Below are 122,960 nucleotides of genomic sequence, written 5' to 3'. Positions count from 1 at the left end.
CCCCCCCCCCCCTCCCCCGGATCAAGTATTGCAATCGCCCTTGCCTACATGTTTCAATGCAATTGACTTTCACAATGCTTAGTTTCAACTTGTTTTCAACTATTTTCTTTGCCCAAATTTTCTAAAACATTTTCTCTCAAAACACGGCTCGAGACTCGACTATACATCCGAATTGTCCTCGAATTACAGTTTTTACACAACTAACTTGTTTATTGGATAAGAATAAGTGTTGCACAATAGCTAACCCATTGTCGTGTGATACATAGCACACATATTTAGTGAGATTAGAACCATCGACCCAACAACACTCATTCCATGAAAGACTTCATTGTTGTTTTTTCCAACCATATACCCCAAATGAGAGTAATTGCATTCGGCCCTAAGACTTTTGCCTTTCCTCCAAAATTCTATATCCATCTACCTACTGATCCATATTGTTTCTTACCAACTTATCATAAATCCAAATGCAGCCCAATTCTAACAATAATGATGCCTTACATTTCCTGTTATGTGCACGATGGAAGAATAAACGAGCTTAGTCTTCTTTAGCCTCTTTAGAGAATTAATCCAATTTGGGTTTAAGGAAAATCTTGGGACATCTTGATTGAATCTTTGTTGACAATGTTAATCCTTTTGTGATATAGGGTCGAGGTCCAAGTAAAAACTTGTGTTTTCCTAATTCTTCCTTTTCCAAAATGATTTCGTAATGTCACCTTTCAAGGACTCTTATTCCCATCAGAATATTGAATAAAGATGTAACTGAAAACTTAAATGATGGATGTAGATTCCAAATTTGATCATATCTGTAGTTGTTTGATTCCTATTCTGTTGTTCATTTAATAATACTGTCAACTCTTAAATCAAACAATCTAATAGAGATTATAACTAACCCAAGTCAGGCCACCTTCCTGCAGCTTTCACATAAAAAGCCTCTCATCAGATTCAAGAGCCCTTTATCCAAAAAGGAAAAAAGAAACCTAAAAATGGACAAAGATTTGAGGTGGGTGTCAATCAATGCCGACTAGATAGGTCATAGCCTGGCTTCATTGCCTAAACATCATGTTGATGATAGCAATCGTTCACGATGTTCTCCTTCAGGACTGAAAAGAAAGTCTCTCAGTTTAGCTTCAGTGTCCTCCTTCAACCTAAAGTTCATCCCTCCCTTTTGAACAACTGATCTTCGTCCTAGGCTAGAAGGTTGGAATCCACCATGGTTTTAGTTTTCCCTTGAGAGATTTGGAAGGATAAGAAGATTTTTGGCATGCAAGATAAAAAGTGTAAAGTAGGGTTGGCTCTCATTTACGTGCCTAGTTGGATCCTCTTGGTAATTGTTTTTGCATCAACCCTTTCTTTTTTATTATATAGAGTAGTTTCATATTTTTTTTTTCTTTTTGGTCTTAGTACTTTCAGACTTTTACTCATTTCTATATTGTTGTTGTTGGATGATGAAAGTCCCACATTGGCTAATTTAGGGATTGATCATGGGTTTATAAGTAAAAGAATACATCTCCATTGGTATGAGACCTTTTAGGGAAGCCCAAAGCAAAGCCATGAGAGCTTATACTCAAAGTGGACAATATCATACCATTGTGGAGAGTCGTGTTTGTCTAACATGGTATCAGAGTCATGCCCTAAACTTAGTCGTACCAATAGATTGGTAAATCCTCAAATGTCGAACAAAGGACTCCAAAAGAAAAGGAGTCGAGCCTCGATTAAGGAGAGGCGTACTTTGTTCGAGGGGAGGTGTTGGATGATGAAAGCCCAAAGCAAAGCCATGAGAGCTTATGCTCAAAATGGACAATATCGTACCATTGTGGAGAGTCGTAGCAAAGCCATGAGAGCTTATGCTCAAAATGGACAATATCGTACCATTGTGGAGAGTCGTGTTTGTCTAACACTTGTTAGTCTAAATTATCTGGTGACTTTTCGTACATGTACCTTTTATAATACAAAAAGCTAATTAAATCTCGTGTAATAATACAGATAAAGTAGGAAGATCAACTAGTTCTTTAATGAGATTATGTAAATATCTCTTTAACAAAAGGCTATGATTTACACAAATATTTCTTAAATCAAGTTCATTCCTTCCTCAACAAGTAAAGTTTCTTAAAGTATATAGTTCTAAATAGTCGTTTTGAAAGTACAAAGGTTAAAACAAACAAAAGTTAAGAGTACAGAGACTAATAGTATTTTAATCTTCTTGTTATATTAAAAATAAACATTAACTTCGACCTGAAATACAAAAGAGAAAACTTTGTTCCTACTGATCAAGCAATGAATCAGCGAGGATTAGTGAAGAAAAAAAAAATCTCCCTAAAACAAATAAAATGACTAAGAAATATGGAACTACATCACCTAAAGTGGCCAATTTGATAAACATTTAGTTTTTAGCTTTTAAAATTAAATTCATAAATGTTCCATCCCCACCCATTAGTTTTTTATATTCTGTTATCTATTTCTAAAAATGGTTTCAAAATTCAAGCCAAGTTTTAAAATCTAAAAAAAGCTAGATTTTAAAAAATAAAGTTGACAAAATAAACAAATGTAGTAAAAATTATAGTAAATAAATTAAGAAGGAACAAGCCTAATTTTCAAAAACAATTAGAGTTTGCTATAAATAGAAGGGAACACTGTAGTAGTTTAGTTTAGTCTTGAGTGTTCATCATTCTCCTACCACCAGTTTGAGTTGGTAAACAGAATGGTGCTAAAATAAGAAATTCTTTAGACAACTATAAGCTATTTCCTTTTTTTTATGCACAAAAAATATCATAATGATCTAAGAAACATTCAAGATATGATTCTGAAAGCAAAAGAAAACACAAAATTTGATTAAAAGCAGCTTTAAGAAAAGGAGTGGGGAACATAATGTAAAAGGAAGAGGAAAAGGTGGTCTGAAATCTGCCCCACCCTAAAAGGAACCTTAAAACACGTGCAGATGGAATAAAATAAACCCACCTAAGAAGTTCCATCACTGCCGAATCAACCAAAAACGCTGAAATATAAAAGGTAACAAACAAACATAGAGAGACAATTGGAAAGAACGAGTAAGGACCTGTGTCGGGATTGTAGATGGAAATGAGGTTCTCACGGAACACCAGGTCAGACAAGAAGATCCGTACCCATACGCGGGTCTGTAAGCCGAAGAATTTCTTGTTCTTGGCGTGAATGATGGAGCCGCCAATGCCGGAGACGAGCAGAACCGGGTCGCGATCGGGTTCGGGTTCGGATTCGGGCATCCGAGATCCGAAACATGGAAGAAAGAATCCTCCTCCTCCTCCTCCTCCTCCTCCTCCAACCATGGGTGTTCCAGAAGTGAGGTGAGGTCTGAGATGGAGACGGGTGGAAGAAAGAGGTAGAAAATGGAAGAAGTCTAGAAGGAGGTCGCGGTGGTTTTTATTTTTCCTTCATTGGGAGATCGGATAAGATGGGGACTGGGGGTTGATTGGTAGGTACCACGTGTGTCACGTGAACTTTAATTTGTATTTTACCGCCAAATATACTTTTTAGCTCCATAAAATTTATTTATTTGTATTTATAATATTAAGATTATTTGAGCGATACTCAATCGTTAAGACATTGGCAATTACTTGCTAGCAATGGAGAGTGAAAGTAGTGTCAGGTTATTTTAGTCATTTTCACGTAACTTTAAAATTTGGAAATAGTTCCCAATTATTTTACTCAAAAACACAGTTTCATAAATCTTAAAATTTTGGAAACGTGCTATTAATTTAATCATTTTGATCTTTACGGTGTGTAAAATGATTTTGGAACACCCTTTAATTTAAAAGTGTTAAAAAAAAACTTCAGTATCTCAACTAGAATAAGAGTTATCTCAACTAGAATAAGAGTTGGATTAGGTTGGGAGGTTAGTTGAATTTTTGAAGAACTAAACGAGAGTCCTTATCTACTTTTTCTTATATGCATTCCCTCCTTCCAATAAATTAGTCTTTAACTATGTTTTCTTGATTGTAGTGATCAAATATGGACAAACAAGTTTAGTTATTGTTTGCACATGAAATTCTATTTTATGAATTGAAGTGTATCAAAGATGCATATTATGCGTACATCAATCATAAACCTAGTTATGTCGAGATTGAAAAAGCAACGAACATCAAAGAAAGATATCAAAAATTTGAATTGTTGTTTGAATTCGTGTATAAGGAGCACTTTGACGAATATCAATTTATCGATGATGTGTCTTAGATACCCTCTTTTAGTTGGTCTCCGTATGGTATACCCTTGTTTCGATTCTACAAAATTCAATTTTCATGTACCAGGGTAACCTACATAGGTCAATGATAGACTTAGTCTTGAACAAAAATAATTATTGTATATACTTATTAAGAAGGTTGGTTATGTAAATATTAATTAGATAAATAAATTGTAGTGTGTGAATAATGTATATATGTCATTGCTATACTCAATTATAAAGTAGATCAAATAAATGCACTTAATTCCACATAAACCAAATACATTTTGCTGTAAAACTAATACATGGTAGATCCTAAAACTCTCATTCTGCCTTCAATGCATTCACCATATACACAATATATATATATATATATGGTAGAAAATGTCAAAATTCAATCAAAGCTCCATAAAAAATAATAATAATAATAATCTCCATATATAATATTTTAAATAATTTCTCACAAGAACAAAAATGATGAATGTATGAACATTCAAAAACGGGCCTTGCGTTTACGAGCCGTGTATTTGGAATCGGGCGGCACAGCATTCCCTTTTCTTCTCATCTGTTCCTTCTTCTTCAGTACCCATTCTCTTCCTTTGCCTCTCTTTGTGATTTTCTGCCTTTTCCTCGGTGCTGCCATACGAACCTACCATCCCAAGAATGAATTTATAAGAACAAATGCCTTCAAAGATTTAACTATTATGGCAATAACCTAAGCAATGATTCAGTAAAGAAAGTGCAAATAGGCAGCATGAAAGCATACGGTTTGATTTTCTTCATCTTCGCCACTGCCATCATCGGAACAGCTCTCGTAATCTCCATCTTTTCCCTTCGGAACAGTCGAATTAATGGATGGCGGACCGCAAGTAAGCACCAGGTACTCTTTTCTACTCCTTGCACTGTGTATTGATATCATGCTTGAGAGTTAGCGATCCATCCAGACTCCCATAAGATTACTGATAAACTAACGAATATATATAGCAATATTCAACTCGATCAAGCAAATGCAACATCATCTGAGATTCCACTTTGTTTGATTTGCTTTTTGCTTCATTTATCAATGTTTTTGCTTTGAGAATAAAAATAGCATAAACAGCATTCATGCAATTTCATTATGGGTCATAAAATCAAAGGAAGAAAACTTGAGATCAGCAAAAGGAAATGTAGAAAAGATTTGAATGTTTATTTTTTTTTTTTAAATGTAGCATATACCTGTGTGGGTAATCAACGACTACACCACCAGCAAATCCTGAGCGCATAGCAAAACCTAGAATCAATTCACGTTGGTGCACGTTTTCAGGATAAACTTGCAACACTGCTCGTGCGCCCCTTGCTAAGCATTTGTATAGTGATTCAAAGAACGCCCTAGAATGATTTGAGCAGAAAGAAAAATAATTTAATAAGATAAGAAATATAAAGAAAGAACAAGATCAGTAAATGGGTGTTTCATTTGTGAATCAAATTCATCTGTCGATATTTCAAGCAGGCATGCATGTTATTCTTAAAAGACGGGGAGAAATTTGTAAGACGTACTTTAATCTTAGTCGCGGATTATGAGAGGACTTGTCAGCGTTGCATAACCACTGTAAAATTATAACAAATAAAATAAATAAATAAAAAGTAGAAGGTCAATTAGTAAGATAAATCAGGGAGAACCTCTGCAGAAGCCTTAAGACTGCTCGAGAAGCAATTCTTAGAAAAAAAACTTTTAACAGTATAACGAAGTGAGACATGCTCGTTAAATAATCAAATTACCTTAATAAATACCTAGTTAATAGTTTAAGAACTGCACTTAAAACTCCCAATGCTAATAAATTGGTCAAGCAAAAAATGAAAGTAAGAACCAGAAAGAGTGAGGCAAGATCTTGCTAACATTACAATTTAAAACATTTGGATAAAGCTTAAACTTAAACCCACAACAAATGTAGGATGAAAATGATCTCTCAATTCATCTCAATACCCACAAAACAAAAGCAAAGTAGTAAACCTGAACGGCAGAGATGCTAATAGCCCCATCAATAACTCCCGGACGTATTCCTAAGCCCTGCATCAGAACGAAAGAACATGTGATGCAGGAATCTTATTAAAATAAAATAAACCTTCGTCTCATATTGTAATGAGATTTTGAATGCCACTAGAGAAGAGCTATATTCTTTTAACTAAATTTGTCCACTAATAATAAACTAGGATGTCTTCTAAACAGAAAAAAGGAGAGCACATGAAAACTAGTTAGATTACATTCCCACAAATGAAGTACCTGACCCATGTCACCAAGTAAAAGGTCACCGTCAGTCTCCCGCTCCAATGCAACATCTGAATTATTTTAAAAAAGAGCATTCTTAAGAAGGCAAAAGAAGGAAGTTCCTAGAAGTAACCAATATATTTGTGACCGCATATTCAGATTAATGTCAATCATTCACGTACTAAGCATTGATTGAGAGATATCCAAACCAATCCATTGGTGTCCATGTTCAGTCAATGTTTCCCCACTAAGACCTGATCCACAGCCTGAAGTAATCGAAGAACATATGTGTTCAGAATAATCTTTTCAAAGGCATACAAGAACTCGAAACTATGAACAAATATGGAGGCATGAAATCTGAAAGCAAACTGAAAAGCATGGTATTTTCCAATTATCTTTAATCAAGCATGACAACACATTGTAGTCTATCGCCACATCAAGTTGACTTGAATGCATCATTCACATTGAATTCCATTAGACTAAAAAGATGTGTATAAACAAGGAAATAAAAATAGAAGATTTATGCTCAAATTCATCGTCTAGAACACATGAGAAAAACAAAATATTAATTATCCATTGCTTAAACAAATCAAAGTCATCCATCCTCTTTTAACTAAAGTTTCATACAGAAATACAAAAACAGCAAGAAAGTGAAATAGTTTGTCGCACTATTCATGCCCATCTCATTATCCATGATTTACTATTTCAGAAACCCATAAGAGATAGGCACTTGAAGCTTTCGATTTCAACTTTAGAAGACTAGTCGTATGCATGGAGAAAGACAATTACCAATATCAAGAAGCAACCTGGGCACTCCATCATCAGGCAAAGCAAGAAGCTCCAACGCTCTATCTGTGATTTTTGCCTTCATCATACACCAAAAAACAAATAAACAAACACATATAGCATGGAGAAAACACTCCTATTTTACTAGAAGACCCAGCACCCTACTTCTGAAAGTCAAAAACAAAGTCAGTAGTCTCAATTAAATTTACCAGTTACAAACACTTTTCAATATCTAGACTTTTCTTTTAGAGCTCGATACATGTTACCGCCAGTTCCTAAGATCAAAATTGAGACTAGAAAAGACATTATTTAAAGATCATTGGTAGGCCTACCTGAATTTCAATGATACGAGAGGATGAAGTATATTTCCGAGCCTCAGCATCGTTGTAGAATATTTCTGGAGGAGCTTGCAGTTCTGGTCTTGACGTCATATCCAAGCAGGGAAGAGAACCTACGCAATAGGGAACGAATTCCAAATCCTTACAAACCCTAAAATCTACACTAAAAACTAACTCCGTTTCATCTTCCCCTGGACAGACCAAGATATTTCAACAGAGAATCAAACATATACAGATGAGCTCAATTTACAAATGTATTCAATAAATCAAAGCTAGACGCACGCTGCAGTTCGAGAAGTCCCAATTTGCCGCAATCGTTGCTATTTTGCTAGTTATTAACAAAAAAAAATGTGTGTCGAAACAACTCTAACGATAGAATACCAGTACCAACGAAAAACAGTGCGAATGTGGGGAAGAGAAACAGCTGTGTATTACCGGTGGATGACGACGCCGCGCACGGAGGTATAATACAGTATCAACGAAAAACAGTGCGAATGTGAGAAGAAAAACTGGCTGTGCGGAGGGGTAAGAAGAAGATGAAAGGGTTTAGGGTTTCCAATTTATTGTATTTTCTCTCTAATTTGTATCTTTTAAATAAATCGAGTAAATTCATTCTCTTTAAAATTTTATTTTACAACTTCGATTGTTTATAACTTTACTAATTTTAACGGTTACAATCTTTTTAATTTTAATTTAGAAATTCAATTTTAAATACTCTGTTAATTAAATACTTTTTTATTGTAAAAAAAAAAAAAAAAAAAAAAAAAAAAAAAAAAAAAAAANAAAGTTTTTTTTTTAATTCTTTTTTTTTTTTCTTTCTTCTTCTTTCTTAAAATTGTAGTTTAAAAGAAGTTAGAAATATAATTGAAAGACATAAGAAATAAAATTACATAATTAATTTTTGGATAAACAAAAAAAAAAAATTAAAAATGAAAATTTTAAAGTGCGGGTAACTATGCAAAAATATCTATTCTCTCGATATCATTACAGGTCGACACAAAAGAAAATTAATAGGTCCTTTCTTTTAACAGTCATATGCATCGTCCATTTGATCGGGACTGTTATTAAGAAATAATATTAGTAGGATGGTTATGAATGTTCTTACCATAATTGTTACTGATTTAGGAGGTCAGTAAAGTATGTGAGAGTTGTGACTCATTTAGAAGGTTGGTGAAGTATGCGAGTGGTTGGAATAGCTCATATCAAATTTTAGTGCAAATATACTGTGTCGGGATAGATTCAGATCAGCTTCGAATCTATTTTCAACTTCACTCAACCTCTCACTTTATTCAATTATTAATTATGGAATTAAGAATGAAAATTAAAAAAAAAAAATCTAAATTTAACTCTCAAAAATATTTTTAAACTCTCCTCTTAATTTTATTTTTTTTTAATTCAAAAGTTATTACCATTGAAAAAAATAAAAGTTCAAATTTGTTATTTGTCAAAATCTCTGTATAATTTATATTTTTTAAAAAATCAATTTTGAAATTTATATTTTTATAAATTTTTTATATTTCTAATTAGAATAAACTCTTTTAGAAACAATAATCAAAATATTTATAAAATAATTAAATACAAAAAAAAAATATTAATTTAAAAATTTTAGGAATAAATTTTAAAAAATCATTTACATATTTATGAATAGAAGTATAAATATTTTCCACGGTAAGCAGTAGTATTCTACAAATATGTAGAATATTTAGATCTTTAGAAAAATACTTTAGATCAAAAGTTCAACATCAAGGATTAAACTAAAGCTAGGTTTAGAAGATCAAATTATCGTTCATAACTTAAAGATTTTGAAAACAAATTAAAGTTTCAATCAAGAACAGAATCGTATAGTCAAGAAGTATACGCTACTACACACAAAATCAATATAAATTTAAGTTTCGTTCCACAAAACATTCAACTAAGCAGATTGAATGAAGGGTGTAGACGAAATAAAATGCCTTGTCTCGTGAAAGTTGTTACTTTTTGTCTTACAAAATCTTTTATATCAAACTTTTGTAGCAACTACGTGTAGACGATATCTAAATGACTATGGAGACAATGTCTTAGCTTGAATGTCGTCTTTAGTAATTCAACGACGAACAGACTTGGAGCCCAAACAAATCCAAAGTAAGGAACCATGTCAATCCAAGATGCTCGGAGCTCAAAGACATGAGACATGGGATTCTTAAACATGCTTGAACGGGTGAGTAAGCATACATCTCATTTTCATGAACGAACAATGATCTTTAGCCTATTTGAATTCCGAACTGACTGGTTCTCATAAATCTATTGTTGGCTCTAGTCTTATGACTCACTATAGGACTCATTGAGGGGATTTCAAGGAATTGAAGGCTAGGAAAGCAAGATGGCTCGAGCCCTTCAAACATGTCTAAACATGTAAGTAATCGTTTGGATATTTCTTGAACAAATACTTGTAGGAATCAACTAGAACATCGACAAAATGATTGTGAGCATGTTATATGACCATTGTAAGTAACGAATGATTGACTTAAACTCAGTAAAAACGAAAAATTTGAACGGCTTAGCTTGTAAGCAAATGCACTAAGATGACTATGCATGATGATGCCCTGACGTATGATTGGGTTGATGTTATGTGACCTAGAATTTTATGTATCACTTGTTAATGAGACTTAACTTTCGTTTTATCTTTCTTTGGTCCTTGAACCACGAAAAGGATATTTTGTGATGCATTGGATTGACTAATGCAATGTAGGAACGGTTAGAGTGCAACCCTTAATTGTGAACTTACCTCGACTGGTAAGGCTCTACTTACTATATAGTAATGCGACAATCTACTTAGAAATCGCTGCACGATAGAAGGTACTACTGAGAGAGCTCTGGTTGTGCCTAATAGAGAATCTGCCTAGATTGACTTAAGAATAGGAGCTTGTTAAGTGTCATTAGGAGATCTTCGACTAGCGCTCAGTAGTAGACTTGTATGGAGTTATAGAGAGATTGAGAGGTTACCTATAAAGAGCGTTGACTTCTCCATGCCTGATAAATTCACCTAGAGCCTGAGAGAGATAAAGACACCTCGATTTATGCACAGGAGGCGTGATGACTAGATGACCATGAAGATAGAGAATGAAAAGCTAAATGCACCTATAGCAAAGAAATTTTGATGAGAGCCTACAAGTACGTTGCTTACAAAGTGTTTTTATACTCATTCTTATTATTTTTCATCTTTCAAATGGATAGTCGATGAATGGCCGATGGTGGGAGCGTGCAGGAGCCTTTGCCTACAAGGGGATGTTAAACCAAAGTCATCTTTGTTTTATATTTTTATGTTGTTTTTGAAATTTAATATTTTCTCTCGTTTAATTATTTTTAAATTACCTTTTTCACCCTAGAGTTTATATAATGCTTCGTGATTTGAAGCCTCAAAAAGCAAACGGTTACAACTTTTACACTATAAATGAGTATTTTCAACTTCGTACCTAAGAAGTTGGCATAAAATTCCATTTTTCTTTTCATTATCTTCTATTGATTCTTAAAAATAAAAGAAAATAAGAAGAAATAAAAGTTGACAAGAATATTCTCAAATAGACCATCAAACACCTAAAAACCGTCTACTTTACATTTGATTTTTATCCTCGAACAATGTCACACACACACACACACACACACACACATATATATATATATATATATATATATATATATATATATATATATATATATATATATAATGCGGCATTCACTTCTCAACAACAAGTGAGTTAAGCCTATTCGCTCTTGCATCGCCTACGGCCAAGCGACGTATGCTCGAGCCTCTGACCCTGGTTCAAAAGGAAAGTTCTAGAAAACGGGGGCAGAGAGATTTTGAAAGAAAGTTTTGAAAGCAAGATTTGAAAAATTGAAATTGATGTTACATGGAAATGTAAGCAAAAAGGTAACAACAACAACGACTTACTGCATATAACTATATCGGGTAGGGAGAAGTTGACAACTAGTCATATCCCCATATAGTATATTTTGAGTCATTTCATGGCAGACCCAAACATGATTTTTTCGAAACGTCATAGTTACTGGAAGTACAAAAGTAAAACAATACAATATCAAAAGACATAAAGGGTTTGGCTCGTCATGAGCATGCGTCCATGGATAACACGCCTTGAACGAGCATGATCGTGACATCCTCTCTCATCTAATTGAGTTTATTGCTAGACACGACGATTAAAAATGAAATGATGATATCGTTTAAAATATTATTAATATAAATTCATATCAATTTTCATTGGTAGAGCATAATTAATCATTTTATTTATACTAAAAAAACGCGCGAGAAAAAACTAAACCTAATTCCAGTTTAGGGCATTTTGATTTTGGCATATTTGATTGAAATTCGTTGCTATAAAGGGAGAGGCACTGAGACAGACATTAGGAATTCAAACTTTCTGGTGGAATTATGAAGATCGTACGCAAACAGCTTGATCAGAATGGGTCTGGTAGTGTCAAGGTATTGCCAAAACTTGTTAAACTCGATTAAAAATTCTATTATTTTTCCTACCCTTTGCGCGTTCGATCTTCTTGTTCTTGTTCTTTTCTGGAACCGAATTTCTTTGAATGAAAGTATGTATTACGCGGTGATTCTTCTCGTCGCAAGATTTTTATGTGGAACACAATTGATCGATATATATATCTGTGGCTGATTTCTGTTCTGGAGTCTTGTTGGGGCAGATGGTGCCACTTGATTCAGATGATCTATGGCATGCGTTCAATTTGATTGCTCCGGGAGACACTGTTATGGCTGTCACCGTTAGGTATCTCCTTCTGCCATGCTCAAGTTCTTATTTCTCATTTAATTTTTATTGTCTTAAGTATAATTTTATTTTGGGTTTATTTTTCTGATGCAAGTTTGGATAAGAAATATCAGTTTTAACACCAGCAGTTAGTTAAGTGGGTAAAACTCAGCCGTTGAACTTTGAATTTTATTAATTGAACCCTAAACTTGAATGAACGGTGAATTTGTACTTCCTCAAAACTACAAACTGAAAATTTCCCACCAATTAACTACTTTATTACGCAAATTTCAACAAACAAAATACTACGAAAGGTAAAAAGGCATTCCAACAATGCTATGAAATGCTCAAATCTAACATGACCAATGCTCAAATCTAACATGACCAGAAGAACTAATACTCGATTTTCTAAAAAATGAAAACTGGTTTGGCAACTAATTTTGAAGCTTATTCAAGCTTGGGATTTACTTTGATAAAGTCGAAGATTTAAGGTTAAAATTGGTGTATTGAGAGCTTAGTTAGAGTTCCCCTGAGTTCTTTGGCTTCTTATTTATATACTCGTTTGGCATGCATATGATTGATGACAGGAAAGTCATCAGAGAGATGGCTTCTGGAGGAAGAGATGCAGAACGAGTGAAACTCAAGCTAGAAATAAAAGTTGAGGAGGTATGAAATTCTAACAACTTATTGACATGGCAAAACAAATGTAAGAATTGGTGGTCCTGTGAGCACTGTTATAAATTTTCCATGAATTGGTAAAATAGTTCAAGTGCGTTATTCTCGTGTTCAAGGTACTAAGAATTGTTATAATTTAAATGGTAGTGCTTAGGCTAGTTCAGCACCGTCCAGGATATTTAGAGCTCTCACTACCCCTATTCTATAAATGTAGATTTTTCCAAAGAAGAAGATGAGAAATCCTCTTGGAAGAGACAAAGTTGAAGTAGCAACTCCCATTTGTTTTGAACTAAAACTTCTAATTAGAAGTAGGAAATTCACCCAAACTCTGGATACCAAGATACTAATGGATTTCTTAACCAACTAGGATCCTATTTAGCCACTCTGTCCTCATAAAACGACGATAAAACGTAAGATTATAGCCCCAGAAACCATTATTCAGAAATATGAAATAGTGTTAATAATTTCTAAACTTTTCATTATGCATTCCACATCCTTATTCTGCACTTATTTTGTGTACACTTTGAAGATGCATCCCATATAACTTTTGTTCACATGGAACATATTTTAGGTGGCAGATTATGACAAAGTTGGATCTGTTTTGCGGATACGTGGAAAAAATATTCTGGAAAATGAGCATGTGAAGGTAAGTACAGTGTTAATTATTTTGTTATTATTATTTTTAGAACAAAAAACAACTTCTCATTGATATAATGAAAAGGAATAAATGCTCAAGGGAGAACTTAGAGATAATTGCAATCAAATAGAGATTATTCCAGAGAATACTAATTTTTATTATTATTTTTAAAGAACCAAACTTTCATTAGAAAAAAATGAAAGACACAAGGACATTAAATATAACAATCCCATTAAAGAAGTCCTACTAAAGAAGGGGACTCCAGTCAAGAAAAATAAATCTTTTAAACAATAACATAGCCAAGTTTTGCTTTTATTAATTCTTGTGATTTTTTTTTTTCCTTTCTAAAAGAGTAGTCATATATTATCGTTTGGATATTTAAGGGATGATTTAGCTTATTAACTACTAATGCTTCATTTCAGATAGGGGCTTACCATACTTTAGAACTTGAGCTGCATCGGCCATTTGTTTTGAGAAAGGTAAAATTTTTCCTTGTGCTTTAAACATCGGGTGACATATAACTTCTCAATCTCTGTACATTTCCCAAAATGTTGTTTTTCTGCACCCAGCCCCTTCCAAAAAATTAAACCCTTCAACATATCGTTTGTTAATGTTTGGAAATTAGAGCTCCCACCCTGTTTTTGATAAGAAACTGATTCTTTCTCTTAGGTTTGATTTTCTTGGATTAGATCCATTTTGCGTATAGCTAGTTAGCGTTCTTTTGTTATGCTGGATTTTATTTCTCTCCCTGCACTCTTTTATTTGTTCTCCATGAAAGGTCATGTTTTCATAAAAAAACAAATACTGACGAGGAGAAATTCTTCCCCATTTTCTAGGATGTTTGGGACTCTTTTGCTCTAGATGTACTTCATCAAGCCTCTGGTATGTTTCTGGGTAAACTATTACTGCTTTTGTCATATTATAAATGAAAGGATGTTCAATTGGTTGCATTAAATATACTACTGTGCATTGATTTTCTTCACATAAGAGTATAATTACTTTTTAAAAAAATTATTTTTAAATTTTTTTTACAAGGAACAACTTCTTATTGATATAATGAGAAGGAATAAAAGTTCAAGGGATACAAACTATAAAAAGGAGTGGAAAAGAAAAAAGTACAAACAACAAATATAACCTTATAGATATTAACCAAGAAACTAAATAAATTTTTAAAGAACCAAGATTTTTTCTAATATCTTTGACTGGAAGAGTTGGAGAGCTTACAAAAGAATGATGAAACTATGAATAAGGCCTCCACCAAATGCTAAAAATTAATTGCTACTTCAAATATTCCAAAGAAAACCAAAAATTGATCACGAATAAACAAAAAAACCTTTTAAAAGCAATCACAAGGCATCCTGATGCAACAAAACCAGAAAGCTTCTCAATACCAAAAAGATTGATTCCATCAAATACTATACTAAAAGCCAAATCTGCATATGATCGCTCGATAGACTCTTTAGTGCATATGATCACCAATAAACAAAAAAACCTTTTAAAAGCAATCACAAGGCATCCTGATGCAACAAAACCAGAAAGCTTCTCAATACCAAAAAGATTGATTCCATCAAATTCTATACTAAAAGCCAAATCTGCATATGATCGCTCGATAGACTCTTTAGTGCATATGATCACCAATAAACAAAAAAACCTTTTAAAAGCAATCACAAGGCATCCTGATGCAACAAAACCAGAAAGCTTCTCAATACCAAAAAGATTGATTCCATCAAATTCTATACTTCAAGCCAAATCTGCATATGATCGCTCAATAAACTCTTTAGTTTTTCAAGAACAACCACCCCATAAAAAGAAACTTCGGAAGAACCACCAACAAAGTAGTAAACAAAGGAGTAAAAATTCTCTTCATGCAAAGTTAATCCAATTATCTTAGATAAGAAACAAAACTGTGCAAAGCTAAACCATGCCATTCTCAAGCCAAAAGAGAAATTTCACGAAACTCAAGACCACAAGCTTCTACAACAAAAAAAATTTGGCCAATAAAGATGAAGAAATAGGAGGAGTCTTCTTGTCACAATCTTGAAATAGTAAGTCAAAAGCTTCAAAAAAAAAAAAAAAAAAAAAAAAAAAAAAAAAAAAAAAAAAAAAAAAAAAAAAAANGTACATCAACCTCCATACACCATTCCACTGGCTGAATGACTGATTCCACACTACTCAAACTTACCTTTGAGTCAACCTCTGAGATGTGACCATGAGGTGTAGGGTACTTTGTCAAGTGAACAACTTCTCTTGTTAAACCATCTAGATCCAAAGGAGTAAAGACAAATGGTTGTTTTGGGGTAAGATAGGTGAAGGGGAGGGTGGAAAGGGGACATTCTGATCATAGGGTGTAACATCTTTGTACATATTTCTTCAAATAAATCTGAATTTCAAAAGTTCTCTTCTAAGTATGGATGACAGGAAGAAAGTGCCCTTTTTAACGAGAATAAAACAAATGATAGACTGGAATAAAACCATTTCCCCTTCTTAACACCTAGGGGCTTGGAAATCTTAAAATCCAAATGAGAGATTTCTAAAGGAGGCTTGGGAATATCCCAATATAGTGTGCAATTATAATTTTTGAGTTCAACATGTCTGGGTTGAAATTTGAACATTTGACATTTTAGTTGAGGATAGATTGCCTTAACTACTTGAGCTATTCTCATGGTGGCTAGTGCTAAATTACTAGTTATAAGAAACCAATATGGTTGATTTTATTGTTGAAAACATTTAATGAAGGTAAATTTGATTTTAGGTTTATTTTAAGGTCGATCTGGAAAGAAGCATCTACTGTTCTGTTTTTGAAATAGTTAGAGGTCGTGCATATCGAACTTCCAAATATTTTTTTTAGAATTATCTAGACAGTGATTAGCTAGCTATGGTAGGCGTTTCCTTTGTTAGAATTATAATTATTATCTATAGTAGTCTATAGCATATGTCAAGAAGGATGATGAATGGTTGTTGACTTCTATACACCTCAGATCCTGCTGCTAGTGCTGACTTGGCCGTGGTTTTAATGCAAGAAGGATTAGCACATGTTATTCTTGTCGGAAAAAGGTAACTTTATTGTTATTGGGATAACATTTAGGTTTTCCCATATAAATATATGTAAGCAGTCATTTTGACCTACGGATGGACATGGGTCTATTCTAAAATATTTATCCTCTGCATATCTGGAATTAGTTACATGAAGATATGCTTGGTCTTGTTAATTATTTTTAGGTGAAATTATTCCGTTGGTCCCTAAGTTGTATAGTGCCTATTTGGTTTATGATATTTCAATAGCAACACTTTGGCCCTTGAGGTTTGAAAAATTATTCTAAATAGTCCCAGGGTTAGTTGACTAAGCAGAAAAATGACCAGCAGTTACTGAGACCCCACTGCCTATCATTTTTAAATGAGTAAACCAAGAAATATTAATTTTATATTATTTATTTTTCTTATACAACCTTTTCTCTTTCGTCCGTCTTTCTCTCATCCCTACTCTTTTCTTCATTTTCCTCCTCCTTCAGCAGTTCTTGCCACCACCACGGTTGGCGTGATAGCGTCTTCGTTCCTACTCTCTCCCTTCTTTGTTTTCTTATGTGGATTTTTCGCTACTATTCTTCTTGTTACTGTTCAACCATCCCACTGTTCTTGTAGTTCTTCATATTTACAAAATTGTTACTTTTATAATTCTCAAATTTTGAGTGAATCCCTTTGTTAAACGCCCCACTAAAACCCTTTTGGGCTCTTCCAATCACAGGATCTACCCCATATTTCCAGATTTAACCTTTCACCCACCATTAAAGACATTACAATCAGACCCTTTGGCTTGAAGCTATTCCACCCATTATCAAACACATTAAGTGAATTAATTTCATATCTAGTTGAACTCAGATTGCTACTGCTGCTAGTGTTGCTCCAATTATTAAGATCATAACAAACACTCAGCTTTAAAACTATTCTATCCATCATCAAACCTATTAACATCAGAAATTCAGAATCAGACACTTCGGGCTTAAACTTTTTAGCGAGTTTACCTCTCCACCATTTCACACATCGAAATTCCTCCTCCTTGTGCCTTTTCGAGACTGAAAAAAATTGCTTTATATAGAATTGTTGCGCAAGAGGTTCTCCAGATTCCCTGTTTGCAGTGTTTGACATTGCACACGTTGATTGGCTTCCGTGGCCAACATCCTTATTTCATTATTTTGTCTCTTTAACTTGATAGTATTGCTCTTTTATATTGAACTTTAGTCCGAGGACTTGACTTTAGAACAAGGATAATAAAGGAAGACACGTGGGTTTTTTTTTTTTTTAGTTTGGTTGTGAGAGAGGGGAACTGGTTGGCAGAAAGAGGATAGAAGATGAAGACGCTTTAGTACGAGGACAATGATCATGGCAGTAGTGTGGCAGCAAGATCTGCTGAATGAGGATGAAAATGAAGAATAGAGGAGTAGGGACAAGAGGAAGGAAGGAGAAAAAGAGAAAAGGCCACATAAGAATATATATAATATGAAATTAATTTTTTCCCATTTAAAGATGACGCATAAGCAGTCTCATCACCAACTAATTGTCATGTCGTTTTCCCGTCAACTAACTCTAGGGATCATTTAGAACTATTTCCCGCACTTTAAGACTAAAGTGTTGTTTTTGAAACTTTAGCAGCTAAATAGACTCTGAGTATAAACCTCAGGGAAAAAAAAAAGTAATTTTCTATTATTTTTAATATGGAATCTTTGTTATCAGTGAGGATCCTGGTCTAATGTCTGTTATTCTTCTCTCCATAAAAATAACTGTTTTATCGACAGGAATGGAATATCTAAAGACTAGAAGGAGAGTAAATTAAATTGGAGACTATGAAGAAAAGGGGAATAATTACAGAACAATTACATGTTGGAGAAGTTGAAATTTGATACTCCACAATTTATTAGATTTCTTGCAATTCTTTCTACATCAATTGATTATCTTTCAAAATTCTAATTCAAATGTCCAAAAACATGTTTAACTAGTGTGAGGTATCTGAGTGTTCAGTATGTGTCAGACATGGACTCTTTAGCCACAATTAATGCCCTGGCTCAGTTTTCCATCCAATAAAAGAAAGCAATTTCTCTATTCAATGTTCACTTTCTGTCAGAATGTTATATAACTATTGCAGCGCTATGCAAGTGATTTTGGTTGTTTGTGTTTTAATGTTACGATGATTTTTATATTACAGTATGACAATTACTCGAGCTCGAATCGAAACTTCAATTCCTCGCAAGCATGGGTCAGCCATTGCTGGTTATGAGTCGGTATGATTCTGCTAGCCAGAGTCACTTTTCACTTCTCATTAGATCAGTGTAGCAGACAATAATGTTCTAGTCATTAGTAGGTTAGAAACTGAGTCTCCAATTTTTTTTTTTCTTCCACAGGCCTTGAATAAATTCTTCGAGAATGTTTTACAGGTATGTCTTATCAAAATTTTAATGTTTCGCAGGCCTTGAATAAGCATTGTAATGCCTTGAGTATGTTCTCACATTAGTGAACAAACTTAGGCGTGTCCTTTTTGGTTCTAACTGGTTTTTGTGCTTTATGTAGGCTTTCTTGAAGCATGTTGATTTTAAAGTGGTACGCTGTGCAGTGATAGCTAGTCCTGGATTTACCAAGGTCCGAAGTAAACCCAAAATACTCTCTCTAACATAATTAAAAATGGAACTTGAAAATATGCTTTTGGCAACGAATCTTGTTGGATGATGAAAAACTAATTATTATATATTTTTAAGTTCTGTTTGATAATGATTTCATTTTTTTTAGTTTTCTGTTTTTGAAATTTATGCTTGTTTCTTCCAATCTTTCATTTTATGGTTTTCATATTTCTAAAAGAAAAGTCAAACTTTTATCCAAATTCTAGAAACAAAAACAAGTTGTTAAACTACTTTTTTCTTAGTTTTCAAAACTTGGCATGGTTTTTGAAAATGTTGGTAAAAAAGTGGATAACAAAATAAAGGAACTTATAAGTGGAACTGTTGTTTATGAGCCCAACTTTCAAGAACCAAAATCCAAAAACAAAATGGTTATTGAACGAGCCCAGTAATTTGTGTTTTTTTTTTTTTTTTTTTTTTTTTTTTTTTTTTTTTTTTTTTTTTTTTTTTNTTTGCTATCCGTGCTTTAGGATCAGTTCCATCGGCACTTATTATTGGAAGCTGAAAGAAGACAGCTAAGACCTATTATCGAGAACAAATCCCGCATAATTCTAACACATACAACCTCAGGATACAAGTATGGTCTATATTTTTCTCTCTGAAGCTGAATTATTTAAAGAAAATTAAAAATCTCAAATAGTTAATCATATTCTTTTTCTTGATAGGCATAGTTTACGAGAGGTTTTGGATGCTTCAAATGTCATGAATATGATAAAAGACACTAAAGCAGCTCAAGAGGTTCTTTACGCTCTATGTTGCCAAACTTCACATGTACAACCGTGCACTAGTGTGCATTAATGTCCCCAAGTTAATCTCCTTTTTCCTTTTTGTCTCCTTTTCTTCTGTCTAGGTGCGAGCTCTAAAGGATTTCTTTACCATGCTCTCTAATGTGAGTTTCCAGTTCTAGGTTTTCTGCGTTGAAGTTATTTTCTTCTTATGTATTAACATATTGTGGTTGTCTGCATATTTATTACTTTAACAAAGACAATCTTATAGATTCTGTCTTGGTTTTGTTGAACTCATGTTGTGACTGTGCAGGAGCCAGACCGTGCTTGTTATGGACCAAAACACGTGGAGGTTGCCCATGAACGAATGGCTATTCAAACGCTTCTCATTACTGATGATCTCTTCAGGTGTCGTTTCCCGTAACCATTTTGTGACGAGTTTCTCTGTACTGTTGTGTCGATGTGCAATCATATTAAGTTTATAAAACGAATTTGCGGGCTCAATGTTATCTGAGCATTCATGAAATTCAACAAACATTTCGTGCAATCTTCTTTGCCTTTGGGGCTAGAAAGTTTGGCTTCATGAGCTTTCTTTCATCGTAGTAGTCAGCATAGCGCATTTGCATAGAATAAACATAGTTGTTTAATTTAACAACACAATTTTGTGCAGGAATAATGATATAACGGAGCGACAAAAATACGTCAATTTGGTCGATTCAGTTAAGGATTCAGGTGGCACCGTTCATATATTTTCATCCATGCACGTCTCTGGAGAGCGTAAGTATATGTTTTCGATCATTACTTTTAATGAAAAAAACGAGTGGTTGGTTCATCTATACCCTTGATGTTGGATGAAAACGAATTCTAATTGTTTTGGTACGAACAGAACTCGCTCAGATAACTGGAATTGCAGCAATCCTTCGATTTCCTCTGCCGGAACTCGAGGACATAGAGATGTAAATGCAATGAATAAAGGTTATTTAATTTAGGGCCATGGGGGCCTGCAAGTAATAAGACAAGACACTCATTATCTCTGTATTCTTCTGAACTTTAGATTGAATGAAGGGTGTGGTGTACCCCTAGATTATGTAAATCTTGTGTAACTTACAAGTGTGTATGTTATATTTTGCCACAACTTTTACACTTATATAGAACTAAATATAAGGATTAATGTAAATTAGAGAAAAACAGGAGAATTAATTAGATAATAGTGATTTTTTTTTGTTCTATATTCTTATATTCTCATCTCATTAAAAACCGACATTGACCTTAAGTTTATGATAAACATTGCTCCATCACTTTCGAATACAATAGACTTGTTTAACCAATTATTCTTAGTCTATATATATAACCTTGAAGGGTAATACTTGTCGCACAAGATATAGAAGATTTGAATTCGACAGGGTCAGGTTCATTAAGAATATTTGGGTCGTGAAGGGTAAGAAATACGCAGAAGACGATACTCGATGTCCGACTGTGCTTATTGACTTAAGTAACATGCAAGGATCAAGATTATTCAAAATGAGAATGTGAACTCTAATTTTAATTGCGTTATATATATATATATATAATATCAAATTCCTTTCCTTATTTTAAGAAACTTTATCATTATCTTTACAATCTAATTAGATATAAAAATAGATTAGAAAAACATGCACACATTCCAGAAAGAATCTGAATGAAACAGTAAAGAACATGAAATATATATAAAAAAACGCTGAAGAATCCGAGTAGGCCGGTGGCTGCCAATTGCCTACATTCTCTCCCTCTCATTCGGCCCCACACCTCATAGATTCCAGCAAAGCATCTACACCTTTCTTACTTTATTCCCTCCAATTATCTTTATCTCGATTACTGTTCATCGTAATACAATCAATCACTCTCTGAACTCTCAGAGATGGTATTATTGGCAAACCCCACGTCTTAATCGCAACCCCAGATCCCATTTCGGACACTTCCACCTTCCCCTAATCTCGCCTCTAGCGTTTGATTTCAGGGTCGTTGGAAATAGCAACCCCAGATCGCCAATGTCATGTCCAATCAACAGTTTCCGCTTCAATGCCTCCCTTTGCGCCTGCCCACCAGGCCATCTTCTTGATCGAACCACCAATACCTGTGTTCTCTTTAGCAGCTCTTCAGCCATCGTGATCGGCCAAGCTGAAAGCGATGCTGTTAGCTTCCCTGTTACCATTTTCTCATTTGATTCTCTTAGGATGTTCATGCAGTCTCAAGCTGTGTTTCTTCAGGCTACACTTGTAATGCTGGCTTCCTGGCTCTTCTTCTGCTTGTTTCTGAGATTCATGAAGCTTGGGGATGGCAGAAACATGTGGTTCAGGATGCGATGGTGGGTTAGCAGATTGGACCTCTGCTTTGCCACTACACATTGGCTGGTTAGCTGCCCTTTATTTGCTACTTAGTGGTTTGATCATGGTGGTTTTGTTCTGATTTCTTTATTTGCTCTGTTTTACTTTGGGTTTTGGGACATTCTTCAGCATCAATAATTTCAGATCTTAGAATAGAGATACGAAGATAATAGATTCAGGAACTAGTATTTGTCTCGGATATGAACTTTAAATCTCAGGGGTTAACTGATGTTGATATGAAGTTAATTATTATCACACACTAAAAGGCAATTTTCAGGATGGGAGATTTCAATCTTCATTGATAAAGTTCAATAACCTATGTCTGAAGAACTGAGCTGAAATGAGCTGAAATGAGCTGAAAGTTAATGTTTTATGTGTCAAGTTCTTTATTCATGTCAGAAGCTGAAATTATAGAACATGTCATCATGTTACTGCAATTATACTAGGCCTAGTGTTGGGAGGGAGAGTCCCTAATTTAGAGAATTATCATGGGTTTATAAGTAAGGAGTACATTTCCATTGGTACGAGGCCTTTTGGGGAAGCCCAAAGCAAAGTCACGAGAGCTTATGCTCAAAGTGAACAATGTCATACCATTGTGGAGAGTCGTGATTCCTAACATAGTATCAGAGTCATGCCCTTAAATTAGCCATATCAAATAGAATCCTCAAGTGTCGAACAAAGGGTGTACTTTGTTGGAGGGGAGGACTGTTGGGAGGGAATCCCACATTAGGTAATGTAAGGAATGTTCATGGGTTTATAAGTAAGGAATACATCTCCATTGGTATGAGGCCTTTTGGGGAAGCGTCAAAGCAAAGCCACGAGAGCTTATGCTCAAAGTGGACAATATCATACCATTGTGGAGAGTCGTGATTCCTAACCCTTCGTATATTTTGGTTGGTAGGGTATGAGTTAATTAGCTTGCCTTCTTTGTGTTTCAGGATGATCAAAAAGTAATCACAAAACGAAAAACCGAACTCGGTGGAACATTCTCAATAGCAAGTTGGATACTTTTCATTGGCTTGTTTGCTGCGTAAGTACCAAATTTCTCTATACTTTCATCTTTGCAAGAAGTTCTCTCATGTTGGTTTCGTATTGACTTGGCTTTGCAGTGTTTTCTCAGGTTGCTATACCAAACTATATCAAAGAGAAGCATTGAAGTGCATAATATCAAAGCAGCACATGCACCAGATATGGCTTCCTTTGTGAACGACATGGAATATAATATAACCACAGTCTCTACGATGAGTTGTGCAAATGTTCGTGATCTCGGTTCTATTGTGTTTGGAAATCCTGGTTTTCTGAAACAGAAAGTAATGCCTCTGTCAAACTTTGCAAACTACTCCTGTCATAACAACAGCGACGGGCCAACGATAAGTGTTCGATGTGGAAGATGTCGTTTCATTCAGGACAAGATTTATATCTCATGGCAGTTCGTCGATCTTCCAAGTAGTCCTGCCAGTGCTGTTGGATTTCAGTTTAACCTCTCAGCAAGGAATCATCCCAAAAAGGATCATGCAAGTTTCCTTAGTGGAATACTAAAAAACGTTACTAGTTTTGACGATACACCGGTTACGTTCAGAGGGAAGAACGCGAATATAGTGCAATTCAATCTATTTCCTAGAATATATGGTAACCAACAGGATTCCAAGCTCCTGCAGCCTTTATTTCATGAGTTTGTCCCTGGTTCGTTCTTTCAAAAGGCGAGCGATCTCCAAACGTCCCTTGAAAATTCCAATGATGGAGTACTAAATGTCACCTTGTTCATCAATCTTCTCTCTTCCTACGTTGTCGAGATCGAGAACCAAAACATTTTTGACCCTGGTGAATATAATCATATGAACATTATGCTATATACCTTTTTCTATTGAACTTATTGTGGAATGTCACTTGCATTATAATTGAACTTATGATTTCTTTGTTTGCAGTTAGCTTTCTCGCAGACCTCGGTGGCCTATATTGCATTAGTGTCGCCATTTTTCTCTACCTCGTCGTGCAGGTACGCCATTTTCGCAACGAAGACAGTGTTATACATAATATTATGTCAACTGTCAACTAGATTTTTCTCTAAATTGGTTTGGTTGGTAGTTTGAGTACAGAATTAAAAAGCTCCGCGACGAAGACAGTGTTATGCGTAATATTAGAAATCGAAAGATAGCACAAGATCATTGGAATAAGGTGTTTTTCTTCATCTTTTCCTCTCCTTACCTGACATTTTGGGAAGTTCATGAACCAAAACGAAATGATTTCACAAACTAACTCATTTTATTTTCTAGTTGAGGAAATATGTAATGTTTACATGGGGCTGCAGTACAATGGATGATTATTACAACGATCTATCTGCAACACCGAGTTGCGCCGATTGCATGGTTCAATCAAGTCTCGAGGGTGGATTGTTGCGCAAGCGAAAGGCAAAGAGTGGATATACTACTTTTAGATTTAACAGACAAGTAAATGTTGTGTTATTTTACAACTTCATGAGCTTATTTATTCTCTATTTTGCATTGATTAGACTTATGCTATGCAGACTGCTAAACAGGACACGAAATCGTTAAAGGCAACAGCTACCGACTCGGAAATGAAAACGATAATAACAAAACAAGAACGAGTGAGTTTCCCATTCGTTATCCATTGAGTTTGTTATGCCTATTAATTCATTCTATATTGCCATGTTCTTCAGCCTCTGATAAATGCTTGGTTCTGTCGACAAGGCAAGCAAAGCTCGACCCGTCCATGTGAGGGAGATTCCTCACAGCTTGGCGAACTGTTTCATTCTGAAGCTCTTATTCCTCTACCACCCACAATAGGTAACTGCCACAATGTTATTGGTCTATGACACGACGCGGTCATATATGTCGTAGAACATGTTTTTCACTGCAACACTTGATTCATGACAAGAGTGCATTTACTTAGCTTGTGGATATGTGACATAGTTTATGCTCTGATGATAAACCATGGTCAGTTATTTTCAATTTTTCTGATGCAGAGTTCAAGGATAGTTCTGATATCCACATGTTCGATGTCTTGGAGAAGATCAAAAGTTTATACGAGTATAACGTAATTCTTAGAGATAAGTTATTGGTTACCGAGTCTGAGATTCGGTCTTTGGCAATCAAATCTTCTTGAGAAACCAGGCACTAAATGAATCTGAGCAAACAGTTTACTTCTAATACTCGAAACCGCCATCAGGATGCTCTTGCGTTGAGGATATCGACGTGCGGGAAATTTTCTTTTGACGTCTCTCTTGTAGAACGCTGCTGTTGATTCTTCCAGTCGTGTTGCAAGGTTAGTCAAGGTCCCTTTGTGCCTTGGAATCTTTGTTTTCTTTGCTGATACTCAAATGGCAGAGGGACAGATCCTGGCAATGTACATAATGCTGTATGAACATTTGAGTATGCCATGTATGGAATGTGTAATGAGGGAAGAAATATATGTATATTTTTGTGTGGTTGTATGGTGTAATATTGTGTAGAACATCATATGTTTCATGAACAATTACTGATTGGAAGCATTCTCTTGTTGTGCCTTACGAATTCCTAAGCTATCTGTCGACTCAAATCGTGAGTATGACCCAATAACACAAAATGCAGAGGATGCGGCCAGATGGCATCACGGCCCAAACCCGCACGACCCACAACTTGCGACCCGAAGCCCGTGCCTCGACCTAAAACGTCACCCGAACATGCGTCTCCTTCTCCACAGTGACACATGTTGCGCATGTAGACACCGACTCCTTTAGTTCAGTCGACTCGACTCTGCTCGGTGCAGCTCAAAACTCGGTGATCTGGCTCGGGTTGATGCTTTTCGTATCGATCCCTGTTGTTTTGACCCTTTCGGAGTTGAATTTGACCTTCATTAAGGCAATTGAAGTTAGTATAGCGTCTTATTTCCAAGTTCAAGTTGATTTAGGCTAGAAATGTGAGTTATTAACGAAAATAAGTTGGACGTACGAATAGGAAACAACTTCTGACGATGCTTGGAGCAACTTCGAGAAAATAGAATTCCAACGTACTCGAGTTTAGGGAGAATGCCAGCTATGGCCAACCAAGTAAATGGTCTTACTATCGCTATGATTATAATTTGATGTTTTGTGTTGACACGTGCCTCATGGTTCTGCACGTGTGATATATTTAATATGTGTGAATTGTTTATGAAACGATATGATTATGATATGATATATATACATTATGATATGTGAATGGTAAGATAACTCGTATCATATGATGGTTTGATGATATGTTTGAGATAGGATACGAGAAGGATGCGATAAACGTAATGTAACGACATGACTAAGATATGTTCATGAGATGATATGGTCGAATTATGCATAGACAACGATATGATTATGATAGGTTGATGAACCAATATGGTTAGGTTAGATATAGAGAACAATATGATTACTATAGGTTGATAAAACGATATGGTTAGGATACATTCATGCAGCAATATAGTAGGATACGTTCATGAAACGATATGGGTAGGACACGTTCATGAAATGATAGAGCTAGGATATATTTGGCATACGATATGACTAAAATATGTTCATGAAACGATACGACTATGATATGTATAAGACTACGATATGTATAAGAACGATAAGACTATGACAAGTTTAAGAAACGATATGACTAGGATATGCATGATTATGAAGTGTTTACGAAATGATATGATTGAGATACAATACGTGAATGATTATAAGCTCTTATGTACGGTAGAATAAGGCACCAAATGGACTTAAAAATATGAAGTGTTCAAATTTTTCTTTCAACTAAATTTAACCTTTTAGTACTACTATGAACGAGCCAATTATAAGCTCCTATTATATAAAATTAATTAAGTAATTAGACTTTTTAATTAATCAATTTTAATTCATTAAGCATAGACCACTCCCCTGTAGACTTAGATTTTACTCTTATGTACAGTCGAATAAGTTATGTCCATTGATATAATCATTACAAGCAAGTCAATCATTCGTTCATAATTACAGCTGGACTAAAAGTTTATTTTATTCGTGTAATTACATAAAGTATTACTGATTCTCTAATGAACCATTTATTTATAATCCAATCATAAACTAAGTTCCCAAAATCATGAACAATTTATTTATAATCCAATCATAAACTAAGTTCCCAAAATCAGTACTTAAGAGAACAACTCATCTACTCCTCTTATGGGTAAATAAATGAATTTCATCTCATGACATTATATTCCCAACTCTCTATTTGATCTAAGTCCCCAAAATGGTACACATATTAAATCAGCTACCAGAGCTATTCTCACTCATGTAAATTAAAGGACAAGTCCTCACCAGCAACAGTTTATAACTCACTTAGGGTTAAGAGTTTATAACTCACTTAGGGTTAAGATCAAGTCGTATATGATCATCATGTATTAATCTTCTCAATTAATAGATTTATAAAGAAACATTAAATATTTCTTAGTCCAATCTTATACAAACTCATCGTTTAGGATATCCCACTCAGAGGGCTCCATATAAACCATTTGTAACCAACTATATAAGTATAAAAGTAGGTGGTATTAATAGTGTTACGGAGTTTTAGGACATAAATTTGAAAGGAATTGTAGGGTGAATTGTGTGTCTACTAAATAAGGAATGGTTGTAGAGGTTGTTGATAGATGTTATTTTTGGGAACGCCATGTTTTCCGTTGAAATCCTGGCATCATCAAACCTATAAATGTATGCTACTTCAACCTCAAACACATTATTTGAGCAATGAAAGGTCAATCCCTGGTGGTTCTATGTCTTTTAACCATTGCTTGCTTTGCAAGTAACTGGGTTGATGGATCATCATCATCATCCAGAATCAGATCCAGAATCAAATCCAGAATCAAATCCAGATCCAAATCCAAATCCACCGCCCAAACCAAAACCAAAGTGGGTTGCTATTTTGTACTTGGGGACTCCCAAGCTGACAATGGAAACAACAACGTCATGGAAATGGCTTATGGCAATGCCAAGGCTGATTACAAGCCTTATGGCTGTGACTTCAATAGAGAAGGAACGCCCACTGGACGCTTCACCAATGGTCGAAATACTCCTGATTTCATCGGTTTGTCTTCTCATTCCACTATGAAAGTTATATGCAGGAAGTCGTTTGTTGTTGTTGCCTTGTGCTTACATTCTCATGTAATACCAATTTCATTTTAAAACTCTTCGTTCCCGTTTTCTAAAACTTTGTTCTTGAACTGGGGCCAGAGGGCTCGAGCATACGTTGCTTTGCCGTAGGCAACCCAAGAACGAATAGGCTTAACTCACTTGCTGCTGAGAAGTAGTGAGTGTCGCACAATCGCAAGTCCGCTGCCATCAAAGTGTGATTGTGTCACAATCGTGCTTTCTAAGCAGCGGATTTGACAATTGTGCGGCACCCACTCTCATCAAAGTGCGAGTTACATTGCCTGCAGGGAACATGAATACAAACCTCGGTCCCGATCTGAAGAGAAGATTTTAGAAAGCAGGGAAGAGAGGTTTTGGAAAAAGAGTTGGAAATTGGTGTTATATGGGAATGTAAGCAAAAGGCAACAACAACGACTCAACTTTCTTTTTTTTTCAATGGAAATAGTTTTGATACCATTAACCCTAATGGTTTTTCAGCTACATATTTGGGTTTTCGCCGTTATATCTCGCCCTTTACGACTATAAAGGGTAGGGAAATTCTCGATGGTGTAAACTATGCATCGGGAGGTGCCGGGATTCTCCCAGAAACGGGAAGAACATTGGTAAGTGATTAGAGATAGATTATCAGTTTTTTAAGCATAAGCTCTTGTAGCTTTACTTCGGGCTCCTCCAAAAGAGCCGTGAGACTTACGATTGATGGTGTGTTGATGTTTGTAGGGGAAAGTGTTGAGCATTCATAAGCAATTGGAGAATCACAATATCACAATTTCACGAATCCGTGGCCTATTGGGAACCAGAAGTGCGACTTCAACCCATCTTAGTAGTTGCTTATATACCGTTCAAATTGGAAGCAATGATTACCTGAATAATTATTTTATGCCAAAATTCTACAAAACAAGTGCCCAATTTACTCCCCAACAGTTTGCCACTCTCCTAAACAACCAGCTTTACACCGACTTGAAGGTTTGTATTGTTGTTCAGTGATTTTCTATGGTTAGCAAGAGTTAATAATATGAATACATGGTAGGTTCTATATGAGCAAGGAGCAAGAAAGGTGGCAGTTTTTGGGGTGGGATCCATAGGGTGCACTCCATATGCAAGGGCCAACTTCGAGAACAAAGGAGGCGGATGTGTGGACAAAATCAACAACGCTATTCAACTCTTCAATGACGGCCTCAAGGCCCTTGTTCGTCAGCTCAACACCAAGATGGCTGGTGCTAAGTTCACGTACATTGATGTGTTCAAGATCTCCTCTACCAGCCCAACAACCTCAGGTAGCTTCTCTTACAACTTGTTGTGTTGTTGTGTTGTTGTGTTGTTGTGGCTCTTGTGTTGTTGTGTTGACAAGCTTGTGTGGCAGTTGCAGGTAGAATGGTCCTAAATGCTCCTTGCTGTGAAGTGGATGCAGGGCAAGTGCAGTGTACTCCTTTAGGAAGAATTTGTGCGAACAGGATGGAGTATATGTTCTGGGATGCAGTTCATCCAACAGAAGTGGGGATTAGTGCACTGGCAAGTAGAGCCTTTAAAGCCAAAGAAGCTGGTGATGCTTACCCTTATGATATCAACCAGCTTGTTCACCTCCCTAAGTAATGCCTGCTTCTCCTCTCCTCTCCTCATCTCTCCTTTTATATGTTCATCCACCTGTGTAATGCTTTAATTTGTTATTACCAAAGTATATGTTCATCATAATGAAATTGTTGACTAAGTGACAAAGCATATGAAATTGTTTTTTTTTTTTATAATGTTTTTCTTTCTTTCTTTCTAAGTATGTCTCATAATTTGGCTTCGATCACAGGGTCGTTGATGACTTGTCTTCGATTAGAATCATTTAGCTTGACTTTAACGATACTAATTACTACCTAGTCCACACCAAATTCTTCAACAAATCAACAAATTCTTCACCCAAATTCTTCACCCAACCTCCGAAATGCTTCTAATTTTAGAGGCTCTGTCAACAAATCAACAAGTTAATAATAAATTAACAATTTCTTCTTTTGTAAGATCTCTAAGAAAATGAAATCTTACTCTTATGTGTTTGGAACGTCCATGTAGAACTGGATTTTTGGATAGCTTAATAGTTGAAGTATTATCACACATTAGCTTTGTTCCTTCTATTTGAGAGTGACCAATCTCTATGAGTATCCTCCTCATCCAAACAACTTGACATGCACAGGCACTAGTAGCAATAAACTCAGCTTCTGTGGTTGATAAGGTGACTATATGCTACTTACGAGAAGAACAAGCTATTGCTGCTCCACTCATCATAAATAGCCTGAAGTAGTCTTGCTATCTTTCATGTCTCCAGCATAGTCACTATCAATATATCCAATTAAATCACTAACTCCTCCCTTTCTATAAAATACACCATAATCTATCGTACCTTTCAAGTACCTTAAAACCTTTTTAGTTGTTGCAAAATGTTGTTGTGTTGGACATGCCATAAAACGACTAATCAAACTTACAACAAACATGAGATCAGGATGAGTATCAGACTTCCTACTATTTGTTTATACAAAGTTACATTTACTTTTCTGTCCTGGAACAATGGATTACAAACAGAATTGTAATTCTATATGTCAAGTCGATTTAAAACTTTAGCAGTATACTTTCTTTGACATATAAAAATACTATCTAATCTTTGTTGGAGTTCTGACTTGGTCTCCAATGTTATAACTAATTAATAGGTAGTAGTTTTTCTATTTGTTTTCAAATAGCTAATTTGTAGGAGTTGATTTGTTTTTTGATTATGTTTGCTTGTTATTCTATTTTGTAAGACTGTTAATAAATTATAGTTTACCATATATATCATATTTTATATTTTATTAATATTTGCCTTTCTTACTAGAGCTATCTTTACCTCTATTGTTCTTTCCATTTATTACTATTTCCATATCCTTGTAGTTATTTAATTATAAATAGGGAACTTTCACACACCATTTAGATGTGGTGGATTAAGAAAACCTACTCATATCCTTGTAGTTATTTAATTATAAATAGGGAACTTTCACACACCATTTAGATGTGGTGGATTAAGAAAACCTACTCAAAGGCTTTATAAAAGCCATAGTTATCCTTCAATAAACAATCAATCAGTTTCCTTTATTTTGGTATCAGAGCGGACCTGAAGAAGAAATACACAAATTGAGTGTTTGAGAGGAAAAACTCTGAACAAATGGTGGCAAGTGATTCAGGAAGCTTTGCTATACCATGTGTTCCTAAATTCGATGAAGACTATGAGCATTGGAGTTTGGTCATGGAAAATCTTTTGCGTTCCAAGAAATATCGGAGTGCTATTCAATCTGGTTTCGAGGAACCAAAAGGAAACGAAGCACTAAGCGCAGCCCAGCAAAAGGAAATCGATGAAGCAAGTTCAAAGATCTCAAAGTAAAGAATTATCTCTTTCAATCCATTAATAAGAGTATTCTGAAAACTATAATTCAAAAGGATATTGCCAAGCAATTGTGGGATTCAATGAAACTCAAGTATCAAGGAATTGCTAGAGTGAAGCGAGCCCAACTACAACGACTTCGCAGAACATTCGAAACTTTAGAGATGGAAGTAGGAGAAGGTGTTTCTGAGTATTTTACAAGAGTTATGTCTATTGCTAATGACACGAGGAAATGCGGAGAAGATATGTCAGATGTCAAAATTGTTGAGAAAATACTTCGAAGTCTCACCGATAAATTCAACTTCGTAGTATGCTCAATTGAAGAATTCAAGGACATTGACCAATTAACAGTCGATGAATTACAGACATCTTTGCTTGTACATGAACAAAAGGTGATTGATAAGAGAAGTGAAGAGCGGGTTCTGCAAGTGGAGAATGTACCAAGGTATGGACAAGGAAGAGGCAGAGGGACATTTCAGAGAGGAAGAGGTTACTCTAGAGAACAGAAAAGAGGTAGGTCTTTTGTGAACCGGTTGGCCATCAACTGTTTTTGATGTGGAAAGCAAGAACATTACCAATTTGAATGTCTGGGCTTAGAAAAAGAAGCTGTCAATTATGTTGAATTTGATGAGGAGGAAGAACTGTTATTGATGGCGTACACAAAGAAAAGTAAAGTTGAAAGAGAAGACATTTGGTTTCTCAATTTCGGGTGCTCAAATCATATGATAGGAGACCATGGTTCGTTGAGCTTGACGAAAGTTTCAAACACACTGTTAGGTTGGGAAATAGCTTAAAATTGGCAGTTGAAGGAAGAGGCAGTGTCAGATTCGAAGTTGAAGGTATCACACAAACCATGACAAATGTCTACAATCTCCCAAATCTCACCAACAATTTCCTAAGCATAGGGCAGCTACAGGAGAAGCGCTTGGTGATCTGAATTAAAGAAGGAACCTGCAAAATCTATCATCACCAAAGGGGCCAGATAATGAACACACAAATGACGGCGAATCACATGTTTTTAGTTCATGCAAAGATGAAGCCATTGGTTGACAAATGTTTGAAAATAGAAGATGAAGACTTGAAGGCTCTGTGGCACAAGAGGAATGGGCATTTGAATAGTAAATCTATTCAAATCATGCCAAAAAACAAAGGGTGGAAAGATTATCCAAATTAAAGGAAGCTGTCAAGTTCGCACAGTTTACAATGTTGGAAAGCAACAACGGCAAAAATTTCCAAAGAAAAACAAATGGAGAGCATCAAACAAACTGGAATTGATTTATGGAGATCTTTGTGGACCCATCACTCTAACCTCTCACAGTGGTTTTAAGGTACTTACTGGTACTTGTAGATGATTTTTCTCACAAGACATGAATTTATTTTCTTGCAGATAAATCAGAAGCTTTTGAGACATTAAAAAACTTCTTGTTGAAAATGAAGCAAAAACAGCAATATGTGGACTCAGAACTGACCGGAGAGGAGAATTTATGTCAAATGAATTCAACAAGTTCTGCAAAGATAACGGGATCAAGCGACAACTAACAGCTGCTTACACTCCCCAGCAAAACGGAGTTGCAGAAAGAAGGAACTAGACCATCATGAACATGGTACGGTGTCTTTTATCTGAGAAAGAGATGCCGAAGAAGTTGTGGCCGGAAGGAGCTAGATGAATAGCTCATGTTCTGAATCACAGTTACACAAAAGCAATTGAGGACATGGTTCCTGAGGAGAAGTGGTCGGGCATAAAAGCAAATGTGGAATGCTTCAGAGTATTTGGTTCAATTGCACATGTCCATATTCCCGAACAGAAGAGAACCGAAATTGATGATCGAAGTCTCAAATGCGTCTTACTTGGAGTTAGTGGTGAATCTAAGGCCTATCGCCGGTATGATCCAACAACAAAGAAGATAATTGTGAGCAGGGATGTCATATTTAAAGAAGGTGTAAAATGGAACTGGAATTCAAGTACAAAAAATGCAAAGCTGGATGTGTTGGCTTGGGGAGATGATGATAATATTGCTGCAGAAGAATCGGAAGGAGGAGAGACTGATGGAGAAGGAGATTCAAATGAAGAAGCAAATGACAGGTTAGAAGAAATCCAAGAAATGGATGAATCTTCCCCAGAGTTGCCACAACAAAAAGACAAAGAAGAGAGCCAGTTGAGATGCGCAATTATGAAAGAGGTGAACACCTATTTGAAGAAGAAGAAATCGAGGAGGGGTTTGTTTTTCACACCTCCAATGATGATCCTGTGAACTTTGAAGAAGCAGTAAAGGAAAAGAAGTGGCAGGAGGCTATTAAGCTTGAAATTCAAGCTATTGAAAGAAATCAGACATGGAAGCTTGTGACATTGCCGCATTAAGCAAAGAAAATCGGTGTCAAGTGGGTCTTTAAGAAGAAATTGAATGAAGAAGGCAAAGTAGTCAAATGTAAAGCGAGACTCGTCACTAAGGGATACTCGCAGAAGGTTGGAGTAGATTACAATGAAGTTTGCACCAGTAGCTCGATGGGATACAATTAGAATTCTGGTGGCAGTAGTAGCTCAATGTGGATGGTGTATCAACTTGACGTCAAAATTGCTTTTCTACACGGTGAATTAAACGAGGAGGTATATGTTGAACAACCTGAAGGTTTTGTCAAAAAGGGAGAAGAGAACAAGGTTTATCGACTGAGGAAAGCTCTCCACGGCCTGAAACAAGCACCGAGGGCTTGGTTTAGCAAAATCAAGAGCTATTTCTCAAGGAAGGATTTGAGAAAAGTAATTATGATCACATCTTGTTCTTGAAGAGAATTGGAAGAAAATTGTTGTTTGCCTGTACGTTGATGATTTGATTTACACCGGAGATGATGAGAATATGTGCAAATGTATCAAGTTATCAATGCAACAGGAGTTTGAGATGACAGACTTACGGAAAATGAAGTTCTTCCTTGGAGTTGAAGTTTATCGAAACGAAGGAGGAATTCATTTGTGTCAAAAGAAGTAGGCTAAGGAAGTATTGGAAAGGTTCAATATGTCGAATTGTAATGCTGTAAAGAATCCGATAGTCCCTGGCACCTTCTCGTCAAAGTTAGGCAACAAAAGTGTCGATGCAACATTGTACAAATAACTAGTAGGATGCTTAATGTACCTTACAGTAACTCGTCCCAACTTAATGTTTGTGGTTTGCTTGATTTCTCATTATATGACTGACCCCAAATAAGAACATATGTTGATTGCTAAAAGGGTACTGAGATATTTAAAAGGCACATTAGATGTTGGAGTTTATTACAAATGGAGTAAGGATGTAAATCTTTTGGGATACGTAGACAGTGATTATGTGCGAGATATTGATGACAGGAAGAGCACTTCAGGCTATGTTTTCTTTCTAAATGAGCAGCAATATGTTGGAGTTCAAGGAAGCAAGCAATTGTCACACTATCATCTATGGAAGCTGAATATGTAGCTGCCACTGCAAGTGCATGTCATGGTGTTTGGCTTAAGAGAATTCTGAAGGAGCTAGGTGTTCTAAGTAGCGAGTGCATCGATATCATGTGTGACAGTAGTTCAGTAATCAAATTGTCTAAGAACCCAGTTATGCATCAAAGGACAAAACATATTGATGTCAGGTATCATTACTTGCGTAATTTGTCAATTAATGGGACGGTGAGGTTAGTGTTTTGCAGAACTGAAGATCAAGTGGTAGACATAATGACTAAACCAATTAAGTTAGATCAATTTGTGAAATTTAGAGGCATGCTTGGAGTTCGACAACTTAAGTAAACTGAGGTTGTTTAAGCATACTTTAGTTTATAGGGAGGAATTTGTTGGAGTTTCCGACTTGGTCTGCAATGTTATAGCTAATTTCGAATTTGTTGCAATGTTGGAATTAATAGGCGATAGTCTTCTGTTTTCAAATAGCTAATTTGTAGGAGTTAGATTTATTTTTTTGATTCTGTTTGTTTATTATTCTATTTTGTAAGGCTTTATAAAAGTCGTAGTTATCCTTTAATAAACAATCAATTAGTTCCCTCTAAATTTTACCTCCCTTCCTCCGGATAAAGTAAGATTCTATTGGACTAAACCAAGTTCTAGGTACTTGTTTTAATCCGTAAAGAGCCTTTTCGAGTTTGTACACCATCTCCTCACTTCTCTTTTTCTCATAGCCTTTGGCTGTTCCACAAAAATATCTTCTTTTATCTCGTCTTTTATCTCGTCGTATAACAAAGCTCATTTGACATCTAATTGATAGAGTTTCCAACTTTTTTGGGCGGCAAAAGCAATGATCATTCTCACAGTATCCATTCTGGCCACAGGTGTGTACATTTCAGTATAATCAATTCCATGCTTTTGTGTGTAGCCTTTTACCACCAATCTTGCTTTGTATTTATCAACTTCTACAGACTCATTTAGCTTGGTTTTATAAATTACTCCTATTTTCTTTGCTCCAGCGGATAGAACCACCAAATTCCATGTTTGATGTTTTTTTTGAATGGATTTGATTTCTTCCTCCATAGTCAATCTCCATTTTGGGCTTTTGACACCTTCCTCAAAATTCAAAGATTTGAAATCATCAAGAATGTCATATTTTCTTCATCCTCTTCAGATAAGCCTTCACCGAAATTATAATTTGCTAACCATATAGGTGGATATCGATTTCTCCTGGAAAATTGTTTTCAGTAACTAGTTCAATTGTTTCAGCAACAGGTTCAGTTGTTTCTTTCGTGATTTTCCTTTCTTCGTTTTCAGCATCTGGTTCAATTGTTTCAGCAACCGGTTCAGTCGTTTGATTTCTCCTTCTTTAGTTGTGTTCTTATCAATTTCAATATTTTCCCCAGTCTAATTTTTTAGTTGCTCTCCATTTACCCATTTTTGGAAATAGAGTCCGATGTTGCCTGCCTTTCATACATGCCTCACAGGTGGTGTTTGGAGCTGCAATTTGCGATAGGCCTTTCACCATGTTTTTGTGTTTCAAGGTGCACAAGCCTTTGTAGTCGAGATGACCATAACGATGGTGCCAAAGTGTTGACTGATCGTATTTGAAACTTTGAGGCATCTTTCTTCATTTGTTGTGGTGGATGGTTCAATACACAAAATAAACAGCCAATTTGCGCTCATACTTGACTATACTATTTTTTCTTTTTGTGGATAATAAATGCTACATACACCATCCTTAAACAACACTGCTATTCCGTCCAAAGCTCAAGCGATTATTTTTTAGTTCAGGTACCCAATACACATTACTAATAATGCAACGAACCCCATGTAAAGTTAATTTCACTGCACCCTTTCACATAACTTTCATACTTGTATTATTTCCAAGTTTGACAAGGTAGGAAAATGTCTTGTCTAAGCTTGAAAACATACCTTCACTTGCACACATGGTTTGAGCAACGAGAATCTAAGAGCCAAACATTGCTCCTTTTTGCTTCATGTCTTCCCATACGAGCCATTAACAACATTTCATCCTCTTATTTCAGCTCTGCATAATTCAATTCCTTATTCATCTTTGGACATTCATATTGAAAATTACCCAGGTCATGACACCTATAACGTTCAATAGTTGCTTTGCTGAAAGTTGATCTTCCTCTTCCGCGTTCTCTGCCCCTGTAAGTTCCTCTTCCTCTATTACTTATTTCCGTTCGTCTTTCGACTTTTAGAACTTGCTCCTGTCCATTAATGCGGGATCTTTGAAATTTTTGTTCATGCACCACTAATGAACTTTGTAATTCATTAATGGACATGTTATCAGTATCTTTGGATTCCTCAATAGATACTACAACATAAAGTAAATTTTTCTTTTTCAGTGACATGTTATCAGTATCTTTGGATTCCTCAGTAGATACTACAACATAAAGTAAATTTTTTTTTTTTTCAGTAGTGTACGCAAAATTTTTTCTACAATTTTCTTGTCTGGCATATCTTCTCCCTGGCTTCTTATCTTGTTAGAGATTATCATCACTCTCACAAAATAATATGTGATACTTTCATCCTTCTTATCTTTAGCATCTCAAATTCTCTCCTTAATGCATTAAGAAGAGATCTTCACTTTTTGGTTTCCACCAAATTTTCGCTTCATCGAGTCCCAAACAATCTTGGTTGTGCGACGATCCAAGATTTGTTTAAAGACAGTACGATCAATTTCCTGGAAGAGGTAATGCTTTACTTGGTGATCTTTGAGTCTAGCATCATAAAGGTGGCCCTTTTGTACCTCAGTCAATATTGTTCCTTCCTCTCGTTCTGAGAAACCAATCTACACCACACTCCATAGACCCTTTGGTTTGAGCAAATTTTCCATCAGCTCACTCCAATGATCATAGTGACCATCGAAGTGAGTGATCTTCGCTAAAGTTTTGTCTTCACTCATACTCTCAATTTGATCACTCAAAAATTGTGGCTCTGATACAAATTGTTATGTTTTGACATAACTATGCTTGAAACATAAAGAATTGAAGTCCAGTTATTTTGACCTAATCAAATTCTTCTAATAACCATAGGTAGAGGGAAATGACACTTCTAAATTTAAAGGTATTGGTCCTATTTTTGAGAGCACAATGTATGTATGTATGTATGTATGTATGTATGTATGTATGTATGTATGTATGTATGTATGTATGTATGTATGTATGTGTTTTTTTTTTTATTTTAAAATTTAATGGTATTGGTCCTATTTTTAAAAATTCGTATTTATATTCTAAAAATATTTTTTTGACTTAAAAGTTTTGAGTATAATTTTAAATTTTTTAAAAATATTAATGAAATTTTAAAAGTTTAATGATATTTTTATTTAACTAAATGTATTTTTGAAACTTTAGGGATTTTTATTAATTTAAAACATTTTTAATAATTCAGCACAAAACTATTTTGGAGTAGAATCCCTTTTCCTGGTTCCATGTCTTCTCCGCCCTCTAATGGCAACGTCCAAGCTCTGCACTAACCTTCGCCGTCTTCGTCCATCTCGTTTTTACTCCTGCGCTTCCCTTTCTTACCCTATCGCCTCTCGACTTCACCAAGCTCACACACTCCCAAGCTCTCATCATCACTCATTCACCAGGCCAACCCATCGCTTTGATCATCATATAAGCTCTATTGGTGCTCTCACCGCCTTCTCCTCTCGGTCCTTGTGGACTCGTTCAGACGATGATTCGGAGTTTCAACGAATTGACCTTTTTGCAAGCCGCGTCTCCGACGACGATACGGGCATCCAGTCAGGGATTCAAGACTTGGAACTTGGAGGAGTTGTTGAGGAAGTCATTAATGCGACTGCTGTGGAGGAGTCAATTTTACCGACTCAGCAATTGACTTCGATTCTGGATGGGTTTCATCAGTATACCGGACTGCCCTGGTGAGCATTTCAATGCTTCTTATATGGTTCCGGAGGAAAATTGAGAAAAATGTTCGGGCGGCGTATGGATTCTTATCTTTTCCATTTGGAATCTGAACATTTTGAATCGTGTTTTGTACATAGTAGTGGGAACTCACTCAATTTCAAAACTGTTTTTCTTTTATTTGATATTGGAATGTCATGGCCAAATTAACGGACCTGTCACTGTTTTTCTCGCCACAGTAGATAACGATCAAGCTGTCTTTGGTGTGGTGGAAGTTCATTATATTGTGTACTTAATTGTTGTTAGCGTTGTTATAATTTAGTTAGCTCGGTTAGTCTTTCGGTATCTGTTGTCGTAAACCATCTTTTGTTATGTAAGTTAGCGGCGTAGTTTTCTGTTGTCTTCCTCAAGTTCATCTATTCAAGAGAGCATCTATAGCCATGCATGATCATCAAGAATATCAATGTAATACTCCTCCCATTACATTGTTATACTCCGCGTGTAGGCTTGAGTTATATGCACGAAATTTTAATGTTCTCGTTGTTTAAAAGTTTGATCTTTTAGGGGTGAGGAAAGATTGTGTACGGTGTTTTGTATTAAGATTCAAGCTTCAATTTTGATGTCCTTGGAAATAATAAGTTTTTAATTTACTTCGCTGACGCTTTTAATTTCAGGTGGGCAGTTATTGCCTCGTCAACTTTAGCTCTCAGATTCACGTTGCTGCCCTTACTCATTGTTCAACTCAACAAGTTGAAAAGGATTGGAGAGTTGTTTCCTAAGTGTAAGTTTCCAAAATAACGAATGGATTTATTTCTCTTTGCTACCTGGCTGATTAAAGCTTTTGACTTGGGTTGTTGAACTCTCGAATGATATAATACCCTATAAACCTCAAGGATAAGTTTTGAAATACCCAAAAAAATCGATAAGTTTTGATTCAGCTTAAGAAAGGATTCCTCCTTACCAGGATAGAAAAAAATTATATTGTCCGGAAACTAGAGATGAGATAAGGAAACATTATCCTTCCCAACATTGAAAACCTCAAGGATGTTGCCCCACAATTAGTATATTAGAAAAAATCACAATAATTGCAATCCTTCTTACAATTTATTACTACGTTATTTATGCATCAATGTAATTCACTTGTTTAACACAATTAATTTATTTGGACTTCTATTTTGCGTTTCTCAAAGTGCCACCTCCACTGCCACCACCTCTATCGGGACGGAGTTACATCAACCAACTTTCTCTTTTCCGAAAGGAAAGAAAGGCAATTGGATGCCCATCATTTCTGTGGTTCGTTGCATACTTTTCCATTCAGGTGATCCTAATCTAATTAGATTCTATATTGTTTCTGGAAAAATGTTCTACTTTCATGCTCATCAAAGTTCTACTTTAAACTATTTTTTTTGTCTTTGTAAATGATAATCATTCAGTGTCCATTTTGTCTAGAAGTTAAAAAATGTTTGAAAACTTCATGTCCTTTCCTGATGAGAGTGAGAGAAGGTTAGAAAGGGGTAGTCCATCTTCATTTGAAATACTCAAGAAAGTACGCAAAAATATTTTTTTTCTGGATAAAGATTATTGACTTGTAAAATTTGCTCAAAATTAAAATTTTAAGGAAAAAATGGATAGTTAATATTTTTGGCTTCTTGGATAGCTTTTTTTGTAAGAGCTGGTAATGATGATCGCTATACTTCTTATTTTGCATGGTCTTGCCCCGTGCTTTCTCTTTATTTTGCTTTGCTTGGAAAGGAACAAATTCCTAAGGTCAGTTGTTTGCCTAGAAGGTCCTCCACAGAAATCATCTTTTGTTTCTAGGGCTGTGATGGTAACCTTTATAAGGTCTCAAATACTTTTGGTGTTCTGATCATAGCAGGTGTGCTGGGATATGAATTGATGGATGAGGTGGTATACCATCTTCCCATTTGAGATGGGAGGCAACTCTGGCATACTGCTTTCTTTTTTGTTCTTTGGAATATTTGGCTGGGGAAATTAGGAGGTCTTGAGGAGCTAAATGAGGGGAGAGGATGTCTTGGAATGAGGTTTGGGCTTGGCTAGGCCCAATCTACAATTTTTAAGATTATCCTTTATTTCCTTTTTTCGTAATTGGAGCTCTTGTTCCCTGTAATTGTGTTGTTTGATAGTTTTTGTTATTTGATCACTTGAATCCTTTTGTTCCGTTTTTTCTTTTTCATATTTCCCTTTCATGTTCTATTTTCTTCAATGAAAGCTGGCTTTCTAGGAGGGAAAAAAGAGTTGTCTCAAGCTCAATTTGGTTTGCTGTATAAACCCATCAGGAGCACAGCTTGTTCTTTAATTAGTTGACAATATTCTGAACCATAAATTATGGAACTATCAGAGTTCTAAATTTCACATTAGCTTTTGTTATTTTTACTTGTGTTTACTTAACCATTCCGTGCAAGCATATATATTATGAAGACTATTTTTCATGTTTTTCTATGTTTAGATTTTCTGATGAAAGTTTTTGTCTTTTTCTCTTTCTTTTTAAATGTTTGTGCAGGTCCCATGCTTTCTATTGTGGATGGTTACTATCCGGAAAATGTCACTTAATCATCATCCTGGATTTGACTGTGTAAGGCTGATATATTAAATACTTAAAAAAAAAAAAAAAAAAAAAAAAAAAAAAAAAAAAAAAAAAAAAAAAAAAAAAANTCATTAAACCACTTGAAAAGTGCAATCAAGGGCAAGGATGTGTTGGGCTTTGTAGTTTGATGGATTTAGCTGGTCATCCTACCATACTATATGCCTCCTGGAATTCCTTTCATTTCTGAGCTTTGATATGATCGACAAGCTGCCGTAGTTGCATTATTTTCATTTTTTTTAATATCTATGGATTTTATTTTTATTTTTACGTCTCTAAAGTTGGAATTAGTGAAGCGTTAAGTTTGTGGTGCATTATTTGCAGGGTGGTGCTTTATGGTTTCAAAATCTAACAGAGAATCCACATGGAGTTTTAGGCCCCATATTTCCACTTCTAGTTGCCAGCTTGCACTTCATTAATGTTCAGGTATTCCAATTTTTTCTTGTTTTCAAGCACAAACATGTACAACACATTTCTTTGAATAGGCTATTATGTTAGGTGCTTCTGATCTAGCTTGAGTGTTTATAAGGCATGCGAAGATTACCTGGTGCCATTGCTTAAGGGTTCAAGAGGCATTGAAACCTAAGATTTTTAGAATGGTTGCTGCATTGGCTATGTGGATGTTTGAAAAGGAAAAGTGGAAGGACATTGAAGAGAATATAGCAGAAACTTTCATAGAGTTTTGTAGCATTGTATGGTCTTACAAACATGCATGAACTTTCATTAGTTATCAGCAGTATGCAAAGAGAAAATTCTTGTTTTTCTTCGATCTTCACTTGCCTAGCACATTGTTGATTGTCATCATGAAAGCAACTATGTTGTTTTGACTTATTGTTTCTATATTGTACATTTTTCTGGGGCAATATAGATTTTCTGGTTTTTCAAATCTTGTCAAAGAATCATCCACATTTTCAATTTTCATTATTAACAGGTATGTTTTTGTGGCTAATTTCGTTTTTGCCTTTGCCCAGGTGTCTTTCAGAAAATCATCTTTGGAAAAAGCAACTGGTATATTTGGCATTTTAGCTAAAGTGAGTGTTTAAGAAGTTCTCAATATTGACAAAAATGTCCTCATTAAATCATGCTTATTTTTTTGTTCCATTGCTTTAGTATTTATTTCAAACTGATAAATATATTTTCTATGTCTCTGCAGTACTACAAACTCTACTTGAATCTACTAACTGTACCACTGTTTTTTATTGGTTACTGTATTCCTCAGGTAATTCTGTTCTTGATTATATTTTGGAGTGGTATTTTTTTAATTTTGTATGTGATTTCACCATTCTTGTAGTATTTACTGGAAGCATTTTGACTTCATAGATTTAACATGTTTTACTCATTTAAAATTTGTCTACCAGGACTTCTATATCTTTTTTAAGAAGCATTTAGTTGAGGCTTTCGTATTTTATCTGTGTACTTTGTTTCAACTCTTTTTTCTGAGCCGGAACACTGTTCAATTTTTAGTTGATACAATGGCGATTGTTTTATAATTTTTTTCTAAAAAATGGATGTTACATGTCTGAAGGGTTTTCTTTTTGGTGGGACAAAAATTAGAGAATATATTCACTAAAAAAATGGAGATGAGATATCCCTACTAGGTCAATGGGTCACAGAAAGGCTTTCTTTTCGACAAGAAATGAAATGCTCATCGTCGTAATAAAAAGGGTAAAAAAATTTACTACCCCCCCTCATATGTTGTTATCTTGCTTGATCACCTCTGTGCTCATGCAGGAGCAATTAGTATTTCTATTTTTCTTATTTTTTTTTGTTAAGAAACGAAGAATAATTGATTAAAGAGGGTCGGACTAAAGAATACTAAATTAGAATTTAGTGGGATTGACGTCCCTACAGAAAGGAAGAACTAGCCAACTGATCCTAACAGAATCTAAGTTAATCTCTCCACTTATTTTTTTTTTATTATTATTAATTCTTTTTTAATGATTGACCAATTTACCCTAATGGTATTACCTCACAACCCATATGAGCTGGCGTATCTATATAGATTTTCTTTGCTCAATTGTTACTCCTTTTTACCTTGTCTGACAGTTCTTATTACGATCATTCTGGTTGTTTCTCAATCTTTGTGCCAGTATACTGACATCTTGCCCCTGCCCATTTGGTCCAGAGTTTACTGAACTTTTTTCCCTCATTGTTTCTTTGGCAGGGTAGTCTAGTCTATTGGGTTACGAATAGTTCGTTCACTGCAATTCAGGTAAGGTCTTTGTTTAGTTTTTCATCGATTAAGAACCAAATTTTACCACTTTTGTTGAATGAATATTTTGATCGATTGCTGTTTGGACATACTTTCAGTTTTTGGAATATCTTTTGCAGTGATCTCTTGGTTATTTCTTGCGAGCAAATCTTTTCCCTTTATTTCTAATTCCTTTATGTTGTCTGTTGTTCTCTTTCCTGGCTAACAAAAAGAACCTTGATTAAAAGATCCACACTTTCATTTTAAAATTCTAAGTTTCAACCAGTTAGAGAATGGTTTTGGACTCAATTATTGATTGCCACTCTCTGATTGTCGTTTGGTTGCTTGACCAAATGAGAAGATCACACTATCCTTTCAAGATTGTCGGAAAACCTCATTGTTTGGTCCTATTAATAGCCAAATGACCAAACGCTTCATCACACAGGGGGAAGAAGTTCTTTTACCAATTTTTGAGTGATGAACTTGTGGGCAGCTCTATAACCCACCGTTACCACCTCTGACTTTCCTTGTATAATTTCTTTGAGCGTCATGGTACAAGCATATAAAATGGCAACAGCGAAGTTATAAAAAAAGTGACTCTTCAAAACTCTGACAGTAGCTTTGCGCAGATTAATTTTTGCCAAGCGATAGTACCCTTGGTTTAGCCCTTGTTTCAGTCTTCCACTAGCTGAGCCTGCCCATGTTTTACCCTCAATAATGATACTCAACCTATAAGAGTTGATTAGCTGTACTTCATGGTCTCCATTTGTAACAATGTAATTATAAAGCTACCATACAATCCAGCTAGTGGGTATTTGGGTACAGTGAAAGTGTAGCCATCTTCTTCCAATTTTATATTGAACAAGGATTGTTGTAAGTGGCTGGCGTGAGAGGTGCAAAAAGACACAAAGTCCTAAGATTATCATCTGGTGGGTGATTACAACCAATTTTTTTTCCCCTTGAGCTAATATCTAGGACAAACTCACTATATAATGGTGTACAAAAATTGGATGAGAAGGAAATTAATTTTGTCGCGGGTGATATGCTCACTTCATGTTCAACCATCTATGGCATTTATTTATGGCTCAAATGATTGTTGCCAAGCTTGTTTCCGAAGTGATCCGCTTGGATGGATTTCCGAAGTCCATCATTTCCAAATGCCCAACTACCAGGAATTTTGAAGGAATTGTACAAACGATGGAATTTTCAGTAATGAGCTTTTTCCTTCTCCTCTCTCTCTCTCAAAAAAAAAAAAAAAAAAAAAAAAAAAAAAAAANAGTTGTTTTTTTAGTACTCTTTGGTGGTTTGATTGCATATTTTGAGTAGCTTATTTTTATATCAATCTTGCAGCAATTAACCCTCCAACATCCTGCTGTACGCAGTAAATTGGGATTGCCTTTCAAGGATGCTCCTGTGGGCACTGCAACTCTCAGAGAAACCAATGATCCAGGCAAACTACCGTTGGAGACACCCACGAAGTGGAAAAAAATTTATGTAGAGAAGCTGTCTCCTAAGGAATTGCTTGCTGTAATTATGCTGAGCTCAGTTTTCTTTTTGTGTTGGTTCAAGTTAGTGTAATACAAACGTTTTCAGGTAGCTAATGATTAACCTTGACAGCTTTCCGTTCAACTCCTATCAAAAGGGCAAAAAGAAAGGGCTATTCCTTTACTGCGGTAAGCTTGTTAGTCTTCTTTCTTTAGATTTCACTATCATGTATATCTTCTATATGGGCCTCTCTGGTGGGTATTTTGGTCTAAATTGCAGTGGAAAAAAAGGCCACACATGACTCGTTTAATATTTTAGACAGGCACTTAACAAGGATCCTGAGTATGTTCGAGCTTTGATTGTCATGGGACAAACTCTGTTACAAAATGGGCAACCTGCAGAGGCTATTGCATTCTTAGAGCGTGCAATTTCCAAGGTCTGAGTTCAAGTGTTGAATTTCCTTTTTCCTATTAGTGTATAATTTTCTTGCTCGTGCATAACAATGGTATGATGTGTTGACAATTATTTGAGTTTCTGATAACAGTGCATGGTCATTTTCAGAATTGAGTGTCGCCCTTTTCATTAAATTGGTAAAGATTTAAAACCTAATTTAAGAAGAAAGCCGATGAACAAGACAGGAAAAACCCCGGTAGTAACCAGTTAGCAAGAAAAGAAAGGTAAGGGCATTTTGCACAAGGAATGGAAAACAAACGGGAGAAATTATGTGCATGAGGAAACTAATTAAAAAAACAAGAAAAAGGGATCTTGGTTAAAGTCATGGGCCAAGTGAGCTTTTCAGTAATCCCCCTCCAGATTGGCTTGATCATGTAATTCTTGAAATGTTTTTTTTAATACATCCTTGGTAATGAGATCTTCATTTTGTTTCTATCCTATTCATTCTCTTTGTTGATATCATGAGTAATTTAGTGACAACAAGAGTAGATAAGGGTTTAGTCGGGGATTCTAAGATAGGATCTGAGAGCACCTCATCTTTCATATCTTTAGTTTGTTGAACCATCTTTTTTTTTTCTTGGGGAGGAGAGTTCATATACTTATCTTGATAGTTCTTTTTCCCTTCTTTGAAACTATCTCTAGTCTTAAGATAAACGGAGGGAAAAGTCTCATCATTGTCTTAAAGTATGCTCACTCTAATTGGACTATTGGGTGACTTTGGTGGGTTGTGAAGATACCTAGCTACTCTTTTCATATCTGGGGCTTCACTTTGGTGGTAATTCGAGGAGTGTGTCTTTCTGCAACCCTAGAGCAAGTCCAAAGAATCCTCTTGTCTTGGAAAAAGGCTTTCTTTCTATAGGAAGGAGACTTACCTTGATTCAATATAGTAAATTGGTTCCCTATTTACTTTCTTTCCTCGTTTAGAATCAGTCTCTGTGTTAAGGAATCGAGGAGGGTGGTGGATCTTACTTGGTAAGGTGGGAGGAAATTTCAAAGCTGGTGGTGGCTGGAGATTTAGCCGTTAGTAACCTGAGATTACAGAACGAGGCTATATGAGAGAGAACTTATGGTCGCAGTCTTAGCAGTCCAAAAATGGAGACTTTACTTTCTGGGGCAAAAGCTTACAGTTTTATCTGATATAAGAGCTTCAAAATATTTGCTTGAGCAGCATGCAGTTCAACCTGAATACCAGCGTTGGTTGACCAAACTCCTTGGGTATGATTTTGAGATATTATATCAGCTTGGGTTACAAAATAGATTAGACGATGTGTTATCAAGAATGCATCAACTGATAGAGATAAAAGTATTGGCTGTCCCTTCCTTTATGGATGTTAAATTGATCCAGAAAGAGGTAAAAAATAATGACTTGCAGATACGGGAGAACTGTTTTGAAAAGGAATGAAATCAGATGTCAAGTCCATGTGAAGCAGTGCATTGTGTGACTGAGAAATAAGTCTGAAGCTCTATCTCTTGCCAGATTACTACAACCTCTTTCAACCCGGGCAGATTTTGGGAGGCCATCACTATGGATTTTGTCAGGGTTACTTAAATCCATGGGGAACGACACAATTTTGGTGGTGGTAGACTGACTGAATAAATATGGTCATGTCATCCCTGTCTGTCATCCTTTCTCTGCAAAATAGGTTGCTGATGTGTTCATTCAAGAGGTGGTGAGATTGCATGGTTTGCCTTGTTCTATTGTATCAGATTGTAACAAAATTTTCATGAGCCATTTTTTGTAATGAGTTGTTTGCCTTCCAAGGGACTCATCTCAAATGGAGCACAACTTTTCACCCTCAAACGGATGGCCGATCGGAGATAGTGAATACGTGTTCGTAGATAGCGAATAAGTGTTCGGAAATGTGCCTCAAGTGTTTTTGCATTGAGCAACCTGAGAAATGGGTATAGTTACCATGGGCTGAGTATTGGTACAGCACCACTTTTCATGTGTCAATCAACACAACTCCATTTCAGGTAGTTTATGCAAGACAACCACCACCACTAATTTCCTATGGGGATCGAAAGACTTCAAGCAACGCGTTGGAACAACAGTTGCTGGACCGGGATCTCACCCTTGTGGTGTTGAAAGAACAACTAGCTATGTTAAAAATCGGATGAAGAAATATGTAGATCGGAAAGGAGGAGAATTGAAGTTTTCTGTGGGAGATGATGTTTTCTTAAAGCTGTGATCGTATAGGCATCGTTCCATGGCTGAGAAAGGGTGTGCGAGAAGTTATCTCCTAAATTTCTTGGCCCTATAAGATTGTTGAAAGGGTTGGAACGGTCACATATAAGCTTGAATTACCACCTGAGGCTTCTATTTATAATGTTTTCAACATTTCTCAATTGAAGAAAGCTATTGGACTAGGGATCGTATGTCAACTTCACCCTCCTACTCTTGAAGACTTACAAGTGGACTGTGATGCCCAATGAAATCCTTGGTTGACGCTGGAATTATGACATCCTTGGTTGACTGTGATGCCTGATAGTGAATAACTGTTTGTAGATAGCGAGTACGTGTTTGGAAACGTGCCTCAAGTGTTTTTGCATTGCACATGTTTCAATCGACACAACTCTGTCCAGGTAGTTTATGGAAGACAACCACAACCATTAATTTCCTATGGGGATTGGAAGACTTCAAACAATTTGTTGGAACGACATTTACTAGACTGGGATCTCGCCTTCGTGGTGTTGAAAGAACATTTAGCTTTGGCAAAAATCAGATGAAGAAATATGCATATTTGAAATGAAGAGAATTAAAGTTTGCTGTGAGCAATGACGTTTTCTTGAAGCTGAGACCGTATAGGCAGCGTTCCATGGCTGAGAAATGGGGCATTTTTTGGCCCTATATGATTGTTGAAAGGGTTGGAACGGTGGCATATAAGCACGAATTACCACTTGAGGCTTTGATTCATAATGTATTCCACATTTCTCAGTTGAAAAAAGCTATTGGACCATGGAACATACTCCAACTTTACCCTCCCACACTCAGACTTACAAGTGGACTGTGATGTCTGATGAAATCCTTGGTTGACGCATTGAATTATGAAATAGAGCAGGAAGAATGGCTAGTGAAATGGGTTGACCAGCAGACCTGTGAGGTTACATGGGAATCAGTTGACTTTATGAAGACGCAATTCCCTACTTTTCACCTTGAGGACAAGGTGATTTTTCGAAACCAGGTGTATTGTGAGACCCCCAATTCAGCTTACTTACTCAAGAAGGGGTAAAAATGGGAGTGCACATGGGACCATTAGTTAGTGGAGCAGATGGTTGAGGGAGAGTACTGAGAGGGGTTTTTTGTCGCGTTTTGTTTTTGTTTTTTTGGAGTGAGACTGAGTGCTTTTGAAGGAGAGGATTCCAGCTCTCTCGAATTGCTGGATAAGTCGTGATCGTGTTCTTCATGCTCTTATTTTCGTTCTATTTTCTTGTAGTCACTTGGATTTCTGCTAAGACTTCCGTTATCCAATGTATAAATATCATATTAGGGTTCGTTTCCCCTGTGTTCGATTATTTGGTGTTTATCTGATTGCAGGTAATAGTCAGGATCCCAAACAGGTTCCTCTAATGTTATTCCTAGTTCAATTAGGATCTTGAAGTCATATACCTTTACATATTTGTACCTTGGTGGTCTTCAGCTTCTACATCATTTATGGGTACAACTAATTCACCATGTTACAAAGTTTTCCCAAACAAATGAACATCTAGTGGTTGACCAGATTTCCGAGCTTTCCCAATCAGCATCTAAGTAGATTTTGGCATTTATTTTTGTTGCTTTCTTGAGTACAAGCCTTTTAATGGAGCTATTTTTAGGTATCCCAAAATCCTGAAAACACTCGGTATATTCTCTTAGTGAGACTAGACTTGCATAATTGACTACAAAGTAGATATGAAATCTGTAGAACGATTGAGGCAAAAAAGTTTCCATTAAAAATATTTACTATTGCGTTTTATCAGTTGGTGCATTGTCTTTGCCCATATGTCCATCATATATGTTACTATTGTGTTGCATCATCTCTTAATCCGTAGACAAGAGGTTTTAAGCATAATTTACAATGTCTGATGCCCATTATTTGCTTATCTCTTATTTCGCTAAAACAATACTCATGTCTTATTCAGTTATTTCTTTCCGGTCATCCCACAGAAGTTGAGGGTGAAGATCTTCTAATTCTTGCATCCCAATGGGCAGGTGTTGCCAGTATAAGGCAGGTGAGAATTGTCCATGTTTTTTTTATTTCCCCTATGCCTATTAAGAAGGAGATCAAGATAGATTGAATCAAATCTGTTAATTAGGAACTTTATTCTGGACTCTTCAATTGCATGTTAGAGAAAATTTAAAGATGGCTAGGATGGACATCGTTACATATGTGGTCAAAATTGAAATATCTGTAGAGATAGTTATAAAACTGCCCCAAAAGCTGGACCTGTTAAACTGGTCTAATTTCCATTTTATTTCATTTTCAACTACCTGTGGCTGGGAAATTTCGTTATTCTTTGTATAATTTGATTGCACCCCAGATATTACCAGACATCCATGGTTTCTTTCAGTTGATCTGGAAAATAACTAGCTCAATGAAGTTGACACTGTTGTGTTAGCCCTAGCAATTTGCCGTTTTCTGGATTAATTTGGCATGATATTCATGCACATTGTGAGTATCAATTTACGTTCTATAACTAAATTTCTTGTCATTATTGGTGTGTCAGGGGAAAATGGTAGAAGGCATTGCTCACCTGGAAAGAATTGCAAATATGAAAGAGCCAGAAGAAGCAAAGAGCAAAGCCCATTATTATGATGGATTGGTTCTGCTAGCAAGGTCTCAACCATACCAGTGATTAGAAAAGATTTCACATTCCCTTCCATCAACAAGAAATTTACTAATATCTTATTTCTTGTCGTTTCAGTGCTCTTTACAATGAAGGTCGTAAAGCTGAAGCAACCAAATACTTACAGTCAGCTGCAGCTTATAATCCTGCCTACAAGGAATACTTGGATCAATGCGAGGACGACAATGATAAATTAGTGGGCGATCTTGTCAGCAGCCGGAGAGGAGATTATTGATTCACTTCCCCTTTCGAAACATGACTGACTTTTCTTTGATGTTATTTATGAATAATCCAACAGAGCAAATCCAGGAGTTTCTCAACAGAGGAAATGTGTTCAAAATTGGACAAACACTGAAGCTGATGGCAATGACATTAAATCTCCCACATTCAATTGGTTAGGTAACTTCCCTATAGTTCACTGTTGAGTTCAATATTGTTTGGATGAATTTAAAAGAAAAAAGAAATGCTCATTTGTTTTAATAATATATTCTTATTGAAGTTAGTTTTATACCCCAAAAAAGGTATATTCTTATTAAAGTCTTAGATGTGATGCAGATTACAGTTGTGAAATAAACTGAGATATGGTTTCAGTCTGAACTTTTGTGCTTCTTTATATGAAGTTTGACGGTCAGAAGGATGATGAGGGTGGATTGTGGTTTGTGAATGGTCTATATCCTTGAATTAGGTTTCTTAATTCAGTGTTTATCTATAATATTTGATCCATATTATATTTTGTTCCGAGGGTCGTCTGTATCTTTATTATTTACGGCACTAAAGCAGGATTTTTTTCTCTACATTTCATCTTGGGTGGTTGATACTCAAGCCAGCCACGTAAAGAAAAAGATAAAAGATGAAGAAGCCAAAAGAGAGAAATTTCATGTATTTTTAATTGAGGGGTAAAAATAGAATTAAAAAAAAAAAAAAAAAAAAAAAAAAAAAAAAAAGTCATTTATGTAAAAGTTTTTTTTATTATTGAGTTAATATGAGTAATTTTTGACGATTTTTATAGTTAATGGTTGACGTCAAGTTAAAAAGGGAAGAATTAAAAGTCTTAAAAAATTCGAAATTATGAATCTTCGACTATTACTTGTAAAACATCAAACTATGAACTATAAATCTAAGTACTCCATTGTTTTAAAAATGGTTGGTTTGGAAATATAAAGCAAAAAAAAGGAAGCTAATTTTACAAAAAGAAAGATGAAAAAGAGCAATTATTTGTGTTCAATTTGACCCAAAATGATGATTTGAATTGATGAAAAAAGAGTTTGATTTGGGTCCTTTGTTTGCAGTCTATCCATCTCCCTCTCTTCAGATTCAAATTTGATCTCAATTGCACCATCCGCCTCTTCCTCCCTTTCTTCCGTCTGGTAACATCCAACTTTTAATTTTCCATTTCATTCATTTATTTTCTGTTCTTCCTCCAAAGCATGAAATCATGTCATTTCTACATCTTTTCCCCTGTTTTTCTCTCAATACACACAATACCCCTTTTCATTTTCATTTTCATTTTCATGTACGATTCAGAAATTCAAAATGGTCGCTAAAAGATGCTTCTGATTTCGATGGTAAACCGGAGTAGTTCAATGAATCTACTCTTTTCTTTCTGCTCCACGAACTAGCGAGATTGAATCTGCTTTTCTCCTTTAGATTCTCCATATGGATCACGAGGCTGCACGAACGACTCGAATCTCAAAAAAGTATGATTGCCTTGAGATATTCGATCAACAAGATTATCCGAATCTTACTTTTCCTTGGAGTAATTCCTTATTATTTTAGGGTGCTTGTATATATTTAGATCTAAAGGTTTTATTATTCAATAAGGTTGCTAGATCAAATTTTCAAGGGTTACGACCATTCGTAATGAAATCAACTCGATTTGGAGGTTTTTTACAATCCAAAACGTTTACGAGAGTTCTTAAATTCAATTTTTTTTGAGTTCATAGATTTAGTTAGTTACAATTTCTGTACCACAGTTGAACACTTCAAAAAAAATTTCCTTTTCTTTCCCTCTTTGTTTCACTCTTAAAAATAGGTGGAAATGAATGATATGATTTTCTAAAACTCATATAAAATTCTTATCATTTAATTTCTAACTCAAAACTAACGAATTGCAACTAAATTAATGAAAATGTTTCTGCCTATATGAAAGAATTACTTCTATGTCTGAAAAGGGTTCAGTCGAGGTATATTAGAAAAGAAGTGCGAGAGGTTAGAAAAGGGTGTGAGGGTACTTTAGGTATTTTAGTTAACTTATATCGTTTTTTTTATTATTTTAATTCGATAATATATATATCGTAATTAATTGAGTTATATTCGAGCAACAATCTGACATTACAATAGCTTAAATTCTCTATTACATAGATGGAGACTTGTTTTGCCATACCACTGGATGCGTCTCTCTTTTGACAGATTTCATTCTATGAATGAAATCTGTTTTCTTAACTATAAAAAGACACACAAAACTCTAAAGCATATTAAAAATGGAAAGCAGCATGAAAAATGCGTTCACTCACCGACCACTTGGGACGACACAGAAACAGAATCCACAATGTTCCCTACAACCTCTTTGGACTCCTTCAGAACCTTGATGCTCTTCTTCAGCTTCTCCCTTTTTACAGACAGCGATGGCGACTCCTCCAACAGCCTCTCAATCCCTCCTCCGCCCGGCCTCATCAGCTCCCCAATTGTCTCCTTCTCAATCTCCTTGTTCACTAGATTCTGCATACTGTACTGCAAGTACAGCGCCGTGCTGTCCACCATTCTCCTCAAAACAATCTTCCAGTATGCCGTCATCCTCATCTTCAGATCGAAAGCCTGCTCAAGACAATCTGGATGCTGCCACAGGTTCCCCACTTCGACGTTTCCGAACCCGTTAAGGAGCACAGAAGCTGGATGTGAATCGCTTCTCAGCACCTGGTTCAAGAATGTCCCTTGATTGCCCATGAGCTTGTTCCATTCGGTTGTGTATTCAGCATCACATGTGTAGTCTGTGAGCTTCTCCATTTCTACAATCTCTGTTATCCAACTCACAGTTCGGTCTTTCATCGCCTCGACAACGTTTTTACCAGATCGTCTGATGGGCTGTTGGAGCTGTGGATAATGTTCAGAATGGCGCATCAACACAGCAAGAACAATGACCTGAATGTAATCCCAAGCTTTCATGACAAACTCAACTGGTAAATTTGATATTAAGTTCACTTTCCTTTGAAGGATCGAGAGAAAGGCTGTGCGGGGGAGGAAGTTTGGAAGTCCAATGCCTCTGGACTCCTCCAACACTTTGATCTCTTCCATTAGGAAGTTGGCTGTGTTGTCCGTTCCAATACACTTGTGAAGCTCGCCAGAGAATTGATTGATCATTTCGACCATTCTGGCTGTCGAATGCATCTTTGCGTCGTCGGGAAACTCATCATATTCTCCCCTGAGGAGAACTTTTCGGAGGGACTCTTTGGATTGTCCTATGATCTGCATGAACGTTGTCATTGCCTCAGCAACTGTTGATAGTTTCTTTGGCATCTTATTGAGCTCCGCAATATTTGTAGTTAACTTTTCGTTGATTTGCTTTACAACTTCTGGCATGCATCTTGCTATACTACCTGCTTGAATTTGCACCAACTTCTGAGCCAACACTGGAATGCCTACAACAGATTTGTCAATCTTGGAGAGAAGAGGATGAGTTGCAAACAGTTTAGCTTCTGCAACTCGAGCTTCCTCGTACGACTCATCACCTATTCGGTTCCTGACACAAACATAACCAAGCCCGATGTTGACATCGTCTGCAGTGACCTTCTCATGTAGGCCTTCTGGTGCCTTGTCCGACTTAGTCACGACTGCCAACGTTCTCATCCCGGTCTTGTCGACGCTCTGAGACATTCGTATCGATTCACAAGTTGGAAAATCAACGGTTGCAGACAAGACATTCAAGATGATGCTCTCTTCTGGCTGAATATGCTCCATGATTATATCTTTGATTTGGTCATAAATATCTTCAGGCTGATCTTTAACAGGCACCCTTGTAATTCCAGGGAGATCAACCATTGTAAGATCAGGAACACCATTTTTCTTCACAATCAAAGTCAGTGGCGTTTTTGATATCCCTTTGCCACTGCCAGCAATCTCCTCTGTGGCTGTACTGATGTCTTCAGCAATGAAGGATTCATCTGTGTGGACCGTTTTTCCGCTGTACTCCAAGAAGAGCTCAGGTTCCGGATTGGGGTGATTTTGGAGCCTCATTATTAGAGGGACCCTGGTGCAGATGCCCTGACCTCGAGGTAGGCTGATCCCGGCCAACGACTCAAGGACACTCGACTTCCCTGATGATTGATCACCAACAACAACTATGGTAGGCAGTTGGATGCCTTCTCTCATGATCATAAGATGACGAAGCTTATCCACGGCATCGAGGAGAGGACGAATGCGATCATTGTAGGATACAATCAGGGGCGGGACCGAAACCGAATGGCTGTGGCGGCTTGATTCTCCTTGATGAACCGATGAGCTATCGTTGCTGTATGGTGCCATTCTTAGTCTGCAGGCTCTGTGAGGGCAAGAAGACATAGTTAAAGACTTGGAAAAGAGAGAGATTACAAACAAGTATACACTTTCTTATAGGAAGTATATATATATATTATATATAGAATTGTATCACACAAGTCTATGAAATTGAAAAAGGGTCTAATAGATCTTTACATTTTAACTCTTAACTTGGTATTGACGAGTTATATATGTAATCATTCTTTAATTTATCTCTCGAAAACAAAAAATTCCAAAAATAATAAAAATAAAGGCATAGACAAAGGAGAAAAGAAAAGTTCTTATGCTTGCTAATTGTCTTCTCTGTCTCAAAATTCTCATAAATCTCATAAATCAAAAGCTTGGAGGCAACAAAAGTAACAATTTTGCCTAGATTGCAAGGGAGGACAAGAATCCTGTCACATACATTTATTTATTTTAATTTTTATGATTTTTCTTTTTAAATTGGAAAAATGAATATTAATTCTTTTTAATATTTAATAAAATGTAATATATGACTGAGATTTATTATTAAATATATTATTAAAACTATGTCGTAATCTATTTATTATTAAATAGATTATTAAAATTTTTTTTTTTAATTTTTTTTTTCTTGCTTGCTAGGTGGTAAGAAGGCATATAAATATATTTAATCTATATTATATTCTTTCACGACTAAATTAATAAAAATACTCTTAAACTTTATACTTATCTCAAAAATCTCAAAAATTCATTAATGGTTGGTTTGATTATAAACCATTAGTACTTTGTTTTTAAAAAATCCTCAAACTTTTAAAAGGTTTCAAAAACCACCCTAAATTTTTTAAAGGGTTTCAAAAGTAACCCTTTAACTTTAAAAGATATTTTTAAAAAATTTAAAACTTCAAAAAGACTTTCAAACCATTTTAAAAACTTCAAAAATAACTTTAAAACATTTTTTAAAAAATTCAACCATTAATATATGAACAAGAATGTTAGTACTATATTTCAAAATACCTATAAATTCAACCATTAATATATGAACAAGAATGTTAGTACTATATTTCAAAATACCTATAAATACTAAACCTAAAACTGATACCTTAAACTCTTAGAAAAAATATTAAAATTTTTGGAGATAGACCGTTTTCATTTATATATTGATCATAATAAATAATTTTTTTAACTTTTTTTTTCTTATAAGGTTAAGGGTTCTATGCTACTTGAAAAATTGAATGGATATTTTTTTAAACATAAAACATAATACTAACGGTAAGAATATGTTTGAACTTTTTAAAATACAAGGGCAAATTTTAAATAATATTGAAAGTTTAAGAGTATTTTTTAAATAAACTAGCCACACTTCCATCCAAATCACCATGGTGATGACATTTTTTAAATATTTTTTAAAAATTTAAAGATATTATTGAACCTTTTAAAAGCTTAAACAAAATATAAATTTTAGGGATATTCTTATTAATTTAGCATTTATTTTATTATAAGAAGAGAGTAGTATTTATTTTATTTATATTACATTTATTTTGGAGTGAATTTATTTCAAGTGGCAAAAAAATGTTTTTTAAACTAAGTTAGTAAATATATATTTTAATGTCATCTCATAATTTTGTTGATAAATTCTGTACTAAAAGTAAAAATTGAAAAGAAATAAAGGCGACAACCAAGAAAATATCCTGAATATTAAGGCTTAAACTATAACAAATAGTCTTGAATTATATCTACCAAATTTGCAGTTCTATGAAATGATAAAGCATTTAAAATCATGGCCAAAAAAGAAAAACTTGAGAGGAAAGAGAGAAGTATGCTGGCCAAGGTTGCCGATTTTAGAGGCGAAAATCTGCATATCATAGTTATTTTTAAGATCCAAGAAGCTGAGTTGAGCAAAATCAGCAGATAACAACCATACAATCAAATCAGTGGAAGCCTTGATTACAGCAAAAGTTGTTATCAGATCCACAAATTCAACAAACCCACCAATCATCATCCACTTCACATCCCTATATAAACACTACAGAAAGTGTAATCTAAACATCGCAAAACAAAGGGTCTTCTCCCTTTTAGTTCTGTTCTTCTATTTCATTTCTGTTTTTACTTTTTCTTTGAAAAAAACAAAAACAAATAACATCTTGGTTTAAGCATTCATTTAACATTTGAGAGAAGTGTCCAAGATGGCTGGAGGTGGATTTGTTTCTCAAGGCGGTAGTAAACAACATGCCGGAGAAGTCAATAATTTTGTTATTATCACTTGTTTGGTTGCCGCTATGGGCGGTCTCATCTTTGGATATGATCTCGGAATCTCAGGTCCGCAATTCTTCCTTCCTATGTGTTGTGTGTTCTCGTTTCCAATGAATTTATGTGTGTTTTCTTTGTTTATTTGTTTTCAGGTGGGGTGACTTCAATGGCACCTTTCCTCCAGAAGTTTTTCCCGGCGGTTTATGAACAAGAAGCCAAGGCGCAAGGAGGAAACCAATACTGCAAGTTTGACAGCCAGCTACTGACACTATTCACATCTTCATTATACTTGGCAGCATTAGTTGCTTCCTTCTTTGCTTCAATGATTACCAGAATGTTTGGAAGGAAAATGTCTATGCTCCTTGGTGGCTTAGTGTTCTTGTTGGGTTCAATCTTAAACGGGGCTGCTATGAACATTGCAATGCTAATCATCGGTCGACTGTTACTCGGTTTTGGTATTGGCTTTGCCAATCAGGTAAAGATTATCCTATAATCACACTGAGCTTGTAATATTCTATACTAATATCAGTATCCTGAAGTATATTTTTTTGGTTATGTAGTCTGTTCCAGTTTATCTATCGGAAATGGCACCAGCCAAGATTCGAGGAGCCCTGAACATTGGTTTCCAAATGGCCATTACCCTAGGCATTTTGGTTGCAAATCTTGTGAACTATGGAACAGCTCAAATTAAAAGTGGATGGGGATGGAGGCTTTCTTTAGCTCTTGCAGCTGTTCCTGCAATCATGATGACCGTTGGAGCATTCTTTCTACCCGACACTCCTAACTCAATCCTTGAGCGTGGCAACATGGAGAAGGCAAAGGCAATGTTGCAAAAGATTCGAGGTTTGGATAATGTGGATGAGGAATTTCAAGATCTTGTTGATGCATGTGAGGCTGCAAAGAAAGTGCAACACCCGTGGAAGAACATCTTACAACCAAGATATAGACCTCAACTTGTCATTTGCGTGGTCATCCCATTCTTCCAACAGCTCACAGGAATCAATGTGATCACATTTTACGCACCTGTTCTCTACAAAACTCTTGGTTTTGGTGACAGTGCTTCACTTATGTCCGCTGTTATATCTGGTGTCGTCAATGTCGTTGCAACAATCGTATCGATTGTAACAGTCGACAGGTTTGGTCGAAAGGCCTTGTTCCTCGAAGGAGGCATCCAGATGTTTGTGTCCCAGGTAATGAACTATATATTAAACTAACTCTAACCCAAGAGCTGATAGGCATAACAAACTATCTGAAAAGCTTAGATGGTAGCTTATATCATGCTCCTTTAAATCCTATCCATCTCTAACACCAACTTTGAATATTGCTAGCTTGCTGTGGGAGGCATGATATGGAAAAGCTTCGGAGTGAATGGTGAAGGATCAATGTCAGGAGGGATAGAAGCAGATATCCTACTGGCTCTAATCTGCGTATATGTGGCAGGATTTGCATGGTCTTGGGGTCCATTGGGATGGTTGGTACCTAGTGAAATCTGCCCACTCGAGATCCGATCAGCAGGACAGGCAATAAACGTGTCGGTTAACATGTTCTGGACGTTCGTGATTGGTCAACTGTTCCTCTCCATGCTTTGCCACTTGAAGTTTGGTCTATTCTTCTTCTTTGCAGGGTTTGTGGCTGTTATGACAGTTTTCATTTTCTGGTTCTTGCCTGAGACCAAGAACGTCCCAATTGAGGAAATGAACACAGTGTGGAAGGCACACTGGTTCTGGGGCAAGTTCATCCCGGATGATGCAGTGATTGGGCATCATGTAAGCATGGAGCCTTATGGCAAGGGTGTCTAAATTTCAAGCAACAACAACAACAGCTATGTGCTTTGTTCTGTGCTTGGAACAGAGATTTTTGTTAGTTAATTACATCGAGGAGAGGTGTTTTAATTTTGATTCCGAATCATGTACAATTTTGATGAGCTCATTCCAAGGTGCTCAAATTGATAGTGAGTGATTTGTTATAATGATCAGTTTAGTAAAAAATAAATAAATCATCGTTTTGATCACTTTCACTTGCTCAGCTTTCCTTCTTCCTAAATCTCATACGTAGTTCTATTAGAAACGCAAACAGACACGAACAGAGCCAACTAGCGATTCCGAGCATAAACAGAACATTATAAATGCCAAAGCATAAAAATCTCCTCCAAACAGAACATTCAAGGAAGATCAGAAACAGAAAAAGCAAAGCAAATGTAAATGCCAAAGCATAAAAGCAGAGAGAATATAGAAAGGACTTACAAATGCGAAGAGTGTGGGAGGTGAAGCGGAGATAGAAGTGAGGAGATCGGTGTGGTGGTGTTCTTATAGAGTAGGGGGAAGAGGAAAGGGTGGGGCGAAGGAAGAATAAGAGAGGACGTCATAGAAGTGAGGTGAGAGTGGGCCTTCAATGTCTCTGCTTTTCAATCCTTTCTTTGTCCGTACACACTTTATTATTACTTTTTTATTTATTTTTATTAATCCTTACAGGAGACGACGAGTCGGATTTGAAGCTGAAGTTTGAAGTTTATGTCGTCTCCTCTTCCCCACTTCAATTCTCTCTGGGAGTCCTCATTTCATGCTAATTTCCAATAATTATTTACTACATGCATACCACCCTCCTCCTACCACCAGTAAAACTGCGGTAGCCACCGATACGATTCTCAATTAAAGCACTCATTTCGCAACATCAATGCGTTTTCGCTTGCGTTCTAGATTAGTTGTGAAAAGTTGCTCTACTACGGATGCGGTTTTTTTGCATGCATGCAAAAAAAATATTTCTCGTGGGAAATGCCCTAATTTAATGGTTGGGAACCGAATTTGTGACACTGGCGGGTTTTCGCATGCGTTCTAGGCGGTTCCGAAATGCTACTATTCGTAAACGGTTTTTGAGTATGATTGGGTTAGATTGTAGACTCTCGAGTCACCAACCTAACTAACACAAAATTTCATATTGGTTTAATCAATAATTGTACGTAATTCAACTCCTTAACCTAAAGGATTTAAAATTAAAATACAACAAATTTAAAATTATTAAATAGGACAAATTTAAATTTAAAATTTACCCAACACTAATTTACTTCCCAACAAAACTTAAATGATGCAGTTTTAGTTTTCGTGTAGAAAAGGGTAAAATAAACACCGTTAATTTAATATAATAATAATAATAATAATAATAAAATTAGAAATAATAAAATATGATTTATGGATGGGAGGAAGATGCAAGGTTCCTTCTTATGGAGAGGAAATAATATTTTATTTTCTTTTGCCTTTTCCTTTTTCCTTTATTCTTAATTGGGTGGACTTCACTTTTTCAAAGTCATCAAAGACTACCCTTTTTAATTACCTTCCTTTGTTAAGGTCTCTCATTAGTATCTATTTAGATTCTAAAATTTTAAAATGATACGTAGTTCAATTATAGAAACTCTAAAATTAGACGTGTTTTGATTGGAGTAATTATATGATGGGCACTCCCTAGAATGCATGTGAGTGAGGACAAAACATACCGAAAGAACTCATCCGACCTAAACTTTCTAGAATGCATGGAGTAATTATATGTTGGGCATACAGGTATCGGACCTAAATTTTGAATACAGATCCAAATCCTAAACATCGGGCTTCACCTGAGACCTTAGTTTCTGAAATTTGAATAAATTCCAGCGACCCAACTACTACAACTTTTGAAAGAGTCGATAAAAATTTGTTCGATACTAAACACAAATTAAAAGGGTTATTGTAAATAACAAAAAGACAAACAAACTTTGAATCATTATAAATTATTTCTCATGTTTTTTAAGACCATCTCAATCAAATATTATATTAAAATAATTTTTATTCCTATAACAACGTTAATAAGTGTTTTTGTAAATACCATCTCTTATATTCCTCGTTTATTTCTAATTTATTAATCTTTAATTAAATATTAATTATTAAATTATGTTCTTTTATTAATTATTATATTAATGAACCTAATTTAAAACTAATTAAATTCTACCATTTCAAGACTTTAAAATTGAGATTAAAATTGTCCTAAATTCTTAATAATAATAAAATAAATTAGTTTCAAATTTTAAACCATGTAAAATAATAATAAAAAATATCCTTAATTAGAGATGTAACTCTAATATTATTGGTAAAGAAATCATTTTTTTCTATTTGAGAAAGTAAATATTCTACTCGGACTCACTAATTTTCTATAGCTCAAGTAATTTCCATGATTAGATATATGATCGGATATTCAAGGAGATTTCTAGACCTGTTTTATAATAGTGTTCATACCGATTATAGGAGGCTAATCAGAGACAAAGAGTATAACAAGAGGAGCCCTTAAGCCAACTTGATACTTCTATATAGTAAGTGTTATGCTAAACGAGTCTTGGTTGAACAAAAATATTCCCTTAAACATTGAATGTTATATAATGTGGTCTAGTGAATCATTTTAAACGAGGAACAAATTATAGTTGGTCTAGATTTGTTCGGAGATATAAAATTGTAAGTTTTGTAAGTTTCCTCGCTTTTAGATGTAGAAGGTTTGTTCAAATGTTTTGAGTTTCACTCATTCAATTCATGCGAGCATAACTCAAACATACAATGGGTAGGATAGACCCTTCGATAGGGTCTAATATTATAGATAAGATTAGATCGGTGGCATACAAATTAGTCCTACCACCGGATGAATCGACTCCATGTATCCATGTTTCACGAATACTTGGATGAATCGACTCACTTCGTAGATTACGAGTCCTTACAAATAGCTAAAGTTATGAGAAAAGATCAATAAGAATTTTAACTTGAAAAGTGACAGCCTTCTGTACTAGGAAAATGGTATTTACAAAACCATCAAGCACGAGAAACTATGTGAGAACAGAAGGAAGAGATGAGGAAAAAATACCCCGAGTAATTTCAAAATTAACACAGTTTTGAGGACAAAAGTTTCTTTTAGATGAAATTTATAAAGAAAAAAAAAATAAAGATAAGATAAGAAAATGAAAGTTGTCTCACTCTCACATAGCTTTAGTTGGGAAAGTGGGGAGTTGGACTCGGAGGTTCCTTGGTCTTCCTTTCATCTCACTTGAGCAGTTCAAAACAAGTCGGAGAATACATTTTCTAACGGCTCTAGGTCGGCATTTCGGCTAATTCGGCTTGGGTCTATTTCAATCGTTCAAAATTATTTTGTGCAAAATTAGGTAAGTCAATTTCTAATTTTAATTTATGATTATATGACTCATTAGATAGAATTAAATTTTAGAGAGTAACATTAAGCTAGCATCAAAGGGACGTAGTAGCTTCAACCAAGTAAATGGCTCTACTATAGGTTTGGTTGGAAGAGTTCTTTTATATAAGATGACACGTGTCTAGTAGCCTTGCATGTATCATTTGTGTGATATGGTTTGATATGTGATATTATGTTATGTGTCCGTATATGATATGTCTAATATTATGGTATAAATGAAACGTCATGTTATGATACGATAAGCTAGTTATGTTATGAGATACCGTGATGTACTATGATATAATATGTAAGGTCATGACATGCTATGATATGTTTTTAAAATATGGAAAATCTGCGATGCACAGCTTCTATGCCATGATTTGAAAGTTATGTTATGAATGAAATGATTTATGAGAGTTTATGTACGCATATGATCGAGTGTGATATGTGATGAAAGAATGAGAGTTGCCTTTCTTGATTTATTAAGCCACGATGAAAATATGGGGAACTCATGCATAATCGTATATTCATATGCATCGGGATATTTCTACTTTATGATGAGTACGAATGCGTACACTATGAGATGAAAATAACCATCATGTTTACCATAATGCTACAACGGTCGCTATTCCCTCTAGGTGTCCGACAACAGGTCAAAGAAACTAGCTTGACCAGTAGGCTCAAGAGGTGTGCGAGCTTGCTCGGTAGGCATATGCTCGCACATGTGGGTCGTGTGTGGAGAAGTACTATATATCCAATTTGTCAAGCCGCCTAAGAGAAGACGATTTTAAATGATAGGTTCTATCATTCTGTATGTGTTTGCATTTCCCGACCCTAATAGTGAGGTTGAGTATTTCTTAAAATACTCTATCCGACAAAGCATAGTATTGAAGACCATGAAACTTGTGTTAGATAGTTGCATTTTATTTATTTGGTAGCTTTTATAAATCATGACATTATTTTAATATTTTCTTTGCACATTAATTATTTTTGGGGTGTTGTTTTAAGGTTTTTAAGGCGATCATTTTATAAATTAGTTTAAATGAATATTTTCATATAAAACAATCACGTCATACACATGATAACGACTCTATTTCCCTAATAAATTAGTGTCGTTACAATAGGTATCGATATCTTGATATTAACATCCCATTCGCACCAGCACTAGAGCATATCCCCATTCTCTATTGTTCCCTAGTTTTCAATGTCGCTCCTTTCTCCATCGCTCCTCAGTTCTCGATGTCGACGGGCCAAGTGTACCTTAATCTTTTAGCTATGTAAAGATATTAAAGGTTTAATAAAAATGTTGCGAACATATATAAGTTTTACCTTCATATTCTATTAAAGTAACCATTATAATTATACAAAAACGCTATAAAAAATTCTAAATTTTTACTCATTCCAGCTGTTAAGAAAAAGTAATATTGTAAACGAGCATTGATATTTCACTTTTGTAAATCTAGCAATATTTTTTGCAACACCTGAGTAAATAAATGATACATGAATGAACCGAGATCATATTCGAATGAGAACGATTTTGAGGATAGGATGACTAAGAAAGGTTTAAAAGAATTGAAAGTCATTACTTATATCAGTAAGGTGCACCTTCCTTGAATTTTCATGGGATAGTATCTATATCAATAAGATGCATCTTCCATTTTGATGACTCAATCATAGGAATTCCATGGTTAAGCGTGCTTTACTTGGAGCAATTTTATGTCGTGTTCGTCTGTAGGGATAGTTTTCACTCTTAAGAAGCGAAGAGTAGATAATATGACTATGTTGTAGGAGATGTATGAGAATGCCAGGATCCTACACGTTGGGTCGTTACATTTTCAAGGTTGACTGATATATTACATTACATTGAACAATTAAAAGGGAAGATCATGGATGAGGTTTTTTTTGGGGAAACAAAAAGTCAAGCAATGAGCGCATATGTCCAAAGTAGATAGTATGATATCAATGTGGATGGTCGTTGTTCCTAATTTGGTATCAAAGTCATTCCCTTATCTTACCTTAGCGGGAGGATCTATGATATACCTTGTTTGAGGGCTACCCAATATTGATTAAAAGGTGCTCAAAGTGAACAAAATGTTATATATCAATATGGATGGTCGTGGTTCCTTACATACATAATTTTTCTCTCCAAAAATCTCCTCCAACTCTCCAAAATAGTATATAATCGAAATATTATTTTATTTTCCTCCCGAAAAAGAGGTAGCATTGAGACGCTACGACTAACACCTCAATATTCTACCCTAAACCGTATGAAAGAAATAAGAAAAATTGATGAAGTGTCAAGACTATCTATAACTTTCAACGCTACAAAGAGATTAGAAAGATGAGTGTGTTTAAGTAACAAGCTATCTTAGGACTTCTCAGCACCGTCCTCTCAATTTTTTGTACTTGTTTTCACTTTAATAGTTCTAAATATGAACACGACTCTCCACAATGGTATGATATTGTCGATTTTGAGCATAAGCTCTCATGCATTTGCTTTGGGTTTCCAAAAACGCCTCGTACCAATGAGATAGTATTCTTTGATTATAAATCCATGATCATTCCCTAAATTAGCCAACGTGGGACTTTCATCATCCAACACCTCCCTTAAAACAAAGTACGTCTCCCCTTAATCAAGGCTCGACTCCTTTTTTCTTTTGGAGTCTTAGTCATTTTTTTACTATCCCATCGAGGATGCTCGACTTCTTTTTCTTTTAGATAACTCTTAAAAATAATTTTTTTTATGCAAAGTTAGAATTGATTAAATCAAAATATTTAAAAGTTTGAAAAAAAAAAAAAAAAAAATGGTCAGCTGAGTAAGTGGGAGGCCAATGATGTGCGCAAAATGCTCTCATTTTGACAACCAAAACCCTTTATTTGGCCTTTTTCTTACCCTATAAATACCCTCTTTCTCATTTCCACTCCTCAATTAATTCTTCTTTCAAACTTCACAAAAATAATAAATAAATAAATATAAAAAAATGGGAAGCTCCACCCTCTTCAAGAGCCTACCAAAGTTTGGTCATTTTGGGGCACCAGCCATTGCAAGGAGATCACCCACTTCCAACACTTCCCTCCTTTTCGCTTCCAACCCCAAATCTATTCATGTAAGTACGTCCATATCGTGTTATGATTCCACCAAATTGGTTCGTTAAAAGGGTAAAAATTGAAGAAGTCAGATATTTGAATCTCATATTTCAGATGATGTTGTGATGTCGTCGATTGTGATATATTTTTGTGTGTTTTTGACAGACAAATCCACCACAAGATGGGTTAGAAGCCAAAGATGCCATAAAGCCAGAGGCGAATGAAGGAATGACGCCGGGTGAACATATGATGCAGGACAAGGCTTACTCTACTGCAGAACATGTAATCAAAACTCCCCACCTTTTATTTTATTTTATTTTTTAAATCAACTGAATCGAAGCTACGGATGAGAGCGATGTTGAAGATAGATAAGTGTGAATTTGAAAATGCAGGTGAGTGAGAAGACAAGGGATATGGCAGGGATGCTGAGTGCAAGAGCGCAAGAGGTATCAGCAAAGGCAAAGGAGGCAATGGAAGCAGCAAAGGACTCAGCCCATAGGGCAAAGGACACAGTGGTTGAGACTACCAAAGACTCCAAGCAATTTGTCAAAGCCAATGCAAAGACCGTTGAGAAGTGCATGAACACCAAGAACCGTTCTTAATTTCCCTTTTTTTTTTTTTTTTCCCTTCTAATAAACCCATATACACCTATATGCAAATTTTTTCAATCCAGAAAATTCTTTGGAGTGGCCCGGAAGATGTTGGGAAATCGTTTTCCGGCGAACTTGTATGAGACTAGATCATAGCATTTTTAATTTCTCCTTATAAATTTGAAATATCAATATCTCACATCATGATCATATGCTATTTGATCTTGCTCTTAAGTAAGTTATGAACTAATGAGCTTGTTCTTTGATTTAGACTAATTATTTATTATTTTAAGAACCCAAATATAAAGGTAAGAATACAATCTTGCAATTACAGGGTAAAAAGATTTTACCTGTAATTATGAACCACTCTTATATATATAAAGAGGATTGGAATTACGATTTCAAACATAAAGTTCTTGCTATTTTCTTTTAAAGTTCTTTCCTAAACAATGTTTTAAAAGACTATTGAGGCTTATGTCTCAAAGCCTGACTTAAACCGTTGACCTTCAAGCTTACACAAACTAATAAGAGTTAGGCCCTCTTATGGTGCTAATGTTATTCAGAGACATTTTAACCTAATTAGTTACGACATTCAAACTCAAATTTTTACAAACAATCAAACACGTTTTCTGAACGAATTATGACTCTCAACAATGGTATGATATTGTCTGGTCTCATACTAATGGATATGTATGATCATTCCTTAAATTAGCCAATGTGGGCCTCCCTCCCAACAATTCTCACCTAATGGGTTTTCCAGTCCTTAAATTAGCCAATGTGGGCCTCCCTCCCAACAATCCTCACATAATGGGTTTGCCAATTGCGTAATTTAACTATTGGAGGTACGTAGAATGCCTGAGTAAGACGCACTCGAAGCATATTATTTACCTTCATGATTCCTAATTTGTAACCATTTTTATACCTTTGAAGTCTACAAATCAAAGTTAGAATAGAGCTTTCTACTTCCTTCATTGATTAAGATATATATACTATATCATCGATCTCGTTGTCTTCTTTGCATCGACTTAGCTTCCAACTTAGGCTACTACTTGTTCTTTTGAATTTTGAGTGTCGATTTTTTGTGTTGTGACTCAAAACAAAGAGCCAAGTGTCAAAATTTTGAAGTTGCCCAAAAGATTGTTGCTTAGATTGACATCATGGGCACTTCTCGAATGGTGAGGTAAAGGTAAATGAAGATATATAAACTCAAACTGGTAAAGATAAATGAAGATATATAAACTTAAATCAAACTAACTCAAATGGGTAAAGATAAATGAAGATACATTACGTATCAGGATGAAGAATAAACGAAGATATATTAGCTCTTATAAATAATATACATATCTATATCCGAACAAGGATGATAAATTTAATAAAAAAAAAAAAAACTATTTAATTAGGCAAAAAATAACTTAGTATATTATTTTGCAACTATAGGTTACAAGAGAATTGATATTGCACATTACACTAATTCTATTGCATTTCTACTGGAAGATAATATATTCGACGATCTCCTTAATGTCCCATTGGCATTGTGCATTTCTTTTGAGAGTGTCCCAACAAATGGCAACGACCACACTGTACAACCCTCTTTGGGCGCTTCAAGTTTTCAACTCAGAACTTTCTTTTTCGGCCTTCCCGGTGGGCGACGAATTTTGGGAGGGCGTATTGTGATATCAACCTTCACACCTCCTTCTCCTTCGCCCGATTCCTTCCACAGGCTCTTGTCGAGGATCGGGTATATCATTTTAGAATACGTTTCACGGTAACTAGCGACGGTGAAACATGGCTCAGCAAATAGATGAGCATTCTGCCCACATGACATTAGAGCAGCTGCAGCATGAGCACAAGGCAGACCATACAATTGCCAACAACGACAGGAGCACACACGACTATGTATCTCCACGATATTTGTCCGCTCAGTTGAGACGATTTCAAATTCAACTTCATTTGCACGAAGTACTTGATAACAACGAGCATCTGCAATTGCTTCGGCGATCCGCTTCTCGGCAAAGGGTACGAGAATGGAGGTCCATCTCATTCCCATTTCACGCCGCTCGTTAAACCAAGATGCCATTTCGTTACGAATATGTTCCATCATCTGCACGATGGGGAGCTCGTGACACTCGAGTGCCCAATTATACAACAACTCTGTAACCCCTAATGTAAAATGGCCATACCGCACACCTTCAAAATATGCTACAGCCCACAGTTGGGGAGGGAAGTGTTCAAACCATGTTATTACTTCTTGTGAGATCTCCACCATCTCAGCAATTTTGCTGTCGAATTCAGCTGCAGTGAGAGCATAAACAGCATTCCAAAAAATATTGACCAACTTCGTGTTTTTAAACGTATCGCGAAAATTTTCGCTTACATAACGCAGACAGAATCCATGAAAGGCACTCGGAAAATGTGTTTCAACCGCCTCAACCATGCCTCTTTGTCTTTCAGATAGTATTGTCAATCTAGGCATACTATCAGTATTTACCCCAAGAAGCTTTCGCAATTCTGACATGAACCACATCCAATTTTCATCACTATCCACATCAACAACTGCAATAGCTAATGGGAACAATGAATCATCTGCATCAACAACCGCAGCACACAGTAAGGCTCCCAAGTATTTTCCTTTAAGATGTACTTTGTCAAGTTCAAGAAGCGGTCTACAGGCGTTTATAAACCCATATATCGAAGCGCGATATGAAACAAACAATCGCTGGAAGCAATTTTCTTGTCCAGTTGCAAAAACTGAAGCAAAACTTCCAGGGTTTGTTTTCCTTATTTGTTCACAATAAGCAGGAAGAAGACGATACCCATCTTCAAAAGTTCCATGAAGTGCAGCCATGCTACGTTCTTTCCCACGCCAAGCTTGCATGTAGGATACAGCAACTCCGTGCTGATCGCGGATATCCCGGAGAATTTCCTTGGGTTTATACTGTGGATTATCTCGTACTTGTGCTGCCACAGATCTGGCAACCCATCCCACAGAGGCTTGCTGATGATGAAGATTACGAACACCTTCACAAGTATGCTCGCCATGTAGGGTTCTAACTGTAAAAGTTGGCACTCCAGGGCATTTTGCTACATGCACGCGCCAAGGGCAACCTTCCTTGGAGCATTTGGCTATAAACCGACTACGATCAGATTTAACGATTCGAATATCAAAATGCATAGCTATAGCAATATCTTTCAACATTCTCCGGCATGTTTCAACATCAGGAAATTCTTGTCCAATAACCAGGGTGTGATCTACCAGACTAAGCTCAGCATCAGATACAATTAAAGAATGATCAGCCTCAGATACAATTAAAGAATGATCGGCCATTAATTCATCAGAGTAAGAAGGCACCAGCATCACACGATTCTGCAAATTTGCTTCATGTTGAGCTAAAGAACTAGTATTACACACTACTATACCACACTGCCACCAAAAAGAGGAAAGAAAGAAAGTCATGTTAGAAGGGAGTATACCCCACTATATACAACTGAGTTGCATTTTTTTAGGAAAAGAAAAAACTATAATTTTTTTTAAAAAATAAATAGGAAGTACTAAATAATACAACATTGCAATTTACAATCAATTACAGCATTCAATAGAAAACCAGGTTAGTTTTTAAAAGATAAATAAGATGAGCATTATCGTCAATCGTTGCGCCATCCACCATCATTTTGGGTTCTTAGACGTTTTTGGGATTTCTTTTCTCCTACCCGTTTACTCCATTCATCGCCAATCATTCTTCTTCGCCGTTCTTCTCCATCACCAAATTCTTTTTCTCCTTCAGTTTAGAGTGTTGGTTTGCTCCTTTGGTTGGGTTCTCCATACCTTTAAGAAAGTGTGGTTTGGTTTGGATTTGTGAGATTCTTTTCTTTCCTGGTTGTTTATCAAAGTCACTTTGTCAAGGAGCATAGTGGTTGTTGTATTGACAATAAGTATTTTTGTATTTGGTTTGGAGATGAGCGTTTCTTCGTTGAAGATTTGGATCTTAATATTATTTATTACATTTTCCTATCATTGGTTTGCCACAAAGTTGTTTCTTTCTCAAGGCTTTTCGATCAATGGTTTTGTGCCCGTTGAAGCGTTTTTTTGGTTGTCTTGCTGCTTCAGACTCTTTGTTTGCCTCCTGATTGTTTTCGATGTTAGTTTGCCTTCAGGATAATCTTGTCTTCGTTTCTTACTGCTACCTCGAAGATTGGTTGTTGTTGCCTTTTATTTTTTGTTCTCACACCGGTTTTGTTTGGTTGTTTCTCCTTACTTTTTGCAGCAAAGTTTCACAAATATATTTGAGGACGAATCCTCTTAAAGGAATGGAGAATGATATGAATAAAGACATCCTAATCATGCCATATGAATTTCAAAGAAGATGTAAAAAAATGTTGTTCAAATTAACACAAGATAAACTCAATTTGCAATTAATGCCACATTAAAGAAGAATCACACTTCATTTATGCAACAATAGATTCAAGCTACGTCAAGTGAGACTTCATTTATTCTTAAATGGTTACAAATTCTTGGGTAGATGATAATCTAGATTTAGAGTGTTTCATAATTATATTTTAAGTTTTAAGACTTTTTATTTACTTTTAGGCTATATTTATATAGGGGATAATTATAGTCATAAAGTATGAAGGTTACAACTCTTGAAATGTCTCATGGAAAGTCAAAGGTCTCGTTTTGAGGCTATATAAAACCATGTAAGTTGTCTTTGTAAAATAGACTCGAAAAATGTTGTAAAAAGTGTTTTTGTGCTTTCCTAGAGCCTAGTGCTAAGTTTCTATACAATTCTATGTAGAATTCTATATAGTTTAGGTCGCATCGATCTTGCTTGTGAAGTGATTCAAATCTCAAACAAATTTTCTTGCCATGATATAATTGACCAACGAGGTAATGTGAATCTTACTTTCCTTAGGGGTGATTCCTTAGTGTTTTGAGGTTTTTGGATATTTTAGATCTAAAGGTTCTACTCTCAATAAGGTAGTTAGATCGAATTTCCAAGAGTTATAATCATTTGGGATGAAATCATCTTAAGTTGGGGCTTTTAGCATTTGTGTTCTGTGGGTTTGTATATCCATGAGGGTTTTTAGATCCAATCGGCTAGAGTTTTCATATCATGTGTTTTGGGTGTTGTATTGAGAAGTCTGGGGTTCAGAAGTTTGCGTTTGGGGTGCAATGTTCTACACTCCAAGGTTGGACTGTTCATTCCCTTTTTTCTCTTATTTTGTGAATGGTAGAACCTCTTGTGTATGGGTCAATTTTTTGAGACTTGAATTAAATATTTAATTTATGTTATAGTCTAAGAATACAGAATTTGTTTCCAAAAATCAAAACATTGTTTACCATTAAGAAAAAGAAAACATAACATGGCAATGTTTACGATCATGAGTTCGAACATAAAGATATGAAGTTTAGAAGTAAGATACAAAAGTATGAACAAACATAAAGAAAGTTAACATAGTAATCAATGGCCACCTAAAGTTGTCATAAAAAAGGTTGAACATTCAGTGAAGCAATTCATAAATAGGAAGGTCAATCCTAATATAGACAAAATATTGAGTTGCTTATAATTGTTGATTCAAATATATAAATTCGAAAAAAATTAATTGTAATGAAAAACATTGTTATATTTTATGTTTTTCTTTCTTCTCCCATCCATGGCCACCACCACCATCATCCATCATCACCATGTTTTTTCTTTTTCCCTCTCTTTTCCTTTTCTTCTTCTTTCCTCTCCTTCCCTTCTTCTACTCCTTACAATCCACCTCCTTTCCATCCTTCTACCTCAAATTTTGAAATATATATATATATATATATCCAGTCGATTACCTAAAATCAAAGGTTAGGTTTAAGGGGGGCTTTCTTTTCTCATATCTCTCTCCCTTGAAGGTTAGGTTTACAAGGGGCTTTTGTTTCTCTTATCTTTCTCCCTTCCATTTCAAAAAACTTCATTTTTTATTTGAAAATTTGGAGAAGAAGGGGAGAAAGCCAGAGGAAGAATAAAGAAAGGAAAAAGAAAATTGTATTGGTGGTCGATGGCGAGTGACAATGGCAATGGTTGTTGCGGCAGCAGTTGCCATTGATAACCGGAGTTGTGTCTGTAACCTCATGGTTTTGCCACTGTTGTAACCCATGAGATTGTGTGTGCATATTGATTACATTGAGTCAAATTTGGTTTAGAGATCCAGGGGCCAAACAACCCGTAAAAGGAAAATAGTGCACAAGGTCTGAAGGACCTTATTTTGGAACATGTGCCTGTGTCTACCATTGATAGAACCCAAATGGTAGGCTTAGGTTAGCGCTTGGTTTGTATAACCCTAGTGTCTTTCTTCCAAACAATGGCTCAACGAGGTCACCAGACCTAGAGATCAAGCTGACAGACCAAGGAGCTCAAGGTGATGCAGTGGAAACTCAAAAAGGAATGGATCCCCCAGCTCCTCCTGCTCCTCCTGTAGAGCACTAAACAACACTCACACCAAAGGCCCTTCAAGTCCTTTTCAATAACATGACAAAAGAGGCAATAGGCAGCTTTGCAACCCCAACCAGATTCCTGCACTCCATGATGAAGCTGAAACTTCTCATCAGGCTTCAAAAAATACAGACCTCCCACTTTGACAGTCAACCAGAAGAGGCGACGGTGGAAAAATAGTGGATGTAGAGCTGGAAGCAATGTTCGATTACTTGAACTGTGAGGACTGGTTGATGTTTACAGGGCCAATGTTTATGCCCCAAGATGAAGCGCACATGAGTTCGAAATCTGCAAAGGCATCAGAAGTTCACGCCAAGGAACTCATTATGTGGACGAAATTCAAGGATTTACTGCAGAAGTACTATTTTTTAGAGACGGTGATAAATGACAGAGAGACCAAATTTCTGCATCTTAAGAAGCATTAACCTTTGCTCCAGCACTTAGGGGTCCTCTGATCATGGACAAGAATATTAGCAGAAAAGAGAAGCCCAGCTTTGAGGTTGGTTCCACGTATGGCATTATGAGGAGGTTCCTCCCATCATATACAACCTATCCCAGCAAGGTCCCTCAGCAGCAATTTTAGTGGAGGTTTCTACCCCCCATGCCCCTCAATCTTGGACAGGAAGGAAGGCCTGTTTTAGATGAGACAAAAAGTGCCACTTTGATAGGGAATGCTCCAACCTTGATTGGCTTGGCTTTGGCTGTCAACAGGCGGTGTTGGGAGGGGGCTTTAAGAGCCACTGAAGATGGTAAAGAAAGGCAGCACACAGCCCCTCAATATTTGTCTCAAGGAAGTGTTTAGGAGGGAATAATTAATATCCAAACCTGGCAACTGTCAGCAAGAGGTGGAGTGCTTGGTTCTGTTGGCAACTAAAGTTTGGACAGATATATTATATTGGAGTTAAAATAGCGGACTTCTTTTTCTTGCAGGGGAAAAACATACCTAAATGATGACAAAGAATATGGATGATTAGATAAGACTGGGTCAGTAGTACAGGAACAAGATCAGTAAGGGGGGCTGACATTAGCCATGCTTCAAGTTGAGAAGGATAGTGTGGTGGGTGTCGAAAAAGACAAAGGAAAAGCCCAGTTCAACAACTAGCATAGGGCTGGCCCAACTGTACAGGAAAAATGTGGCTTAACAAGATACATGGAAACAATCGTTGATAAGTCATCATCCAAAGGATAGATATCTGTGGTTGGTTAAAGGGATTGGATCAATTGGTAAAGACTATTGCACAAAAGCCTATACTTGCTTCCTCCTTTCCAGCTCAAAAGCCATGATTGCTATTGAGAAAAAGGCCCCATGAATACGATCTATTCTTCCCATGTAATAAGCCAAGTTGAAAAAATGGTTAAGTTGAACAGTGATTGGAAAAGAAGTTGAAAACATGAAGACAGAAGGTTATTTGCAAGGCTGAAGCAAAAGAAATTTACTTTAATTTTTATGCAAATTTTTATGAGGTCAAGCCCTCTACAAGATTATTTTAGCACATCAAAAGAAAACAACCAAAAACCTACAAAATGAAGGTTAGCGTGTCACGACTCCATCTATTAAGAAGGAGGTATCTAACTTTAACCCAACCCCTATCGGAGGGACCACTTTGTTTACTAAGAAGCCTTTCTCACTCCATTGCACAAATTCAGCGACATGGACCAACATTCTGCCAACCAACTTGATGATAGAAGACTTTAGCTTGGTCAATATCCACACATCTCAATATAACTTTGTTTTGCAAGGGATTAAGTGAATGATACTTGTTCACATGCATTCACGGGCTTCTAAAGTTTTGTACCAAGCTTTCCTCCAAATGGAGATTATTTTGTGTTACTCCCTTGGATTGGGGCTTTCCTCCCTCTTTTGTAGTTCCATACATCAATTACTGCAATATCTGCAGATCCTCATACCATAATGCCACTATTTATTTGGCCAACCTTTCGCAAGACAAGTTTGTAGGGAGTATGAGATCTATGAGATGCTCAAGGCTTCTTTAAAAAGCCTATTCTTCTGTATCTTTTAAATTAGGGTTTCTTTTCAATCAATGTTAATTGTCGAAAAATTTGAAATCCCTACGACTATCTTTTTAAGTTCATACCTCTTCTCCCTTTTTTTTTCATGTTATTCCATTTTCTTTAAATTGTGTGGTACTGTTTCCTATCAAAAAGAAACAAATAGGCATGAAAACCAAGGATAAAATTGGCTTAAAGCCTTCAATGAGTTCAAAAAGTATGATGACAATTTTTTCTAATCCAAGTTGATTAAAAATTGGGACACCCAAGTAACAAACTGAGGATTAAAAATTTATCTAGCTATTCTTAGAATTATAGCCAACCTATCAGTCTTGGTTCTAAAGCTTCCCCTCCTTCAGGACCTCACTAATTGCTCTGTTCATTATCACAGGAAGAATTTTCAGCAGCTTCAGCATCGGTAACGAATGTCAGCCCCTCAGTTTTCTACTAGAAATGTTATTGCCCAACCATGAACATTTCACAAGCCCCTCAGTTTTTTTTTTTTTTGCGGAGAAGAAGAAAAAGATGTACATAAAGTTCAAGGAAAAAGGGTTCCAAAAGCTGGGGTCCAGTGGAAAGATGCCACCCCTGCTTCCAGAGAAGGGATAGGGATTATAGGAAAGCCCTCTGCTTAGAATTAATGAGGAAAGTAGAAAGATCATATAAAAAAGGACTAAAAAAGAACCATTTCAACTTCTGTTTGTAGCATTAAGATGAAAAATTGAGAAATTTTATCAACTTCCAGCCTATATGAGAAAGAACAACCCTCGTTTAATGATACAAAGATTCTTGATTAAAGGGTCCAAAGAGATATTCAGAATAGTCTAGATTACTTTTTCAGCTGTTCAAACAGAACCAAAAATGCAAAACCCGCAAAATGAAGTAAACAGAACTTACCAAAAGCTAAGTAGTTGATTTGCACGCAGAATTCAAGACCTTCTAAGAAACGCGACCGTAGTTCAATTTCTTCTAATGTCGGAATGCCTTTTTTAGGACAAGAACGCTACAAAATAAATAAACAATTAGTTTGGAGCAGAAATAACAGTAGAAAGCGAAAATAATCGCGCAAAACAACAACAACTAATAAAAAATCGTGCCCTAAATACAGGGATCGGGCAAAGAATTTGGTTACCTGAGAAAGAGATTACAGATGATAAGGAAGAAAAAGGAGAATTGAAGCAGTAATTAATGTCGGTTGGTAAAAAACAAAAGATTAGAGAGAAAAAGGGGGATACCTGGGAAGGAGAAGGAGAAGAAGCAGCAAGGCATGGACGACGGTGGTGGCAGTGGCGGTGGCGGTGGCAGTGGCGGTGGCGGTGGGAAGAGAGGAGTACTGGAGGAGGGGGCGCAGTGGGAGAGTACAGTCGGAAGAAGGTTATGGTGTGAATTAGTTAGGAATTTGGGGGCATATGCGTGATTTTGGATATAACAAGGCCAAGGGAAATGTGACATCTACAACTAAACTTTATTTATTTTTTATTTTTTTCTCACTAAAATTTGAATTAATTTTCTTATAATACAAATATATTTATTTTATTTTATTTTAATTTAATTTATAATTTATAATTATTTTTGTTTATTTGTCCTCCCACCCTTCTTAAAAATAATAAATAAAATGTTTTTTTTTTTTCAAAATATAGATAGTTGCAATCCTCAATTTAATGTTTTAAAAAAATAAATATATATTTTATATATTAACCTGTAAAGAATAATGCTCTGGTACCGATGAAAAATAGAATTGGGATCGAAGGTGAGTGGGATCTAAAGTCCAATTTTGATTAATGTTCACAATCTAAACTCATATCTAAAATAAGGAAAATATAAACTAACTCAATTTTGATAATAAAATAAAATATACTATTAATCAAATCATAAAGAATAAAAAAATAAAAAAATAAAAAATAATAACTGAATACAATATATAAGATATATTCCATAACTAACTATTATAATATATTCTAATAGTCTCCCTCAAGTTGGAGCGAAGGTCAATATATATTATATAACTCATTATTATAATATATTCTAATACTCCCCTCAAATTGGGGCGTGAAGGTCAATAACACTTAACTTGTCTTTACAAGTGTAGGTCAATAACACTCAACTTGTCTTTGAGAAAGTAGAGAGCGTAGGTCAATGACACTCAACTTGTCTTTGAGAAGAGAGTGTAGGTCAATAACACTTCTGTCTTCCCAGGAGTGAAAATATCTACCAAATTAGCTCTAAACAAGTATTTGGTAATTTGTCCCATTTAATTTGATTGGAACAAAAAGAATACGATGGTTGATCAATGTGATGAATATAATAATGATATGTTAAATAAACATCGAAGTTTTAAAGTTGGATAATAACACAAAGATCGGTGCTCTGGATCACTTGAGAGGTTGTGAAAGAAAATATGAACATCTTGAATATGCCACTTTTGAGCTTGGTGAGAAATTTGAAGATGCTTATAACGTATTCTTGATATTGGATGATCGAGAACAGGTTGCCAACCACAGTTCTCAGTCTAGTAGAATCATTGAGAATATATGTAGCCAATTCAAGATCCAAATTAAGATTAGGAGGCTACCTCTTGATGACGGAATCTGAATAGCTCGCCACAAACATCTTGATAATGAATATGTTCTTGATTTTAATGTTGAGAGGAAAAAAATATTGATGATTTGCTATGCTCAATCAGACCATCGCTATACAAACCAGAAATTAACACTTTTGAGATGTGGGCTTAAAAGGACCGATATATCTTGTGGAAGGATGATATATATCTCAATTCATCTGTCGTCCTCCATTCTGATTTCCGTCACTTTTCTTCGGTTGTTCCTCTTCTCCTGCTCTGAAATTTTTCATTCTTTTGACATGATGAACTAGTGGGTCTTAGTTTGGATAGAAATTGAGTCTAAAACAAAGTCATGATAGAAAAATCCTTCCTTAAACACGGTTGGTTTGCTGAATAGTGGGTTTGGATTTTGGAAAGTGATGGTATAGTGAGAATTGTAGGTTTGCGGAATACGTATATATCAAAGTTATTGAATTTGAAAAACAAGTGGGATACCAATAGAAGCGAGTGGAACTATTGCGATAGTAGTGGTAATGTTAGGCTCACAGACTTGCGACTTGTGGTGATGTATGGACTAGTCGGGGACTGTAATTTGTGACTCGAGGACTAGTAGTGGTTGCTTAAGGTTTGGAAGCTGTTGAAAGCAGGAAGTTGTGGTTGGTGTGATACTCGATTGGACTTATCACGATGGATGATCAGCGGCTGTAAAGGCTTCACTAATTGACTTAGGGTTTGACTTTAGGCTCCGATGGATGATCGACTGATGTAAATGTTTTACTGATTGAGTTAGGGTTTGACTTTAGGCATTGATACTATGTTAAGAATGATGCTCTGATATCATGTTAAGGATAATGCTTTGATACAATGTTAAGAATGAGAAATAGAATTGGGATCGAGAGTGCAACAAACGAGATCAAAGTCCCAATAAAATCTAAAGTCCAATTTTAATTAATGTTCACCGTTTTTAAATAAAATACAAGCTACCAACTTACCCTTAAAAATAAGAAAAATATAAACTAACTAAATTTGAGAATAAAATAAAATATATTATTAATCAAATTATTAAAAATGGATGTTTAATCCAAAATTTATTATTTAAAGAAAATATTAAAAAATATTTAGCAAAAAAAATATAATAATAATATATTACCAATTTAAACTTTTAACATTTCACCATCAACTCAACGTTTGAATATATTATTATAGTGAGTTGAATAAGTTATTAATATATTACCAATAAGTTATTGAAATCGCCCAAAGAAATCTTCATAGGAAGTGATCATTGAATCAAGGAGCAGAGGTTTAGGCATTTGGACCTTTCGATTACATTAAGATCCGAGAAAGAACGAAGGTGAGTTCTATAGGTTTTTAGGTCTTGACTTTTCTCATGATCCGTGAGCATTTGAAGGAATTAGCTTATGTGATTTTAGTATGTTAATCTTAGTGTGTTTTCACACATTTTTTGTGAAGGAATCCGGAGTCGAATCGCATTAGAAGAATGAGTTCTAAGAAGACTCCAAGAACGGTAAGAACTTGAACTCCAATATTTGATCGCGATTATGTTAGTCTATGGATATTTAAAAATTATACGAAAATTACTATAACGTAGAGTGATGGAAACTCTAAAACTTGTTTGAAGGAATTTTATCGATCTAAGATATGTACAAGAAGATTAAAAAAAAATTTCAAAGAAAATGAAACAAAATAGATCTAATCGTCGGATTCTGGAATTTACGCAAGTAGACAACTTCTGGTAGGACACACGTCGATAGATCGGCGAGAGAGCACATCTAGAGGGCCTTGGACACATGTCCGACTTCCAACTAGAGCTACTCAGCTGAATTCCAATGAAAATGTTGTAATCTTGAATAGTATGTTGTTGACATATAAGATGATTATGCTCAAATAACAACCTAAAGGGTATATACTATATGGATAAGGTTAGGTGCCTTATCCTAGTAACATTATTGATATAACCTACTTTGTAATTGTTACAAATGATTTGATCCAAATCGTTCCTGTGAAGACATGTGAGTGGGGTATCCTATACAACGAGAAGACTAGACCAAGAAATATTTAACCCCTCTTTATAAATCCGTTAATTGAGAAGATTAATATTTCACATGATGATCATATGCGACTCGATTTTAATCCTGTGAATTATGAACTCCTATAAGAGTTTGTCCTTTAATTTGAATGGGTGAGAATGGTTCTTGTAGCTAATTCAATATGTCTACCATTTTTGGAATTTGATAAAATGGAGAGCTGGGAACATAATATCACTAAATGGAATTCGCTGTTTTCTAGATTAAAAAAAATAGATAAGTTGTTCTTTAGTGCTGAATTCAGAACTTGAACAATGGGCCACACCCTTTCAATCATCCGAGTGACTTGGTTTGTGATTGGATCATAAACAAATTGTTCATTAGAGAATCAATGGTACCTAAGGTGAAAGATGTAATTAAGGGTAAACGGACTTTTGACCCAGCTGTAATTATGAACCACTCGGATTAACTTGTTTGTAATGATTATATCAATGAACATAATTTCTCCAATGGAGTAACTTATAGTTAATTAATGAAAATTGATTAATCGAAGAATTTAATTAATTAATATTATATTATTGAAAGAAAACTTTGAAGTGTCATTATTTAATATATTAGATATATGAAAAGAAAAAAATATTTAATTTAAAAAGTTCAAATTAATATTTAATATACAAATATTTTAAGAAAAAAATATTGTTATTATTATTTGATACATTAAATATTAAAATAATTAATGAATATTAGACCCATTAAATAATTAAATTGGTTTGAAATTTGAATAAAATTGAAATTAGTTAAATATATATTGAGATATCTCTCAACCATTTGAATAAGGTATTATATCTTAATATATTAGATATTTAGATATATTATTTATTAAACATTATCCAAGGGCCCTATAAATAGTAATCTTGGGTCGAGCCAAATGTCATTGATCTCAAACCCTCTCTACAAGAATACTCTTGAAATTCTTTCAAGAGACTCCCACAAACCTTGACCTTATGTTTGAATCATATCAAAGAAGATATCGTGGAATTTGAAACTTTTACTTTTTTTTTTAGAGTAAATGTAGTGCGGTTCCTTCAAAGGTAGAGTTCTTACTCTCATATTTATTGATTTATTTTAATTCTTAATAACATTAAAATGGTTTGTCTCAATGCTTTGCTACGAGGATGAAGAATTCATTTCCTTCCATGAAATTTTGGCCTTGTGAGAGTACTTGAGTTCTTTTACTGTCCATACCTCTTCTAGCAATTTGAACTCCAAAGGTACTAACCTAATGATCAAATAGGTTGATGTATTTACAGCATTAGCTCAAAATGTCTTTGGTAGTCTAGAATGAATTCTCATGCTCGTTGCCCGCTCATTCAATGTTTTGTTCATCATTTCTGTAACACCATTTTGGACTTACCAGGAGTTGTCCTTATCAATCTAATTCCCTAGTTGCACAAAATGTTTTAAATTCTGATTTGTCGTATCCTCATTGTTTGACCTCATACATTTGATCTTCAAGCCTATCCAATTTTCAACTTTAGCTTTCCACTTCTTGAAAGTGACAAACACATATGACTTGTGTTTCAGTAAATAAATTCATACCTTCCTGCTGAAACCATCGATGAAGGTAATATAGAACTTTGATCCACCAAGTGATGGAACTGGAGATGATCCCCGAACGTCTGCATGGATCATTTCCAACCGCCTCAAATGTCTGCATGGACCATTTTCAATTATACTTTCTTCTATTCTCTGGCAGTATTTGTGAAGCTAACTCGTTTATGTTGGTCCATAATGCAGCTCTTACAAAGACCTATATCAACAGATTTCAGGCCTTCTAAAACTTCTTTCACTGTCAACATCTTCATTTCTTTAGCACTCATATGTTCAAGTATATTGTGTCATACACTTGAAATGAAAGTAGTCTCAACAACGACTATGTTTATACATCCTAGAGTGGTGTATAAAGTTCCAGATTTTGTGTCACGTGTTACCCCCATAGCACCCTTCATAATCTTCCACGAAGTCTTTCCAAACTCTACCGCATAACCTGTGCTATCTAACTGACCAATAGAAATCAGGTTCTTCTTGATATCATGAATATATCTACATCCTTTAATGTCCACTAATTTCCTGTTGGAGTTTGTATGTTGACATGAGGGAGAAGAGAACATAATTGAAGTCTATCTCACATAAGGGAGAAGAGATCCATGGGTCGAGTTGGGTCAAACCCAACCCACAACCTATCTAAATCCAGTAGCTCTAGCGCCATGATCCAACCCATCAACACCCTTGGCTTGAACATTCATACTAGATGACCCAAGCTCATTACAAATCTGAGCTCACTAAACAAAGCCATGTTGAACACAACCCTCTGTGGGAAACACTCACAGTTTATTAAGACCAATCGAGAAGAGATTTACAAGACACTCTGTAGAAACTATTACTTTGTATTGCTTGGGACTTCTTGGGATGATGTACTGAATAGGGTGGAGGGGTATTTATACTAGATAGTAGGCAATCTATTCCTAAAATTTCTAAACGTTTTTCCTAAAATAACTAAATCATTTTCCTAAATTTATTCCTAAAATCCCTAAATCATTTTCCTAAAATCCCTAAATCATTTTCTTAAGATAAATATAATTACTCATACAATGGTTGGGCTTAACCCTATTGGGCTAGTGATGATATTTTAACACTCCCCCTCAGCACTAGTCCTCATTTGTTGCACCATGTTGAGCTGACAATGAAAACTCTCATGTTTGCCAGTATTCAGTTCTTTTGTAAACAGGTCTGCCACTTGATCATCTATCTTTATCTGCTGCATCTCTATTTCTTCCTTCAAGGCTTTCTCTCTAATGAAATGGTAGTGTACCTCCACATGCTTTGTTCTAGCATGAACCACTGGATTTTCTGCTAAGCGAATCGCAGATTGGTTGTTGCAATGAAGTGGTATTGGATACTCAATTTTCTGGTGCTAATCTTCCATCAAAAGTTTTAGCCATGTATTTTCCTGAGCTTCTCCAGCTGTTGCTCTATACTCTGTTTCTCTAGTTGACAATCATATTGTTGGTTGTCTTTTGTTACACATAAAAATTATTGTCGAACCGAGCTTGAACACATACCCAGTGATTGAACTTCGGGTATCGTGGTCTCCTCACAAGTCGACATCACTATATCCAGCTAGCTTCTTGTCATCGCTTCTTTTGTACAAATGATCGTAATTGATTGTACCTTTGACATATCTCAAGATCCATCGTGCCGCATCCAAATGGGGCTTCTTCAAACTTTGCATATATTGACAAATAACTCCAACTTCATTTTCGAATTTCTTCGGTTGGTCCATGTAGAACTCTCTGTTTAACTCACCGTTCAGGAGAGCATTCTTCATATCCATTTGCCATAATTTCCATTCTTTATTTACCAAAAGTACTAGAGGAACCTGTATGATAGTTATCTTTCCCACTGGACAAAACGTTTCATCATAGTCTAGTCCATATTCTTGAGAGAACCCTTGAGCTACATATTGAGTCTTGTTTCTTTTGATTGATTCATCCGAGAGACACATTATTTCGTAAGCCCACTTGCAAGAGATGGATTTGACATCTTCTGGTCTTGGTATTAGTTCCCAAGTTTGATTTTGCTCCAAGGCTATAATTTCTTCCTCCATCGCTTTCTCCCAAGCTGTGTTGTTGAGGTGTCATTTCATTTTCACTAGGTTCACTTGGTTGAGTCACTTCTTGCTCACTAGTATTAGTGTCACTTGGATCTTCAGGTACATCAACATTTAAGAAAAAGTGTACAATTTGCTCCCCCATCTTATGTGGAAGAATTTCTTCAATGTTGTCTAAGTTTGATAATACTTCCTTCTTCGAGGGCCACTCTACTTCAATTGCGTCACTCTGATCGTCAATCATGTGGTTTGAACATCCTGAATCAACGATCCAATCATTCTCATAATCGATATAGTCTCCCATCATCGCCATGAGTGCTTGCTCATCTTCTTCTATGGCATACAATACCTTTGCATCCCATTCCTCCTCCATCTCCATGTTGGAAGATGCCACATTCCTTTCAACAGATTTTTTTCTTGGACCAACAATCTCTAGACATGTGGCTCTTCTTCCCGCAATTGTAGCAAATGCCTTCAAATCTCTTCCATTGAGAGTTATTGTTATCGTTCTTCTGAGCTCTCCCTGGTTGTACAGTTCCTTGGTGACTTCTTCTTTTGTCACCATTGTATCCACGTTTGGTAGACGACCTATTATTGCTTTGACTTTCACTTGTGTAGAGTGCTTCTTCTTCACCCTGATGCCTCCTATTTGTTTAGTCATGACTTCTTGGCTGGCTAACAAATTTTCAAACTCTACAAGTGATGGTTGAGTGGCCTATCTTTGTACAACAATAATGAAGCTTCGATATTCTGGTCGCAATCCGTGGATTATGATCCTCTTCATTCGATCTTCTCCAATTACGAACTTTGGGTCTAGTTCAGTAATCTCCCGATAGATCGATTTGATTCTATGGAAGTACTGAGCAATCGCCATGTCACGTTGTGAAATTGACAACAACTCGTTCTCCAGAAGTTGTAGTCTCGTATCGTTCTTCTTTGAGAACAACACGAACGTGTCTCATGCTTCTTTTGGTGTCTTGTCATCCCAAATATGCTCTAACATCGCTTCTCCGATTGTGGCCTTCAAGCCAAACATTGCAAGGCGCCGTTAGAATTCTCCTCTGGCGGCGTGGCTTTGCACCTGCCATCGATCTCCCAAAGATCATGTCCTTGTAAATAGGACATCATGCATTTTGCCCACGTATTGTAGTAGTTGTTGTTGAGTTTCTTGATTCCTCCAACGATTTGGAGATCACCTATGGTGTCGGCTATATCTCAATAATACCAAACAAGCTCTTTTGATACAAGACTTGCAGAGTCACAGACTACTCAAGACACAAAGAAAACTCACACATTAGTAATCTCAAGAAATTGTTTCTGATGTGGAAGATCAGACAAAGCAGCAACCACAGAGCATACTAAGAATTCCAAGAGATTGACAACTTACACTAACCTCGCTCTGATACCAGATTGTTGAACACAACTCTCTGTGGGAAACACTCGCACACTTTATTAAGACCAATCGAGAAGAAATTTACAAGACACTCTACAGAAACTACTAATTTGTATTGCTTGGGACTTCTTGGGATTTGAACTAAATAGGGTGGAGGGATATTGATGAATGAGACTTTACAGGAGAGTAAATCAAAGAAAAGGAAGAAGACGAAGACAGAGTTGGAAGTGAGTGTGTGTTTGAAGGGAGAATCCAATGAATGAGACTTAAGAGTGAAAGAAGGAAGAAGACGAGAGTTGATAGTGTGTGTTTGAAGGGGGAATCTTGATTCATAGGACAGAACCTATTACAGTGAAAAAAGAAGAATTTGATATTCTATTCCTTTATAGGAGAGTAAATGAATGAGCTACTGAACCTGAACAGGAAGTCAAGCCGAAATCAAGACAAGAAAGATGAATTCTCCTGCTCTTGAACCTAGTGATTGTTCACCTTTCACTCTTTGACTCTCCTGTAACCACTCCTTATTCATGAGACGGATTGAACTGTAAACTCATTCACCTCTGCCTATTGTTTCTTTCATTTCCCGAGCGAGGGTGGAACTATTCTTTCTCTTCTCCTAAACCTCTATTCCCATGAGTGATTGTGAATAGTCAATCAATCCTCAACTCAAGATTCATGATCCTTTCTTTACAGTTAAAGAATAAATGAAGGAAGCATTCTCCTTAACTCCTTGATTGCTTGCTGACTTTCTTTCTTGCTTGCTTGCTCGGGCTCCTCTTTCTTGCTTGCTTTCACTGTAAAAGAGAAATACTCCTTTCTATTCATTCAACTGAACCTTTGACTCTATTTCCTATTTTTAGGTGATTACTAGATAGTAGGCAATCTATTCCTAAAATATCTAAATCATTTTCCTAAATTTATTCCTAATATCCTTAAATCATTTTCCTAAATTTATTTCTAAAATCCCTAAATTATTTTTTTAACATAAATATAATTACTCATACAATGGTTGGACTTCACCCTATTGGGCTAGTGATGATATTTTAACAAGCCATACAACCCACGATCCAGCTCGTAGATGTCATTTGCTCAACGTTCCAAGTCTAGGCCCATCAACGTGCACACAACACACAAAGCAACACAGCCCATAGTCGTCAAAACCTAGACTTAGGATGCTTGACATACATAACTTAGCATTTGACACATGTTTAACTTTCTCCAAGTAGACGTCAAGCGAACAACACTCACGCGACTCGACAATGAGCATGTGCCAAAATCAAGGATTTTGTTGTCGACAACGAGCATACACGACTTAACATGTTAAATTTTGATCCCTCTTCCCTTTAATCTTCAAGATTTTGTTGTCGACAAGATATACATTCCCAAAATTTCATGATTTAAAATTTGGAAACAATCCTTACTTAGAAATGAATGAAGCAATGACCTGAGTTCAAAATCTAGGATTCAGTCGGGTTGTCCTCACTAAGACTTAGAGCATCCTTGATATCTTCTGTTGAATTTACATAATCATCCTCATATCTAGCTTTGTGATTTTGTTTCCTCTTTGGTTTTTCGTACATATTCAACAACACCTTCAACAAATTTGACGTTATATTCTCGTTGACAATATTGAACGTCACCTTTCTGGACGGCGCCAATCAGATCAATGCTAAAGCCTACCACTCCTTGAACTTTCACTACTCCGTGATCATGGTATCTGACTTCACCTAGAAAGAGGCTCGAGAAGATCTTTCTAGTATTGATAATCTTCAATTTGCATCCTAAAGAAACCAAAATCAGATCCATCAAACTTCTCAATTACAATATTTGAGCTTTCCATCTTCATAGATCATGGTGAATCTCGCCTAACTCTAATACCAGTTGTTAGAACTGCACAACAACTCACATATTCTATCTAGATGGTTCAATTTACTATATATAGTTATCTACTATACATAACTATCTACCTATAACTTTATCATATATAACATTTTATTATACATAGTTGTTTACTGTATATAACCATTTACTTTATATGTCATTTATCATATATAGTTTTCCTATGTATAACCATGGAGTAAGATATAAACAAGCAGCAGACTACATAACCTAACATTTCTCACACAAAAAAATTATGTTCAACAATCTGGTATTAGAGCAAGGTTGATATAGGTTGTCAAATCTCTTGAAACTCTTAGTATACTCTTTGGTTGCAGCTTTAATTGATCTCTCACATCATAAATAGCTTCTTGAGATTGTTAGTGAGTGAGTTTCTTTGTGTCTTGAGTTGACTTTGCAAGTTTTATATCGAAAACTAGCTTGTTCTATATTACTGAGATACTGGCAACACAATGGGTGATCTCCAAGTTGATGGAAGAATCAAGAAACTCAACAAAAACAACTATAACATGTGGGTAACATGCATGATGTTCTATCTACAAAAACAAGACCTTTGGAGGTCCTTGGCGAAAGCGAAATTACACTGCCAGAGGAGGATGCTAATGACACCTTGCGCAAATGGAGAATTAAGACAGACAAGACAATGTTTCTCTTAAAGACCACAGTCGAAGAAGAGATGTTGGAACACATTTGAGATGACAAGACGCCAAAAGAACCATGAGACATGTTCATAATGTTTTCTAACAGAAGAACGATAAGAGACTATAACTTCTGGAGAACGAGCTACTATCAATCTTACAACGCAACATGATGATTGCTTAGTACTTCGGTAGGGTCAAGTCGATGTGTTGAGATTATTGAACTAGATCCGAAGTCTGTCATTGAGAAGCTCGAATGAAAAGGATCATCATCCATGGATTGCGACCAGAATATAAAAGCTCATTATTGACGCTCAACCATCACTTATAGAGTTTGAAAATTTGCCAACAAGCCAAGAAACCATGACTATACAAATGGGAGGCATCATGTTGAAGAGTGAAGAAGAAGCACTCTACACAAGTAAAGTTGGAGTAACCATAAACCACATGGATACAAAAATGGTAAGAAAACTTAGCCCCAACCATAAGCTGCATGAAGCACTCTACACAAGTAAAAAAAACTTCTTTGAGATTCGAATCACCCCACCAGCAAGATTAATCATGTCAAACTTGAATGATTCTAAACATAAAATCTAAACTACATATAATTATAAAGAAACCTTAGTCTTTGGCTAAAGAAAGCACAAATGCTCTTTTTACTACATATTACAATTCTATTTTACAAATATAACATGTTAGATAAAAGCTATGGTTTTTCCTTATTTAGGTTATTCACACGTTTTCCTTAAACTTAGTTAGTTGTTTTTTTTTGTTTTTGGATATTTGAATTAATGCTACACCTATAATGGAAGAGCCTATTTTTTGCTGGCCATTTGGGCCAACTTTGTACGCAAGATTTGTGCCACTACGACTAGTTTTAGGATAAAATGGTTATTTAAATATGTCAACTGAATGAAAATAACTATCCATCGGGTCTTTAGCGCATACTTCCTCTCTCTGTTATTTTTCCGTTATTTTTTTCTTCCAACAAATTTCCTTCGGTCGTTTTTATTCCATCGACGATTTCCTCGCGATTGTCAGAAGTCAACAAGTGGTATTAGAGCCAGGTTTAATCCACCGGTGGTATATCATTGCAGAGGAGCCGACTTTATCAAAAGTCAAGTTGATTAGCTCAATTGGTTAGAACATCGACCTAAGAACACACAGGTCTAGGTCTCAGGTTCAAGTAGAAGAAAATTCAATGCGTGAAAATACACACATCGTGGGGTCCATCTCGAGCAGGCTCACTCACTCCTCCACGTCGTCATCGAGTGCCTCTGTGCCAGTACCCGATGCTCTAACAGGTCCAACTACAACGAGTGGGACCTTGTTGATGTGCGTCAACCTACAGGCACAAGGGTTGTAGCATGCTGTCAGAGCCGGAGGAAGGAGAAACGATCGAGTATTATTGAGAGGATTGGCTGGCGTTCGCCACCATATTTACGGTTTGTGCCTCTAGAGATGTTGGCGTCTCTCTCCACCAAGCGCACCGCACAATCAACCTGGGAGGGAATCAAATCCCGTTGGGTTGGTTGGGTGGTGCTGTGAGTGCGACGGGTTGGTTGGGTGGTGCTGTGAGTGCGAGAATCCAACATCGAGCAGCTGTGGAAGATGAGCTCTCAGAGATCCGCTTTAAGGACGGCGAATCCATCGGTGACTTTTTAATGTGGATCACGGGACTTGCTAATAGCATCACCACTACCACAATGAGTGGGGCCTTGTTGATGGGCGTCAACCTACCTATAGGCACAAGGGTTGTGGCATGCTGTCGGAGTCGGAGGAAGGAGAAACGATCGGTCTGTGCCTCCAGAGATGTTGGCATCTCTCTCCACCAAGCGCACCATGCAATCAACCTGGGAGGGAATCAAATCCCGTCGGGTTGGTGGTGCTGCGAGTGCGGGAATCCAACATCGAGCAGCTGTGGAAGAGGAGCTCTTGGAGATCCGCTTCAAGGACGGCGAATCCGTCGATGACTTTTTAATGTGGGTCACGGGGCTTGCCAACAGCATCACCACTACTACAACGAGTGGGGCCTTGTTGATGCGCGTCAACCTACAGGCGCAAGGGTTGTGGCATGCTGTCGGAGCCGGAGGAAGGAGAAACGATCGAGTATCGAAAGGATTGGCTAGCGTTCGCCGCCATATTTACGATCTGTGCCTCCAGAGATGTTGGCGTCTCTCTCTACCAAGTGCACCGCGCAATCAACCTCGGAGGGAATCAAATCCCATCGGGTTGGTGGTGCTGCGAGTGCGGGAATCCAACATCGAGCAGCTGTGGAAGAGGAGCTCTCGGAGATCCGCTTTAAGGATGGTGAATCCGTCGGTGACTTTTTTAATGTGGATCACGGAGCTTGCCAACAGTATCACCACTCTCAGTGGGAGCATCAGTGAGACAGAGATAATCAACTTTTCAATGTGGATCACGGGGCTTGCCAACAGCATCACTACTCTCAGTGGAAGCATCAGCGAGACAGAGATCATGAAGAAGATGTTGCAGAGGTCGCCCCAGATCACCTTGAGCAAATCGCGATTTCAATCGAGACATTACTTGACATGAACGACCTAACGGTAGAAGAGGTGACCGGAGGACTGCGTAACGTCAAGAAGCGAAAGAAGAATGCCGTTTCAACTATCGACAAGGAGGTTCGTCTACTCCTCACTGAGGAGGAATGGCTTGCACGCCTAAAGCTCCGCGACAACACCAGCGAGATCAACGGGTCCTCCAGCCTCAAAGTCAGTAAGAAGCCATGGAAATCTCGCAGGTGCACACACGGGAAAGAGGGGGATCAAAAGAAGGAGTCGAGCGATGGCGGCGGGCCAATCCAGAAAAAGGGCCACCGAATTTTTGGAGCAAGCTCAGGAACAAAGAGAGGCGAGACACCATCCTTTTCATCGGCAAGGGAGGCGACCACCGCAAGCTGATCGGCGTCTACTTCATCTCAAGGCTCAAGGCTAACCTTGTGAGCCTGGGTCAACTCGATGGAGAGCTCCAGCTTGGCGTAACAAAGGCACTGGCTGGGGAGCCGATTCAATTGAAGATGGGCGTAACAAAGGCACCGGTTGGGGATCCGATTCAACTAAAGAAGGAGCAAGTGTTTGCTCAGATCGGCGAGAGGGGCGAGCAGCAAGAGCACCAACGATGGGTCCTCGACACAGGGACAATAAGCCATATGACCCAGGCTAGATCTGCGTTCTCCAAGCTTGATTCGGGGATTTGTGGGACGATGAAATTCGGTGACAACTTCGTCGTCGAGATCGAAGGGCGCGACACCATCCTGTTTGTTGACAAGGGAGGCGAGCACCGCAAGCTGACCGGCGTCTACTTCATCCTGAGGCTCAAGGCTAACCTTGTGAGCTTGGGTCAACTCGATGAGGTCGGCTGCTTCATTTCCTTCGAGTGCCGACTACTCAAAATCTGCAATGATCGACGACGGCTGCTCGCGCAAGTTCGGCACACGACAAACCATCTTTACATCCTGGAGTTGGAGATAGAGCAACCGGTCAGCCTCTCTACCAGGACTAAAGAATTAGTTTGGAGGTGGCATGCAAGGTACGGGCACCTGAACTTTCATGCTCTACAAAAACTACACAAGGGGGAGATGGTGCACGGTTTGCCAACAATCGAAGGAGTGAACAGGTTGTGCGACGGGTGTCTCATCGGCAAGCAGAGGCACACCCCCTTTCCGTCTCAGGCATCCTACCACACCGATGAGCCGTTGGAGCTCGTACACAGTGATATCTGTGGGCCCATCAAGCCGGTGGACCCAAGCAGCAAGACCCTCTTCCTCCTGCTGGTCGATGACAAAAGCCGCTTTATGTGGTTGATCCTGCTGCAAGCGAAAAGTGAGGCGATAGAGGTGATTAAGCGCATTCAAGCGCGAGCCAGGCTGAATGCGGTAAGAAGATGCTAATGTTGCGCACGGATCGAGGTAGATAATTCACCTCAGCGAGCTTCGATAAGTACTACGACGAGCTCAACATGCAGCGGCAACTAACGGCGCCCTACTCCCCCGAACAGAACGGGGTGGTGGAACGCCAAAATCAGACCATCGTTGAGACAACATGGTCATTACTACTGATGCGGCCAGGATGCCTGGGAGGTTATGGGGAGAGGCGATAATGAAGACCGTCTATCACCTCAATCAGTTGCCAACGTGAAGCCTCGACGGGAAGACGCCACATGAGGCCTGGTACAACAAGAAGCCAGCGGTACATCATCTTCGAGTGTTCGGCTGCATCGCATACATGTAGGTAGCGCGTCCCCACCTCGCCAAGCCTAATCCGAGGGGGTTGAAGGTCTTCTTCATCAGCTACAAACCCGGGAGCAAGGCGTACAGGCTCTATGATCTGCGGGGGCGAACTCACGTGTCTCGCAAAGTCATCTTCAACAAAAGCACCTTCTGGCAGTGGAATGATGTGATCGAGGCAGACCAAAACTAAAATCAATTCACGGTGGAGTACCTCGTCACCGAGCTGGGTGAAGGAGGAGCGCAGCATCGGGAACCGTCACCGCTGCCAACAGCTACACCCCCTGAACCAGTGGAGTTTGCAACACCACGGACTGCAGATTCGATGCGGTATGCTGATCATGATGATGATCTGGTGGCCAGGTACTGGAGGATGGAAGACCTAGTGGGAGGAGGTGAACCACCTAGATTGGCAACGCGCGAACTCGAACAAGAGGTGGTGAATTGCATGCCATCAGCGTAGATGAGCCGAACACTTTCTCCGAATCAGAAAGGAACCCATGCTGGCTGAAGACAATGCAGGAGGAGATGACATCCATCACTAAGAACAAGACGTGAAGTCTGGAGGACATGCCGCCGGGACACTGAGCCATAGGGCTAAAATGGGTCTTCAAACTGAAGCGTAACGAAGAGGGAGAAGTTGTGAAAGGGCTACGTCCAGAAGCAAGAATTGAACTTCGAGGAGGTATTCGCACTGGTGGCAAGGTTAGAATTTTTCCGCCTATTGCTGGCAATCACGACACACCATTTCTGGGAGGTCCACCACATAGACGTGAAATTCGAATTCCTCAGCAGAGAGTTGAAGGAGACCGTCTAGGTTTGACAACCACCGGGCTTCTTGGACAACGACAATCCTGACAAGGTATTGTGCCTACACAAGGCACTCTATGGGCTTCGGCAAGCTCCATGAGTCTGGAACGCGAAGCTCGACAGTACCCTGTTGTTGCTAAAGTTCAAGTGCTGTGCCTCTAAGCATGGCATGTACACGCACGGCCACAGCGAGCAGCGACTAATCGTAGGAGTGTACGTCGACGACCTCATAATCACTAGAGGTGACATGGAAGTCCTTAGAAGATTTAAGAGGGAGATGTCAAAGAACTTCAAGATGCGTGATCTCGGTGTGCTCAGCTACTACCTCGGCATCGAAGTGCAATGCCGACATCACCATCTGTCAAGGTGCGTATGCAAAGAAGCTGTTGGACACAACTAGGCTAGCGGACAGTAACCCTACAAGGACGCCAATGGAAGCCTGATTCCAACTAAGGAAAGCCAGCACTACAACGGCAGTTGACTCCACCAATTACTACGGCGTTGTTGGGAACCTGCGCTATCTGGTAAACACACGCCCTGACCTTGCTTATTCCATTGGATACGTGAGTAGGAATATGGAAGCACTTTGGGAGGAGCATCTTGTGGTTGTCAAGCGCATCCTATGCTATGTGGTACGAACGCTGGGGTGTGAGATACTGCGCAGGGAGAGGAAAGAAGAAGCTTGAGCTGGTCGGCTATAGTGATAGTGACATGGTCGGTGACGTTGATGATTGTAAGAGCACTAGCGAGATGATTTACTTCCTCTCAGGCGGCGCGATCTGCTGGCAATCAACAAAACAAAAGGTAGTTACTTTGTCTTCTTGCGAAGCAGAATACATCGCCGCTTCAACGGCGGCAACACAGGGGGTCTGGCTTGCGCGACTGATGGAAGAACTCATCGGAAGATAAGGTGATCCACCAATGCTATACGTGGACAACAAAGCTACGATCTTCCTGATCAAAAATTCAGTTTTGCACAATCGGAGCAAGCACATAGAAATCAGATTCCACTACATCCGAGAATGTGCAGATTGGAAGCTCATCAAGATTGATTTCATCCGAACAGAGGAACAGTTTGGAGACATTTTCACCAAGTCCCTGGCGCGGGTAAAATTTGAAGAACTATGCTAAAAAATCGGAGTTCAAATAATAAGGTAGATATACACAGCTTTTAGGAGGAGATTGCTAGATAAAAGCTATAGTTTTTTCTTCTTTAGGTTATTCACACGTTTCCTTCAACTTAAGTTGCTTTTTTGTTTTTTTTTTTTTTGTTTTTAGATATCTGAATTAACGCTCCACGTATCATGGAAGAGCATATTTTTTGTTGGCCATTTGGGCCAACTTTGTGCGCAAGATTTGTGCCACTACGGCTAATTTTAGGATAGGATGGTTATTTAAATATGTCAATGGAATGAAAATAACTATCCATCGTGTCTTCAGCACATACTTTCTCTCTCTGATATTTTTCCGTTATTTTTTTTCTTCCAACAATTTTCCTTCAGCCATTTTTATTCCGTCAATGATTTACTCGCGATTGTCAGAAGTCAACATAACAGACATGACTTTATATAGCCTCAAAATGAAACTCTCTACCTTTCGGGAGGATTCAAGAGTGGTAACCTTCATAATATATCATCATAATTTGACACTAGGTAAAAGTAACCTAAAAGTAAATAAAAAGTCTTAAAACTTAAAATACATTAATGAAATACTATAAATTTAGTTTTCAATTATACATCATCAATTTGTAACCATCTAAGAATAAATGAAGCCCCACTTGAAGTATCTTGAAGCCTTTGTTGCATAAATGAAACTTGATTCTTCTTGATGTGTCATATCAAGAGTTCTTGGTTCATATCAAGAGTTCTCAAGGGAAGAGATTTGAAGGCATTTGCTACAACTGTGGAAAGAAGGGCCACATATCTAATGATTTTTTTCCCAAGAAAAATAATGTCGAAAGTAATGCGGAGACCTCTAAAATGAAGATGGAGGACGAATAGGATGCAGGCATACTATGTGCCTTAGAAGAAGACGGACTAGTACTCATGGCGATGGTGGGAATGCATATCGATTATGAGATTGACTCGAACGTTGATTCAGGATGCTCAAACCGCATAACTGGCGATCAGAGAAAATTTTGCGACAAGAAAGAGTACAAAGGAAGTCATGCGGTACACACAGCCACAACAAAACACAGTTGTCAATTACTCAGATTGATAATATGACAATCATGCCTAGTAATAAATCTGATATGGTGTTAATATATTGTTTTTTCATTATGGATCGGCTATAAAGAAGAATTTGTTGTAAGTGTCACAACTAACAACATTAGGAAACCACATCTTGTTCGGGATAAAAATGTGAAAGTCTATGAAGATTTTAAGATAATAGGAAACCAATGTGAAATTCGTGCTATCTATAGAGTTTCCTATGTAGACAAGGCTCAAAAGAATAAAACCATAGTTATATGGCATACAAGGTTGGGGCATGTTGGCTACCACAAGTTGAAGGTGTTTATTGATAAATTCATGCTCAAGTTGAAACATATGATGTTTGCGCTGGATGTGAGTATGGTAAAACTTATCAATTATTACCATACAAAGATTCAAAGTTCAGAGCTAAGAAACCGTTAGAGTTGATTTGCTCTAATTTTTTTGGTCTAGTGAAACAAACATCAATGAATGATATATGGTACATGGTGACGTTAATTGATAACTACATGAAATATGTGTGGATTTTATTTATGAAAGAAAATTCTAACCTATTCTCAAAATTTAAATAATTCAAGACGATGATCGAAGGAGAAGTAGGAATGAAGATTCGTTGTCTATGCTCATACAATGACAGGGAATACAACAAATGAGTTCGATCAATATCTATCAAAGCATGTTACACGTAAATAATGTTTCAAGAAGATTTTGGGGTGAAACTATGCGATGTGTTGCCCAAGTGATCAACAAGCTTCTCTAGCCAAAGATTAGTTTCCTCTCACTATTTGAGACACTATCAGACATAAACCTATGATTAGCTACTTTCGAGTATTTGGTTGCGTTTATAGAAGACAGATGATCAACGTGGCATGAAAAATGAGGACTAGTATTGTGGAGAGTGTGAAAAAACAATCACTAGCCCAATAAGGTCAAACCGAATAATTGTACTAGTCCGTTGTTTATGTATTTTAAGTAAAAGACTTACATATTTTAAGAATAATAAAATATCTAGGTATTTTAAAAATAAATATTTAGATACTTAAATAAATCCTCTAGCCTTTACCGTAAATATCCTTCTACCCAACTAAATTTTACTAAATTTTTCATCTCAAATAATTTCAAGCAAAGTAGCTTCTATGAGTGTCTTGTAATCTATTCTTGAATGATGTTGATAATGAGTGGGAATATTTCTCACAAAAGTGTTATGTTCAACAATTATTTCCTTATCTCTAAGTATATATTGTTGGGATTTAGGCTCTAAAGTCGCGTAAATGTTGGATTAATTTTTAATAATAATTATGATTATTTTAGTTATAATTTAATATTATTTATGGTATAAAAATTCAACTTTATTAGTGTAACGACCCTAGATTTCTACTAACCTAAAATCGTTACCATCATCATAACATACTCTCTTATCTAGAAATTAACATTTAAAACTTTATCATAAAACACTATCATAGACTTACATGTTTGAAAATACTAAATAAAACAAATAACACACAAGTAAAAAAATCTTATACTAACCTATAGTCTAAGAAATGAAATACTAGTATCCTATGCATGTGTCATGGTCTGTATTTGCGATGTCGTCGTCAGTCATACATGAGTGTCTTGCCTTTACTTGAAAGAGAATTAGCACACGGGTGGAGTATTTTATGAAATATTCAGTAAGTGATCCCACTATTGGTGTCAGGGACTGTAAACGCATGCAACTCATGATTAGGGATCTATCGGTAAAACCATCGTAGAGGTGACCTTCAGTCCGGACAAAATTAGATATGTAGTACTTCCTTACACATGACCCACACGTGAGAGCGTGAGTCCCCAGGTGGTTCAAACACCTAAAGACCCATCAGAGTTGAGCTAGTTGTCTGTAGCCAGACGTTTAGAGGTCAGCAAACCTTCAAACATCATACAAGACATGTCATTATTATCATCATCATCATAGTGTACGAGTCCGTACTCATCATCATAAACAGAGAAGTAACCCAATGTATATGAACACACAATATGCATGAGATCTCTATATTTTTCATCTTTAAATCATTCTTATGACACAAACCTACACATCATTCACACATGATCCTAGGTAACATTCATTGGCTTCATATGTTTATCATCATTAACATGAATTAGAGTTGTGTCTTAGAAAACTTATTGTCATACATCATGACATTTAATATTGGCACATTTTCTTAATATGTATCATCATATTAAGTCATTTCATCATCATGCATCTTACATCATCATGCTAACATGCATCATCATCATGTCATTATATCGTGTCATCATCTCATATTATCATATAACATCATCAAATCATCATATAACATAAAACATAACGACACGTGTAAAGGCCACTGGACACGTGTCGTCATACATACGATAAGTTTTCCAACCAAATCGATAGTAAGACTAATTGGTTGGCCTTAGCCTAAGTATCTAGCTCCAAATTTACTTGTTTTCATTTTTCGAATTTGTTCTCACTTATGTTAGGCTTCACCTATTTTGAATGTTCACTTAATTGCGTCAGTAAAAATCGAATTCTATGTTTCCGTTGTTTCTAAATTGTGTTTGTACTAAAACTTAAATTAAAAAATATGTTAATAATATTTCATGCTACCGGGATCCTACCATCTAAATATTATTTTTAAATATCTTTTTTATAATATTATTTTCATACAAACAATTAAAAACAAAAACAATTTAAGTGTCTTCCAATCTTCTCTGGAACGTATGAGATTAACATATAAAATAATTATGTTAAGTAATAACCTAAATAGTTTATAGTATATGGATATAGTTGAGTGTCTGATACTACCCACTTTGTAACTGTAACAAATAATTTAATTCAAATAGTTCGTGGGGAGACAATGTGAATGGAAATATCATATGTTTAAAAATTGAGTCACAAAATATTTAATTTCTTTTTATAAATTTGTTAATTAAGAATATTAATATTTTACAAGATAATCATATGTAACTCGATCTTAATCTTGAGCGAGTTATGCGTTGGCTTTTTGAAATTTAATATAAATCAATTAATTAACGGATGTTTTAATGATAACAAACCTATTTTTAATTACTAATAATTTTAGTGTTTTGAAGTGTCCAAAGTGTAAAGGTTTGAATTATAATTCCAATGCCTTTTGAATCACTAAAATCAAGACTAAAACGAAGAAATTATACCCGAAACAAGATGAAGTAGAAAATAGACGTGATGACGTGTCAACTAAGTTGACATTATGGATATCAAAGTATATAATCGAACTATGACACGTGAAGTTTTGGAAGAGTAACCATTATCAGTCGTTTTAGTTGTTTCTAAATCAAAATAATTATATATAATATTATATTTGAAAATTAAAAATAAACAAATAAGTTTGAACTTATGATACTTCATATTACTTAATATTAATATTATTTTAAACATAAAAGAAAATAATTTTAAATCTATGGTATTATTATTATTATTTTTTTTAAAGAAAGGAAAGAAATTCAAACGATGACCATTGGTCATTAATATCATCATCATATTATTATTGCTTTAAAATAAAATAAAATAAAAGGAAAATTATCAAATTAAGCGAAGATTTTTGTCACTCTCTTTCCGATTTTTTACCGATTTGACATTGAGTCATGAAAATGATTGAGTTTACTCTTAAATAGACTCTCGGATAAGAGGACTCTTGGATTGGGTTGCCAAAAAAATGAATCATAGGCCGCCAAAAAAAAAAAAAAAAAAAAAAAATAGANCAAATAAAATTTTATTGAGAAATTCTATAGTTGGAAAAATTCAATTCTAGGACTTCGGCATATAATACATGCTAAAGTTACATCTCCAATGGTTCATATTTACAAGTGTAAAACCCAATCATATGCTTATAACACAGAAGAAGATCACATCAGATCAAATACTCTAAAAATCCTTCAAAACCTGTTGGGTCAAAAGATAGGCTCTCAAGAATTTACACATGGTAATGATTTGCCTCGACTTAAATTCTCACTATGAAGTACTTACTATCTAGGTAAATAAAACAACCAAAGAACCCTTTTTTCTTCTTATATAATTAGGCTATCAAGGCTTTTGGCCTGATTTCAACTCCCTGGATAAGCAGACCACCCTTCCAATACCCACCCTTGACCTCCGACACGCTCATCTCGAGCTCCCCATCGACTCCGTTGTGGAAGAATTCACCAAGCTGAACCTCCAACCACCCATCCTCCCTCTGCTTGGGGACACGGTGACCACAGTCCTCAGCAGGGGCGTCATTCCTGGTAATTTCACGGGGCACAGCTACTTGTGTGTCGATGATGCGGCGTCTGCCAAGGTTGAAGAGACCGGAGCTCCTAAGCAAAGTCGGGTGGCGCTGTCGCCATTCTCTATCTACAACATCTAAATACACACTTTGCTTGGGAGTTTCTGTCCCAACAAGGCCAACAGTGACTTCGACCGGGTGGTGTTGGAAGCCATAGTTGGAGGTTGTGGGCTTGAACACCAAATAGGCTGCATATAATGTGCATGGAGACAGCATCTGTGTCTCTATCTTGCCCCTGATCTCAAGCCAACACACACTCACCAGTTCTGCTAGCTCCCCAAACCTGTTTTGTTACAATTCATCATCAAATACTGCCTCAACATCATCATTACAAATCCTCAGAATTCTCTAAGATACACTAAAAAGTGGTACAGAACTAGCTGATTTATGTAGGGAAGTGGATGAATGGTGAGTAAGAGAGAGTTATACCTTGCTCCAGGAGGAGAAGTCCACCTCCAATACCTAGGAGCATCACCCCAAACAATGAAAAGCTCTCTTGGAGAGATCATGTAGCATTTTTTGCCCGTCTTTTTATCCAGTGAAAAGCTCTGAAGGAATCAATGAGATATAAGAACAGCCCATATTAGAAATTTGGTCATTATTATTGTCAAGAACAAAAAGAAGAGAACAACAACAAAAACATCAATCACAGTTCCAAATCATGATTTTCAAAACTAAATTATCTATTTATTGTTAAGAATAAGAATGGTTAGGAGGGAGTCCCCATTAGCTAATTTAGGAAAGGAAACGACATGGGTTCATAAGCAAGAAATATCATCTCTATTGGTAAAAGGGCTTTTGAGATCTGAGTGGACAATATCAGTGGAGAGTAGTGATTCATAACATTTATACCCCCAACAAACAGACAAACCAATTATCTCCAAGTATCTTTCTATTTTTCTTTATTTTTTTTCATAAAAGACAGAACAAAACTCTCATAGGAATCAGCGTCGTTAATCTCAGGAACATGGGCGTGAGAGTTCCAACGCAACAATTCGGAGAAAAAAACAATCAAATCAAAGGTGATGCCGCTACAGTTTTACACCTGCATGTTTCTATCGTTTTGGACTCTCGCTCCAATCTCATGGCAGAAAAAATTTGAAAAAATTTGTAAAAGATACAGAAAAATTTGACACTGCAGTTGAAAGATTAGGTAGACTCATAGTTGCATCCAGAGGTATTTTATAAGGATTTTTCAATTTTAAAAGTATTCAAATCTATACATTTTAGGGTTATTAGTAAGCTACCTGCATACTTTTGATCGCCGAATTAAGAACAATAAGAAACCGAAAAGTGCCTTCAGAAATTAGGGTGGAAAATGAAGAATAGCAGTGAAATTTTACCTTGGCGCCGCAGTGGATTAGTACAGGGAAGCGGCAGAGGTGGAGATAGAGCTCCTTCTTGGAAGCAAAAGGAGGAAAAATGTGGGAAAGGGCGTCGGAAATTTCAGCGCCGTACTCGAGCGGGAGAAAGCGCTCCCAGATGGCGTCCGCGTCGGCGGCGGATCGAAAAGTGGAGGAGACGGAAGCGAAGCGGCAAACGTCCTGAGGAGAAGTGAAGGAGAGTATGTGAGCGATGCAGCCCTCCGGGAGAGAGGAGAAGCCGACCGCGGCGGCGGTAGGCCTGGGCTTTGCCATGGGTGTTGTGCGTTTGAAAGGGAAATCTGAGAGGAGGATTTATAAAGAAGGAGAAAGGGGAAAGGAAGGACGGTAGCTTAGCGGTTAAGCTTGGAGTATGCGCTCAACAGCTCCTTTCCTTTTCTTACTTACAGTCGGTTCTCCCCTCTTTCTTCTCTCTCACAATAAAATATATACTAAATTAATAAAAATATTCACAAATTTTTTTTTATTTAAAAAAAAAATATATTTTTAATTTTAGATAAAAATTAAAATTTCTTCTAATACATCTATGACATGACATAATTGTTAAATTAAAAATTTTATTGAATATGTTTACATTATTTTTCATTTATGATGCAGTAAAAGAAATGAAAAGACATTTTTGACAACCAGCCTAGATTACAATTGAGCAATAATTCTGGCAATAAATTGCACGAAGTAATCGAAATCATCTAACACCGTAACACAAATTGACACATCGATACATAATTCTTCGCTTTCTCAAAGGCCTCTCATCTCTGTTACTCCACATCGTCGAGACTTCTCGGGTCGATCTTCATCCTCTAAACTCGTGATATTCTCCTCCTTCAAAAGCAATGTAAGTTTTCCTTGCACCTGACCAATCCTCTCCTAAATTTTCGAGTATTACCCTTTGTGAAGTTCTTTTGAAAAGCATGTTTTTAGACATAAGTCAACCTATCAAGCTATTGAGTTCAATTTTAAGTAATCTTAAATGATTTTAAATAAAATCTCTAATTTAACAATTATGTCATATATATGTAGCTACTTTGCTACAGCAGAAAATAGAATCTTCAAGTATTACCCTTGATCTAATTTTCTCTCAATTCTTCACATGTGTTAATATATTCTATTGGGCGCACTTGCCGTATATTTTTCAGAATTAGCTCTAGAGAATTTGTAATCTATTTTTTAGAATCCGCTCTAGAATCACCTTCATTCACTATCAATTATCATTTGTGACATATAAATGTATAGAATTTTAAACGTGGTTTTCTCAATTGTTCCGGATGAATAGAGTTGTTGGGTTGCTTGTGATACGTTACGCGGAGTACACTTGGATTGGCGAAGAGGCCAGTGCGGCCCCCAGATTCCAAAGAGAAATCTTTGGAGAAGGTCAATAGGTTTAGGTTAAGGTTTTTGTGAAGTATGAAGGGAAGATTGGAAAGAACATGAAAGAGACTATGTTGGTTGAGGGAAAATTGATTGTGTTGGAGAAGGTGAGGTTGTATGTACAGAGTATGACGAAGTGTGATTTGGAGGTCAAAAGGGTGTTGCCAAAGAGTAATCAATCGACTCCGCTTGCGGCAGCCATGGCGACTGCCCGTGCAGCGTCAAAGCTAGTAGTGGTGGTGGAGAAAAACAGTAGAAGATTCAAAAGCCATTGAAAATAAAGGATTGGGGTTGTTAAACCACAAAGAGCTCTCATACCATGAGAATGTTTGCTTAATCCACCCCACCTAAATAGCGTGTGAAAGTTCTCTATGTATAATCAAACAAATTACAAAGATAAAATAGTAATAAATGGAAAGAACAATATATGGAAAGATAACTATGGTAACAAGACAAATATCTAGATATTTGCCTATAATAAAATATCAAATATATGATATAGATGGTAAACTATAATTTAGTACTAAATATCCGCATTTATCGATCTCATGTGCACTAGGATATTTTCTCCGTATGCTATGTTAGTACAGACGTGTACCTGCGATATTTTTGTTCATCATGATATCATGTGAGCCTTTTACTCTGTTGTGTCCGGCGACGCATTAGCGTGTTTTACTCGATGAAGCCAGACCCAGGGGTACGTATACGAGGCCGCTTGCTAGTTCCATGTGTGCGTGCGTGGGCCGTGTGTGGGGAAGTACCAACGTCCAACCCTACCTGAACTGGAAAGAACTCAAGGTCATGATAAGTTGTTTTAAAAGATAGGTTCCATCATGTATGTGTATGTTTGCATTACCTGGCTCCAACAAATACTCGAGCTACATGCTACCCTTATTTTTCACGTAATGGTAAAGCGTCTATGCATAGATAATGACGAATGCTAGAATGGTCATGTAGGCTGAGATAGGACGGTAGTATGCATTGTTTTCAGTTAATAGTTTCATAGGTAGCTTTTCATTTTCGTACTAAAAATTTATGTTGAAACCATAACTAATGAGAGTTTCCTTATAGTCCGTCAACTTAAATACCCTAATCTATATAAACTTAAATACCATAATCTATGTAAAACCATCCATGGTCAGAGTTTTGTTATAGGCCATTTTTACTTTTTCAAGTTAATTATTATTGATTATTATATTAATGAACCAAAGTAATTTTAAACTATGTTTTTAATCATATCACAAACTAATTTACTTCCGGAATGATCTTGAAATTTTACTATTTTTAACTGTGTAAAACAAAATATTATCGGTAATGCCCCTAATTTTCTTAGGCTAATTAGTGACGTCACCCTATGCATGCTTTAATCACGTATGCAGAAATTCATAATAAATACTTTTAAAATATAGTTATTGACTTACCTGTTCAATTCAAGACATAAATAAATATAACATACCTTTACTTGAAAAATATAAGGTAACGCGAGACTTGAGTATTTTAAGAAATTCCTAGTAAGTCAACCCACTATTGGGGTTAATAATGCAGTCACACACAATACATGATTGAGATCTATCTTTTAAAATCGTGACAAGACCTTAGGCTCTTCCTAGTTTCGGATAGGGTTTGATGCATGGTACTTTTCCACACACGACCCACGTACACGCACATGGACCAACTAGGCGGGCTCGTGTAGGTTCCCCGTGAGTCTGAGTTGGTCGACACAACACATTACACGTCACCGGATGCCTCAGAAAAAGGAAAGACTCACATGGATCCGTACTAGCATAACATTACGGGGAAGTACCCCGATGTACATGACATACATACATGCATGAGGTCCCATGATTTTCATTCATAACATAATAGTTGTTTCATTTCCTTTCTCTTTTCCTCCGTAACATATTTCATATATGCATCATGTATACATGGCAAATATCACGTAATTCATCACACAACTTAGATGGTAAGACATAACATTTCATACATGACATTTCATTTCATTCATAATATAGTGTAGTGGATATTACATGTATACATGACATACATTACATGATAATACAAAGAGCATCTAAGCATCACATAATTAATATGATACGCGCACCATCATACATCAACCAATTAGCTAACTCCAACAGTAAGATCACTTACATGGTTGGCCTTGGCCGAAGTTACTAATTACTCGATAGTCGCTTCGAAAACGGTATTCTAATGCTTAATTCTCAGCTATATCAATTCATATAACATGTTTAGGGCATATAAACCTCTTAACCTAGCTAAACATGATATTATTTCTAACACAAAGTCCTAAAACTAACTAAATTTGGGTAGATAGGAGTCTTATTGACCTCAAATGCCTTAGATAAGGTAAAAAATGATTTTAGGAATGTCGAAAACTTAGGAAATGGTATATAATTTTTATACCGAGTCGTCTAAGCCGAGAAACCGAGTTGCCAAGCCGTCAAGCCGAGCCGACGCGAGAATGAGGCGGGTCATTATTCAAGTTAAGCGGGGGATGTATGGGTCGGGTTGAGGCACACTAGGCTAATACGTTCCAGACTAGACTGCATGTATTGGCAGTGGGCGTTGTAGAAGTGTGGTTCACCCGTAACAGAGGCCCGAGAGAATTACGACAACCTAAAATCCAACGATTTGTCTCCCTTACTCGCCGAATGCTATAAATGTGTGGACTTGGATGTGTGAATGAGGGGTGTGAGATGTGAATTTCAGGGAGGGTCGTGTTGGTTACTCCTACAAAAATAATGTCTCGCCTGAAATCGCGATATTTCGGACTAGATTTAAATATATATATATATATATATATATATATATTAATTCCAAACCATTACATTCTCTCACAGTCTAATTCCATCCGAAACCAATTAAATTTAATTTTAAGGCCTTTGAAACATGATAGATGTAACCTGTTTAGAAAATTCATTCACTTTTATATCTTATAAATATTTGAACTTTCCAATTGTGTTTAATAAATCTCTAACAAAGTTAAAATTTTAAAAGTTAAATGATATGTTAAATATAAATTTCGTACAATATTTGCCTTGCTCGAAAGTTTGATTCACTATTCTTAATATTGACACAAATTACAGGTCTAGGTAGAATCCCTAAGTCTCCAACTCGACTCCACAGTCATCTCGATCACATTACTTCACATTTATCTAGAAAGAAAAATTAAAAATAATTTTGATGACTAATTAGTTTACTCCCTGCCTAGCTAACTTATCATTAACAAATTTTATTATGTTTTTCAAATATTTTAAGTTTTATTAGGAATGGGTTATTTTTAGGTTTTTGGTATGGATAGGGTCCTCCATCCAACCATTACCTTGGCTCCTAGTCTCATCTACTAGGACCTCTCTATTGATATTGAGGGGTTCTAGCAACCTTAAGTTTTATTTGTTAGCTCTATTTATGTTTACTACAAATTTTAGACTCCTATGTAAGACTCATTCTCGGTCAAATACGGTTTTTCTACTAAACTCTCTGGTCAAAAATATTTATTGTTCCCAACTTAGCACGCATCGCATTGCATTGGTCACGGGTTTTTCAGGGATTAGTAGACTAAGAATACTCATTCACATCTCCATATCGTAAATAGTTCATAAGCATAAACTAGAGTCATACATCATACTTACTAATCAGGATTCTCTAATATGCTCACATTTTATGCATGGATTCATTATTATTATTATTATTATTATTTAACACATGCCATTTACCTACATTCAACGTTTTTAGCTCTTAATCCCATGGTAACATGCTTGTTTACGAGCTTCGATATACTACTTACCTATATCGTCAATTCCTTTGCTTTCACAATTGTTCATAATATGGTAATTTTTTCACAAATTCTCTTAATTTGACCTATATCTAATGATTTTCAAGGTTGGTAGAAGGTAATATTGATAAAACAGGTCAAAAGAAGTTGAACAGAACGAGCTGAAACTTGAAACAAGCCTCCACCACCCACATGCGTACTACACTCATTGACCCACATGTCCCACTCCTTGGTTACTCGCACCTCCACGTGAGCGCGAAGCCTATGCACTCATGTGTCGTTCAACCTCGAAATAGCCTGAAATTCTAAATCTTTTTCATCATTTCATTCCATACCCCTTACATGATATCCACTAACTTCATAATTCACGGTGGGTTATCATCCCAGAAAGGAAAATAATATCTTTGAGGATAACACCGTTNCAGGATAACACCGTTGGGCTCAATTTTGATTCTTTTCTTGTTTCCTTTAGAAAAGAAACTTCAAACGAATTCATTGACAAAAGGAACAAGAACCGCCTAAGGAGGTAGAGGGAACCCTGCCCAAACACTGCATGGTGGCCCAAATCGAAGATGGAGGCCTATTTTCTGCAAGAGACCGCATAAAGATCCAAAAAAACACAGCTGAAGGGGAGCTTGATCAATCCAAGTGTACTCCGCGTAACGTTTCACAAGCAACCCAACAACTCCATTCATCTGGAACAATTGAGAAAACCACCGATAAAATTCTATACATTTATATGTCACAAATGAAAATTGATAGTGAATGAACTTGATTCTAGAGCGGATTCTAAAAAATAGATTACAAATTCTCTAGAGCTGATTCTGAAAAATATACCGCAAGTGAGCCCAATAGAATATATTAACAACACATGTAAAGAATTGAGAGAAAATTGGATCAAGGGTTTATCCGTTAAAATTGGAAATGGACAGGCCGACTGACCAATTGGGCATGGACGGGCCTCGACTGCCAATATTGCTTTAAAATGACTAAAGAAATTTTTTTCCATCACATCTTTGTAATATATTTTTGATACACCTAATAATAATAAAATAAAATTTTTTTTGATACACCTAATAATAATAAAATAAAAAATCTTCATTCTCGTTAATATATTTCTCTAGAGAAGAAGGGTAAAAATTGTGAGATAGGAATAAAAGTAAAAAAAGTAAAAAGAGTAGTACGATAGAGTTTGAAAACTAATATATATACATATATATATTAAATTTTGATAAATTCTTCGAGGATAATTTTTGGTGTGTTCATTTGTTGAAAATTGTGGGATGTACATCTATCTAGTACAGAAATTTAACAAGGAATTATGTTCAACAAAACCAGTCCTCCATCATTTAAGGTAAAACTAATTATAGGGCCTGCCTTAAACCACACACTTATTTTTTAACGAATTTAGCTAATTTGAATTGGTTATTTTTGTGTTTGTATATAAGGAGAGTGTGAGTTGGGAATGCATTCAAATCAATTCTTATGTCTTAGAAGTTTGGAAATTTGAACCAAAAGAAAAAGGTAGAAGAGGAGACGAGAACTAGAAAGGATGGGATTGATATCAAAGTTTATGGCATTAATACCACTGTTGCTATTGTTGGTGTCTAATGCTATCGTTGATGCTACTAGCGGTGTTTTTGATATTACGACATTTGGTGCCAAACCTAATGCTGATGCTACTCAAGTACGTGTACATTTGTTTGAGTTGATAAACCAAAATTTTGTTTTGTACGAAATATTTTTCTCAAATGAAATGGTTGAATTCACAGGCTTTAGCAGATGCATGGAAGGAAGCATGTGCTTCGGCTACTCCAAGTAAAGTATTGGTTCCAAAAGGAACTTATCAATTAGGAGAATCGAGGCTCAAAGGTCCATGTAAAAGTCCTATTGAGCTTCTAGTTGAAGGAACATTACAAGCTTCTCCTACCGACACGGAAGGAGATGGGTTGCTTGTTATGGAATACGTCGATCATTTGACATTGGCTGGTACTGGAGTTTTCGATGGCCAAGGAAAAGCTGGTTGGGAAAAGAATGATTGCCACCTGAAGAAAGAATGCAAAAAGCTTCCCATGGTAAATGCTCGTACTACTTTAATTATAAAGAGAACTCATAATTTGGGTTAGCATTATATGCTTTAACATGGGAGTGTTTTTTCTTTGTTTGTTTAAAATGGGCAGAATTTGAAGTTCAATTTCATCACAAATTCGATAGTGAAGGACATAACTTCGTTGGATAGCAAGAATTTTCATATCAATGTTTTGGCCGGCAAGAATCTTACCTTCGATCACCTGAAAATTACTGCACCACACAATAGTCCCAACACCGATGGAATTCACTTGGGCGATTCAGAAGACGTTTTCATTCTCAATACCGCAATCGCAACGGGAGATGATTGTATATCTGTAGGATACACTAACAGAAAAATAACCATTAGCGATGTTACTTGCGGACCGGGACATGGCATTAGCATAGGCAGCTTGGGCAAGTATAAAACTGAAAAAGAAGTAGTAGGAGTTACCGTGAAGAAATGCAAATTAATCGGTACTACAAATGGTGTCAGGATCAAATCATGGCCAGATTCTGCCGTCTCATACCCAGCCTCTGACATGCATTTTGAAGATATTGAAATGGATAATGTTGCTAACCCTATCATCATAGATCAAGAATATTGTCCATGGAATCAATGCAACCGAAAGGTGTGTATTACAATCGAACCTCCTTGGTTTCCAACTTATTATCTTTTGAACAAGTATTAATTAATGTTTATTTTGAACATCCCAGGTTCCATCAGCAATTAAGATTAGCAAAGTTAGTTTCAAGAACATCAGGGGCACATCTTCAACTCCGGTTGCCGTCAAACTTGTTTGCAGTAAAAGTAATCCATGTGAGGATGTGGAAATTGCTGATGTTGACCTCACTTATAGTGGTAAAGAAGGGCCAATTGTGTCTGAATGTGCAAATGTGAAACCGACCATTTCTGGAAAGCAGAACCCTCCCATCTGTGCTGAACCAGCGCCACCTGAGACCACTCCGTCAACTGATTGAACAATCTTTTAACGCCGACAAATGTTTCAAACCATTCTTCCTATCATTTTTATTTTAGCCTTCAAAATTAGGTTTACAGCATGCCATGATGTTGGGCATGTTTTCAATAATTGTATTTTTTTACATTTAGGAGAAATAATACTTGACGGTTCTATTTTCTACTGTAGCAAAGTCTGCTACCACATATATGACATAATTGTTTAAAATTTAATTGAATTATGTTTGAAAAATTGCTTTTCAAGCAAACTTCAAATGGTAATATTCAAAGATCACTTAACTATCTGAAAAGTTAGGAGAGAATTGATTAGGTGGACTTACCTTGCTGTAAAGGAGGAGAAGAAGATCATGAGTTTAGTATCATACTATTTGTGGAGCTTCCTACGAGGGTAAAATTACAAATGGAAAGAATTTATACCTAATAAATAATTTTAAAAACAACACAACAGAGATTCATTAAAATTTCAAAATCTATTATATAAAATATACAATTTATTAAGAAAAAAAAAATTAAGGAGGAAGGCTTCATTTATAATTTATTTCATTCAAAATAAATCATCATTCGAATTAACTTAGAAAATGGCAAAAAAATTGGAACAAAAATATCATTTGATTCATTTCGTTGATCCTTCAAAAAAGAAGAGCTAACAATGAAACTTTGGGCTATCTGGACACATACTTCCTGAAATGAATAATTGTATTTTTTTACATTTAGGAGAAATAATACTTGACGGTTCTATTTTCTACTGTAGCAAAGTCTGCTACCACATATATGACATAATTGTTTAAAATTTAATTGAATTATGTTTGAAAAATTGCTTTTCAAGCAAACTTCAAATGGTAATACTCAAAGATCACTTAATTGTCTGAAAAGTTAGGAGAGAGTTNTTTAAAATTTATTGAATTATGTCTGAAAAATTGCTTTCCAACCAAACTTCAAATGGTAATACTCAAAGATCACTTAATTGTCTGAAAAGTTAGGAGAGAGCTTCAAATGGTAATACTCAAAGATCACTTAATTGTCTGAAAAGTTAGGAGAGAGTTGATTAGGTGCCAAGGACGAGAAAAGTTAGGAGAGAATTGATTAGATGCAAAGGAAGGAGAGAATTGATTAGATGCAAAGGACTTACCTTGCTGTAAAGGAGGAGAAGAAGATCATGAGTTTAGTATCATACTATTTGTGGGACGAGAAAAGTTAGGAGAGAATTGAAGGAGGAGAAGAAGATCATGAGTTTAGTATCATACTATTTGTGGAGCTTCCTACGAGGGTAAAATTACAAATGGAAAGAATTTATATCTAATAAATAATTTTAAAAACACCACAACAGAGATTTATTAAAATTTCAAAATTTATTATATAAAATATACAATTTATTAAAAAAAAAAAAAATTAAGGAGGAAGGCTTCATTTATAATTTAATTCATTCAAAATAAATCATCATTGGAATTAACTTAGAAAACAATGGAAAAAAAATTAAAACAAAAATATCATTTGATTTTGATCCTTCTTAAAGAAATAAACAAAGTTTCATCGTTGACCGAGAGCTAACGGTTGAAACTTTGGGCTATCTGGACACATACTTCCTGAAATGATTCAGGTGTAGCAATCAACCATTCTAGAAAGATCTTAAAGATTCTAAGGTCAAGAGTAATAAAGGAAAATAAAACAATTTTAGAAAGAGTTCAAATATTTATTCAAAGTTCCATTGTTGACCGAGAGCTAACGATTGAGACTTTTGGGCTATCTGGACACATACTTCGTGAGAGGTAACAATTGAGACTTTGGACTATCTGGACACATACTCCGTGAAATAGTTCACGTGTCAGCAAGTCTGGAAAGATCTTAAAGATTTGGACTATCTGGACACATACTCCGTGAAATAGTTCACGTGTAAGCAAGTCTGGAAAGATCTTAAAGATTTGGACTATCTGGACACATACTCCGTGAAATAGTTCAGGTGTAGCAATCAGCAAGTCTAGAAAGATCTTAAAGATTTGAGGACAAGAGTAATAAAGGAAAATGACAAGAGTAATAACGGAAAATAAAACAATTCTAGAAAGAGTTCAAATATTTATTACTGTTATAATGGATTAAAAAAAAAAAAGTGTAGGCCTCAGACAATTTGGCTACGAAAAGACGAGTTATTAATCCCATATTATTGCTATGATATAAGGGATAACAAAAAAAATCTTTCTTTGATTTGAACTCAACCCATAAAAAATAAATCCTTCCATTCTCATATAAAAAGAGAAGAGAAGAAATCCTACTTTCATACATTATCTTAATGAAATTATATGTAATGATCAATAAATAAAGTTTAATTGGATCTATAAACGTATAAAAATTTTTGTAAACATATCAAAATTTTGATGGGTCTGAAAGGGATAAGTACAAAATTTTGCTGGGGAGGAGAAAGGGAAAAGTACTTTGGTTCTGATTCAGCCTCCATTGATAGCACTCCCCTGTTGAAAATGTCAGCTTATTAGTAGAAAAGCTTCGACGAGGAGGAAGATCAACTCGAGAAGCCTCGACGATGAGAGGCCCCTACTCTCTCTAGTCAAAATGTTAGTTCTTCTTCTATGATTCCACGCTTTAGGTTTGGACTTGAAAGATTTAATGCGAGACCCTCGAGAGAGCGAAGAATTATGTATCAATGTGTGATGTTCATAATTATTGCTCTAGTTGTATTCTATGCTTGTTGTCATTAAATCAAGTCCATTTTATATTCTTCAATTGGTATTGGATATAAAAAAGGTAAAATGAATGAAAAGGCTCGATGATTTAGAATAGAATGTCGAAGAAAAGGAGTGTCTAACACACTAAAAAAGTGCTTAAAATCGAAACCCTAATCTGGGACGTTTGAAGCACGTGCTAAAAAAATGAGTAACGTTCTTCGAAATTTTCCTGGGGAATGATCATGCTTGATGATTTAGATTAGAATGTCGAAGAAAAAGAGTGTATAAACCGGTAAAAAAGTGCTTCAAATCAAAACCCTAATTTGGAAACCCTAATCTGAAACGTTTCAAGCACGTGCTAAAAAAAATTGAGTAACGATCGATGTTTTTCGTAATTTTCCTGGGGAATGATCAAGCTTGATGATTTAGAATGGAATGTCGAAGAAAAGGAGTGTATAAAACAGTGAAAAAAGTGTTTAAAATCGAAACCCTAATTTTTGATATTCTATTCTAAATCATCAACGTTGATCATTCACCAAGAAAATTTCGAAAAACATCAACCGTTACTCAGTGGTTTTAGCACGTGCTTCAAAAGTCCCGAATTAAGATTTTCGAAATTCTCTTGGGGAATGATCAACCTTGATGATTTAGAATAGAATGTCGAAGAAAAGAAGTGTATCAAACATAAAAAAAAAAAAAAAAAAAGTTTAAAATCGAAACCCCAATTTTATTATCGTTTCCTACATTTTTTTTTACCCTTCTCAAGTTGCTTTCGACGTTATTGAGTGCATTTTAAGTCTGTAAGACTCCTATTTTCTCAAACTAAATATTTTTTAGCTAAAACTAGGAGTAATCAATATGTTTAGCTAAACTAAGTTTAATAATATGTCCTAAGAGCACCTATCGAACAGTTACAGAATCAAGACTAAACAAGTAAATTACTCTACCTTTGTTGGTTGGAAGGATTGTATGATGACGCACGCCCGTGGCCCCTACATGCACATAATTAGGAATGCTATGCTATTTTATGTATGTTATGTGATGACCTATGATGCCATGTTATGAATGCGTGTGATGTAAGTCATGATCAGTGCAATCCATAGATGATTCATATGTGTACTATGACATGAATGAAAGGAAAAACAAAATGATTCTTACTGTATGCTNTAAATAGTGTGTGAAACTTCTCTCCTTATAATCAAATAAATGACAAGGATATGGAAATGGTAATAAATGGAAAGAACAATATATGGAAAGATAACTATGGTAGGAAGACAAATATCTAGATATTTGCCTACAATAAANCAGTGAGAGTTTCCTTATAGTCATCAACTTAAATACCCTAATCTATATAAACTTAAATACCATAATNCAACACTTTTCGTTAAGATGTCAACAACCTGGTTCGGAGGAGGCGTAGAGAAACACTTTCTTGACCATCGAAAACTACAGAGGGATCGCCGCTCAGCGGCGATGCTGCCTTGGCTTCGGCGAGAATATGTCTAACCCATGAAGAGGGATCGTCGCTCAGCGACGATGCCTGCCTTGGCTCCAGTGATAATATTTCTATCCCAAGAAGTAGAACGGGGAAACCTAGAGCAAGGGACAAAGACAATGTTGAATCCGGTAGAGTCGCCACGTTGGGCGAAGGAGCCAATTTTGGCGAGTAGGGCGGCGGCGACTTGGTTGGCGAAGAGGCAAGTGCGGCGCCCAGATTCCAAAGGTAAATCTTTGGAGAAGGTCAATAGGTTTAGGTTAAGGTTTTTGTGAAGGATGAAGGGAAGATTGGAAAGAACATGAAAGTGACTATGTTGATTGAGGGAAAATTGATTGTGTTGGAGAAGGTGAGGTTGTATGTACCGAGTATGGCGAAGGGTGATTTGGAGGTCAAAAGGGTGGAGCCAAAGAGTAATCAATCGACTCCGCTTGCGGCAGCCATGGCGACTGCCCGTGCAGCGTCAAAGCCAGCAGTGGTGGTGGAGAAAAACCGTGGAAGATTCAAAAGCCATTGAAAAGAAAGGATTGGGGTTGTTAAACCGCAAAGGCTCTTATACCATGAGAATGTTTGCTTAATCCACCACACCTAAATAGTGTGTGAAAGTTCTCTATGTATAATCAAATAAATTACAAGTATATGAAAATAGTAATAAATGGAAAGAACAATATACGGAAAGATAACTATGGTAAAAAGACAAATATCTAGATATTTGCCTATAATAAAATATCAAATATATGCTATAGATGGTAAACTATAACTTAGTACTAAATATCCATAACATGCATTTATCGATCTCATGTGCACTAGGATATTTCCTTGTTATGTTATGTTAGTACAGACGTGTACCTGCGATATTTTTGTTCATCATGATATCATGTGAGTCTTTTACTCTGTGGTGTCCGGCGACCCATTAGCGTGTTTTACTCGATGAAGCCACACCCAGGGGTACGTATACGAGGCCGCTTGCTACTCCATATGTGCGTGCGTGGGCCGTGTGTGGGGAAGTACCAACGTCCAACTCTACCTGAACTGGAAAGAACTCAAGGTCATGATAAGTTGTTTTAAAAGATAGGTTCCATCATGTATGTGTATGTTTGCATTACCTGGCTCCAACAAATACTCGAGCTACATGCTACCCTTATTTTTCACGTAATGGTAAAGCGTCTATGCATAGATAATGACGAATGCTAGAATGGTTATGTAGGCTGAGATAGGACGGTAGTATGCATTGTTTTCAGTTAATAGTTTCATAGGTAGCTTTTCATTTTCGTACTAAAAATTTATGTTAAAACCATAACTAGTGAGAGTTTCCTTATAGTCGGTCAACTTAAATACCCTAATCTATATAAACTTAAATACCATAATCTATATAAAACCATCCATGGTCAGAGTTTCGTTATTGGCCATTTTTACTTTTTCAAGTTAATTATTATTGATTATTATATTAATGAACCAAAGTAATTTTAAGCTATGTTTTTAATCATATCACAAATTAATTTACTTCCAGAATGATCTTGAAATTTTACTATTTTCAACTGTGTAAAACAAAAGATTATCGGTAATGCCCCTAATTTTCTTAGGCTAATTAGTGACGTCACTCTATGCATGCTTTAATCACGTATGCAGAAATTCATAATAAATACTTTTAAAATATAGTTATTGACTTACCTGTTCAATTCAAGACATAAATAAATGTAACATACCTTTACTTGAAAAATATAGGGTAACGCGTGACTTGAGTATTTTAAGAAATTCCTAGTAACTCAACCCACTATTGGGGTTAATAATGCAGNGGTAACGCGTGACTTGAGTATTTTAAGAAATTCCTAGTAAGTCAACCCACTATTGGGGTTAATAATGCAGTCACACACAATACATGATTGAGATCTATCTTTTAAAATCGTGACAAGACCTTAGGCTCTTCCTAGTTTCGGATAGGGTTTGATGCATGGTACTTTTCCACACACGACCCACGTACACGCACATGGACCAACTAGACGGGCTCGTGTACGTTCCCCGTGAGTCTGAGTTGGTCGACACAACACATTACACGTCACCAGAAGTCNACGACCCACGTACACGCACATGGACCAACTAGGCGGGCTCGTGTAGGTTCCCCGTGAGTCTGAGTTGGTCGACACAACACATTACACGTCAACGGATGCCTCAGAAAAAGGAAAGACTCACATGGATCCGTACTAGCATAACATTACGGGGAAGTACCCCGATGTACATGACATACATACATGCATGAGGTCCCATGATTTTCATTCATAACATAATAGTTGTTTCATTTCCTTTCTCTTTTCCTCCGTAACATATTTCATATATGCATCATGTATACATGGCAAATATCACGTAATTCATCACACAACTTAGATGGTAAGACATAACATTTCATACATGACATTTCATTTCATTCATAATATAGTGTAGTGGATTTCACATGTATACATAGCATACATTACATGATAATACAAAGAGCATTTAAGCATCACATAATTAATATGATACGCGCACCATCATACATCAACCAATTAGCTAACTCCAACAGTAAGATCACTTACATGGTTGGCCTTGGCCGAAGTTACTAATTACTCGATAGTCGCTTCGAAAACGGTATTCTAATGCTTAATTCTAACTATATCAATTCATATAACATGCTTAGGGCATATAAACCTCTTAACCTAGCTAAACATGATGATTATTTCTAACAAAAGTCCTAAAACTAACTAAATTTGGGTAGATAGGAGTCTTATTGACCTCAAATGCCTTATATAAGGTAAAAAATGATTTTAGGAATGTCGAAAACTTAGGAAATGGTATATAATTTTTATACCGAGTCGTCTAAGCCGAGAAACCGAGTTGCCAAGCCGTCAAGCCGAGCCGACATGAAAATGAGGCGGGTCATTATTCAAGTTAAGCGGGGGATGTATGGGTCGGGTTGAGGCACACTAGGCTGATACGTTCCAGACTAGACTGCATGTATTGGCAGTGGGTGTTGTAGAAGTGTGGTTCACCCGTAACAGAGGCCCGAGAGAATTACGACAACCTAAAATCCAACGATTTATCTCCCTTACTCGCCGAATGCTATAAATGTGTGGACTTGGATGTGTGAATGAGGGGTGTGAGATGTGAGTTTAAGGGAGGGTCGTGTTGGTTTACTCCTGCAAAAATAATGTCTCGCCTGAAATCGCGATATTTCGGACTAGATTTAAATAAATAAATAAATAAATATATATATATATATATATATATTAATTCCAAACCATTACATTCTCTCACAGTCTAATTCCATCCGAAACCCATTAAATTTAATTTTAAGCCCTTTGAAACATGATAAATGTAAACTGTTTAGGAAATTCATTCACTTTTATATCTTATAAATATTTGAACTTTCCAATTGTGTTTAATAAATCTCTAACAAAGTTAAAATTTTAAAAGTTAAGTGATATGTTAAATATAAATTTCGTACAATATTTGTCTTGCTCGAAAGTTTGATTCACTATTCTTAATATTGACACAAATTACAGGTCTAGGTAGGATCCCTAAGTCTCCAACTCGACTACACAGTCATCTCGATCACATTACTTCACATTTATCTAGAAAGAAAAATTAAAAATAATTTTGATGACTAATTAGTTTACTCCCTGCCTAGCTAACTTATCATTAACAAATTTTATTATGTTTTTCAAATATTTTAAGTTTTATTAGGAATGGGTTATTTTTAGGTTTTTGGTATGGATAGGGTCCTCCATCCAACCATTACCTTGGCTCCTAGTCTCATCTACTAGGACCTCTCTATTGATATTGAGGGGTTCTAGCAACCTTAAGTTTTATTTGTTAGCTCTATTTATGTTTACTACAAATTTTAGACTCCTATGTAAGACTCATTCTCGGTCAAATACGGTTTTTCTACTAAACTCTCTGGTCAAAAATATTTATTGTTCCCAACTTAGCACGCATCGCATTGCATTGGTCACGGGTTTTTCAGGGATTAGTAGACTAAGAATACTCATTCACATCTCCATATCGTAAATAGTTCATAAGCATAAACTAGAGTCATACATCATACTTACTAATCAGGATTCTCTAATATGCTCACATTTTATGCATGGATTCATTATTATTATTATAATAATAATAATTATTATTATTATTATTTAACTCATGCTATTTACATACATTCAACGTTTTTAGCTCTTAATCCCGTGGTAACATGCTTGTTTAGGAGCTTCGATAAACTACTTACGTGAATCGTCAATTCCTTTGCTTTCATAATTGTTCATTATATGGTATTTTTTTTCACAAATTCTCTTAATTTGACCTATATCTAATGATTTTCAAGGTTGGTACAAGGTAACATTGATAAAACAGGTCAAAAGAAGTTGAACAGAACGAGCTGAAACTTGAAACAAGCCTCCACCGCCCACATGCGTAGTACACTCGTTGACCCACATGTCCCACTCCTTGGTTACTCGCACCTCCACGTGAGTGCGAAGCCTATGCACTAATGCGTCGTTCAACCTCGAAATAGCCTGAAATTCTAAATCTTTTTCATCATTTCATTCCATACCCCTTACATGATATCCACTAACTTCATAATTCACGGTGGGTTATCATCCCAGAAAGGAAAATAATATCTTTGAGGATAACACCGTTGGCTCAATTTTGATTCTTTTCTTGTTTCCTTTAGAAAAGAAACTTCAAAGGAATTCATTGACAAAAGGAACAAGAACAGCCTAAGGAGGTAGAGGGAACCCTGCCCAAACACTGCATGGTGGCCCAAATTGAAGATGGAGGCCTATTTTCTGCAAGAGACCGCATAAAGATCCAAAAAAACACAGCTGAAGGGGAGCTTGATCAATCCAAGTGTACTCCGCGTAACGTTTCACAAGCAACCCAACAACTCCATTCATCTGGAACAATTGAGAAAACCACAGATAAAATTCTATACATTTATATGTCACAAATGATAACTGATAGTGAATGAACGTGATTCTAGAGAGGATTCTAAGAAATAGAATACAAATTCTCTAGAGCTGATTCTGAAAAATATACCGCAAGTGAGCCCAATAGAATATATTAACAACACATGTGAAGAATTGAGAGAAAATTGGATCAAGGGTTTATCCGTTAAAATTGGAAATGGACAGGCCGACTGACCAATTGGGCATGGACGGGCCTCGACTGCCAATATTGCTTTAAAATGACTAAAGAAATTTTTTTCCATCACATCTTTGTAATATATTTTTGATACACCTAATAATAATAAAATAAAATTTTTTTTGATACACCTAATAATAATAAAATAAAAAATCTTCATTCTCGTTAATATATTTCTCTAGAGAAGAAGGGTAAAAATTGTGAGATAGGAATAAAAGTAAAAAAAGTAAAAGAAGTAGTACGATAGAGTTTGAAAACTAATATATATACATATATATATTAAATTTTGATAAATTCTTCGAGGATAATTTTTGGTGTGTTCATTTGTTGAAAATTGTGGGATGTACATCTATCTAGTACAGAAATTTAACAAGGAATTATGTTCAACAAAACCAGTCCTCCATCATTTAAGGTAAAACTAATTATAGGGCCTGCCTTAAACCACACACTTATTTTTTAACGAATTTAGCTAATTTGAATTGGTTATTTTTGTGTTTGTATATAAGGAGAGTGTGAGTTGGGAATGCATTCAAATCAATTCTTATGTCTTAGAAGTTTGGAAATTTGAACCAAAAGAAAAAGGTAGAAGAGGAGACGAGAACTAGAAAGGATGGGATTGATATCAAAGTTTATGGCATTAATACCACTGTTGCTATTGTTGGTGTCTAATGCTATCGTTGATGCTACTAGCGGTGTTTTTGATATTACGACATTTGGTGCCAAACCTAATGCTGATGCTACTCAAGTACGTGTACATTTGTTTGAGTTGATAAACCAAAATTTTGTTTTGTACGAAATATTTTTCTCAAATGAAATGGTTGAATTCACAGGCTTTAGCAGATGCATGGAAGGAAGCATGTGCTTCGGCTACTCCAAGTAAAGTATTGGTTCCAAAAGGAACTTATCAATTAGGAGAATCGAGGCTCAAAGGTCCATGTAAAAGTCCTATTGAGCTTCTAGTTGAAGGAACATTACAAGCTTCTCCTACCGACACGGAAGGAGATGGGTTGCTTGTTATGGAATACGTCGATCATTTGACATTGGCTGGTACTGGAGTTTTCGATGGCCAAGGAAAAGCTGGTTGGGAAAAGAATGATTGCCACCTGAAGAAAGAATGCAAAAAGCTTCCCATGGTAAATGCTCGTACTACTTTAATTATAAAAAGGACCCATAATCTGGGTTAGCATTATATGTTTTAACACGGGAGTGTTTTTTCTTTGTTTGTTTAAAATGAGCAGAATTTGAAGTTCAATTTCATCACAAATTCGATAGTGAAGGACATAACTTCATTGGATAGCAAGAATTTTCATATCAATGTTTTGGCCGGCAAGAATCTTACCTTCGATCACCTGAAAATTACTGCACCAGAGCATAGTCCCAACACCGATGGAATTCACATGGGTGATTCAGAAGACGTTTACATTCTCAATACCGCAATCGCAACGGGAGATGATTGTATATCTGTAGGATACACTAACAGAAAAATAACCATTAGCGATGTTACTTGCGGACCGGGACATGGCATTAGCATAGGCAGCTTGGGCAAGTATAAAACTGAAAAAGAAGTGGTAGGAGTTACCGTGAAGAAATGCAAATTAATCGGTACTACAAATGGTGTCAGGATCAAATCATGGCCAGATTCTGCCGTCTCATACCCAGCCTCTGACATGCATTTTGAAGATATTGAAATGGAAAATGTTGCCAACCCTATCATCATAGATCAAGAATATTGTCCATGGAATCAATGCAACCGAAAGGTGTGTATTACAATCGAACCTCCTTGGTTTCCAACTTATTATCTTTTGAACAAGTATTAATTAATGTTTATTTTGAACATCCCAGGTTCCATCAGCAATTAAGATTAGCAAAGTTAGTTTCAAGAACATCAGGGGCACATCTTCAACTCCGGTTGCCGTCAAACTTGTTTGCAGTAAAAGTAATCCATGTGAGGATGTGGAAATTGCTGATGTTGACCTCACTTATAGTGGTAAAGAAGGGCCAATTGTGTCTGAATGTGCAAATGTGAAACCGACCATTTCTGGAAAGCAGAACCCTCCCATCTGTGCTGAACCAGCGCCACCTGAGACCACTCCGTCAACTGATTGAATAATCATTGAATAATCTTTTAACGCCGACAAATGTTTCAAATCATTCTTCCTATCATTTTTATTTTAGCTTCAAAATTCGGTTTACAACATGCCATGACGTTGGGCATGTTTTCAATAATACTTACGATTCTATTTTCTACTGTAATACACTCGCTACCACATATATGACATAATTGTTTAAAACTTAATTGAATAATTATGTCTGAAATTACCCAAAATTACTTGTCTCAAAAAGTTAGGAGAGGATTGATTAAATGCAATAGAGACCTACATTGAAATCATGGATTTAGTATCACACTATTTATGGAGGTATCTAATAAATAATTTTTTAAAAATGTATTTTTCAAATTTCAAAATATATTATATAAAATATAAAATTTTATAAAAAAAAATATATATTAGGGAGGAAGACTCTATTTATAATTTAATTTAGAATAAACCATCTAATTTTGAGTGAACGTACCATATTTTCTTTTTATTCTAAGATTTTAGGCATTATAAGATATTCATTCTTCAGCGATTCTTTGAACCGCTGACTTTTGGAAATTTTGGATAAAAGTTACAAAACATAGTTTATTTATTTAACAGAATTATATATTAAATTAACTTTTAATAAATTAATTATTGTTTACGGTAAGAAAATTAGTTTTTAATATGATACATGCACCCTCGTATATCAACCAATTCTCACATGGTTGGATAAATAGCAGTCTTATTGACCTCAAATACTTTAAATAAGGTAAAAATGATTTTAGGAAGTGGTATATAATTTTTATACTGTCTAAGCCGAGAACCTGAGTCGCCAAGCTGCCAAGTCGAGCCGACGCGGGAATGAGGCGTGTCATTATTCAAGTTAAGCGCGGCTGTATGGGTCGGGTTGAGGCACACTAGCCTGATATGTTCCGGGCTAGACTGCATGTATTGGGCAATGGGCGTTGAAGAAGTGTGCTTCACCCGTAACAAAGGCCCGAGAACAATATGACAACCTTAAATCCAACCATTTGTCTTCCTTACTCGCCCAGTGTCGTAAATGTGTGGATTTGGATGTGTGAATGAGGGGAAAGCGGGTTGGTTAAATCACGAGATTTTGGACTAGATTTTAAATATTTTAACTTTTTTTTTTTTTTATTAATTCCAAACCATTACATTATCTCACATCTATTTCTTTTGGAAACAAATTAAATTTAATTATAAGCGGATTGAAACATGAAAAATATAAATTTACTAGGAAATTCAAATGTATGAAAATATTAACTCATTAAAAGATTACAATCAATTTTTGGAAATATACAAATTATATTCAAAATATGGAAAAAAAAAATATTATAATCGTGATAATTAAATTTTCTAAATATAACAATTTATAATCAAATAAAAATTAATTAAGATGTGTAATTATAGATAACCTAGGGTGGAACTTCAATCTAAAGAACAGAATTTATGCAACAATCAATTAATTTAAAACATAGTTTAATAGGAATAATTATATTAAAAAAAAAAGTATGCAAAATTGATCGAAAAGAAAACTCATAAACTTAGTCGTCAAACCCTGATCGTGAATGTAAATTTTGTATGGATAGTCAATATATTTTGGGACTTTTCCTAAATCGATTAATGGAATGTCGAGAATTCAGGGGTACCAAACTTTCTATGACCGACTTTTCATGATGAAATTTTTATGACATCCTAACTTAAAATTAAAGAAAAAATTTTAAGTAGGATGTTATGAACCTACATATTATACGCTCAATTACTTAAATTAATCAATTGTCATTCACTAACTATACGTCATTTCACGATAAATCTAGGGTTGCACTCCTATACGTTGTAGGACAAGTTGTGTCATAGATAAAAATTATTACAAGATCTTTTAAGAGCGGTTTGAGTTAGGTCAAAAATTTTTTTTACTCTTGTAGTTATATTTTAATCGAGTACCACAAAATCTTGAATGAACAATTGTTTATGATCAAATCATAATAAGAGGGCGTGGACCTTTGTTAGTTCTCATACCAGCCATTAGAAAACTACTCATCTACTTACTTTATATGGAAAGAAGTGAATTACATCTCATAAGATATGTTCTCAACTCCGTGTTTGGTTAGTCTCTAAAATGGAAAATATATTGAATTGGCTATAAAAGTTCACCCTACAAAGCAAACAATGAGCCCACATAAGTAGGAGTTCATAACTCACTTAAAATTAAGATCGAGTTGCACTTGATCATACCGTAAAATATTAATCTTCTCAAGTAACAAAATTTATGAAGAAAAAAATAAATACGAATAATTGAAAAGCTTGGATCAAATAATTTGTAACAGTTACAAAAGAGTTCATATCAACAATGTTATCCAAAGCATCCAACCCTATCAATATTTTATAAATCATTTATATTACTACTTATAATGTCAATGATATAACACTAATAACTTCAAATTTTTCATATAGGGAATAATAGTAAACGGTAAATAAAAATTTTAAAATTATTAATTTACTAAATTTTAAGTCGCAAGTTGGAACTAGTTGTTATTAATGACTAAGTCATTCCTGTTTTCTTGGAGCTGATATATTACACCTACATCAAGCCATTTTATAATTTCATTCTACACAGCTTCCATTATGACTAAGATTTAATCTCTGCGCATACTCAATGAAGTTATCCTTCCCCTTTTCTAATTTCACTGGTCGCCGTCAACCATACACTAGCGCTTTGCCGTTACTTAAAAAAATAATATGGCATACAGCTTGAGTATTTCGAAGAAATACTTCGTAAGTGACTCCAGTATAGGAGCCATGCTAATGCAATCACATGCAATCATGATTTAAAGACCTGTATCTAGCTCATCTAGGGGTGGCCTCCACTATCGAACAAATTGGATGTGTAGTACTTCTGATAAGATAAGGAATCAACTACAAGGGGAATAAGATTCGGATTACCTTGTTGATCGAATATCTTAAGACAAGAACACTTTGTTTGAGATTCGAATCACTCCAGAAGCAAGATCGATCATGTCTAGCTTCAATGATTCTTGTTGATCAAATATCTCAAGACAACAACACTTGATTGAGATTCGAATCACTCCACAAGCAAGATTGATCATGTCGAGCTTGAATGATTCTACATGCAACCTAAACTACATAGAGTTGCAAAGAAACTTAGTCATGGCTAAAGAAAAGTACAAATGCTTCTTTTACTATATTTTCCAAGTCTACCTACAAATACAACATACATGGCTTTATATAGCCTCAAAATGAAACTATTAAAGGCATTCCAAAAGTTGTAACATTCATACTTAATG

The 122,960-nt window shown here is 36.0% G+C and overlaps 13 protein-coding genes and 1 long non-coding RNA gene across 19 annotated transcripts in view; 9 read left to right on the top strand and 5 right to left on the bottom strand.

Moving 5' to 3' along the window:
* LOC111805777 (phospholipase A(1) LCAT3) overlaps positions 1-3,487 on the bottom strand; it is a 16,749-nt gene extending 13,262 nt beyond the window's left edge. Inside the window, exon 1 of the mRNA XM_023691003.1 lies at positions 3,053-3,487. Within this exon, the coding sequence (XP_023546771.1) occupies positions 3,053-3,299 (247 nt within the window). The 5' untranslated portion in view covers positions 3,300-3,487. The remainder of the gene's footprint in view (positions 1-3,052) is intronic.
* A 972-nt stretch (positions 3,488-4,459) lies between these two features.
* LOC111804924 (18S rRNA (guanine-N(7))-methyltransferase RID2) lies at positions 4,460-8,128 on the bottom strand. Of its 2 annotated transcripts, none has more exons than XM_023689756.1 (10): positions 7,994-8,128; positions 7,553-7,886; positions 7,224-7,299; positions 6,617-6,700; positions 6,450-6,505; positions 6,180-6,236; positions 5,726-5,775; positions 5,405-5,557; positions 4,956-5,091; positions 4,460-4,838 (listed from the first exon to the last, which is right to left on the bottom strand). In XM_023689756.1, the coding sequence occupies exons 2-10, from the start codon at positions 7,649-7,651 to the stop codon at positions 4,683-4,685; spliced, it is 867 nt and encodes a 288-aa protein (XP_023545524.1). In that variant the 5' UTR covers positions 7,652-7,886; positions 7,994-8,128; the 3' UTR covers positions 4,460-4,682. The 2 variants fall into 2 exon arrangements, with proteins under 2 accessions (XP_023545524.1, XP_023545523.1); XM_023689755.1 differs by having other exon boundaries at positions 7,553-7,671; positions 7,994-8,127.
* A 3,742-nt stretch (positions 8,129-11,870) lies between these two features.
* On the top strand, positions 11,871-21,218 carry LOC111806020 (protein PELOTA 1). Of its 2 annotated transcripts, none has more exons than XM_023691346.1 (16): positions 11,871-12,032; positions 12,254-12,336; positions 12,903-12,981; positions 13,562-13,636; positions 14,050-14,106; positions 14,464-14,509; positions 16,606-16,681; positions 18,825-18,900; positions 19,021-19,053; positions 19,187-19,255; positions 19,761-19,867; positions 19,956-20,028; positions 20,141-20,179; positions 20,329-20,423; positions 20,686-20,792; positions 20,902-21,218. In XM_023691346.1, the coding sequence occupies exons 1-16, from the start codon at positions 11,982-11,984 to the stop codon at positions 20,973-20,975; spliced, it is 1,140 nt and encodes a 379-aa protein (XP_023547114.1). In that variant the 5' UTR covers positions 11,871-11,981; the 3' UTR covers positions 20,976-21,218. The 2 variants fall into 2 exon arrangements, with proteins under 2 accessions (XP_023547114.1, XP_023547115.1); XM_023691347.1 differs by having other exon boundaries at positions 11,900-12,032; positions 12,240-12,336.
* Positions 21,219-21,783: 565 nt separating this feature from the next.
* Positions 21,784-25,902, top strand: LOC111806016. 2 transcript variants are annotated; one of them, XM_023691337.1, is made up of 9 exons: positions 21,784-22,405; positions 23,317-23,408; positions 23,499-24,199; positions 24,304-24,374; positions 24,464-24,553; positions 24,652-24,825; positions 24,903-24,983; positions 25,087-25,182; positions 25,362-25,503. In XM_023691337.1, exons 1-8 carry the CDS (start codon positions 22,043-22,045, stop codon positions 25,180-25,182), a joined length of 1,668 nt encoding a protein of 555 aa, XP_023547105.1. In that variant the 5' UTR covers positions 21,784-22,042; the 3' UTR covers positions 25,362-25,503. The 2 variants fall into 2 exon arrangements, with proteins under 2 accessions (XP_023547105.1, XP_023547104.1); XM_023691336.1 differs by having other exon boundaries at positions 21,787-22,405; positions 25,056-25,182; positions 25,362-25,902.
* A 2,207-nt stretch (positions 25,903-28,109) lies between these two features.
* On the top strand, positions 28,110-30,248 carry LOC111805533 (GDSL esterase/lipase At1g29670-like). Its single transcript, XM_023690643.1, has 5 exons — positions 28,110-28,446; positions 28,989-29,113; positions 29,229-29,474; positions 29,539-29,785; positions 29,872-30,248. Exons 1-5 carry the CDS (start codon positions 28,110-28,112, stop codon positions 30,099-30,101), a joined length of 1,185 nt encoding a protein of 394 aa, XP_023546411.1. The 3' UTR covers positions 30,102-30,248.
* An 8,486-nt stretch (positions 30,249-38,734) lies between these two features.
* Positions 38,735-51,484, top strand: LOC111805390 (ALBINO3-like protein 2, chloroplastic). Of its 2 annotated transcripts, XM_023690466.1 has the most exons (14): positions 38,735-39,218; positions 39,876-39,982; positions 40,392-40,519; positions 41,723-41,794; positions 42,128-42,229; positions 42,775-42,834; positions 42,957-43,022; positions 43,968-44,015; positions 45,345-45,521; positions 45,612-45,667; positions 45,798-45,915; positions 50,052-50,141; positions 50,637-50,746; positions 50,835-51,484. In XM_023690466.1, the coding sequence occupies exons 1-14, from the start codon at positions 38,785-38,787 to the stop codon at positions 50,989-50,991; spliced, it is 1,725 nt and encodes a 574-aa protein (XP_023546234.1). In that variant the 5' UTR covers positions 38,735-38,784; the 3' UTR covers positions 50,992-51,484. The 2 variants fall into 2 exon arrangements, with proteins under 2 accessions (XP_023546234.1, XP_023546235.1); XM_023690467.1 differs by lacking the exon at positions 50,835-51,484 and having other exon boundaries at positions 50,077-50,141.
* LOC111805391 lies at positions 40,530-41,136 on the top strand. The gene is made up of 2 exons (XR_002816665.1): positions 40,530-40,968; positions 41,075-41,136. It is a non-coding gene; the product is annotated as an uncharacterized LOC111805391 (long non-coding RNA).
* Positions 51,485-53,049: 1,565 nt separating the features above from the next.
* On the bottom strand, positions 53,050-59,836 carry LOC111805761 (dynamin-related protein 4C). Its single transcript, XM_023690979.1, has 2 exons — positions 59,738-59,836; positions 53,050-55,290 (listed from the first exon to the last, which is right to left on the bottom strand). The coding sequence occupies exon 2, from the start codon at positions 55,272-55,274 to the stop codon at positions 53,262-53,264; it is 2,013 nt and encodes a 670-aa protein (XP_023546747.1). The 5' UTR covers positions 55,275-55,290; positions 59,738-59,836; the 3' UTR covers positions 53,050-53,261.
* Positions 56,933-59,505, top strand: LOC111805763 (sugar transport protein 10-like). Its single transcript, XM_023690980.1, has 4 exons — positions 56,933-57,563; positions 57,647-57,969; positions 58,055-58,684; positions 58,823-59,505. Exons 1-4 carry the CDS (start codon positions 57,431-57,433, stop codon positions 59,291-59,293), a joined length of 1,557 nt encoding a protein of 518 aa, XP_023546748.1. The 5' UTR covers positions 56,933-57,430; the 3' UTR covers positions 59,294-59,505.
* A 5,832-nt stretch (positions 59,837-65,668) lies between the features above and the next one.
* On the top strand, positions 65,669-66,506 carry LOC111805532 (uncharacterized protein At4g13230). The gene is made up of 3 exons (XM_023690642.1): positions 65,669-65,794; positions 65,940-66,056; positions 66,167-66,506. The coding sequence occupies exons 1-3, from the start codon at positions 65,669-65,671 to the stop codon at positions 66,374-66,376; spliced, it is 453 nt and encodes a 150-aa protein (XP_023546410.1). The 3' UTR covers positions 66,377-66,506.
* Positions 66,507-67,661: 1,155 nt separating this feature from the next.
* Positions 67,662-76,216, bottom strand: LOC111806150. Of its 2 annotated transcripts, XM_023691518.1 has the most exons (4): positions 76,071-76,216; positions 75,733-75,838; positions 72,593-73,113; positions 67,662-69,785 (listed from the first exon to the last, which is right to left on the bottom strand). In XM_023691518.1, the coding sequence occupies exons 3-4, from the start codon at positions 72,605-72,607 to the stop codon at positions 67,974-67,976; spliced, it is 1,827 nt and encodes a 608-aa protein (XP_023547286.1). In that variant the 5' UTR covers positions 72,608-73,113; positions 75,733-75,838; positions 76,071-76,216; the 3' UTR covers positions 67,662-67,973. The 2 variants fall into 2 exon arrangements, with proteins under 2 accessions (XP_023547286.1, XP_023547287.1); XM_023691519.1 differs by lacking the exon at positions 72,593-73,113 and having other exon boundaries at positions 67,664-69,785.
* Positions 76,217-98,095: 21,879 nt separating this feature from the next.
* LOC111804940 (F-box protein At2g02240-like) lies at positions 98,096-100,397 on the bottom strand. The gene is made up of 3 exons (XM_023689775.1): positions 99,972-100,397; positions 99,058-99,176; positions 98,096-98,911 (listed from the first exon to the last, which is right to left on the bottom strand). The coding sequence occupies exons 1-3, from the start codon at positions 100,263-100,265 to the stop codon at positions 98,380-98,382; spliced, it is 945 nt and encodes a 314-aa protein (XP_023545543.1). The 5' UTR covers positions 100,266-100,397; the 3' UTR covers positions 98,096-98,379.
* Positions 100,398-106,705: 6,308 nt separating this feature from the next.
* On the top strand, positions 106,706-108,380 carry LOC111804939 (exopolygalacturonase-like). Its single transcript, XM_023689774.1, has 4 exons — positions 106,706-106,858; positions 106,944-107,246; positions 107,352-107,870; positions 107,956-108,380. The coding sequence occupies exons 1-4, from the start codon at positions 106,724-106,726 to the stop codon at positions 108,217-108,219; spliced, it is 1,221 nt and encodes a 406-aa protein (XP_023545542.1). The 5' UTR covers positions 106,706-106,723; the 3' UTR covers positions 108,220-108,380.
* A 9,768-nt stretch (positions 108,381-118,148) lies between these two features.
* Positions 118,149-119,805, top strand: LOC111805977 (exopolygalacturonase-like). The gene is made up of 4 exons (XM_023691289.1): positions 118,149-118,301; positions 118,387-118,689; positions 118,795-119,313; positions 119,399-119,805. Exons 1-4 carry the CDS (start codon positions 118,167-118,169, stop codon positions 119,660-119,662), a joined length of 1,221 nt encoding a protein of 406 aa, XP_023547057.1. The 5' UTR covers positions 118,149-118,166; the 3' UTR covers positions 119,663-119,805.
* Positions 119,806-122,960: the final 3,155 nt, after the last annotated feature.

The sequence above is a fragment of the Cucurbita pepo genome, chromosome LG11 (genome assembly GCF_002806865.2).
Source record: "Cucurbita pepo subsp. pepo cultivar mu-cu-16 chromosome LG11, ASM280686v2, whole genome shotgun sequence".
NCBI classification, from domain to species: domain Eukaryota; kingdom Viridiplantae; phylum Streptophyta; class Magnoliopsida; order Cucurbitales; family Cucurbitaceae; genus Cucurbita; species Cucurbita pepo.
This window is presented reverse-complemented; position numbering and strand designations above follow the sequence as displayed.

Excerpts from the sequence above, each read along its gene's own strand:
- LOC111806020 (XM_023691346.1), top strand. The coding sequence starts at position 11,982 with ATGAAGATCGTACGCAAACAGCTTGATCAGAATGGGTCTGGTAGTGTC. Across the intron at positions 19,868-19,955 it reads CATACAACCTCAGGATACAA|GCATAGTTTACGAGAGGTTT; the intron begins GTATGGTCTATA and ends TTTTCTTGATAG. Across the intron at positions 20,029-20,140 it reads ACACTAAAGCAGCTCAAGAG|GTGCGAGCTCTAAAGGATTT; the intron begins GTTCTTTACGCT and ends TCTTCTGTCTAG.
- LOC111805390 (XM_023690466.1), top strand. The coding sequence starts at position 38,785 with ATGGCAACGTCCAAGCTCTGCACTAACCTTCGCCGTCTTCGTCCATCT. Across the intron at positions 45,916-50,051 it reads TAGAGCGTGCAATTTCCAAG|TTATTTCTTTCCGGTCATCC; the intron begins GTCTGAGTTCAA and ends TGTCTTATTCAG. Across the intron at positions 50,747-50,834 it reads GGATTGGTTCTGCTAGCAAG|TGCTCTTTACAATGAAGGTC; the intron begins GTCTCAACCATA and ends TTGTCGTTTCAG.
- LOC111806016 (XM_023691336.1), top strand. The coding sequence starts at position 22,043 with ATGTCATGTCCAATCAACAGTTTCCGCTTCAATGCCTCCCTTTGCGCC. Across the intron at positions 23,409-23,498 it reads TTCATTGGCTTGTTTGCTGC|GTTGCTATACCAAACTATAT; the intron begins GTAAGTACCAAA and ends GTGTTTTCTCAG. Across the intron at positions 24,984-25,055 it reads TAATAACAAAACAAGAACGA|CCTCTGATAAATGCTTGGTT; the intron begins GTGAGTTTCCCA and ends CATGTTCTTCAG.
- LOC111804924 (XM_023689756.1), bottom strand. The coding sequence starts at position 7,651 with ATGACGTCAAGACCAGAACTGCAAGCTCCTCCAGAAATATTCTACAAC. Across the intron at positions 7,300-7,552 it reads CTCGTATCATTGAAATTCAG|GCAAAAATCACAGATAGAGC; the intron begins GTAGGCCTACCA and ends TGTATGATGAAG. Across the intron at positions 6,237-6,449 it reads TACTTGGTGACATGGGTCAG|GGCTTAGGAATACGTCCGGG; the intron begins GTACTTCATTTG and ends GTTCTGATGCAG.
- LOC111805533 (XM_023690643.1), top strand. The coding sequence starts at position 28,110 with ATGAAAGGTCAATCCCTGGTGGTTCTATGTCTTTTAACCATTGCTTGC. Across the intron at positions 28,447-28,988 it reads AAATACTCCTGATTTCATCG|CTACATATTTGGGTTTTCGC; the intron begins GTTTGTCTTCTC and ends ATGGTTTTTCAG. Across the intron at positions 29,114-29,228 it reads CAGAAACGGGAAGAACATTG|GGGAAAGTGTTGAGCATTCA; the intron begins GTAAGTGATTAG and ends TGATGTTTGTAG.
- LOC111804939 (XM_023689774.1), top strand. The coding sequence starts at position 106,724 with ATGGGATTGATATCAAAGTTTATGGCATTAATACCACTGTTGCTATTG. Across the intron at positions 106,859-106,943 it reads CTAATGCTGATGCTACTCAA|GCTTTAGCAGATGCATGGAA; the intron begins GTACGTGTACAT and ends TTGAATTCACAG. Across the intron at positions 107,871-107,955 it reads GGAATCAATGCAACCGAAAG|GTTCCATCAGCAATTAAGAT; the intron begins GTGTGTATTACA and ends TGAACATCCCAG.
- LOC111805532 (XM_023690642.1), top strand. The coding sequence starts at position 65,669 with ATGGGAAGCTCCACCCTCTTCAAGAGCCTACCAAAGTTTGGTCATTTT. Across the intron at positions 65,795-65,939 it reads CCAACCCCAAATCTATTCAT|ACAAATCCACCACAAGATGG; the intron begins GTAAGTACGTCC and ends TGTTTTTGACAG. Across the intron at positions 66,057-66,166 it reads CTTACTCTACTGCAGAACAT|GTGAGTGAGAAGACAAGGGA; the intron begins GTAATCAAAACT and ends TTGAAAATGCAG.
- LOC111805977 (XM_023691289.1), top strand. The coding sequence starts at position 118,167 with ATGGGATTGATATCAAAGTTTATGGCATTAATACCACTGTTGCTATTG. Across the intron at positions 118,302-118,386 it reads CTAATGCTGATGCTACTCAA|GCTTTAGCAGATGCATGGAA; the intron begins GTACGTGTACAT and ends TTGAATTCACAG. Across the intron at positions 119,314-119,398 it reads GGAATCAATGCAACCGAAAG|GTTCCATCAGCAATTAAGAT; the intron begins GTGTGTATTACA and ends TGAACATCCCAG.
- LOC111805763 (XM_023690980.1), top strand. The coding sequence starts at position 57,431 with ATGGCTGGAGGTGGATTTGTTTCTCAAGGCGGTAGTAAACAACATGCC. Across the intron at positions 57,564-57,646 it reads ATATGATCTCGGAATCTCAG|GTGGGGTGACTTCAATGGCA; the intron begins GTCCGCAATTCT and ends ATTTGTTTTCAG. Across the intron at positions 58,685-58,822 it reads TCCAGATGTTTGTGTCCCAG|CTTGCTGTGGGAGGCATGAT; the intron begins GTAATGAACTAT and ends GAATATTGCTAG.
- LOC111805761 (XM_023690979.1), bottom strand. The coding sequence starts at position 55,274 with ATGGCACCATACAGCAACGATAGCTCATCGGTTCATCAAGGAGAATCA.
- LOC111804940 (XM_023689775.1), bottom strand. The coding sequence starts at position 100,265 with ATGGCAAAGCCCAGGCCTACCGCCGCCGCGGTCGGCTTCTCCTCTCTC. Across the intron at positions 99,177-99,971 it reads TAATCCACTGCGGCGCCAAG|AGCTTTTCACTGGATAAAAA; the intron begins GTAAAATTTCAC and ends TGATTCCTTCAG. Across the intron at positions 98,912-99,057 it reads ACTTCTCCTCCTGGAGCAAG|GTTTGGGGAGCTAGCAGAAC; the intron begins GTATAACTCTCT and ends GTAACAAAACAG.